At 40.2% G+C, this 105,726-nt stretch overlaps 2 protein-coding genes across 3 annotated transcripts; one reads left to right on the top strand and one right to left on the bottom strand.

Moving 5' to 3' along the window:
- Positions 1-12,771: 12,771 nt before the first annotated feature.
- On the top strand, positions 12,772-14,431 carry LOC311166906 (vitelline membrane outer layer protein 1-like; the record flags this gene model as incomplete). The annotated part of the gene is made up of 3 exons (XM_084227133.1): positions 12,772-12,942; positions 13,489-13,592; positions 14,137-14,431. The coding sequence occupies 3 exons, from the start codon at positions 12,772-12,774 to the stop codon at positions 14,429-14,431; spliced, it is 570 nt and encodes a 189-aa protein (XP_084083259.1).
- Positions 14,432-35,450: 21,019 nt separating this feature from the next.
- Positions 35,451-92,848, bottom strand: CWF19L2 (CWF19 like cell cycle control factor 2). Of its 2 annotated transcripts, XM_084200880.1 has the most exons (18): positions 92,776-92,848; positions 82,077-82,187; positions 81,247-81,366; positions 79,736-79,843; positions 78,206-78,325; positions 76,991-77,084; positions 75,725-75,840; positions 74,706-75,436; positions 70,945-71,038; positions 67,992-68,081; positions 55,982-56,107; positions 54,611-54,748; positions 45,112-45,324; positions 43,467-43,583; positions 40,255-40,410; positions 38,858-38,938; positions 36,879-36,980; positions 35,451-35,987 (listed from the first exon to the last, which is right to left on the bottom strand). In XM_084200880.1, exons 1-18 carry the CDS (start codon positions 92,839-92,841, stop codon positions 35,847-35,849), a joined length of 2,724 nt encoding a protein of 907 aa, XP_084057006.1. In that variant the 5' UTR covers positions 92,842-92,848; the 3' UTR covers positions 35,451-35,846. The 2 variants fall into 2 exon arrangements, with proteins under 2 accessions (XP_084057006.1, XP_084057007.1); XM_084200881.1 differs by lacking the exons at positions 82,077-82,187; positions 92,776-92,848 and adding an exon at positions 80,650-80,837 and having other exon boundaries at positions 81,247-81,287.
- Between the last annotated feature and the right edge of the window lie 12,878 nt (positions 92,849-105,726).

Here is a 105,726-nt window from a genome sequence, read left to right as displayed (position 1 = left end):
AACAAACCCTGTGGTCCATAGTTAGCTACCCACCTCTGGAATTCTTGCTGCAAAGCCTTTAAGCACTGCATTAATGTTCTGGACTTCATTCATATTCCTAAAATTCACCAAGTGTTAATAACTTTTGCTTCACTTGATCTTGCAGCGCCTTAAAAGCTCAGATCTTCAATTATCAGCCTTCAAATCAAGGTCCCAAAGTCCTCAACACTGAGCAGTGAAGTAATGACTTGGGACCAGCCCTGGTCCTGCCACAGTTTCAGCAGCTTTGCCTGAAGAGCTGCTCTGGGGTCTCTGTCAGGAACAGATGAGCCTGGGGGAAACACTGGTTAGGCACAGGTTAACCCAAGATATCCCGTACCTGGGAGTTGTTTGGAGTGGAAACATGAAGGCTAGACCTGCTGAGTTATGAATATGCATTTCTGCTGTGGTTTTGAACCTGCTGCATGCTTGACTTCAGCCCCTGCAAGCACACTGATCCAGGTCCCTCACCCAGCTTCCACCGCAGAGCAAGAATTGGTTACCACCTACAAACAATGGCAGCTGTTTGGGGCACGCTCCATTTATTATTTACACTCTGTTAAAACCCTGATCTAGAAAGGTCCTGCTTGCTTGGTGAGTTTCCATAGTGTTCTTCACAGAGGTATCCAAGGACTCCACCAACATTACTTTCCCTTGTGAAACAAGGGAGTGACATTTCTGCACCAAGGTGCACAGACTAAAGACAGAAGCACCCATTTACTCTGAGTGCTAGATTTCTTTGACCATATTTCAAAGTTTTGAGTATTACATTGGATATGATAATTCAAGGCAAAGATACAACTGCTTGCAGAAAACGCTGAGAACACAGTGCCTCATTGCAAACAATTCAAGCAATCAATGATGAGGAATTCATTTACCAGTAAGTGAAAGAATCGACCTTGAACCACCTGGGGGTCATGACAGAGATTCCCAAGGCAGCATTCCCCATCAGGACACAGGTTTGGGTGCCCAGGCCCTGTCTTGGTGACCCATCATCCCAGACTGACCATATCTAGACCCTGACCCCCTGCACCTGATCCTGGTGCCAAGATCCAGTCCCCTTTGCAACATTTTCTGCTTTGTCCCCTGCCAAAGCCTTGGAAAGGAAAAGAGGAACAATTATCCCAGCATGATTAAAATTGTAGCTCTAAATGGGGCATGTGTGCCACATCCCACTAGCTGGTGCTGTCATGGGTGATGCTGAGGGTTGCAGAGAGCAGGAAAGTCCTGAGGAGGTAGAAAGGGTGTTGGAGAGACCAGCACCAAGGCAGGTGAAGGTGCACAACCATTGCTGCAGCAATGCTCCTCCTCTGCCCAGGGCTGGATTTTACCTGGCAGGGATGGAATAAGAATCCAATTAATGCAATTCCTGCCAACGCTCATCTGCAGAGGAGATTTTTTTTTTTGTTGCATTCAATGTTCATGCCAATTAGAGATGACAAAGTAATGTGGAGAGGGAATTCATATGATGGATACGCTGCCAGACTTCACATTGTTCCAAAAACACCTGTTACTGAAATTTTGACGTTTTACAACATTGCAAAAGTCTCCTTCTAAGAAAGGCCTGAACCTGAAGTTGAACAGACAAGTACACAGCACAAGTTTAGGCACTGTGGTGGCACTGTGGTGGCCTACAGCTGGCCTGTCAGCCTCAAAGTATAAATAATTATAATGGAAATATGCAATCAATTACATAATTATCTTACTTACATAGTTTGACCAGGAAGAGCAGGCCCAGGCCATTGGAGACTCAGGCTTCTATTGGCTGGCCGACCAGCCAGAAAATCACCTGTCCTGAGAACTTCTCACAGAGAGCAGAGGTGCATGTAATGGCACCTCACCTTTATACATGTCAGTAAATTTATAAGTGTGTAATAAGAAAGGGTTACATTCTTCAGCAAGCTGACCATTGTTTGGTCCCCACCAAAGCCTGCCACTGCAGCTGATCTGTGCAGGGCCTTGCCCACGAGCAGCTCCCCTGCAGGAAGCCCACCCAACTCTTTCCTTCTCTTTGCTGCCACAGGCAGGTTTTCAGACAGCCACAAGAGCTCCTTTTTTGGGAAGGCTCATCGTGGCCAAGCTGGGCTCTGCTTCATTATCTCACTGCTCCAAAGAGTCTGCCTAAATTCAGGTGCCAGTCATGCTGGTTTTGGCACGTCCTTGAAACCCTGACACTGCTGTGTCCCTCTCTTCTCCCAGTGTCCACCCCCCGTAACACACTGGACAGGGGAGAGACCCTCCCGTGGAGCACAAGGGCTGAGGGAACACCAGAGTGCTCCCTGCCCCTTGAGGAAGGACCTCAGGAATAGCAGAAGGAGAGGAGAAGGCAGACATCTTCTTATTACTCTTTTTATGGCATCACCCACCGGTCAAAGCCCTTTCTCAGTGGTTCTGTTCACTACTCCAGGTTGGTGTGGGCTGTGCTCACGCAGCAGGTCTGGGTGTCCCTGGCTGCCGGGCTGTCACTGCCTGAGCAAACACACCTGGTCCTTCAGCTTCTCTCCGGGGCTCTTGCTTGCTTTCTCATTTCAGGGGAAAAAAAGTGAGTGCCTTGATGAAAAATCTCCCTCTCTCTGCTATTTGCCATGCCATGGTCCCTTTTCTTTTGCGCTCAGATAAAACTTTGTGACTTTTTATCTCCTCCAGAGGAGGAAGATGCAGCTCTACACTGCTTGCAGGGAAACTGTGCTTGCCTTGCCTCTGAGAGCTGCCCGTGTGCAACACTCCAGGTTTCACAAGCACAGGAGCATTCCTTGGCAGAGGATATTGTTCAGCAAGTACTTAATCCTCTGTTCATTTGGGGTTGCCCCAGGTTCCACCCCTCTCTCCAGAACTGCTGGAAGCCCCCACAGTGCTCCCCATTAGGGCTGCCAGGCACTGGAGGGAGCAGAGGGAAGCTGCTGATGGAAAATGCTGCTCTGAAGCTGCCCACCCTTCCAGAGCCTGGTGTCAGGGACAGCCAGGACAGTCACTGCAGACCTGCTCAGCTCTGCCAAGGAGCAATGGCTGTGTCACCACCAGGCCAGAGCTCACAGATTCCAGCACACCCAGGGGCTCGGTCTCCTTTCCTCCTGTTGCTTCCAGGGAGCAGGAGCACAAAGCACATCTGCATCACCCCTGTTCCCAAGGACGAGACCCTTGGGCAACCGGGGGAAATCCCCCCATCACTTCAGTGGATGCACTGGATTTGTACTACAGGTAAAAGCCTTCTTTGCTGCTAGTAGTGTTTTATGCCAGCTACCCACATCTTTAAATCCCTCAGAAAACCCTCCTGGATCCCAGAGCATGACTTTCCACTGCACCACCTGCAGCAGTTCACAGTTCCTAGGCTACATGCCAAAAATACCTCACATCTAGGTTTCCCCCTGAATGTCCATTTTTTTAGTAATTTTATGCAGCTGGCATATGGATTTCTTCCCTTTCTGGAAAATTCATGGACATTTCTCAAGAAAATCTTTCACAAAGATGCCCTAGAGGCCAGCCTCTGTTTCCCTCATCTTTACCTATTCCTCCAAGTAGGATTGCACTCAGTCTTTGAAGGCTTTGAACACTACAAATGCTATCTGCACACTTGAGGAACACCTGCTCTGGGGAATTTCCTCAATGCTTCAGTCATTTTGTCCCTTTGTCACCCACAGTCAGGTACAGAAGGGCAAAGCCCATGAGTTTCTTGACATTCAGGTCCAACCAGCTTGGCCACAGTAGCTTCACCAGTGAGGCTGATGTCTTTTTTATTTTAACTATATCCCTACATGAGATACAGTTACAAAAATTAAAAAACAACAAGCAAAAAGGAAATTTTAAAAAAATACCACCACAATTTTCTCTCCAAACTGGGTCAAGTCTCTGTGGAAAAACACTCAATTAACAGCATGAGTCTCTTCTGTGGCCACATCTGCACAATTTTACCGTGCAATTAGACCCTGACTCTGGCCAGTGAGGGATCTATTAGCTACAAGTACCTCAGACAAAAGGAAGCCTTTGTGCAGGAATTAATGCAAATCAAGCCTGGGCTCTTCCCTCCCATGATGCTGGGAGCTGTTATGGTCTGTGTTGCTGCAAGAAAGGAACACTCTGCTGTAGCCTGGAGACAAAAAAACAATGAGAGGGGAGACAAGGGCAAGGCAGAAGACAAGATCCAGGACTTTGGCTTTAAAGCCTGGATGAGAAAGAAATACTCAGAAAACAGTCAACTTTGTGGGTTGGTATTGAAACCACACCAACCATGGTGTCTCCACTTGAGCATTTTGCCTGGAGGTAACACAGAATTCAAATGCTAGCCAGGGAAAATACCTGCTTAGACATGTCAGGAAATGAACATGCCTTGACAAAACAAATCAGGGACGGCCCAAATCTCCTTATCAGCACAGCAAAATTCAGCTCCAAGACCCCAACAAGTCCCAAGCAGAATACACTCCACCTCTGCAGAGGAGAGCAGTGTTGATGAGTCTCAGCTCCTGCAAGGGCTCTGGCTGCTGCTGGTGCATTGGAGATCTGCTGTCCCTGCTCCACCACATCAGGTTTTCACTGCTGCTACACCAGGGGGACGCAGACTGGAGAGGTTTTCTGGTCCCACAAAACTGTTGCAAAAAAGTGAACCTATCCCAAAGCACACAGTGGAAGTCCTGTTCCCTAGTCATTCACTTAAGTAGGTAGTCCATGCCTGGCAATAGCAGAGAAGCTCAAATGGCATTGGTTTTTAGGTCTGGGGTTTTTTTGAGAGAGTTTACTCAGGTAAACCGCGGTTTCTACTCTCCTTTTCCCTGTTTGATCCACAAATGTCCTTCCACCTCCCCATCCCTTCATTAAAAAAGAGCTAGTGCCAGTCTGAGGGGGTGTTTCCTAACCAAGCCAGACCTGTGCCAGTGCTCAGGCAGGCTCACTTGGGCTCACCCAGCTCCATGAACAATGCTGTAGCTGGAGGAAAGTGCCAAGTAGCCCAGAACATTGGCTCCTTGGTATTCCTTTTATGTCAGTGCTAGGCAGGATTTATTTCTTTGTTTTCTTCAGTGCTGCTTGGGGGATATTTACCCTTTGCTAGGCTCACATTGTTGGTCAGGAAAAGGACTCCCCAGGCAGCAGGAATTTGACGTCCCGGTTTCTTATCTGCAACTCTAGTCCAGCTTGTATTAATAAAGGTTGAAGATTATTTAGGACTTCCAGTCTGCTGGCCAGTTGCAGAGGGGATGGGAAATTCAGGATGGACTTACACTCACAGTACAACATAACAAATGCAATAATATGTGATTTAACAGATCTTTTCATAGACTTAATCTAACAAACCCAGCATATGCTGTAATGTATATGTGGCCCTGGTTACTTACGTTCTCCTTTAGCAGTTTGTGTAAACAGATCCCAGCTGCTCCACTGCTTTCGCTCGTTTCTCGATGTTTTCCCAATTTTATCCTGGAAATACAGAGAAAATAAACACTTTGTAATGATGTTTCTGGCAGCAGCCTTCACCCCTTTACTGGTGTGAAGCTCCTGCAGACTCCTGTCACTTGTCATTTCACACTCCCCTCTCTGGGGCACCGATGGAGGCTCGGCTGCCTGGGAGCACCCAAGTGGTGCAGAGGCAAGCACCTGAGTAAGGCTCCAGGGAAAGCTGTTCCCAGCAAGCCAACAGGCAAGTGTGACATGATCCTGCATGGCTGAGGGGGACAAATGGCATCTCCCTCCCAGCCCTGTGCATTCCCTCTCACTGCAGCAGCCAACACCTCAGCCCAGCGCCGTGGCCATGCCCCTGAGAGCTGCGCTGCTCCCACTTGGGCTCCCACCAGCCCCAGGACAAGTCTCCAGAGCAGAGAGCAGCTCCTGGGGGCTCTGCCACAGCTCAGCAGCTGAAGGTCAGTGTGGGCTCTTGGCTTGCAGAATTAGTTGTTTGATTAGAGCAAACTGGTCTGGAAAGATGCTCAGGAGGCCTTCTGGTGCATTCCTGCTCCAAAGGAATCACTGCACACCAGGCACCGCTGATGCATTTCTGCTTGAACTTTTCCAAAAAATCCTCCAGGAGTAATCGTGCAGCCTCCCTAGGCTTAATTGTTGTTATTAAGGATACTCCTTGGCCAGCCTTAGCCTGCTGCAGTACTCATCCATTAGTCCTTGTCTCAGACAGAGCCCAGTCCATTCCCTTCCACTGTACAGCAGTATTCTGCAATGTTGCAGGCTCTTATGCTGTCCCTCTCCCACAGCAGCTGGGAGCTGTTTGCAGTGCCTGGGGACTTGTCCAGCTCCCTGCAGACCCCAGGTGACTGCACTCCTACTGTGGTATGGTTTCTAAGTCCTTGGAGCAACGCCTGCCTCCCCAGCCTACTCCCTTGGCTCCTCACAGCTGCCATCCAGCCTGGCTCTACGTGGCATGGAGGGAGCCCAGGGAGGGAGAAGACAGAAAACCCTGGTGTAGACTTTCTCCCCTGAGCTCCTTGCCTTGTCCTTCCCACGTGCTCCCAGGGCAGCAGTGGCTGCAGACCCCTGACTGAAGGGTTATTCCCAAGAATCCCTCTCCCCTGTCCTCCCACAGCCCAGTTGCACAGTCCCAGCTCTCATGCTCCTTATGCACAGATCAGGTTTTCCAGACTACTGATGGGTTTTGTTGCTTTTTGTTGGACTCTACCCAGCCAGAGCAAATCCTGCTGGAAGTTCAGTGCCCTCAGTGGAGCAGAGGAGCCCTGCTGGGGGCTCACACTTGCTGAGAAGAAAACGCACTCCATTTGTCTCATAGGCTGGAATTTGGTTCACATTTCTCAGCACGGAGACCACCTGACACTGCTGGCTCCTTTGATCCTTTCTGACCCCCAGACCCTTCTCTGCAGAGTGATGCCAGTGCAGGTGTTTTAATTCATGCAGCTGCTTATTTCTGCAGAAGGTGGGAGCTCACCCTTGTCCCTAGAAGAAAATTGCATCCTATTTTTCTCAAACTATTTCTCCAATTTGACAAGGCCATTTGTCAAGCTCAAGCCGTGTCTTCCAAAGTATTTGCAGCCTATTCCAGCTTGCCATGGCCTGCAAAGTTAATAAGCTTGTTATTTATTTTAGAGACCACCATTAATAATGGCCTGGCCTGGCATTTCCCCGCTTGTGAATTTCTTCCCAGAGGCCACCCTGCTCATTCTTCATGAAACTTTTCTGTGGAAATTGGATTTGGGCAGGCAAGAGAGAGGAGGAAACAAAGCTTAACTCAGATTATTACTTGTTCCCCATCTGAGGGGGGGAAAGGTAGCACATAATGCATGTCATCTGCTTCATTTAGCAGTCAGAGCCATAGCAAGTCCCAAATGTGTGTCCCTGTGCTGTGGGTGTGTCACACAGCCACCAAATCGTGATCCCCTCCCATGTGTCCCAGAGAGGAGCTGAAAGATGGAAGAGGATGGAGTGCCTGGGGCAAAGATAATCAATGAGCCAGCAAAGCAGGACCCTGCTGAAGGCAGGGGTCAAAAGGCCCCCCTGTTCATGCGCAAACCTTCTGCTGGCCCTGCTCCTGTGTGCTCAGGAAAATGTCCCTGTCCCTGCTGTGCCCATGGAGGAGCCAAAGGGGCTGCTCCTCCTTGGTTGTACCAAGGGATTTGCAATGGCAGTAAAGAACCTCCCTCCTTTTCCTTCTGCCCTTGTACTTTCAATATCCTGTCTCACAAGAAGAATTCATTTGTGATTGAGGAATTTTTCCTACAAGTTGCTCTGGGGTTTTTTCCTCGCAGCAAATGCACCCTTGGAGTATAACAGCTACAAGAATATCTGAAACTCAGGTCTTAGACTGGAGGGAAGTTATTAAAGAAGAATTTTGAGACTTTGAAGACAAGAGTAATGGGGATTTAACTATTCAAATATCCAAAGCTCCCAGACAACACAGAAAATACCAGAAGGAAATGCAAAGGAAGAGTTCAAAAGGATAAATCTGTGTGGTTTAGGAAAGAGAAGGGATGAGATAATGTCTGGAAATTGATTAAAGTAGAGAAGTGACTCTGTAAACTGTGAGGAAGAGCATAAATCAGGCAGGAAATGTGTTCAGAATTAACTCAGAGGACAAGTCCAGAGAAGAATGCTGCTGTCACAGTTATGGCAGCACACTGCCATATATCCAGTTTTACACCAGCTCAGCCCCAAACCACATCTCAGCAGACATGGCTTTTCCACAGAACCTGAGCATCCTGCTCAAAGGAGGGACAGCTTAAAAGAAAGATAGAAAGATAATGATTCTGAAGGTAATATCCATTCAAGTTTTAAAGATTTTTTTCCCCACAAAAAATAAATCCTTTTGTAAAATTTGTTTATTTTCAGTCTTCAAAATGAGCAAAAGCTGGCAGCAGTACATCATGCCAGAATAGCCACAGCTTTGCTTGGAATGAAATGCCAACAAAACTTTGCCAGTGATTAAGTTCCCAGGGCTCACCACCTGGAAGGAATGTCTTGGTAGATTTCATACACAAAGAGAAGCACTTAATTCTTAGTTTATTTTAATTCACTTTTGCACATCTCCCCCCCACCTTCCCCCCCACCCATCCTCTCTTCAGATCTTCAGAAAAACTCTCCTAGTAGTCTCTCCAGGCTGGCTGTGGGGCACCATCAGAGCTGCAGGATGCTCGTGTCTCTCTGTATCTCAGGGCTGAGACAATGCTGTAGGTCTCTGTTTCCAGGTCTCAGGAGTGCTCAGAGTAGCTCCTGGCTCTCTGTTCCCCTTGCTCACTGAAAAACCACAGATACAGACCCTGCTCAGGGTCCTTCTCCATTCTTCCACCCAAAGGCAGCCTTCAAAGGAAACCCATGGGCTTATAGACTGACTGACAGCAGGAGCAGCCTGAAGGTTGTGGTGCTGGAAGTACAGGACCAGGAAACACAAGTAATTAACTTTTACTTGGGAAAGGGTAAAAGAAAATTGTCAGTGTTATGCCATAAGGTAAAGGAGGCTGCAGGAGACGGTGAGTGCTAATATTGCAGCCAGATGGAAATAATAGAATTAACATATCTGGATTGGATGTGAAAAAATGGCAGACAAAAAGCACTTTGAGGAACAAATGGCAAATGGAATAAATGGTATTAATGTTTCTTCACATCAAAGATTCACGACCTTGTCTGTAGGGCCAGCTGATATTATAAAAGAACACAGCAGATATGGCCATTTTAAAATTATTTATTTGCTCAGTGCTCCTAGTGGAAGAAACTTTGTGTTCAAATGTCTCCAGCCATTCTCAGGGGTTAGGGTTCTTAAGAAAGATTAGGTAGAAATCAAAATTACTTCAGAAGTGAGATTAAAAAAGTCACAGAGTGAATAGCAATGAATGACTAAGACTGATAATAAGTACTCAGGAGATCTATGTCTCTAAACTGAAGAGCTAAGATCACAGCACTGATGGATGTGTCATTTAAAATTACTGGAAAGTTAAACAGAGCAAACATGAGGTCAATTTTAAAATTTTACTCCAAAGGTGATGGGGGTAACTATAGAAACAGGATGACCCCCGTGGCAGGGAGGAATGACGAGGAGGACTCCATCTTATCAGAAGGCTAATTAATTACTTTATTATAATATATAATTCTATACTATATTACATTCTATTACATTACATCTAAACTGAATTTGTCAAGCACTCAACTCTGCACACAACTGTACTGAATTTCATGACTGTCAGCTGACAGTCCTGACACACACACACACACGCACACTTGGCCCTGCTAGGCCAAGGAAACAAAACACCATCACTTTGGGTAAACAATCTCCATATTGCATTCTGCTTTTGCACAACACAGGCACAGCAAATAAGATAAGACCTGTGTTTTCTTTCTCTGATGTTCAGAGAATGCAAAACCCAGAAATAATCTTGGGAAGAATTGTGCCTTGCTTTTCTCTGTGAATGTGGTGACAAGTAGCTGCATGCCTCTTATTCCAGCTTAGCTCCTACAGTGGGACCTGCCAATCTGTGTGTGCTGTGGCAAGTCTTTGTTGGGAAACCACAGGGGTGGCTTCTGGGAGAAGATGCCAGTGGCTGCACCCATGTCAGACAGAGCCCCAGGACATATTCACCAGAGCTGAGCCCATCAGTGATGCTGGTGGCACCTCTCTAAAACATATTTAAGGAAGGGTAAAAGTCCTGCACAGCAGCTGGGGAGAGGAGTTAGAGTATGTGAGAGAAACAGCCCTGCGGGCACGGAGGTCAGTGCAGAGGAGGGGCAGGAGGTGCTCCAGGTGCCAGAGCTGAGATTCCCCCGCAGCCTGAGGTGCAGCCCGTGGTGAGGCAGCTGTGCCCCTGCACCCACGGAGGGCCAGGGGAGCAGAGACCTTCTGAGGCACTGCATCTGTGCTTAAACTGACATGACAGCCACAGGAGTACGGCGTCAGTCAGCTTCAAAGGCTGACTGATGCCCTTGGCAGCACTGAAGAATTCTTGATGCTAGGTCTTTTATCAAAGAACTATCTTTAGTTTATAGATGTGGGAAGAGTTTAACTGGTTTTATCTCCACTGACATTACAAAGGCCATTGCAAGAATGTTTTCAGCCCACACACGATGTAAAATGGCTGTTTCTCACCACCATCTAAGAACGTTTATGTTGCTGAAGGTCAGCTGAGAACACAGCTCCTAGAGAGCCCCATCATCCCAGAAATGGACAGTAAATGGCAAAATACCTTCTGCCCTAGGGAAAGGGGGATTCACCTAACCTGCACTTAGCTATCTACTGTAAATGTGTACATGCAATGTCAATAAGGCTACTGCAAACACTTCATTCTTTAATCTTGATGTTTTGACTGTGCGATTACCTCTCACTGTTCTGCTGATTTCTGATTCTTTTGAGTGCCTGCACTGTTTTCAAACAATTTTTTCTTCATTGTAACTCTGTTCTATTTTGTCATAGGGTGGAGGACTTAAGTTGTCCAAAAAAAAAAAAAAAGATATTTCCTTTTGGTTTATATGCTTGCAAAATTACAGAGCTGATCTTCACTCTGCACTGGCCATCATGTCTTCAGCTGCTGAGTCTAAGGCTATCATGCCCTTCCAATAGCTTGATTAATAGAAGAAAGGACGTGTCACCTATGACTCTACCACTCGCTGCCATAGCTTACCAGCAGAGAAGCTGCCAGACTCTGTGAGTTCAAACTGCAGCTTTCCAAAGTTACATAATGAAAAACCCACCCATCCTAGCCTTGCAAGCTGGTACTTTTCCTGCCTGACTAGAAACCTGCTGGTTAACTGAAAAAGAAGCAGTGGGTGAAAATCAAGAGCTTCCCCAGATATAAAATATTAACTAGCAGGGATGTTAGAGGCATCACTGGATGCTCAGGGAAGTTCGGTGTATCAGCAGTTCTTCCCAAAAGTACTCATTGGCCCTGCATTCCAGCAGCACCAATTCAGCTGCTGATACTGATCCATCATTTTTATTTCAGTCCATTCCTTCCTCCTAGGGCTGGGAAAGTTTTCAGTAGGGAAAGGGGTGAGAGAGGAGGGGAGGGAAAGTTCTTTGACCCACAAAGATTCATCACTCTGGAAGAGTTAACAGTTAATGAGAGACAGGAGAGGAAATATAAAGCTGAGATTAGTTCCTCGTTTGTTTTCTTGCTCCCCACCGTGAAGTTATAGAAACGCAGGCAGTGTTCACTTTCTCCCACAGGCAGTTAATTACTTGTGTGAATAGTTCTCTCTGCTTCCTGCTGCAGTATCCCAGGACCACCAACCCAGTGACACTGTCTCTGCCACCTCCTCCCCACACAGACAAAAGGAATAACAAAAAATCAGCTTAGCAGGGTCCTTTTGCAAGCAGGATCTCCCTTCTGCCACCTGCAGTGGCAGGACTGCTGGGGCTGGAGCTCAGACTGTTAGAGAGGAAACAGGAGAAGATGTGTGAAAGCAGAGGACAGAGAAAACAGGCCCTGTCAATAAATGGGACTCAAACTGAGAAAGATTCAGCTCTGTGACTATAACTACAAACTGTAAAACATCTCTAATTTTTTGGCATCAGTCATCTTGGAGTTTGCTTCTCCACCTAGTTCCTCTTCACTGCTTTCTTTAGGATTCCTGCACAGTTGTAGGTATCTCTGACACTGCTCAACCCTAGCTTTCCATATATCCCAAAAGCCTTGTGATTTAGCCAACATGGTTAATGGGGAGGGCTGATAATATCACTTATTCACAGCTCTTCACTGGACACAGAACCTGGCAACAGCCCATTGTTCTTGCTTGTGCTTGCAGCCACTCTTATGAAGAAATCCAGTCAACACCTCCAGCTTGGACAATTCTATGCCACCAGGAGTGGCAAAATATCCATTTTGAGCTACCCATTCTCCCGAGCAGGACCCTGATCACACAGCCCTTCATTTGTGGGTTTTTTCTCTTTTTTTTTGTTCCTGCTGCCCATGAGAGACAACAACACAGTAAGACATCTCTGTCTTCATTGGCTCCTGTTGGGTGCTGTCAGTACCTGAGGTCCTTTACAGTTCTACCCAAGGAGCAACATTCACCCTTCACCTGCACTAGGTGAATTAGTGCAGAAGCAGGTCATTCCATTCTCTGGTAGTTGAAGCCTGGCATAACTTTCCTTCCTTTGCATGCCCAAGTGTTTGGAGCCCTGCAAGCGCCCCAGCCGGTGCAGCCCAGGAGGCGTCCCCAGAGAGGGCAGGCAGGCAGCAGGAGCAGTACATAGCAACAAGGAGCGCTCCCTGGGAGCTTGGCTGGCGCTGCCCAGGACTCCCACCCACTCTCCTGGCCCATAAATTCCCCTGTGCCAAGCCCTCCATGTAGGGAGGCCCGGAGCTGAGCTGGTTCCCTGCAATGCAGCTGCTCATCCCAGCCATCCTCTGCCTGCTGGGCTCCTGCTGCCTCCGGGGCGCCGAGGCACGGCAACACGGGTCTGTGCTCACCGTGCCCAACGGAGGCCCCTGGGGTTCGTGGGGGCACCAGCAATTCTGCCCCAGAGGCTATGCAAAGGGATTTGCATTGAAGGTAAGCTTTGACTTCTTCTTCAGCGTGGGGAACAGAACCTGCTGTGAGACGAGGTTGTTTGGTTCTGATCGCAGCAAGGCTGGCCACGGTGTTTTGCCCCATCACAGCAGTTTGGGCTGTATCTGCAGTGTGCTGGCTTCTCAGAAAGAAATTTTTAGTGCAGAGAATCTCTCCAGGCTCCTGCCATAGGTGATTCCTTAGCAGAGAGATCTCGTGGGTAAGAAAATTCCTGAGGTTGGTGCAGCGGACCCTGTTCCCAGTGGCAAGTCCCACCTGCCAGCACGCCAGCTCTGGGTATCACAGCACGTGGTGGGAGGGTGGGCATGGCCTGGGACAGCAGCCACCCAGCATTCCTGTTTCCAGAGCGCCTGCTCCACTGCTTGGAGAAAAACAGAGGTGGGCAACAGCAAAATGGGCTTTCTGAGAAATGTCATGGAGCCCTGCTCAGCTGCACTAATGTTCTTGCTCTGTCCCCAAAGTCTCCTGCCATCCCTCATCACCTCTTTCGGAAGGGTGACCTCTCCCTTTTTCTTCCTCTCTTCCAAGGTGCAGCCCTTCCAGGGATTTTGGCTGTTTGATGATGACACGGCCCTGAACGGCGTCCGCCTGCACTGCACGGACGGCACAGTCATCGAGTCCTCCGTGGGCTGGTGAGCAGCCTTCGCTTTCTCAGCCTCCTCCAGGGCACCAGCTCCTGGCAGCTTGAAGGGAAGCCAGAGCAATGGTTTCTCTGCAGGCAGCCACACCCCCTGTGAAGGTGGCTCAGCATCCCTCTTGAGGAGGTGGGTGAGTTCCCCTTGGCCACAAAGTGTGAAGGTTTCAGGGTGAAGGTCTGGTCCCAGGAAAAGGAGCGGTGCTTTGGAAAATGAAGGAAAGATCAGAAATTACAGTTCTTAAAGCTGTACTTTCTCCTTTTCCTCAAATGCTTACTTGAGAAAGTACATTGAGTGACAGGGATGTAGCAAGCCCCTGGAATTGCCAAGGGGTTCTGCAGGAACAGGGCAGACTGGAGCTGGTGGTCCTGGGCATCCAGGGGAGGATGGGGAAGGGGAGTGAAGCAGGTGCTCCTAGAAACCTGCCACCCCATGTGCGTCCCTTGCCCCAGGACTGCCAGGATCCCAGGCAGGGCACGGTGTTGATGGCAGCAGTGCAGAGGCTGGACAAGCCTTGATAAGTTGTTTTTTCCTCTGGCAGGTGGGGGAACTGGACGGAGGCCCAGCTCTGCTCCAGCAACAGGCTGGTGTCGTTCTCGCTGCGCGTGGAGAGGTGGCAGTTCCTGCGGGACAACACGGCCGTCAACAACGTCAGGTTCGCCTGCTCCAACGGCACCAGCCTGGAGGGAGGGGGACTTTCAGGGGGGCACTTCGGCCCATGGAGCAGCAACTGCACCTCTGGGGCCATCTGTGGGCTCCAAACAAAGGTGGAGAAACCCCAGGGAAAGTGGGATGACACAGCTCTCAACGACATGAGAGTGTTCTGCTGTGAGTAAGCCTGACTCCCCACCCTACAGCAGCATCTACAAAGCTGCACAGCATTAAACCTTGAATCTGTCCTTGCACAAAGAGAAGTGCACTTTTTTTTTCTGTCTTATTTTGTCAAGAGTAGCCAGGTCCCATGGCTACAGCCATCTTACTTCGTAAGAAGGATCTTTGTAATTATTGTGGTTAAGCTTCATAACAAATTTATAACCCACAAAATTCCTGTGAGGGAGCACAGGGGATTCCCACACCTGTTGGTAAGGCAGAAGGTGGGACTATAAGGGCTGAATATTGAAGTAGAAGAGGGATCATCTGCCCTGACAGAAACTGTGGTTTCAAGGGAGGGGAAGGGGAACTCTTCATCCTATTCCCATTATAATGCTTAGGATATTCAGGGATCATTATCAGACATCCGTCCATCCATCCATCCACCCATCCATCCATCCATCCATCCATCCATCCATCCATCCATCCATCCATCCACAAATGAGTTCAAATATACCATGCAGTTTGTGGTCCCAGCTCTGTGCCCCTCCCAGCCTTCTCAGCGCATCTCCAGGTGCCCCATGCAGAAGAGGCACTCAGAGGATTTTTGTTTCCAAGGCTGCAGTGCTTCACATGTATTGCAGTCAGAAATGTACCATTGCAGAGGTATTTTTCCTGAAGCCACCACCATTTCCTTCAGCATCCAAACTTCCTGCTCAGCTCTTCTCTGGAGTTTGTATTTCGTGCCCCTTCCTGGGGCTGTAGGCAATACCTTGAGGGTGAGGACATAACAAGTATGGGGCAGGGATTAGCCACAAACCCGGGTCTCACAGGGCATTATGCAGGAACAGGCTGGCTGGAGAGCATTATGGTGCACATGTGCAGGAAGGACTTGGAGAGGAAAGGAATTAGGAGGATTAGGAGAGTTCCAGAGAGAATTGCAAATATTTCAACTAACACTTTCTTCAGTCCCAGGAGTGCAAAGAGGATGCAGAAATCTGAGAAAGACATAGGAGGGAAGGAGAAGATCCTCAGCTCTGTAAAGGTCATAGACTTTGTCCGTAATCATGTACTTGAAATTTGTTTGCTGCAGTATTCTCTCTGATAAGAAAGTCTTGCTTAGGCAGACTGTGAATGGTCCTCAGTACCACCTGGAGCTGAGGCCTAATCCCTGCTGGGATCCCAGATGTTCCAGAGGTTTCTGAAGCAGTAACTGTACCATCTTGTGCCCTTATTCATTCAAAGGGACTTCTTTCCACTCGGCATGCAGCCAGGAAAAGCCTTACAAAAGGTACATTTACAAGTACATTTAACCTTTTCTGTCAAGTTTTTGAAAACAGGGGTTTGAAAGTCCAAGCAATTATATTTTTATTGCCAGTTTGGTCAGTTTCCACATGCTTTTCTTATTCCACCCCTAACTGGTAAGCCCCACAGAGCCACCTATTATATCAGGAGAGTACCAGATTAAAATCAAAAGAGAAACACTAAATACGTGATCTGACAACAAGGTCACACATCCTCATGGATGATTTCCGATTTTAAGAGATAAAGGCACTCCAGAGACAGCTCAATTTTTTTTACAGGAATCTCTCTCTACAATTAGATATAACAGGGAAATGCATAACTCAGCTTTTCTTCTGGAAAAAAGGTTCCCCTAGGGCACTTTGAAATACACTGAGACAAAAAGGTGGTATTTTTGTCATGAACGTCTCAAGGGTTTTTATGTTATCTTTGCACTAGTCTATCACTTTCATATTACTCATTATTCATTCACTTAAGCAAGTTGCTGTACACAGCACTTTACATGGCATTAAACATGAAAGAGTTTCTGTCAACAGGGAGGTTCCTGCAAGAAAACTACTCTTTAAAGTCATTTCATGGTCTTCCCACTCAGGTCTTAGCCCTCCCCATCATAACAAAAACATTTGATTGGGCTGAATCCAAATGCCCTGGCAGATCCTCTTGAATAATAGATATCCCATTTTCCAGGCAGAGGATATCTAACAGTGAAATGCTGGAAGAGATATCCCTGTCCATTACTCCTTCAAATTCATTATTTGACTAATATCAGATTTTCTACTGTGTATGTCACTAGTCTGCAGCACTGAACCTCGGGTTTGTCACAGCCCACCACAAAGTGGCAAGGCTCATGTCAAGCACTCACTTCCCATGCATGTGACCACTCTTCTCTCAGGAAAACCTGAATGGAGTACCAGATGGAAACCCAAGGCTCTTCCATGATCATCTTGCTTCTTGTGCAATTTCTCAGCCTGATGCATCAGCAAGAGCTGGTTGAGATATTTAATCTTACACCCCTCACTACATACATGTTTTGCCTTTAGGCATCTGTAGTGAAAAATAGCCAGCAGCACCCACTTTTCCCCAGGCACCGGGCAGAACATGCACAGTGCTCAAAATTGCATGTCAAGGTATTCACAGCCACGCTTCCTCAAAAGACACAGGTGATGTGCAGCAGCAGCTGTGAACGAAGTAACACCAGTTATTCACATATGGGTGGGTTTGAGCATCCTGGGGGGGGGAGGACTAGCAATAAAATAACTCCCAGGGCTCACCTTGTATACATTTTGTTGGGTAAGGGGAGGGATGGTGGTCTTGTTCTACACAAAGTAACAGTTTTTCTCCACAGAAAGCCCCAGTTACTTGTCCAGAATGGACTGATGCAGTCAGAGGAGTGCCAATGGAGTTTCACTACAGTAAAGAAGTGCATCAGGGAATATCCTCAAGCTAAAATCTTTGTAAGGGAGCAGGTAGTAAAGGCAATTCAATGACATAATTTACACTTCAGTGAGTGAAATACAAACCATGAGGGTCTCTCCACAGCTCAGACATGTGCCCAACAGGAGCATTCCTGTGATGATAGTGGCATGTTATCCTTAAGCAGACAGCTGATAGCCTCTGTTCTGTCAGAGGGGCTCTATCTCACTGTCTGTTCTGCTAAATTCAGACTTCACACATAAAACCACAGTAATGGACATGGGCTCCTGTGGCATTTGGCATTCGTGCAGCCAGGGAGCAGAAGGAAGGTCCATGCTCTAATCTTTGCTGCAGCTCAAGCACACACAACAGGCATCCTCTTCACCTGCTAAGTGAGGTGACAGTGCACTTCTTAGAAGCCACACTGCTGTCCCCCAGCTATCACAACACCTGTAGGACCTTTCCTGGAGTGGGACAATAAATGTGAGTAAGGAAATAGAGCAGGATGCAAAACACCTCAAAAATCTTCCTGTTGTTTCTCCCAAGAGCACTGAAAGAAGACACAAAACGTTTGGATCTCCCCCATTGTCATTCCAAGGTTTGCCCTGGTGCCTTAGCAGCCTTTGGACATTGCTATCACATGACACAGCTGAAATAATGAATTTTAAACCTGGGAAAATGCAGTATTTAAAGCTTTGAAAAATGTTCATGTCAGACATCAGGAGCCCACCTCTAGGCACTGAGCATTTCAAATAAACTACCTCTGTAACAGAGGTCAGCCCCAAAATTCTCCTGGGAAGTTTGTTTCCTCCCTGGAAGCAGCGAGGGTTGGACTCCCCTCTAAACTGCATATGAGATGTCGCAGCCTGAGGAGATCTCTGGTGCTTATCACCATTCTCATCCTCTGAGACCATCACATTCCCTTCAGAAAAACTGCAAAGGTTGAATTTGGCTCCACACTGAGCAAATGTCCCCAAAGTTCAGAACTCTTCCAAGCCAGCTTATTTCCTCTAGATCATCTTTAATGAAGTACTTATTTATATTTTCCTTGAAGTAGAAATACTGTATCTGATTTTATCTCTTATTTTTTATTTTAGCAGGAGATTTGCTTTTGCTTCCACAAGTGTGTCTTTGACCTGTAATAAAATTTGTACTGAAGTAATGGCTAATTCTGAACAAGTAACAATTCCAGTAAATCCAAGGAAGGGTACATCCCTCTGACCTTTCTGTGCCCCTTTTCAGTAACAAACATGTACTTTGAGCAAAAGAACAGAATTTCTTGTGCTGGGGTTCTGCAGGGCCACAGCAGAGTGCTGCCTTATACCCACATAATTAGAAGGAAGGTTAATGAATTGCTAAAGCACGTTTCCAGTGGATAATTCAGATAGAAAGCATATTTAGGTGGCCTAGCACTTTATTAAATGAGATTATAATGGACACTGTGCTCTTTGGCAAGTGTCATTTCAAGATAAATTGATGTAACTCTTTACCTCTGGAAAGTCCATTAGTAAAAGAAGGGCTGTAATCTCTACTGATGCAAACCAGTGTCAGCCATCATGTCTTTGGTATTAATGTTTTTCCCTTTCTTTTCTATCCCCTGATATTTTATATCTTCTCTTTGATTTTCTAGCAAAAATAGCGTCCATCCTCAGCCATGAGCTCAAATACACAATTTCTAACACTTACTGATGTATTTCCTTCTTCTGCTCAGCTTCACCACAGTGTTTGCAGGGAGTATCTTAATAGTAGGGGAAAAAAATCACCTCTCATTCTTCTTGTCTCTGGAATTATTTTCAACTATAGTTAAAAAAAATAGAAAATTGATTATATGAAGAGCACCATTTGCTGTTCTCATGCTGCTTTCAAGTCTCACATCTGGTTTTACAAGAACAATTTCCTCATCTTGCTAATATCTGTGTCTTGTATTTGTACACTTGTACTACATCTACCAGAGTCTTATTATGCAGGCTTTTTTTTGCCATTTCATCACAATGGCCTGACAAAAAGCAACTACTTTCTAAGGACCCAATTGCCTTTCTTCTCTAAATATTGCTTGTCTGCTTATACAGCTTTATCTAAATGTCCCTCTGTCATCTGTAATAAGGTAATAGGTCTAAAAAGTACTTAGTGTCATTTTGTGTCTTCCACTTCAGTACAGAACCCATTTTAAACCTAAACTGATGCTTTTATTACAGATCTTTCTTTCTACTCCTTGTAGCAGTTTCAGATGCCATGTCCCAGTAACTGCATCAGGGAGAAAGAACATAAAACCATTCCAGTGCTAGTGGAATTTTCTTGGGCTGAAAAGTCATAAAAGCACAGAATACCACATTGGAAAGGGACCTCAAGGATCACCTGGTTCAACCTTTCTTGGAAAAATCATGGTGTAGACAAGATTCCCAGCACCCTGTCCAACTTAAGATCTACAGCTGGGCAGGAAGCATTTGTCCTGCTATCCATGAATGTCAGTTTCCCCCAACTTCTTTCTTCAATTTGGGCCTCATTTTCTTTGGGCTTTAAGCTGTTTGGGCCGAGCATAATTTTATTTTGTACATAGGGTATTCTACAGTAAGAGGACATCTAGACAGCAACAAAGGGTTTGCCTCCTTCCCCAAGGCTTTTCATGCAAACCCAGATAATGCCAAGAGAAGAAATGTTGTGTCTCAGGAGAACCTGCCTTTGACTAAGGAATCTGCATCTTTTTTATACACCTGGATAATATTTCTAAGAAAATGAGGCAACATCTTGAAGGTTGAACAATAAGTTGATGCAAATATCAATAAGTGAGTTGGAAATCCCCCAAAAAATACAAGATTAAAAATGGTAGAGAGAGACAAAGACCCCAAAACTGGCTGCAGAGCAGCCATTACAGAGTCATATATCTCCAGCATTAATTTTCATACAAAGTGAGTAATACACTTTTAGTCAGGCCCAACAGCTACACAAACCTGAGTCATTCCTTTGCACAGGAGGAATACATTTGGTTAGGGGTCAAATTGTGCTGAGGTTCCTCAATAGAAAAACATAATTAATAAATAAGTACAAGTCTTTGTTGGGTGATGTTGTCCTGACAGCACAGAAAAAGCAAATCAAGAGCCAGTATTGCCCTTGGACTTGCCAGGAAATCCTTATTGCTGAGCTGCAGCCCATGTGTTGGACAACACATACCAGTTTGGTTAAAAGACTGGTGAAAAAGTCATCTCCAGCTCCTCAGGTTGAATGTGTTTCAGTTATTTCTTCCTGCATCCTCAATTTAAGCATCTAAAGAAACTTCTTTTAGTACAGTTTCACAAAGAATGATTGGCCAAATGAAGATTTTTTAAAAGAAAATCAGATTTGATTTTCTTTCAGAAAACACATTAAAGGAAGCTAGAGCAAATCCCCTGCCAGGGAAATGCAGACTTTTTTGTACCTGACCATGCTGTTAAAATCACTAATTAATGGAGAAAATGTGTTTCAGAGACACTGTGATCTCTAGGTCCAGATTAATTAGGATAAACTTTAATTATTCAGCAGTAATACATGCCACCTTTGAAACCAAAATCATCAAAAGTGGGTGCTTGCAAGCTCAGCAACTACCCCCAACACATTTCTTTCTGCTTGTGCTAAGGCAGCAAGTAGATGTAATGCAATTCCAATTTTCTCTGCAAGGCCTAAAGCCACCCCAGTTAGGCAGACTGATTCCCAGAAGCACACCCTGAAGAGAAGAGAGGACTTTGCAGAATACTTCTCCCCCACATTAGAAGAGATGACTCAGACCTCTTGAAAACACTTTTGTCTCTCCTAATTTTCATATTGATTGGGGTGAAAATAAGAGGGAAAATATTTGCTCCAAACTTCTTCTCTCAATTGCTCTTCCAATGTTTTGTTTTCCTTGTTATTTTCAAAACCCATTTTTGTTCTTTCTCCAAGCACCCTCAGCAGCCTCACCCAGCATATTTTCAGGGCCAGCAGAGTTCCTCCTTTGTCTCCTCTGATCAACTTGGCCAGCATGCCTAGAGCAGATTCCCCCTTTGTGCCTTGTCTCTCTTTCAGCATCAGCTTCTCTCCATGTTGGCAGGACTTCCTAGCACAGCAGCATTATCACCATCAGTGCCATTAATCAAGGCTCTGCCACAGGTAGGAGCAGGCATCAGCAGACTACAGGCAGTCAGGAAAACAAGGGTATTTTATTAGCACATTTCAGATAAAAGTTGGACATCAGTCAAGTGGATAACTACAATTCCTTCTGGCTTCCAAATTACAGAGTAATACAGCATCATTTTCAAGTCTGGGTCGAGCAGCACTGTGGGAAGTGCATAATGGTGGAATATGAACCTGGAAGTGGTCATTTTCTTTATGTGGCTCAGCCTGTACCACCACATAAATCACTGATTTCTCCCTTAAATCTTACAGTTTTCTTGCTTCACTTTCTTGGCAGGTACAGCAGTTCCCTCTGAATTTTCTAGTCATTTTCTCTTCAGCTCTGAGTCAGTAGGTGCTGGAGCTGGGGATGGTGGAGGCATCCATCACTGGAAACCCCACTGGAAACATTTTTCCCTCAGCCTAATTCCATGCTTGAGCTCAAACATGCCACGGAGCAGAGTCATTATCAAAGTCGTGCCAGTGAGACGCGTTGTCATAAAATTGAGACCCCCACATAGGAACTTTGTAATTAAGGAATAAACAGAGGCAATGAGTCATTACATTTGGTGCTGAGGGAGTTTTAGGAAAGCATGTTTTTGGTAACTCAGGGAAATGAGACACAACCTTTACACAACTTTTTTCTTTTATTGTTAGCAGTCGTAGGAAGCAGGACACGGATTTTTCCAGTTACTGGCATTTAGGTATCTCATACACAGATGTTGACAACTGGACCTCCTCAGTCCTTCTCCAGATGCTGACACTTGGACCTCACAGTTCTCACAAACAGCCCAGGAAGATTACAAAGGAAGAATGGTTTGGAGAAAGGATTTAGAGCAAAGATAGGACAGGAATGCTGGGCAGGCACAGGGTTCAGTGTGTTAAGCCATTTCTATCCCTCTTTCTCATTGCCTCATGCTTCTCACCCATTTACCCTGATCCCTTCCCTTCCCCTAAACTTCCTGTAATAAATTTCACATAATCCCACAAACCTCTTCTGAAATCCCATAAGCTTCACGTAAACCCCAAATCCCCCTCAAATTCTGAACACACTTGCAATAATCATGTTTTCTCTCTCCATCAGTGACAAAGATGAGCCTGATGCCTTCAAGGCTGTGTCTGGGTAGGTTTGTAGGTTTTTGACTGGTCTATTTATCAGCAACTAAAGGTTTTTTTAATTGACTGAATTGTGTTGGCTTGAGTTCCAATTGTCTCTGTCTCACCAAAGGAGGAAATATAATTCCGAGGCATAAAGCTTTTGTTACAGGTAGTTAAAAGTTGTTATGTAGGCATCAGATCAAATCTGAAAGACTTGAAAATACACAACAATCATCTTGAATACAAGTATCCATAATCACAGCTGTAGCATAAGAGGAAAAGATATCTTTTTGTACTTCAGTTTCCCGTCTCTCAATAACAGGCTGAGAGTCCTTCCTTTCCCATAGATTATGATGTATTTGGGACAGAAACTGCTCTTGCTGTATAATCACAGCATTTCTTGTCTCATCCTCTTGGAGACCCAAGTGGTAATAAAATAGTGTATTATTTTCTTTGTTCTTCAACTAACTTTTGTTTCAGCAGAGAAATAGCTATTAGACACTAAACTCATCATGCTAAGAGAAAACTGAGTTAGAGGTCTGAAATCGATATTACCAGAAATGAGCAAAGTCAGAAATACTACTGCATATCATTCCTAAAGTCTTGAGCCATTCCACCAGAAGCAAGTTGTTAAAAAACCCAAAAAACCAAAACAAAACAGCAAAACACAAGGATAGAGGAAACTTCTGCTGCAATTGCAATCACAGTGGCAGTCAAGAGCCACAAAACAATCATATACTCTTCTCAAGCTTAGGGAAATATCTGTGTTACTCTTTGCTTGGGGAACTTTTGAGGACACGTCACTTTGAGGGCTGTTTAGTCTGGAGCCAGGGACTCTCCCCAGCCCCTCAAGCAATAACTTTTAAAAAAGAGAGAGCTTTTTGCAAATGTAAGCTGTCATGAATCTGTAATCAAACTCTTGATCTTTACAGCTGTATGTTACTTGTACTAAATTTTCCATTTCCTGATGCTTCTGCAGTGTGTCCAGAAACATGAGCCACAAGGAACACCAGATCCTCCAAAGATACATATCCTATCTGAAATAACAGGTTCACTGTCAGCATAAGAGCTCAGAGCCCCACACCAGCAGCTCCTCTTCTTTTCTGCGCTCAGAACGGGTACAGAGGCCAGAGCTATTGTGCCCCTGGGATTTCTGATGACTTGAGAGTGCCATATTATCCACAAGGGTGTGAAGCAAAAGATCTCACCTGTTCAAGGGCCTGTCCCAGGGAAAGCAAAAAGAACTCCAAACAACTGAAATCATTAAATAAAAAGGTTCATAAAAATCAGCAAAAAATTAAACACTGGGACTTACGCAGTCAGAGGGAGAGGCTACTGATGTGACCTAGGGGAATACGTACCACCATTTGTGCAAGAAGAACTTGAGAACTGGAACCCAGCAGAAGTTGGCATGTTTCAATTTGACCTAACTGGGGAAAGGAAAAAAAAAAATCATGTTCTTTTCTTTAAGGGCAGGGAGACAATAAGAAGAGGCATCTGACTGCATCTGTCCAAACTACATCCTTCATTATTTTCTATCACCTCTGCTATTTTACCATCTTGTTTTTATGTGAAAGGCAGCAAAACTACACTTCAGAAACATCACGTGTTGCTACAATGCCTCATTTCATCTTGAGCAAAATGTTTTTAAGAGGTCCTTCATCTTGATCATGGATTTGAGTACAAACTCAAAGTAATTCCCATTCTGCCAAAATAACCTCCTTGCTGTTCTTCACATTTCCAGGATTGTGCTAAAGCTATAAAAACCATATTTCCTAAACCTAACAACCACATGACATTTTACAGCATCACACTGATCATCTGGATTGCAGTGCTATACAAGACCAAAGATGTGAACTGGGCAGTGGAATGTACCACCATTTCCAGGGTTTCATTACCTTGCTAGGTTGATTATGGAAGTATCACACATGAGTTACAGAAGCATAAAAATTCTAAATGTGCCATATCTACTGCTTTCTCTGTAGGCCATTCAAACAAAAAACAGTCTTGAGGAATTTTCAAAATCCTTTTTGTTAGTTTTGTGTTACCGATATAGATCAACCATTAGAGGTTTACTTGCTTTTTTCCCCAGTACCAAGGTATGGGTTAAAGGAGTGCAGGTCTCTAGGTTCTCTTTAGTCTGTTTTTAGAAAAACATTTTTCTTCTGCAAGTCCTCTGAGACCTTGTCCAATTCCTTTGAATTCTGAATTATAACTATTGGTTTATATGAAAACTTACCCTCATTTCGGGGGGACTGGCCTCAGTTAAAATCCTGTGGCACTAGACAGAGGAGCGCTCAGCTCTCCCTGCATACCCCATCCCTCATTAGAACATTAAAATATATTACCAAACATCTAACATTCAATTTGTGAAACATATTAAACTTTCCCACCTTTAATAAGACACAGTTTGCCTAATATCTCAGAGCAAGAAAATTCAACAGTGTTCTGATGGCTGCTGCAAGACTCCCAGGAGAGAAGTTACATTCTAAAGGATATAACTCCTATATAAGAGCAAAAATTAATGACAGTGATTTTCTACATAAAAACACAGACTACAATCCACCCTTCTTAGATCTGGGTTTCTACAATGCAGGTGTGTCTGTGTGAGGCAGGTGTCCAAGCTCCCATCACAGCCCATAGGGAGCCACGCAGGACGGGACAGGCTTGGAGTCCACTGACTCATCCCAAGAACACCGCCCACTCTGAGAAGACTGAATCACTCTCAGCTCTGCTCACTATACTGGCTGTAACAGGAGTTCAGACATCTTCCCCATACTGGTGGCAAATCACTCCCCCCAAACTTAAGCCGAGATGTATTCTACTTTTTGCATCTCACTGCTGAGTAGCAAAAACCCTACACTTTTTGAAACACTTCTCAGTGAAACTGCAGAAGTAAATTCCAAGCAAATTCTGTTGCATTACAGAAGAATTGAAGGCTAAGGATTACCTGCCAGCATGGGTAGCACTGCCTTTGGTGGCTTCTCAGAGGACAAAAGGTAAATTGTTCACTGTAAAAACTAAATTCAAGAGAGAGAAGGGGTCTTGCTCGAAATACATCTACAGTTCTGCAGTCACATATCAGGGTCTCTTCCAGAGGATACTGATGGACGTCTGAAAGATATTTCTTTCCACATATGGACAAAAGTATCAAGCAGGTCTGTGATTTAGTGGGAACCAACCCAGGTAACCACTGAGGTACTCAGAACTTCGCTACCTCTTGCTGATGTCTGCCTTGGAAAGAATACACAAATGGTGTCAGCACTTTCTCCTCTCAAGAAGGCTTGTCCCAACAGAAGGAAGAGGAATAGACATGGAATTACAGCTCATTATTTTTAATTCCCAAAAGCCATTTTTCTGTGATACTACAAAACTTGCCAAAGGTGATAAGAAAATGCTGCAGGACTCCTGCCTGCCTATGGCAGTTATTAAACATAAACAGAATGTCACATGTGAGATTTACATTTTTTCTCCAGCAGTGGTAGAGTACAGTGGAAAGAAGAAGAAAATTTTCGTAAAAGCACAGAGTTAATGAAATATATTCTTTTGGAAACAGCTGTGGATTATTTGATTATAGGAAAAAAGCACACAGATGGCTTTCAGAATCTGAACATTTTGCTTCCTGCAGCAGTGTGTTCTGTCTACTTCAGGGAATTCAGGACTAAAAAAGAAGCTTCACGGCCACTGGAGGGTGCAAAATTACCCAGCACAAAGAGCAGGTTTCGTGCACTTCAAAACAACCTTTCTGCTGCACAAACTCCCAAGAGAAAAGTGAAAATTATACTCTCTTTCTTGGCAGTAAAGCTCTATCTGAAATAAATTTTTCAAAGATGAATTTTATTTAGACTGCATAATGACAGAAAACTCAAAGTAGAAATACTGAAAGCTTTGCTTAGATGGAAAGGTAACTTTTAAAGGAAGTGTGAAGATTCTCATGAAGAGAACATAAAAAGAATGTATTCTCTTTGAAAGCTTGCTTGCTTCTTCCCCCCACCCCCCTCAAAAGTCCTTGAGAACAGGAACAAAGCTATGGGATATAGGTCTAGGCAACTTTACACATACCATATTTGAATGTATCTGTAAATATTTATTAATAGCATTATCACGTTTCCCCAAATATTCTACAGCATCCACATAGTTTCTTGCTGATTTTTTAGACACTGACACACATGTAAGTTACTGGATATTTTGTTCTACCTCTTCTTTCCTTACTGCTGACAACTATTTTCCCCTTTGAAAACTTAATTGTGTTTAGAGTCTGGTAAAAATTATTCTTTTCTATTAAGTTAAAAGCCAAAATTACTTCATATCTGTTTTGCACCATCAGTTATTTGAGAGTCTTCCTAACTCAGCAATGATGCCATGGTATCATTGCCTTCCTCTTAGTGTAGATGTTAAACCTCTCTCCTTGTCTTTCATGAGCCTAAAAGTCACTGGATCCACTTCACGTTTTAGTCCTTTTGATTGTATCCCTACACATTCCTGTTATGCCCTTACGTGGCTCTCTAATACCTTTCCTTTTCCTAATTTTGAGTGGATTATCATCCCTCCCATCAAACATTGCCCTGTGCTGTCCACATCTGCCCAGCAGGGACTGCACACTGTGAAGCGGAACCCCGCCCCAGCTCTCATCTCTCTGTAGGTCATTCCTCATTAGCAGCACAGGAATGAAAAGCATGAACTTTGCTCTGGGTGGGGTTTTTGTTAATGCTGTATGACATGCATGGCCTAATTATGTGACTGGGCAACAGCCAGCACAGCAGCTGATTTGGTCTGCAGCATTCAGATAGCAGTACAATATTTGTAAATTCCAAATCATAACGTGTTTGTGGTATTTGAGAAACAGTTTCAAAATGCCAAAACTAATAGTATTCCTTTCCCAGTATAATGAGCAGAAAGATATATCAAACAGAGACCTATGATAGTATGATTTTGTCAACAGTTCTCTCACTGCAGGTTGCAGATACCCAACTTTTCCAAGCCAACCAAATTTTCTGAAGGTCAAACACTATGAATATTTGCAAACTTCCAAACTGAAGACCTGCTTATTCAAAAGGATTCTTTCCCAGCTCCAAACTCTCTCTAAACATCTTTATATTCTTTGTATATTTGTTTTAAATGATAATCCATCAGGAAGACATCCTTTGTACGGATCCACTCCATCTTCACAACTACCTGTCTCATCGGCCATTCACGGCTGCTAGAGTGAAACACAGTCAACCTCTGGCCAATACAAGCAAAAAAGCAGGGAGTAGGCCTTCAAATAGGGATCTGCACCACAGCATGGCAAAAACAAAGATTTTGCCCAGAACTGTGACTACTCACTGCATTTACCACAAAAGAGAACTCTCCAGCTTCAAATGGCGACTATGAATCAGTAGGAGAGTCAGACTTCTATATCTCCAAACAAAATAAAACTCTGAATTAATTCATTTCTTTAATCAAAGAATTGAAAGGATTCAAAATTTTCTGCCAGGCATGCTGTCAAACTGACAAAGTGACTCAGCGAGCAGAATAATTGGTCTGTAATGTGATTATATTTGGGGATTCAGGTTGGGATTTAAACATGCTGTTAAAGACTAAACTGAAATAACTGATTATTACAAAGTTGTCAGGCCTGCAGTTTTAAAAGGTCCTGCTGTCAGTCATTAAACAAGTGGAAACTCAGTGCAAAAAATAATTGGCTGCTGTGTCACCTTACTGGGGCTTCATTAGTAAATATCCTTAAAAAGCTGATCCAGATGTGAAACACGGTTCCTGAGAAAGTGAGAGTGATAGTTCTTAGATTATTCCCCAAGACCTCTCCTCTTGCACAACAGACCCCTTTCACGAGGGGGAGACAATCAATAACCACGCAGCCCAGCTCCAATAAACAAACCCTCTCTCCAAGACCCCAGCCATTAGGAAAGGGAGCAGCACAGGTCTCCAAGGACTCCCCAGGATCAGGCAGTACCAGTCTACTTAACTGAGAGTCAGTGATATACAGAGGAGCTAAGCACAATACCATGCAGGAGAAGCACTCCAGTTGGCACTCTGAAAGCCATACTGCAGTCAGTGTGTTACGGGGGAAAACAAAACCCAGCAAAACAAAAACCAAAAAAAAGCAATGAAAACTGCACAGCCAGAAATCTTCTGTGAAGTGAAAACACGTCAACCAGAAGTTGCATGAAGATGTCTGCATAAACCAAGTAATGCATATAGGGTAACTTAAGAAAATGAAACATCACAATTTTATTGCCCACATAATGCAGACACATGAAAGACCACAGTAGTGTCAGAACTGAGGAATCACATGATGATAAAAACCAGAGCAGAGGGGCAGAATCACCTCCCTCACCCTGCTGGCCAGGCTGCTTTTGATCCATCCCAGGATACAACTGGGATGTGAGCACACAAGGACATATTGCATCCAGTTTCTCACCCACCAGCACCACCACATCTTTCTTGGCCGGGCTGCTCTCTGTGACTTCTTTTCCCAGTCTCTTCTCAAGTCTGGGATTGCCCTGACCCAGAAGTAGCACTTAGACTTGTTGAACCTCACGAGGTTCTCATGGGCCCACTTCTCAAGCTTGTCCAGGCCCACAGGATGGCATCCCATCCTTCTGTTGTGCCAACTGCACCACCCAGCTCACAACCTCTTGTGAGTCCTCACAATCCTCTTCCATGCCCCCACTTCCCAACATTAAAAAACAATCCAAGCCTTCTAGCAGTGCTGCTTTGTTAGGAAGAGATTCACTGACCTTTTTTAAGTTAATAATTTAATATGCCAGAATTATATTACTGCTCTCCTCTACCTGTATTCCTGTTTGATTTGTGTAAAAAATACAGTAAGGAAGACAACCACACAGTTTAACTGCAAGACCCTACTTGTTTTTCATTAGTGGAAATGAAGACAATAAAATCATCACAGACAGCAGTTCCCATCAAGATTTGATTTGGAAGCTTTGCACAGAAGCTAAAAATAAAAGACTGTGCAGTCATAAATCATTTAAAACTGTGTTCATGGACAAAGAGCACTTCAAGGATGATGTGTCCAGCTGAAGTGGATGCAAAAGGAGCTGGAATCTGAGAGGATTTTCTAGGTGCCCTAAGCAACCCAAATCCCAGGTGCTGGGTTGGGGCAGGGCATGTACAAAGGCTTGGGGGGGAATTCACTTGGTCCAAAGAGACAATAGATTCGCAGCTGTCAGAGGGAGCTGTGTCTGTCAAAACCTTCAGACCACAAAGTTCATGTTTGTAAGGAGCTCTGAAGATGAAGATCCTGTGGATTAAGATTTCCTTGGAGGATGCTATTCTTTTTTTTTTTTTCCACTTTAAAACTAAGTTTTAAATTTTTTTTTTATTTGATAGGAAGTATAAAATGCTATTTACCCACAGTCCTGCAGACAGCTATATAGAGAGACAAGAACTACTCACACTGATGTCAGATGAATTCCATATCCTCTGTTTCTGTTCTAATACTGGCCAAAGTATTTTTGCTTTAAAGAGAAAATAATTCAAAAGCTTTCCACAGAAGACTAAACTTCAATAAAAGTGTGGAGCTGGTGAACAGGAACCTCTCAATAAGCCATGTGCTGTTTGCAAAAAGAGATAATAGCCAAATTCTTTTTCCACTCCGCCTCCTAAAACCTATCAATTGTTCAGGGCTTTTAAAATCCTGAATCTATGTTTTCATTACAGAAAATATTTTCCTCAGAGTTTCCAGGAATGACCAGTAGTATATACTTTTAAATTCCACCAACCAGACTGTAAATCACAGAAAGAACTCATGGCACATAATTTCAACCAAGCCTCTCAAAACTCCTGCTGAGTAGTGGCCCTGCCACTATCTGCCAATAGCAGAGGACAGAGCTTGCTTGGCGCTGTGAATTAGATCTGTGACCAAACCAATGCTGATAGCACACTAAAGTTTCACATATTGCTGAGCAGTGTGTTCACAACATCAAGGCTCTCCTGTTTCTCCCTCTGCCCCCTCAGTGCTCTGAATGTGCAAGAGGCTGGGAAGGGACCTGGCCAAGGAGATGAATGAGAAAAGTATAACAGCAATGTCTGAATTTCATTATTTTCCTATGGAAAACCAGAATATAATCCTGGATAATTATTCATTTCCATCTCACCTTTTACAGATGATACTAGTTTCTGACTCTACTAAAGCAGCTCTTCCTATTGCATTGGTACTTGAGGTGCCCACAGCAGACACATCTGTAGCAAGAATAAGGGGATCAGAAGTTGCAGCAAGCAACAGTACAAGTGACAGCAGGGAAACAGTTTAGCCACTGAACACAAATATTGCAGGGTGAACATAGATGTGGCACCAACTGCTAGTTGTTGCAATACAGCATTGCTCCTTAACTTTGCACATGACTCAAGAGGGGCCAAAAAATAATTTAAAAGCAGAAGTAGAATTCAAAATTATCTCATCAAAATGAAAATAAAAAAGGTCTATAAAAAGGAAATTAAGTCAATAACAATAAGAGCAAGAACACCGACTTTTGCTATTATAGCAAATTACTGGGTGTAATTTGCTATAATAGCAAACTGTTGACTTGAGAGCAGGAGAGAATCTGAAGATCTGAAGATTGCAGGGAGTCATTGGCTTCACTATGTCACAGTCTCCTCAAATAGGCAAACTGCACTGGGGGGGTGTGTGCGTGTCTGTGACTAGGAGGATATTCCACCAAGAATGGCAGCAACTTCTCATTTCAGGCACAGTGATAACAGCTCTCTGAGATATCATATCCCCTCTCGAGACTTCCATCACATCCCATCTTATTGAACCAGAGAGACTCTAGAGCATGAAAGAATGAAAAGAATAGAAAAAAATAACCTACAGGAAAACATTGAAAGAAAATGTAGTTTAACCTCAAGACAAGAATTTGGAGACAGCCTAACTGCAGTCCTCAGGTATACAAAAGCAGCCTCTGAAGAATGAAATCATGTTTCACACATCCATAACAAACAAGAAAATAAATACTGAACTTGAATCATGGACAAATCAGATTAAAGGTAAGAAACCAAATGTTTGATAATGAAAAACAGACCCAGGAATGCCAATATCACAAATGTACCTGAATTTCCCTTTGGATCAGCTAGATAAAATTATCTCCTGTCCTCCTCCTCTGCTTCTACGTATGCCACAAACCACTTACAAAAGGCTTAAGGCCTACTTAATACATTTTATAAATCCAGTATTAGCAGATGAAGCTGGTGTATGACAAACAGTAGCCAAACCAGGCTTTGCACCTTTTCCACTATGTAACACTAGCAAACCCTCATTGTCAGCCATGGGAAAAGGTGATTCAGGCAAAGACCCAGTATTGTAGTACAGACAGGTCAGTCTTAGTGGCTATTCCTAGCAAGTTCTTACTAAGTCTTAGCAAGTGTTGCTAAGATGAGTTACCTAATGGAAGAGCAGTTTGAATAAGAAAATTAAAATCTAAGTCCTGCAATAGCAGCCAGGAAAGAAGAGCGAGGGACTGAAAGATCATAATGTCACCATTTCTGATTCAATTTGCCATGTTAAATCTGAACTAAATGCCTACATACCCAGTTCCACCTGGAGATGCCACTATCCATAAAGCCATTATGACTGTTCGTTGTTGTCTTCCATCCCACTGGCCTCCTGAACTGTGGTCAAACATTCAAAGAGTTGTTCTACACTAAAAGAGAGAATATTGGAAGAGTTGGAAGAGCTGTAATGCTTTTAAACAACTACAAAGCCCACAGCTGAAACGGGCTATGAAGCCATCTAGAGACATAAGAGATCACTTGGCATTCCCAAATAAAACCCTGTAACCTGTGATACAGGCAAAGGGAAGCTGTACAGCGGCAACTGCGCATTTATGCCCCATTAAATATTTATCAGCTGTTTGCTGCTCATATCTTGTCTTACAATGCTGCTCCAAAACATCTTCACATAAAATATCAGAACCAAATAGCATCTTAAAACCACAGAAGAAAGAGCTGGGACAGACTTGGAAAAGTCATCTTGTCTGGTCTCAAAACCAAACTGCATCTATCTCTCATTCCAGATTGGGAGGCGACGACCAATAGCTGCGCATCAATGGCCAGAAATTGCAAACCAGAAAATCTTGATTAAAAACATTACCTCAAAGATAGTGGCCAAAGAAGAATACGTTCAACTTCATTCTAAAATGTTAATTGTGCTTCTGGGTTTTTGCTAAATATGTTTTTACTGCACGTATCCTCTAGGGTACTTGCTTTACAAAAGCTAAACATTTAAAAATAATGAATTGATGCATTTTCAGCTCAAATACAGAACTTAAAAGTCAGCTCATCAGAGCAGTTTCAGGTTGCCTGCTGCCTTCAGATCACGTGTACAAAGGTACAAGCTTGTGCACTGAGGAATGAACCTTTTACAACTACCCACACATGATGAACTCCAACTCTGCTTTCTCTAACATGACCAATGTGCGAGATGTGCCTCTGTGCACAGTGTTTGGGTCACACCCAGGAGCCAGGGAGGGTAAAGATGTTTGTAGGTAAAGATGTTTTGCACTCTAGTATCTAGTCCTAGTTTACCGAGGATATTAAAGATCCAGTTTACAAACACCTGCACTTAAAGCAAGAGTATAGCAGCCTGTGTTTCCATGACTTTTCACCTGTAGTCAATTAGAAAAACATACTTTAATGATGAAATGACAAATGCAGAAAACAGGAAATGCTGAAGAAATTTCAACCTAAGAAAGAATTCTCAGGGGATCCAGAAAAATCTTTCTTCTTTCATGAGATTTCAAGAGATTGGTGAACTGCCATGAGAATTATTACATATATTTTAACATATTTTCCTTTCAGAAGAGTAGCAGCACCTACTACACTATGTTCTTGTAACACAGGGCAAGACATAGATATAATCCAATACCTGTTAAATCACATCTGTAGATTCACTTGAAGAAAGATCCTTCTCTTTCCTGGTCACACAAAAGAGTACATAGAAGCACATTTATACAACATAACAAATCAAGCTTCCAATCCTTGATTTCCCTAAAAACATCTGAATAATATTTGCTATCTTACTGCTAAAGAACTTAGTTATTGGGTACTCTTCTACATGAAAGAGGTCTATTTAAAATTTTTTTAGTATTTATAAAAGTAAAGACTGAAGTTTAAGCACACCATGCCTTCCAAAAGTGCCCTAACAAGTTGTATTTACTGTCACATTCTCATGAATATTTAGAGATACTTATGAGGAGGAGCAACTTAACCTGACAATATGCTTTTCTGGTCTGTGACCAGTTACAAGAAGATACTCAGTCTCCCATTTTGAAAACTTCTAAAAGGATAAGAAACATTTTCCTGTATCACTAGCTCCAGTTACTCTTATCCCATATTTCAGAGTCCTTTCCAAACAATACCAGTAGTTTTGTAGTTTTGCTGAGAGCAGAATAATGAAATATACATGGACCATGAGTCAGAGGACTTTTCTACAAACAAGTTGGATACTCTTTGTGAAACATAGCACTTCCCTTGAGGAACCCAAATTCTGAGAGAAGTGATGTCAGAAGAATTCCATTTCCAGCATAACATTGGATAAAGACTTTTCCACAGCCTTAAAAGAAAGTCACCTCTGCTGCTTCCAGCTATCATCCCAGGAGGCAGATGAGACTGGAGGATACAGATGCTTTCAGAGAAAGCAATTTTTAGTCATGCTTTACACCACCAAAGTCTCTGTTTTAGCTAAATTTGGTTCAGCATTGCTACATTCTAAGACACTACTAGCAGTTACCATTTCACATTCTATTTGCTAAGCAATCTCCCAATAGTCTAAGGAGAACAGTAGAAAGAACTGTCCCTTTATCCACAGCTTGCTGGTGAACACAGCGTAAATCAGATATTAGATCACTACAATCATCATCAAAGCTTACTTTTAAGTTACTTCTCTTGCAGTGGCCAATTGACAAAGATCCTCCAGAAAATAATTCAAAACACAGCGGATTCCTATCTCTACCAGACTTATTTGCCAAAATGTGGCAGTGGGGCAGGAACAGGGAAAACACCACATCTTCAGCAAAGCTGCAAAAGACCACCAAGGGACTATAAATAAACACTTAAACAACCCTGTAATATTTAGAATCCATTTCTTAATCTGAGTAGTTCACAATAGTTAACAGAAATGTACAGAGCAAGAGTTCAGAAGGAAAAGAACACTGGAAGGAAGGAAGCACATTGAGACACTTACACAAAGTCTAAACCTATCCTATGCCAAGGGCCTTCCACCATTTGCAGCCTTCCCCTGGAGCACTGCAGCCTTCTGTTCACAAGTCTGCATCCTTTTCCTTGTGCTGCTGTAATGTTTCAATCCATGTCCTTCTATCCTTGTCTCCTGTTCTCCTTGCTCTCCCAGTTCCCTACCTGCAAAATCCAAGCCTGCTATGTTAGGGTTTCTGCAGGAAGTGGTGGACACTGATGCAAGAATCATCTTTTCCCCACTGATGCAAGAATCATCTTTTCCCCACCTCACGCTTCCCTACCCTCATTTCATATCTTTCACACAAAAGAAAAAAAACAAAATCTAGCAAATAAATGTTGGAAAGTGGTCCTTGAAACAGCATGCAGGCATTTCCTAGTGACATCCATGCTTAACAATCAATTAACATGCAACTCTTGCCTCTGGTCAGAGCGTGCTTCAACCAGCTCTAACAGCATCACAAGGAAAAACACTCAGGGATTTTGAGCTGGTCTGGATGAAAACTCTTAGGGCAAAGTATTACCAAAAACCACCTGTGGCACAAGAGGGGAAACCCAGGGGAGAAGAGTCACCTGGGAGATCCCTTTGATGATCTTCTTCTTTGCTGGCCATCAGAGAGCATTTTCCCTGAGATTCCTCTTTCACTGTTACCAAAAGTAACTGTTACTGTTAATGCTGTCATTTGCCATCAGCTATGAACTGTCTTTGTGCTTGAAAAACACTACTTCATATTGAAAGAAAGTACAAAAAATTGCATTCATTCTTGTGCAGGGGGGCAACAGCAGGTTTATAAATCACATTCTTCGTGAATGTTTGTGTTACTGCAATGACCTCAATTTAAAGACCAGAAAGACACAAAATCAGAAGACTATTTTCTGTACAATTTCCTTCTGTAACAATGTATTTGTATTACTCAAAATGTTCTTAAAATGTACACCATTTTTGACAAAAGTTCACCATGATAATTAAGCACTGGCTTAATACAATATAAAAAATATCAGTTGTCTCCAAGATTATAAAAACTCCAAAAGCAAAAGTTACATTTTTAAGAACTCAAATGGCCACATGGATATTATCCTTTTGGCTCAGCTGAAAAAGGAAAAAGTAAACTCACTGTACAAATCTGTTTTTTCAGGCTTGCAGGTACATGTGATCCAGTGTCCAAAACAGAAACAGATCATCAGCAATTAACCAATATCCTATATTTTAAAATATATTAGCCACACATAACACGTTGCTGTTTGAAGTATCCTTTAGTGTAATTCATGGTTTATATAGTCCTTGACTCCAGGTTGTCCTCATTCTTTCTTTTTGGTGAAGTCATATGGTTTCCACCACTGTGCAAACTGCAACACCTTTTTCCGCTGCTCCTCAAAGTTCTGTCTGATTCCTTTTCTCCAGAGCCGTGGTTCCAAGTCCAGCATACCACCAATAATTTCCTTTGCAAGTAAAAGTAAGATAGATAATGATAAATGCAAAATTACCATATTACTTAACACTATCTTATCACAGAATAAAGAAATATGTATTTTCAAATTATGAGATTGTCCATTTTCTTCAAGTGCTAATTAAAACTTGAAATTCTGAAAAATATACTGATTTAAACATGGAACTACAGTTGTTAGATGGTTGCCTCAGCAAAATTCTTGTAAGCACAGCACACTGATGTACTGCTCAAACATTCTAACATTGCAAGACTATTCATGCATTAGGGCATTTGTGATTAAGGCAAGTTCAGAGAAAGAAAGCTGCTCACTTTGCTGTTTCTAGTGTTATATTTCTCCCCCAATTTCTCCCATGTTTTTGCAACACTGACTCTTTTAAAGAAATGTTTTCTGTGACATAATAAATTCAGGAAGAGTTTACTATAGCTCTCTCTGTATATACATTTTACACTATACATACCATGAGGAGCAATTTAACCACATGAGGATTTTAGTAGGAGTTGTCTGTAAGTCTGTATGTGTATGCACAGTAATTTATACAAGCAGGTGCCAGTGCACCTATGTATGAATATTATGGCCAGGAAAATTCTTAAGTAGATGTAAGTATCTTCAATCTATAAGATTATATACCCACAATTTCAAATACCAGCAGTTCAGGTCAAATTAAAAGAAACACCAATTTAGAATCACAATCTCAGTATCAGCTAGTGAAAAAATCAACTACTTTGTTCAACAAGCCAAGTTACAATGACTCATCAAGAAAAGACAGATAATAAACTCAGATAGGGAACATCAAAGTAACTGTTCTGGCAGCATCTTGGTTTAATTACTTAAATTTTCCAAAACAGACTATAATTGGTAAATTAATCTTTTACATAACAATACCTTTCCAAAGTAATGAGGGAAATTGTGTTGATCTTCAATCACATGAGCAAATCCTCCCTGAAGGCCAAAGTCCACAGAAAAGTACGGCAACCCTTTAGGAACCTACACATGCAAAGCCACATTTTCAGATGTTTAACAAACATTGCTGGCATTTAGTCAACCTCCCCACAGAAGAATGAATTTGAACATGGTTTTGCAGTTTATAATATGTTTTATTTTAAACTACCCCTCAAACCAACTACATGTAGGATAAAATTGCAATAGAGAAAAAGTAAAGCAAACAGGTAAGGGAAAAGAGCAATATACAGCAACTGGACAAAAAGACACTGAAGAGAGGATGACTGGGTGTCAGAACTTCCAGAGGCCACAGCTGGAATAGCAGGTAAGAGATGGGGACACTAGGCAGCAGTGTGCACAGTTTGCAAATGCCTCCCTGACTCCACATCTATGAATTATATAAGTTTAACAGAAATTTTAAGATAACTAGCAAGCTGCATTTATTAAAGATGTTGACTTTGGTCAATATTCCTATGGTAATAGGAAATATTTACCCAGTAAAAAAACTGACTCTCAGGGGGAAGGGGAAACACCTTTTTGGACAACAGATTACCAGAAACCTCCTCTATGTGAATGGACAGATATTATCCTTAGCTTGCAAAATCAGACAATAATTCTGTCAGCCTGCAGGGGAAATGCTGGATATCTGCCACAACAAAGACCCTTCAGTCTAACAGAAGTGGATCCATTTATTGCTACAGTACTGCAAATAATTTCGGCTGTTTCACTGCAACAAGTTATTTTTCACTCCTTTAATTGCTGAGGACATTTCTGTACTGGTAAGATTTACAAAGCCTCCAATTCATAAGCATTTCCTCTGCTACAGTACAAATAACCATACAACTTTCAGGAGGAGTGTTCCATCTATTGCTTGAAATACTGACTCTAAAAATAATTAAGATTTAACACAGAGATGTTAAATGTTAGAAGTTAAACAGAAGCAATGTAGCACAGCAAGAAACATTTAACTCTTTAAATGGACTTTTTAAAAGTCATTAAATAAGGAAAAATGGGTTGGCAGGTGACACCTTAAAGAAAAGGTCAGCTTTGTCTTATTTCTCACAATTTCTGCACACAATCCACCCACTCGGTGATGTCTCAGACAAGTCTGACCTTCTAACCAGGTACCATCTCCTAATACAACTCCCCAAATTCCCAAACCTCAGGTCAGTCTCCAAGCCACACTCTCCAATCTTCCTCAATCCTACAGACATTTCTTATCCAACAATAATGTTAAAATCACACAACTGTGTAACAATTTAGGTTTAGCTACTTGTATTACTGTAAAGAACTGTCCTGACTTAATCTGAAAACTGGCCTACCTTAAATAAATATATAATAGTCACAAAAATGTATGGCTATACAACACTCATCTTCCACCTCAATATTAAAATGACAGAACAATCTTTGAACCTAACCAATCCAGCATTATTCCTTTAAGAATGTAAAGATGTTTCATCTCAGTATCCAGGAGACAGAGAGGGTACTGTTCCCTTGTTTTACAAAAAAAGATTCATAATGCTATTTATATTTTCACTTCATAAACTCAGCAACACAAACAGCTGTTCTAGGTTAATGAAAAGGACAAATCATATTTATTCCAGGAAAGTAATTTGCAAATCTTTGATCTACCTTAATTCTTAAAGGTAATCAGAAAATTATGCCAGTACATGTCCTCAAAGTGTCAGCTTTGTTCTCAACTAATGCTGGCAGCTTAGTCCACCAATTGTTGAAATAAATGGGAATCTTTTCCCTAATGTCAGTTAACAGTGCAGACTGGTAATTCTCCTCATACCTATACCATCTTCTGATGGACTAATCTAATTGTGCTCCCTTTCTTCTCTCTTTGAAACAGTTAATAATGGAAAAATGTTAAAAGAATTTGATGATAAATTCAGGATACAAAACATTTCGCTACTTACAGATTTCCGAATGTCTTTTGAAGAAAGATCAATTAACTTCTTGTTCATGGACCACTCTTCATCAGACTCCATTATAGCTTTCTGTAAAATTATTTTATCTAAAGGTGAAAACAGTCCTTCATACAGCAAATAAAGAACTAGCTGTAATGAAGTACATTGTAGTAGGGCAAGTAACAATAACTTCTTAACAAAGTAACTTCATTTTCCACAAGCTACTTTACAAAGACATTATATAGTATCTTCAGACCCACCCAATCCAGATCCTGTTACTTTTTTAATTTAAGTTTTGCTTGACACAAGTTTCAAATAAAAGGTCACATTCTCTTTTTACTCACCCCATACAAAACCTCTTATGAATTCATTACACTAAATTAGCCTTCTTTCTATTTTAAATACTAAGAGAAGAATCCAGCTTACAAAGATGATTGCCCTTAAAAACCCAAAGCTGACTCTGTATTCCCCATAGTATGGAATTGGGTATATTGTAGGGTAGGTACCTTTAAATTTCATTTGCAGTGCATTTTAATAGTAGATATTTCCAAAATAAATGACATTGCATTAAATCTTGTTCTTTCTCTTTCCTTAAGTATTCAAAGAAAACACAAGTTATACCAGCATCTGAAGCACAGCAGTCAGATCTGAGAAGTGGAGGATTTCAAAAGTTACTAAAAGTTACTGTATTGTTGTTCACCATACTGCTGCCACACTTCATCAAAACCTAATCACATTATTTCCATAAAGCATAAATAGTATTTCAAAAATCAAATAAAATAATTTACTTATAAAAGGCAAATAATGAGTCAGCTGCTGAAAGCTGAAAGGACTCAGTTCCAGGCAGAAGCCTCAATGAACCTTTTCTTAAAAGGTCAGGGGAAAGAGACCAGAAAAGCTGTAGAAGAAATATCTATCCTGCTGTAGAAAGTTCATCAGAGGCCTAAGACACATGTAAAATTTGAACTTATTGAAAAAAATGGAGATGAAACACTACCTACATTGGTATTTCTTAAAATAGGTAACATTATTTTCTCATTTAATGCTTGCCAAGGCACAAATATTGTGTTTTAAGTTTATAATACAAGACTCAAGTAAGAAGTACTGCAATCCTTAAAGCACTCCAGAGGCTACAATTCTCTCATCTTCTTACAGTATTTTCAATGTAGTCAGACTTGGGACAAATGCTCAGTGAAAAACAGCTCTTCCACTGACTACTTGAAAAACTGGATTATTTCACACTGCTTATTTTAAGATCAAGGAATATTAGCAAAGAATGGACCAGAAAAAGGATCAAGGAATACATATTTTCAAAAACAGTACTTGAATACAATTTTTTTTCCAGAAATAGACTAATTATGATCTATTCATTCAAATTACTTCATAAAAACACCATTTTTATGTACCTTAAAATAGATTGGAGCCATATCTCCTACTTCTTTTGGAAGAGGAATGCATTCATATACCATATGATACCTCTTCTTCATACTCATGTTTGTTTCTAGGAACACACAGTCCAAGTCTTTAGCTTCAAACATTTTCACCAATGCATTTCGGAACATCTGTTTAAAGGAAAAAATGCGTTATTTAAACTGACTTTGCAAAACTTTCAGATACAATGTATTATTTCACTAGGCTTATTATATTTGTAATAAACTAACAATAAAATGGAAAACAGTAGCAATCATACTAGGAAAATTATTTATTCTTTATTATTTACTAATTTAAGATTAACCATATTTCCTATGATAAAAACATTAGAAGTCTAGAAAACTATTTTGAAACACACAATATAATTAACACTACCAACTTTGTTTTAATAAATACCACATATTTTTACAGCTGAAATTGAAGCTATGTTGAACTTCTTAACTGTAGGGCTCCATAAAACAACATGGCTTTAGCAGTATATCCCAAGCTTGCAATTCCTAAGAAGGTAAAGACCTGGCTTTTACTGACTATAGTTACAATTACCCTTTTACTACTCCTTCCAATTATACAGTTCAACAAAAAAAAAAAAATTTAAAATGAAAGTATTTTCACTAGACATGCTTGATCTTTAAGTAAAATACTAATAACTGTCTCAAGAAATAAATCCACCATCTTCACTGTCTGGAAGCAAACCAAATGTAATACTCAGTACATGTGGTCTCAAACTACATTTACCAGTTCCCTGTAAGAGGGAGGAGGTGCAGCATTTACTAAAAGTGTACTTCAGGTAACAATTCTGATAGCTCCAGTGTCAGGATCCTGCACACCCCCAAGAGGCCCTGCAGGGGCTGGGCCCTACCTGCTGGGGCTCTGGCTGACTATGTAGGTGGGAAGCTCTGATGCCCTTCAGTTGTGAACTAGATCAGGTCCAGCAGAAAGAGATGGGGTATTAAAGAGTGGTGAGAAGTGTGGACCTGGCCCCCTGTCACTCGGGAGCTGCAATTAAGTCCAGGCTGTCTCTTTTGGTCCTTGCCTGAGCTGTTTCAGGAATGCCTGTGCCCAGACAGATACCTGGCAGTTTTTGGCCCTGACTTCCATCTCAGACCTAAGTCATCACTGCCTGGTCATCACAGGGCCATGGAGGACCTTGCCTACTAGCACAGGGACACTCCTGGCCCGGTACCGTGGGAATGTGCCTTGTCATGCGATGACCTCCCCCACCTGCCTTGCCCATCACCTTGAACCCCTGACTTGCTTTCCTGCAGAGCAGCTGGCTCTGCCTGTTCCCTGGCCCTTGACACTTGGCAGTGTTAACTGAAATGCAAAATCCACCAAAAAGCCTTGAATATCACCAGATGTTAGCTAACTTTCCCCAGATGCACTTTCTTGTTTTTAAATACATTGGACTTTTCCTCCAAATTCTGAGCAGGCCAAAGCATCAAGAATAATTAGCAGTGGAAAGGAGAAAACCATCCATAAGGGGAAATAAGAAAGCTTGGCTTGTGCTTGGGTGCACACAACATAAATACATGCAACAGTTCAGTCAACACAGAATGTGTAAAGATTTGTATCTTTTCATATTAAAAATATTCCATGCATATTTGCTTTGGCAAGTGAGCACATCAGTGTCTAAACTACACAATGCATTAAATTCAAGAGCTTGAAGGCATACAGCATAAAGGAACTCTTTTTGCTTTACTCCAATATATCCTAAAAAAAAAAAAAAACCACACAAAAATAGCTAAAACACATACTTCACACAACATTTTGTGAATACTTCAAGTGTGGTAATTTTTTTCACTCCAACAGTAATAAAAGATATGTCTCTTGCATCAGAAAGTTAGTATTTCACTGCAAAGAAATATCTAAGAATATCTATATTATGTCTGTGAATATATTCACAGGATCAAAGGATAATGGTTTTACCAACTAGATGCCTTTTCTAACAAGTAAAAGACTAGTGTTGAAGACAGGGACTTATTTGCTTACCTTTTCATTATCCTATTTTCTTTGTCATACAATTTAAAATTCATAATTGTTTAGTTAAGAGCTTGAGGTAAACAGAAGATCGAGGACAAGCATATTTATCACTTTTCCACATGCTCTTTTGTTCCTCCTGATCCTACCTGTTGCATTTATTTGTTTCTTATCCAACTTTCTTAGGCATTTCTGTCATATGCAAGAGAACACCTTTTCTTTATGGTTGGAAGGGAGCATAATTTACTATATGAAACAACATCAGACATGAGAATCAATGTGGGGGTCAAATTTGAAAAGTTAGAAAATCCATCTGCCAGACTTCAGGAAAAACCAACGTTATTTAAATTATTACAAACTTATAAATTATGCTGGTTTTAAATCTCAGCAAGTACAACAATGAAACCATTCTCTAGTCTGACATAGTCTCCAATATTTCAATATAAGAGGTGGCAAATTGTTTTCCCCTTGTAATAAGCCTGATGGCAGGATAGGGGATTGAGAACACAGTCAATCTCTTGGGCAGAAGCTTGTTACATCCCTCCCTTGATTTTACATCTCCAAAGAAAACAGAACTCAAAATCTTCAAAATGTCTTCATAAGAGACTTGGAAGCACAACCCACCATTCTTGGCACTTTATTTTAATAATCCTTTTCAAAAAAGATAGAAAATTGGATTTGAACGGGGATCTCATTGATTTTAAGAGTAAGGTATTTCTCTTTTAATTAAAATCCACCAAAAAACAGATTAAAAAACTGAAGATATGAAAACAACATATTTGTATTTAATTTTAAGTGATTTGCCTGCTTTGATAATTCTTTTCTTTTCCTTGGCACTCCCAAGAAAATCTTATGAAGCCAGTTATTCTATTTTCTGTAAGGGATCAGCTGTACCTTCATTTCCAATAGACATTCCTCTAACATGGTTTCAAAGACCTCCAAGGCTGCATGTTCTGCAGCATTCCAGGAAACATCTTCTAGTGCTCATAAATGGGAAATTTGCTTCACTATTTACCCTGCCTCTCTTTCGTGTAAATATTTGACCGCTAATTTTCATCCACAACATGAGAAGGTTCTGCCCCTTAGTGGAATCAGAACAGAGCTGCCAGGCTGCAAATTATGAAAATAAATACTTATTACAAGGATGTTATTATCCACAACAAAATTATTTTACAAAAGGCTTAGAACAGGAGACAGTTTCTCAGCACACCTGGATTTCTTCCCAGATGTCTTCATCCAAAAGAGTGGCTGCAGTATGGTGCTGTAGAGGGGCTATCAGGCAGTGACCTTCAGTAAGGGACTGGCTGCTTGGTAGAGACAAGTACACCTAGGAAAAGCAAACGAAAACTCAAGTGCCCAGTTCTCCAGCATTAAAAACCTTCCCATTGCTGAGGCTAAGAAATTCATCATTTGCTAAATTCAAACCAATAGAAGCCATTAGCTATTAAACACAGCAAGGTATTAGCAATTTTAGTGCTTTTTAAAAGGGCCCATTATCAACAAGTAGATCAAGCAAACCAGTAGTATCCAGAGAGCAGATCCACCACCAAGACAGTAATATCACCCTTATAAACCAACTGGTATCACAGCTGCTTTGAAATCACACTGTTTAGTGCACTCCAGTATTTTCAATATAGATATATCGATTTATGCATTTTAATAATATGTAGATAGATATAGATATAGATATAGACATAGACATAGACATAGACATAGACATAGACATAGACATAGATATAACTCTGTGTCATGGTTTAACCTAACAGGCAGCTAGACATCACACAGTTGTTCACTTACTCCCTGTTCCCAGTGAGACAGGGGGAGACAATCAAGAAAAATGTAGAATTTGTGGATTGAGATAAAGAGAGTTTTAAAGGACAGGAAATTAAATAACAACGATGATAACAACGATAGCAATGTACAAACCAAGTGATGTACAATGCAATTGCTCACCACCCACCAAGTGCTGCCCAGCCACTTCCCAAGCACTGGGCCCCGGCCAACTTTCCCCTGACTTTATCCACTGAACATGATGTCATATGGTCTGGAATATCCCTAAGGTCCATTAGGGTCAGCTGTCCTGGCCATGTCCCCTCCCTCCACCTTCTCACTGGCGGGGCAGTATGAGAAGCAGAAGAGTCCCTGAGCACTACTTAGCAAGAACAGAAAACATCAGTGTCTTATTAACATTACGCTCATCCTAAATCCAAAACACAGCACTGTATCAGCTGTATACATCTCAGCTGTATAACTCTGTATGTCTGTACCAGCTGTGTAACTCTTACCTATAAAGTGTTTCAGATCAAATGAAAACATCACTGATAAATGAAAACTGTAGTAAAAAACTAAAAAAAAGGCTATATTGAAGTATATATTCAGATGTTATAAATCCATATATTTATGCAACTTTTAAAAGCATTAACAGAAACAGAAAGGTTTCTAAAACCAAACTTCTATTTCAAAGGATTCTAAGCTTAAAAATTGAATTCTCCACCTAGTTTTCTTTGATATCAAGACACAGTTTTTCACCGGCTCAAATTTCCTTCAGTGAAGTGTGATTTAATCTTCCACAAATCCACCGACAGTCTAATCTCTGCACTGAGATCTTTCATTATTACTCTTGTCTTCTACAAATGTGAAGTCCTGACATCAAAGATTAGCTTTAAAATTCATGACAGATTTATATCTTTCTCCTCCTCACCCTTGATGAAGTTGTGGAATCAAGTGAAAGAGCAAGGAAAGTAAGATGCAGAACAATAAATCCTTCCATAGAAGCAATTTCGTTCCTAATTTTAAACCCTCTAACATAATTTCTTTTTTATTTCTATGCTTGTGTTAAATTGCTATTTTCTTACCTTGGTGCCAATTGCAATAATAAGATGTTTAGAAAGTTCACTGCTATCAAAGCAGTAGGGGCACTTTTCCATGCATGCAGCGAGTTGCTGGTGCTCACGGATTGCTTTTCTTCTTTGTACTTCCTCCTCTTCCCCACTGCGTGCTCTCTTGGCTGCTTTGGAAACAAACATGTCATCCAGAGTGTAGTACTCTCTGTCTGTTTTTTCCATGAGCTGAAAAGATATGCAGAAAAATTGCACTTATTTATAATGTAGCAAGAAAAAATACTTAGCTCTTTGAAAAAGAGCTTCCTTCCTTGAAAAAAGCATAAAGTACATAAGCAGTAGCATTTCTTCTTTCATATGGCATCTGCTGCAGATGGAATCATCAGGTACCTCTCCTGAGAGCAGTCATACACAGATATTAAAATATAGATATGTGACAGCAGTGAGAAGAGTATATTACTATATTCCATTTCAAATTAAGGGCTAGGTATTTCAATGTTATCTTGACATAACTTCAGGTATCTTTAAATAGATGCACAATTTCATATATCATTTTTATAATATATTTTATCCTCTCCCGTCTCCTCCTCCTCTCCTTTTATGCAACAACTTTAAATCATCTTTTGTGAAATAACTAGATCATGACTCTGCACTTCGTGTTCACATCCTGTGAAAATATTCCAACAGTTATTCTTACCACAGGAACAGGACTAAGCCATTTTGGGAAGAAAATAGTCTTTGCCTTCAATACTAAGTCTTTCTGAGCGCACCTGTTGCACACCACAACAAATCTTAATATATTTTAGGATACTGACTAGGGCAGCCCTGGAACAGAACTAATGTTAACTGAAGGCATTTGGAAGGCATGCTATCATAACTGAAGCACAGCCTCCAAATTAAAGAAATACTTCCAAATATCCCAGCCATAGTTTCTGTAGATAATCTGATATTTTTTAAGAAAAGGACAGAGTACATAAGTAACTTTCCCCCCAAAAGACAAAAGCTCTTGCTTTTCCCAAATACTGCAGTCCTCTAACACAGACCAAAATCTTGTTTTAAATATGCTCAGTACTCTTATTATCAAACAACTGAGGAGCCTCCTTAATGTTACTTTATTCAGCTATAATACACTTAACTGCTTATGTGCATTTCCTACTGGAAGCCACTGCAGACTAAAATCAACAGTTCAAGAGTTTAAATCCACTCTTCTTCTGTCTTTCTGTAATTATACATTTGACAGAAAAAGGAGATTTCTGAGATTTAGAAAAAAATATGAAGTGGTTTGGGTGTCTAAAATCAAGTCTCTGTTCTTCTGTCATAAAAGAATTAATAAGGCAAAGTTAGACCTGCAGCCAAAGCACTGCTTAGAGAATAGTAGCATTTTGTTATTACTAAACACTGAGATTTTTATTTAAATCAAAATTCTGCCATGAGAATGGAAACATGACAGTTGGCAGACTAGAAAAGAAAGGAAGGTGGAAATCACGACATTTTGGCTACCAGGAGTATCACACGGAGCAGAGAATACCATTACTACTCTGCTCTGCTTGCACTTAGAAGTAGTCATGGAAATTCCTTGTTTGTTACAAACAACCTCCACAACCTCTTTTAAATAGTAGTACTTTTCAAAATACTTCACAGAATCCCTTGTGATAGAATAAATATTCACCTTAATAAACAGCCTAGAAGATGCCTCTCTTCAAGATGGATAAATTGCTGTATACAACATGATATCTGGGATACAAAGCAAAATTCTTACATATAAAGTAGCAAACTTTTATAAAGTAGGTGCTGTCTAAAATCCAGATTTTGTTTCTTCTGGTACAGTCATGACCAACAGATCATAGAACCATACAATGGTTTAGGTTGAAAAAGACTTTAAAGAGACACCTTCCTCCAAGCCAAGCTGCTCAGGGCCTCATCCAGCCTGGTCTTGGATGCTCCAGGGATGCAGCATCCACAGCTTCTCTGGGCAACTTGTCCCCATGCCTGATTTCCCTCAAAGTAAGGAATTTCTCCCAAATGACTAAACTAAATCTACCTTCTTTCTGTCTGGGGCCATTAACCCCTGCTGTATCTGCCTGTGTGATTTCTAGTCCCCCTTTAGGTACTGGAAGGTGTTATAAGGTCTCCGTGGGGCCTTTTCTTCTCCAGGCTAAAAAACTCCAACTTCTCTCAGCCTGTCTTCATAGGCGAGGTGCTCCATCCCTCTTTTAAAATATTTCTACTTCTATTTGTACAGCAAGGTGCCCAGTGAGTTCTGCCAATTGTATTACTTGGCTATAACTAAATCTCTCAAAAAAGTTAAAGGGGAATTGAAAGAACAAGAAGAAATCATTCTCTAAAATGCCAGAAGGAAAGCAAGTAATCATTTTAAAATCAATTTCTTTCATACATATATTCTTCCATACAAAAGACAGAGCTAGTACACATCCAAAGAAGGAAGTATGCAGATGTATTAGGAGTTGCTGGAAAGCTGCTATTCTGAATCAGAGGTGCAGCACCACACCTGCCAAACATGAAAGCCAATGCATTTTGGATGTTGTGCATTTAGTTCTCTCACCATGACTGATATTGTTTGGTATTGCCCTTGCTGCTCAGGTGCTGCAAAGAGATCAGAAAGATGCAGGAAGTCATTCTGATCTTTTAGTTTAAAGTTGGGATGTCCTACAATACATCATTTAATTACCTAAAGCTAACAAAGGAAATTCAGGTATCTATAAGGGCAATGCACGTGAAGTTTTTGTTTCTGCTAGATACTGACCAAAGCCCAGAGCTGTGCTGAACTGGTATGTTCATAAGACAGATCAGGTCTACAATCCCCAGTCTTCTTTTTCCTACTTCACTTTTCTTTATTCTGGGCTTATCTCCCACATTCTTCTTTCATATACATCCTATTTTTTTCCAGCTTTCCCTTCTCTTTTGGCAAGCACTGATTAACCAGAGGACACAAAGGCACCTTTAGGACTCTTAGCACCAGGCAAAAAGACATGGCCTCCCACATCTCATAGTATAATTGTGCAGCTACGTCATTGCTACTGTCCATTTGATTTTCCACAACCAGGATGCAGTTTTTGTTTAACAGAGAAGAATCACAATTGTGCTTGATCTGGCAAAGAGAGGCCTGTAATACACAAACATTTAAATAGCAGTCAGGGAAGGTATCCAAACTTCTCACAGGAGCCCTCTGGGCTTTCATTTGGACAGCTCAAATGCAGTGCAAATGTGGCTAAAACCCAAGAAAAGGAGTGAGATCTCTAACCATTCAGTTCAGGAGTTTAGAAAAAAATCAGCATCTGACTATGCATAAATTAGAATTATTTGAGAGAGGGAAAAATTACAGTGTTGTATTTTCTGATTAAATCCTTATCATGATAATTACCATGAATAATATGAATAAATTACATGAATTATTTCATTATATAACATTCTGTTTACTAAATAATTGAAGCCCTTTTTGATTTGCTACGTTAGTGAAGCCATCAGGCACCGTGGCATGGGGCTACTTCCTGAAGTAACTTTTGCAAATCCGTGCAAGGTATACTCCAGGGTCAGCCTCATTTTTCTGCCAACCTATGTTCAGGCCACTGGAACCATATCTCACCTTGATTTTAAACCAATTCTTTTTCTGCTATTCCACAGTAAAACCCCTGGAGTCTTATACACTGCTGGCTTCCTACACACTCCACCGCGAGCGTGCTGCACGTTGTGTCCCTTATTGCTCCCTCTGCTGCTGCTACTTGCTTTTTCGGTGGCCCCTTCAAATAAAAAGCCCTGCTAAAGAATTTAGTATCATTGTGATACTGAAAGGAAACCTTAAGAGACAGAACTCCTAATGATCAAGATTATACTTGTATAATACCTCAAGCATACTTTTTTCCCCCACTTCAAATTTCCTTTGAAATTTGTGGATGAAATGGGAAATTCTATTAAACACAATTAGCAGAGGAACAAAAGATACCTGTGTGGTTCCAGTGGGGGTTATTTTCAGCTTTTTTGTAGTGTTTCTTTTCTGCTTATTTTCTTGCTCCAATTTGTATGCAACTATTGAACTTCTGCTTTTCCTGTTTCCTTGCTAACACAATCATAGCTGGAGTTACTTCCATATAAGCTAATAAAAGTGCATCTGCTTGAAAAATTTGTCCAAAAAAAAAGTCTATAGATTGTATAAAATGTATCAGTTTGGGTTTAAATTGTCATGGCAACACTGACGTCTTTAAATGACAGAGCTAATATTTGTGGAATGTTGTATCATAATGTATTTCAGGAAGCTGCAAAGAAGAATTATCTATTATTTTAGAATACAAACCTGAGTGACATAAGAATACATCTCATCACATTTAAATTTATTCAGCATTTAGGACCTATTCTGAACAACAAAATCACCTCAGAAAAGTCTTTCTGATCTCAAATAGTATTTGCTTAAGACAAATAAAGGCAGAATTTTATCATGTAAAACCTTATTACAATTCCAGTCTCCCTGTGAACACAGACATTTAAATTTGTAGGTTTAATTCATCATATAATTCAGTGAATAGGCATTTTCAAAACCTATCCCTACACTGAATTAAAGAATATTTTAAACACATAGTATCATTTAAAGATATCAGTGCACAGAGTTCTTTTAAGCCCTGTGTCACTGACAAAAAAAGACTACCCACCATGCTGGTGAGCAAGGTAGCTCAGGATTTTTTTGAGCAGCAGAAGTCAAGCAAAAAACAGATGACAGAGGACTGCTCAATAGCTAGGGACCAGCCTTCTTTTTGTTTCTGCTATATGAAATGAAAACTGTAGATTTTGCTAGAAGTAGTTATTAGGACAGGTAAAAGTTTATATAAAGTCAATAGCATAAAATGTAAACTAAACAAAAATACCTTCAGCTACAGAATTCTACTTTTAAAATTCTGATTAGCATTTCACTTTACAGTTATTCCTGGCCATAATTTTAATGTCTAGGAAAGAATGTCCTGCACAAGTCTTTAATTACAACGTATCTTGTAATTTTAACATAATTCTGGCAGAATCCTAAATGCTTATGCAGTAATTTAATATGGGCTACATTTACACAGTTCTTGCTCTTCCCAGGTTTTCTTCCCTAATGCAGCTGTCACTGCTGCTGATTTGTTTCCATATGCAGAAACAGCTTTAATTTTGTGTCCACACAATATACACAGAAGGATGTTTAGTGAATTGAAATGAAATGCAGCAGAACAAGGTGTTGGAAATTATTTCTCTTGGGTTATCACAATAATTTTTACAACAAACCATGCACATGATCTTTAAGTAAATGTAAAAAGCAACAGGGCACCAGAGCTTTGCTGGCTTTATCATGTCTATTAAATATTGTGCTAAAATTGCTTCACCATGTGAAGAAGAAGAAAAAGGTTCATTACATAATAGTAGCAGCAGCAGCAACATTTTGCATTTTTCACTTTAGCTTTTAAGGCTTTTTCAAGACTATTATTTTGGTTTATGATGACGGAAATGCAAAAATTCGAACAGGTAGATTTGCACAGCAAGCAAAAATGATTAGGCTGAAAATAATTTTCCATTGTACAGATTTTTAGAGAAGCAAGGAAAAGCAACATGCAAATTTCCTTTTTGCAAACCTATAATACCAGAATACCACTCGGCTAAATCCACAAAGGAAGGTCAGCATTACTAATAAAGCATTTAATTTTTCACTGCTGAATTTCTCTTAGGAATTACTGCACATATTTTAAAATAAAATTAGTTTCTGGCCAAAATTAAAATGTCCTGATGAACAACTCAAATTAATTGTTCTCTCTTTCTTGAAGTAAAATATAAAAAGGAAAAAAAATGCTTTAGTAGAATTAATACGTACAAATACAAGGTAATTTCTCTTGAGGTTATGTTCCAGGAATCAGTCTCTAAACACCCACAAGCATCTATTGACATGAGTGAAAGGATTACATAAGTCTTAACAGCATGAATTTGGGAAAATTGAACCACTTACAACAGTCAAAGGCTAAAGAAACTACAAACAGAGTACTTAAAGCTATCAGTAGTGAAAATCTAAGACTGCGCACGTATTTTGTACTCTAGAAATGTCAGAAAAAAACAGTTTTCAAATGTTTTATTGACTTCTTTATATCCTCATCATGCTTCTACAACAGTGAGAACCAAAACTACTTTCAGAGGTGAAGAAAATAAAAAATAGAAATAGTGATTTAAATGGGTATTTTTTTCATTGAGACATAACAGCAAAACATGAACAAATCAAACTCTAGGTCTGCTTTTTGTCCATAAATCAAAAAGATTACTGTTGGGTTTTAAAAAGGTTTTTTTTTCACCACTGTAAATTAAAGATTTGGGCCTTTTTATGTTATTCATAAATTTGACATAATAGCATGCAAGGGACGGCTGTGGGAAAGGCAGCATTTCAAACTGAGAATAAGTGACATCAGCCACCTTCAAACAGAGGCCAAAGGGGAATAGGAGGCAAAAGCCTCAAGCACAGCAGGGTTGTCTTAGAACCATGACTACAAAAATAAGAATGGACAAGAGGGCAATAAGTCAGAATCTAAATTTAAAACAAAGACTCAACAGGTAAACAAATAGCAAAGAAACAGCAAAATCCATCCATCTCATCTCATTGAGCTCTTGAGAAAAGGAGAGGTAGGACGAAGATTTAGTAAGTATAAGTATGGCTTGAACACTGCAGATTTTAGTCTGTCAATCTGAGTGGGAGTCTGGCATGAGATAACATACAGACTTTCACCTGCCAATGGGATTAGACAGAGGTTTCATGAAGAGGGACTTTGGGTCTACATACTGATATTTCTTCCAAGTCCTATTCAAGAAAATAAATCCTTTCATGAATTATACCCTTCTATTTCAACATCCCCATCTCTCTCTACAAAACTGCAATTATGTTATTATCTTCAATAACAACTAGCCTGTATTTCATTTGAAATACTGTAAAAGCACTAAATATCGGGAAAGTAACACTGATCTAGAGCAGAGCACTCAGCTGTGTAAAAGCCAGAAAACATGCTGGTCTGTCATTCTCATTCTGTTCCCATTCGTGAGAGCAGCGCCTATTTCCTCCAGCCTCAACAGCCATGGGGCTGGAAGTTTCTTTTGGGCATAGTCTGGGAAAGTGACAGAAGCCCTGGGAAAATCTGTGAAGGAAATAATAGTGCCCTAGGCAATTCACAGTGATTAGATGAATGAAATTATTGAACAGAATTTAAGGGACACAATCTGCCTTCTCCCACCCAAGGCAGGATATCATTTGTAGACTTGCAGCACTTTCCTCCCACCATTCCTCCGCAATATGACAGATTAATTTTTGTGGATAATTTTTTCATTTCTAAAATGAAGGCAGAAAGAGAAAGTAATTTGTATGTGCCAAATTTGTGTACTATGTTATCAAAATAAAACTGGCAAAAGAGGTTTGTTTGCTAGACTTCCTGCTGGAATAAAACACCTTGCTGAAACCACTGAGGAGAGATGCAAGAATTTTGAAAACTAACTTACTGAGTCCCAGATCATAATGAATATAATATGTAGTATAGGCTTATAAAGTACATAAATAATCCTCTGTAATATCTGAGATCACACCCAAATTTTTCAGTCTGCTGCCAACACTTCAGTGGTAACACTGATCTTGTCCTGTGAATAAGAATGCATTCTACAGACATGGAAAGACATGGAAACCTCAGGGAGGCCTAGGAGCCAGTTTCTTAACCTAAGATCAAGAAACAAACATCATCTGGGGAAGATCATCACATTTTGTGCTGACAGGATCTGGGAATCACCTGTACAGAAACTACCAAAAACATTTCAGATCTTAACAGAGAAGAACAATTGGCATTTGAGATGTTTCTTCTTAAGAAAGCTGAACAAAAATACCTTCAAAACTTAAATGTGACATTGCATAGGACTGAAATCAGTATCATGAATTAAAATATGGATGTTGCAACAGTAACGGCTTTGACAAGATATCTACTTTGAGCATATGCTCCAATATGCTTAGCCAGTAAATAAATAGTATGGCTGAATCTTAAAAGGTCAGTCAAGAAACTTGTTCTAATAAAACAATATGATGTAGTACATCTTTGCCTAGTAACAAAAAAGAATCACATTACTTAGCATCTAATCCAAAGTTCACTGAAGTTAGTAGGAATTCAGAGCCTTCCAAAACTACAATAAAGTGTTTGCATAGGCTAGGAAACACAAAACATTCTTGCAACATTATTAATAAATTCTATCCTTCAAAAAACCAAACAAAAACTAAACAAGAAAACAAAACCAAAAATGAAACCAAAAAAAAAAGGGGAAAAGCTGTTAGAATGAAATAGTTGATTTCTCACCTAGTGTGACCATTTCATATTGCAAAATCCATCTCCAGCAATGGAGAAGACGTATGGGGGAAAGCTGGTACTCTTCTGCTACACTGCATGCTACACATGCAGTTCTCAGCATTTGTTGTGGAAATCCTGAGCCAAAACCTATTTAGATCTCTCTATTTAATATTTAACAATGAAACTGTATTTCACTGAGTTTCTATATTTCTTTTTCTCCAGCTCACAATCAAGGCCTCCACTGCATTTCATGCTCTACAACACAAGTTCTACAATTACCTTCTTCACTGAAAAAAAATCTCAAACCACTCCTTCATGTTATCTGTTCTGTGGCCACATCCCATATGAGAAACAAAAATAGTTGTATTCTATTAAACTTTTATGCTAATTGTTCTAGTCTAGCAGCTGCCTTCCCTTACCCATCCACCCATTCCCCCCTGAAGAAAGCTGAAGAAATTTTGTTTACTTAGGTATTCTTCAAATGTCCACTGCTCTGTGCTCCTGATTACAGGGTATGCTTTAACAGCTTGGGCAGCATTCAAGGTATATGGGCGCATGATGCATTCACTACATGCTTTAAAATGCTAAATTCTCCCTTTTCATAACCTCCAAAATTCTGATTCTCCTTATAGTCACACCAGCACTGAGATGATTCACAGCAACTCTCAAAACAGGCACCAACAGCCTCTTGTATATGTACAGTCATGGCCCCACAAAGCTTCAAGATTATCAACATTTTGCCTCCACCAACCCTGTGTTTCATCTCAATTTATTGCCTCAATACCTGTGGGATCTCTTCCTTCTTATCTGAGAGTTCTATAGAATAATCTCCTGTGTCTGAACTATATATTTCAATTCCTTTTATACCCATAATACCTTTCAGAGACCATTTAAAACAGGACAGGTGACTCACATCACTAAAATATGTATGTCTCTTCAGCAACTCTCTAAAGTGGATCTTAAGAATCGGCTCAGATGTTTCACAATGTAAGAAAAATCCTCGCTTTGTACTTGGAAATTCTACAATTTACAATGGCCCCTATTTTTGACAGTCCTGCATAATTCTGTAACCATGAACAATTCTCATCTTCCTTCAGGCCTTCCCTTTACTCAGGCCTCATGTCCTCCCTGATATTTCTAATAATAACATGCTCAGTTAAAAAGTCATACACACAGCACCTTACCTTTGATGCCATACGCATGAAGAGTGAGTTTTGATCCTCTGCTGTTCTCATCTTCTCATTTTTGACCAAATCCTTCAGGTTCATACTATCATCATCCTGAAAATACCTTACTCTCTCTTTATTTACATGAGTAGGCATCTGGAAGCAAACATATTAAAAATAAATATTAACCTAATCAGAAGAGATCAGCTATAAAATTCAGACCCTACAATTTCAACAAGTTAGAAGACTCATGAATCAAGGTATGCAGATCCAAAACAATGAGCCTAACAGCTCCATTTTGCCTAAGGAGAAAAACACCTTTCCCTTTCTTCAATTGCATCAGTATGTCTAAATAAAAATATAGCCTCTTCCCAAAGTCACTATATTCTTAACATCCTTAAGGTATCAGTTACAATATTGCCACTCAGGAAAGATAGACAGTACTTCACTGAAACAGTTAATTAGCTCATAAAAATGAAATATCGTAAAAAGTAATTTTCATTATTGACAATTCTAAAGCTTTTGTAAAGTCACAGACACCACTGAAACACAGTAATCACAGACAGTACTGAAAACTTATGTGAATATGGTAGCTCTGGGAAATGTTGCCATCTTAGAGTGCACAAGGGAACAGAAATGTCCCTTAGGATAGGAATAAACTAAATTCTGAAGGAGTACAGGAAGTGGTCATTAACATAAAGGAGGATGCCATTTTCCAAAATAGAAACAACAAGACAATGACAATAAATTCCTCACCCTCTTGTGTCTTTCACTTCTCCATAGCAGTGTTGCAAACTGTTCAGCCCTACTAGTCAAGAATGCTTGCTAGAATTACGAGGTAGTGTCACCTCCTCTTATCTCAAAAAGATCAAAGTGCTACTATATTTACTGTTGGAAGCAATTATCCTAAGAATAAAACATTGCTCCAGTTTCCAAGTTTCTTACTGCTCCCCAAAGCACTTTGTAACAAAGATTAGGTCATAATTGTTGTTGTCATCGGTGTCCATATTTTTTGTTAGAACTAAAGTGAAATTAGCCCCTGAGACCTGAGTATCTCAGCAAAATCTTTCTTAATTTGGAAATATTCAGCTCTGTTAATCTTTGTTATTTACATAACTTTATGTAATATAAACTAAAGAGACTGTGATAAATTTTCCTTGAACATGCATTTAAATAAGCCCTAAAGTGATCCCTTGAGAAATGCAATATGAAAATAAACTGAATATATGCTTAATAAATATGTACTCTAATACTTAATTATAATCATCTTCCAAAAAGAACTTTTTAGCTACCTACTGACATTCTGATAAGATACTCATTAATTACGGCATCATAAAACTACAGAACCAGTTAAGAGGTGCAGTTCAATACTCAGATTTGTAACTTTACCATCTGCTGCTTTCTTCGTCCTCCTTTTGGCTCCAGTGGCTCTGTTGGTCCCATCACAGGCCATGCCCTTCCACTTCCATCTGTTCTCACAAGGACCACTTGCTCATCTTCTTGACGGCTTAAAGCCTGTGTCAGGTTTTAAGACACATTTTAAAACAGATGGTACAGACAAGCCAAAAGAAATACCTAATCTACATTAAAGAAATGCTTAAAATCCTAAAGATTAAGTAACAGATTCTTTACATTTTGTGTGTTCAGTGTAATTCAAAGTAGACAGTTTCACCTTAGTGACGCATTCTTTTCACATTCAAAAAGAAAAAAGTATTAAAAATATATTCAATAAATTAAATGCAGAGCTTTTCCTTCCAAAAGAACCAAGTCTGTATTCTTGTTTTTTCACATAAATCCTTACCTCCAGAAGACACACAATGCTTCTGAAAGAGTTAAAGAGATAATATTGATTTAATAAACACCACCATTAAAATGCTGTATTACTGAAAACCATCTAAAAAGCTACAGCCCATTATCACTTCTTTTATGGATTGGGAGTGTAGAGAATAAACACCCTCACTTCTGTTCCCCAAAAAGTTATAGAACCTGTCTTCATGGAAAGTTTTTTATAGTGCCCCAACTTGATTGGGGGCCCCTATATAGATATAGAGGATAGATATATAAACACACACATAGAGGGGAAAAAAAGGGAGAAATCCTTCACCAAAAAGTAAGTATTTTGCTTTCTAAAACATTACTAACAATTTAAAAAAAAATTTAAAAGCCTGTGAACTTCCTGATTATATTCCAAAGATATTTGGGTAAATCAGTTGATTAAATTAGAGCATATAATGGGGCCACTACTTAATCAGATGATATTAGGACAGTCTTTGTCAAAACTTATAAACAACTTCATTAATCTCCATTTGAAGCTATTTTCTACCAAACTGCTTTCCACCTGCCATCCTCGCCTAAGGAAAGCTTGTCCCAGAAACCCAAATAAAGTCTGGAAAATCTGTAGATACTGAAGCATACTTCAACAGCTTAATTACATTTTTCCAAGGAAAGTCATATGAAGGTAGAAGTTATGGACCAAAAAGCTGCCTGGGTAAGCCAGACCTCTCTCTTCTGTAACCCCAAAGGCAAATCTCATCTTGCAAAGCAAACCAACATGTCCAGCACAACTTTGGCTCCAATAACACTACTGATATTTTCAAAGAATACAATATGACTTATTTCCAGCATCAGCCAGATACATGTTATTTGTGTGCAATCTGTACTTCAAGTGTTCCTTTTTCACAAGATAAGGGCTTTTGTCCCTATTGGGAGGACAAGAAAAGGTGGCTCATCCCGATAGGAGAAAAAGGCTCTGTGCATTCACCCCACACATGTCATGTGATAAAAAGGTCACAGCTGACTGAGACACAAACAGCCAGACTGGGGGGACCAGGTTTTACCACCCCATAAAACCTTTTTCACAGCAGATACAGAAAGCAAAGACGAAGTTAACATCAGTAAGAATGTATCACAGCGAACTTCTCCAATGCCACAATTCCCTTAAAACTTGGGTGACTTTACAAGTTTGGAGGTTGAACAAATAACCACAGATATTGCAGTGAAATTCAAAAATCCAGAGCATTGCTAATTAGTCTGAAATTGCACAGACCTTTGTAGAGGAAAAACTCACCATACCCACATGGCCAAATAGGGATACAGAGCTCTCCCAAGAGGACTAATCAAATTCACATAGCAGACCTTTTACAGTTTTCAGTGAATAATCTACTAAGGAGCCACTTCGGCAGGGTCCTGTTTATGTGAAATCCTCTGCCAGGAGCATCTTTCCAGTCATTCAGCTCTTTTTACCTGCTGCCCATATAGTGTCTCCAAAAGGATGCTAATTTCAGATCTCTCCTTCCCCACACCTTTGTGTTACTGAGATAAGAAAAGGATGAACTTTTCCATTTCCAGTCTCTAAACCTCACTGTATGCATCACTTTTAAAAAATACAAATCACTAAAACCAACAGTCATTACAACAGCACTTGCTTCAACTGCAAAGAACAGTAAATACAAGATCCTTATATCAACTTACACACATTTAATTCCTTTTAAAGACAGCCATCCCCAAATTTGTCTACACTAAATTTCTTAATACAGACATTTCAAAAAGGATGTCATTGATGCGCAGGCTGTTATTTTCCCAAAAGTTAATGGAATTCACAAGGTGTTCTTTGTGTCAGACTTTCTTTGCCTTTGAAAAAGGGCTCTAAAATGTTAGATCCAAGCAACATTTGCACTTTCTTTTGTCTTTCTATTTCCACATGCTTACACACTAACGTAGAAGCAGCAGAAGAGATCTGAACCATGGTATGAGTTAGGACAGGGACAGGGAATGGAGAGGGGAGCAATAGATAATAATAGATAATACATACTGAATTCTTTGGGTCAGAACCCTACAGCTGGCAAGGTTTTGTCTGCTTTATGAGGCTTTGAGCTTTTTTCTTCCTAATTTCCAAGAGTCCTGAGTCCCGACATAAAGCATGTAATACTGACTATAATGTATTTAGATTCAATATTCCAGAGGGGGAAAAAAAAGGCAAAAAATTATAGTAATTTTAGCTTTAGAATAGAAAGTACAAAAAATCAAAGTGGTCTTTCAAAGAGAGATTAAAGGAAGCAGATAAAAGGATAAAACAATTATGGACAGTATGAAGACTAATGTGAAGTCATGTTAGAGATTAACAGAAAATGCATACTAGGAACCAAAATGAATTCAATGGATGCAAGCCAAACATGATTATTCAGAAGATTAAAGATGTTATTAGAGGTAAAAACATCCTTCAAAACTCAAAACCCTATCTAAATAGAACTGACTTAAAAATACAGCATAACAGAAAGTTAATTGTATTCACACAAAAAAAAATCGATTTTTAGTAGAATCTTACTAACAATAATTAGTAAAGCTATTTCTAAACACATCAGAAACAAAAAGCTTTCTGGTAGAAAAAGATGCTCAAGTGGTTACAGCATTATCAGAAGGTGACATTTGAATAATATATTAAATAATTGTCTTTTATTCAACAGCAGGTTTTGAAATAAAAAAGAAAAAAAAACCCTAGAACTTAAGAAATCATCTTTAAACTGAAATATCAGTAAAAGGAGATTTTAAGTAAGCTGCCATGAAGTAATGATTTTCACTACAGCTTCCAAAAAAGAATTCTAACATATAATATCCACATCCTTTAGCATGTACTATATCCCTTAAACAGGTCTCAGTACAAAAATAATGGAAAGTGGCCAATATAATAAAAAGCTTTAAAATGTGCCAAAGGCTGATCCTGGGAATTCTGGGGCAATGTATCTAACATTTGTAATGGACGAGTTCACACAAGCAAAATAAAAACTAGACTTCCTCTACACTTGAACAATTACACTATACTGAGAAAGAGCCTTTGCAGGAAAAACCCACCACTCACAGAAGTAATAGACTTTTTCAAAGGAGTGTGGATATCAATCTAACTGCAAGAGTTACTTCATGTTCTCTTTTTATCTATTGATATTTTCTTTACACCTGTATTCCCATGACTATGGTATATGGTAACACAACGTGGTCACTGTGATATAATAAATACTCATCAATAATTATGATCAGATAAATAATACTTCTATTAAGTATAAAAATAAGTTTAAAAACATATATTAAAGTACTTTTATTATACCTATTGTTAAATGTCAAAAGTGAAACTGGAGAAGAGGCTCAGTCACTATCCCTAAATCTTGATGACTGCTAAACAAACAATATAATTTACAGTCTGAAATGAATAAAAATAGGGTCTATTTCCACAATGAGAGAGGAATTGTTGTTGCCATTAATTAAGGAACATGACTTTTTACTTCAGGCCAATTAAATATGCAAAGTACACAGTTGTTCTCACCAAATGCACAAACTGCTATACAGCAATTAATGCTCAACTGAACAAAACAAGCAGACAAGTCTGGTTCTGAAAGATAAAAGCTTTAAATTAAATACATAAATAAATAAGATACATATCTGAATAAGAATTTTGAACTCTCCAGAGATTATCCCTGTACCATAATCCAGCAGAGGAAGTGGAAATCCTCTGCCACATCAGGTGGACAGCTTAATTTGAGGAACAGACACTGGAGCAGGTGAACAAATGAAGTAGTCAGGCCAAGCATCTGAGATAAGATTCACTCAGTTTTCAATATTTTAATAGTCAGAGTATTGTAGCGTAGGGAACAACTAAAGTTTAAAAAAAATATTTTCAATTACTGAGCCAACAAAAAGCTGGATGCTGCATGATTTGAAAGCTTTCTGCACATGTTTACTGAGAGCTACATTCAAGTGGTACAAGCACAGTGTAATAAAGGAATAACAAAGGAACAGTCTTTAGCAAGGAACCAGCCTCTACAACCAAATGCTAGCTTTGTTAAATCAGATGCTGCATTGAGCATGCCACCTGTTTCCTTTTCCCTACTCTCTCTGGTAAATGGAAATGCTTTGAATATTGTCTTATTCCTCTACTGGAAAAGTCTATCCTTACATTGTAGTACCAGTAAGTGTATAAAAGATATCTAGCACTTCTCAGAGTGCTGGACTCAGGTATATCTCCCATCCACCGTCTCCACTTCCATTGCTCCTTCTCTCCCATTCCAGTTACCCTTCTCATAGGCTCTCAACTTGCATTCACAAATAACCACCTGTTACCAGAAGGATGGGTAAATCCTGTGTAGAAAGAGTGCCTCTGCCTCCTTCAGTGCTGGCTGTTCCTAAGGGCACCATATTCAGAAGTCTTCTCATATTCAGAAGCCTTTTTATTCCCAACCTGGAGTCCTCAAGTAACACGTTTCAAAGCATCTAAACTCCCCTTCAGGCTCTAATATTTGCTGTGAATAGTGGCACTGTAGCCTTCAATGTAATGCTTATAAAAATCAGTAGGTTAACCATTCTCTATGGCAAGACTGAGGTTTGCATCTCACAGGAAGATGAAATTAAAATGGTCAGAGGCCTAAAACAGCAGTCCACAGTATACATATTGTATCTTTGATCTGGGTTTTTTAAAGCAGAAAAAAAATAAGACTAAGAGAATTAGCAGCATGAGGAAGGAAAGCAAAAGCAAACTTCCAAAAACTAGGTTAAAAATTTAGTATTTCAAGAAAGACTTCAAAAATATATTAATGAGTCACTATTACACATTCAAAAGGTGCTAACACAGTAATGGGATTTTTAAAAGGTTTTACAAGATCAGAAAGTTGCACTGCCATAATTAGGCCCTTGTGTTTAACAGTGAAGAGAAGCATTAGAAAGTCTAATGTAGGCTGCAACACAGAGGTGAACTATTCTACAGAAGAGCATATGTATCAGGTAGTGCTTGGTTTGTGTGTAAAGCACTGGACTAAACAAAAATCCCAAAAATTCCAAACAACGGAAAAGGATTAGGTCTCTATCCTTTTTTTCTGCTAGTAAGTGAGTGACATTCGTTACTAACACAGTAAGTAAAAAACATCATTTGTTCTTATTGACATAAAGTCACTTGCCCCTTAAAATTCAGCAATTCTTTGTCCTTATATTACAAAAAGGTTATTTTGGCTAAACTGTTTATTACTCAGAATAAGCAGTTTATTAATCTTCGTTAATGTACTTGTTACAATTAATATCTCTGACATTAGCCCTGCATGCAGAAATCCTTCTATTTCTGCTCAATACTTATTTTCCTAGAGCATCTTTAAGATAGGGTGATCAGGATATCATCTCTTTAGTAGAATGGCCACACACACAAATCTAGAGTCAAATTCATTAAGTCATACTGCCAGCCTATGGAAGCAATACTGGAACTAGTAACATATAACTTAGAGCAGCTTGTAATGCACCTGTCCATTGATGCATCTAAAAATGGGGAAAACTAAAGCAATTAAGTATAACTTTAAAACAATATCCTGGATATCAGGAAGCCACATAGCCTTGGAAATACAACCTTAAAAAAAAGCTCTAAATATTCAGTTTGATACTCTAAATTGTTAGCTACACTTTGAAATGGTTAGTCACTTAGCCACATCAATGAGCCACTGTAGGTATGAGATGTAAGAAAATTTGTAAAAACTGTAATGACTAGATGGCTTGTTTTTACAGCAAGAACATCTGACACAAAACATATATACTCAGACCATTAAAAAAAGAGAAGTATTGCAGCATGTTGGTTCTCAAATCCACAGATTTCTATTTCATCTTATCAACTGATTTAACACAGTGAAAGGGTAAATACAGCAGTAGAAATTTAACATGGTGTTAACACAGCCAGAAAAAATGGTACCATCAGTTACAAGTGCTGCATGGCACTTGGATATGGTTTTTGTCTCTGGTGTTAAAGCATACTTCGAAGGTTTTGTATTCTCAGTTTGAATTCCAAGAAGTTTTAGCCATTCTGTCCTTTTATACTTTTTAGGTGCACTGAAATGGTAAGATATTTACATAATTTACTTACTGATACAATTTTTCCAACATGTTTTACTTGCAAAAGCCACATTCCTATGAATTACATTCAGGAAGATAAACCACTTTGACTTAATATGTCCTGTCTTAAATAATTGTGTAATCCACTCTTACTGACATCAACAAGAATGTTCAGGAAATAAACTAATCAATACCCGCATACACCTATTATTTTTTAAAAGTATGCACTAATGACATGAAAGCTGTTCTGCAGCTCATACTCCTTTTATTATTCTGTGCTACATTTAGAGCTAATCAAGTCTGTAGGGAAAACACAAACTTTTTCTGAAGAAAGAATGGCAGAGCCATCTTGCAGACAAGATTCAAGTGTGATGGAACAGCAGGAATCAGGAATTATGATGAGCTGAAAACATCTGAGAGTAAACAGGCCATGGGCCATCTGTTTCTTTATCTCCCCACCATCTGAAGTTCCAAATAAAATTTAAGATTTTTACTGTGCATTTAGTGAGGATCATTAATCCCCAGCCTTCTACTTTTTAAACAAGCATCTCAGCTATACTTCTATGCCAAGCAATTTAAAATAATTTTTAAAGGATTCTTTATATATGGTAAGTCTATCCTACAGCTGTATTTAGGTTCTGCATTGGTTAAGTCAGAATGAAAGTTATGATATCATATTATAGGTAAATTTTGACAAACAAATATTTTCATTGCAGAAAAATATCTGTGTTTATAGTATCAACTCCCAAACCTAAAATTTAAAAACCTGGTACACCTGCAATTTTGAACATTAATTTTCAGGGTGATTTGGCTTTTGCTTTCTTTGTGTTTGTTTAGCATTGGCTTGGTTTCTTTTAAAATAAAAACCCTCACACATCAGAAACATTCTTTTCCTTCTTTCTTTCCCTTCCTACTCTGAAGTACTAATCACTATCTAAATTTTACATGTATACACAAATATACACAAACACACATGTCCGAACACTCCACCTGACTTTGAGATAACTGTGTCTTTCTCCAAGGAATCACTGCCATTTTTAAGCTATTTGTGAACAGGTCAATCTTGAAAACATATGAAAAATAAACACACATTCTTGTTTTCCCCACTGTCGTTACTGAAACCAAGAGAACATTATTTCAGGTTTGTTCCACATCTGATTCCTCTCAGCTACTCACTCCTAATGCCACATGGTTTACATGTCTCAGGATAGTAACTGTGCAGCAAATCATTTCTCTGGGTAAAGATCCAGCATGCTCCATCCTGTCTCTCCTAAGGCAGAACTATACACAATGGGATGCAACAGATGAAATTTTATGGAATCAGAGAATATTAAGGGTTTGGAAGGGACATTAAAGATCATCTAGTCCCAGCCCCCTGCCATAGCAGGACCTCCCACTAGACCATGTTGCTCAAGGCCTTGTCCAACCTGGCCTTGGAACACTGCCAGGGCTGGGGCACCCGCAACATTGCTGGGCAGCCTCTTCCAGTGCCTCACCACCCTCACAGTAAAAAAATTCTTTCTAATATCTAACCTAAATTTTACCTCTTTCAATTTGCACCTATTACTCCTTGTCCCATCATAACAGCTCCTAACGAAGTCCCTCTCTGGCTTCTTTTTAGGCCCCCTTCAGACAAGTAGGATTTGAGATTTAAGCCAAGCTGTTTTATTCAGTTTCTTTTCTAAAAACCAGTGTTAGTTCTTCAAAAATAATTTTACAAATATTATTTATATTGAGCTAGTTTCCCTAGAATTCTCCCTCAGTCTGGAGTCTAATGAATCTCAGGAATCCAAATTAAACATCAGAACTTCAATACATCAAAATTTGTGTTCAGATAGGAGGTGTTAGAAACATAACCTTATTATTTATGCTCAAGAAGAATAATTAAATAAAATAGCAGAAGCACTTGAAGTACATGGAGTTCTTAATATTATAAAGGTTTTCAGTAAAAGATGAGTCCCACTTATGCCATAAAACTCACCAAATAAACTTTTCCTTGCACTATAAATCTTCTCCTCCTGAATGCACAAGCAATGGCCTGGAGTCTGTTACTCTCACAGATGCAACAGGTAGCCTAGAAAAAGTTTCCTCCTTTAAAGCAGCACCATGTCAGCCAATGTGAAGTGAAATGCTGTGCCTGCCAAAATTCAAGTCTTACTCTACGGATATCTTCTATGCCCAAGAGGCTTCACAGAAGCACTGAATACTCTTCAGCAGAAAAACACTCATACCAGACCAAAGGCTGAAGGACTTCCACATAAAATTCAGTTATTCAAATGAAGATTTTCTGTGATTAAATAATTCATATTTTCCCTACATATTCTCAAATGCATAACAGAAAAGCCTATAGCTGTTTCTATTTTTCAGAACTCTCTTCTTTTAAATAATCAGTGACACTATACCCTACCATGTTATTCTGCTTAAAGTACCACCTTCCAGCTTTCATTCAATTTTGTATTGATTTTGTCTTTCAAATGCAATTCATCATTATTGAAAACTGTCTCTAGCATTTGCTCAGCAGAAACTACTTTCTGTTTCCTGCATACTAATTACTTTCTATGGAATACAGAAAAAAGCTTAGGGTTGAGAAGCTTTTCTTCTAAGCCATACTTCATTTGGGATTGAAAACAGTTTTAAAAGATGCATACTCCTATACTATATTCATCCACCACCATGTTGTTGGACCAGATGTTCATGATAACTACCTTCCAAAAGATAAATTCTATATTCTGCCTCTTCCTCATTTAAATTTGTACATTCCAATTTTTGCAGTAGCAAAACCCACTGCAAATTATGTGCCCCATTGGAGTGCTAATGTTCCAGATACAGTTTGTTAAATAAAAATACTGAATAAAAGTATAAATTACATCAGTTGTGACTGGTACTGACAATGGCAGAGGGGACATCCTCATAATCAACGTAATAAAATCTAGGTTGTGTAGTTTCAGAACAGAAATACGAACTGTATTTAAATGGTAAACTATGAACACATGGGAGTTGTTTTGTAAATGCCGAAGTCTCCACAATTTTCTGCTGTCTCCTTACATTCAATAGGTATCATTTTCATCACCTATCCCAACTCAGAAACCCTAAGGTACAGCAGCCTTCTCTTTACACAGTTTCACTAGGACTCAAAGTGCAGCTTTGACTTCTCAAAATGCCCATGACAAATTAGACAATAAGCATCTGAAAATAAGCATCATTTCATTCTATCCCAAATGAAATCAAAAGTTTTTTGATTTTCATAGACCCTGAAGGTTGCCTCCTACTCAAAGATAAAACAAGCACAATCTAAATGTGTCTCAGGCATATAACTACAATACCCATTAAGACCCCAAATCCCCTTAACAGATAATTTAACTGTATTCATACTAAAATTCATAGGGTTACATACTTAAGGCAGCCTCCATTGAACAACAGAGGGGTTCTACCCGAGCTGAGACTTAGAGAAATATACCAGCTGAGAAATACAATGTTTTTAAACTCCAAGCATCAGTTTTTGAAAACTGTACTTCACAACCACATTTTTGAGACTGCTTGGGGTAGAATTCTTGTCTAAGTCAAAAAAAATACAAAACTAGTTACTAAGTCCCACTGTAAAAGTTGTATTTGCCTCTACGCCCACTTACAAACAAAATAAAATTAAATAAAATTAGAATAGGATTTAAGCTAGCACTTTTTAGTCTCTTCAGTCTGTACTTTCTTGATCACTTTAAGGCAGAATAAACCAGTACCACTATCAAAAGAATTGATCCTGTCCTCTGTACAAACCCCCGCCATTCATACACCCCCTTATACTAGTGTAGTCTTCACTCAGTCACACAGGGAACAGAATTGGGAAATTGATCCGTGTCCAATTAATTAAGAAAAAAAACTTCCTAGGAAGATGCATTCAAAATTGCCTTCACTGCTTCCTGATTTATCTCCTCAGCTCTCCCAACAGAAACTGAAATAAGGCAAAACCACACTTCAGGACCACTCAGCACGACACCGGCCATGCTGCTCTGCAAAAGCAGAGACAGACCTGCCTGAAACAAAATGCTTCATATTTGTTACTGGTAATGGAGACACAGCTATCAAGCTTTGGGATCAATAGGATATCTGTTTGGAAAACTGTTTCTGTGGCAACTGCTTCCGGTACCTCACTTGGAGTACACCCATCTGAGGGGGCTGAGGCTGGCACTTGGGTGGTCTATGCCACAGAAAGGCTGAGTCATGCAGAGCCAAACACCCCTTCACAAATCAGCTTCCCTTGTGCTATGGGATGGTTTCTGAACATCTGGGCTGTTGACGCACAGTGTGACTTAGCTGGCCCTTGGTACACAGGAGTACCAAACACATCCTGCTTGTGTCCCACTAGTCAAAACCAATTCAAAGCTGTAAAATCAGTAAAAATACACTAACATCACAAAGACAGGGCTTAGGACAGAGCAACTGTAAGCTCTGATGGACTTCTGACACTCAAACACCACCTCATACAGACTAGAAGAAGCCGGGAAAGAGGCACAGGCAAAGGATATTCATAAATATTTACATCTGGTATTTTTGCAATGACTGTTAGTTATAAAAATGCTCTAACTAAAAATTAAGATAAAAATCAGAATATGGTTGAAAACCAGACCTGACCAAAATTGTTATCCATAACTCAGTACCTAAGGAATAGGTGTCCACCAACATTTGTGAGGCTCACTCACAACATTCTCTTTACTTCCCCATTTTTAAATCTGAATGGATTTTTTCCTGTGTAATTATACAACTCTAGTCTGCTTTATTTAGGTTGGTTTTTTTTTTAATATGTATGAAAAACATGCCAAAGAACTGCACTGCAGTGAAGCAGAATCTACCTACACAGAGCTTTTGGAATTTGAATTGTTGTGAGTTCAGGTGTGAGACTTAAACACTATTGTCACAAGGTAGTCAGGCAGAGACCACACATAACTCAGTTTAGTTTGTCTTCTAAAGACTGGACAAATACTAGCTGGTGTATGAGGTCTGACATGAAGCCTTTTAGGACAAAAGAATTTAGTGGCTTTTCAAACACAGTTCACTAGCACCTGAGTTTTTACTGTGGAACTCGGGTCAAATTGAACAAGAACATTTGTTTTTATCTGAAAGTTTCCTCTCCATCATGAGGACAGAGCTCATAACTTAAGGAATTAGCCCTGTTTCCTTATGTCAGTGTTGGTACAGAAGAAGCTTTCTTACATTTCTTAAATATCACCCTTCAAAAGGAATAATATTTGAAGTGCCAGCTTCTTCAGAGACAGCAGTCATGTAACAGCCAGCACATATCAGTTTCATTTTTAATGGAAGATATATATCCTTGCTCAGGAAATATTTTGAGTAAAAAAATGACCCCTGTATTTACTTAAGTACCATGGACAAAGTTTTGTTTACCAACAAAAAGTAGAATTCAATTTGGACAGTCACTCACCTGAAGTCACACTTTCTAATGTCCCTGAGTACATCTGATGGTCTCTAATTCAGCTGCTACCTGTATCATACATATAACATTAGTCCAAAGAAAAGAAAATATTTTCTCACTTACCTCTCTGCCAGCCTTTGCTGGAATCTGTCCCTGAGTCTCTCTCAACTTGCGAGCACTGTCAAGTTTGGCTTGAAGTTCTGAAGCTAAATCCTTCAACAAAAGTGATAGTACTTCATCAGTTTAACTATCTAAAACTTTTAGGATATTTTTATATCAAAATGAACTATTCATTTCATTTCTTTGTGTTTTGATATAACATTTTAATCTCTAATGACATAAAACACTAAAGAAAACATCAAAATAATTCACACAACTCTTTATAAGATGTAACATGAAAAAAATGTTCAGAATAGAGGCATCTGAAGTATAGGAAGAAGCATTGCCATAAAAAGACCAGAAAATGTATTCTTAAGCATTATTAAATTATACTAATAAATGCTTTGCATAACTAAGCATAGGTATTATGTATAGGTAGCTGAATAAGGAAGCTTGAACACATCATATCCTTTTTATTTTTCTTGTACACACACACATACACACCTTACACACATACTTCAGCTCTATGGGTCTAGGGAAATATCTCTCAGAAATTTTTGCTATGAAGCTTCACAGCTCTCTACACTCAATGTCCAACTTCTACACTTCAGACCTTATTTTGAGAACTAAAATGTACAAGAGGTAGAAAATAAGGACAGTTTACAGTCTCATGCAAACTGGTTTTGATGCTCCTGTGCTCCCTAAACCATCTGACTATTAACTAAATGGAAGTATTTCAGAATATCTTGGATTGCTAGGAATTGCCAGCCTATCAACCTGTAAAGAATAGAACCATTTATACTCTAAACCCTCTGTCAGTTTCACTGACTGGACTCCAACCATCAGGCCCATACTTGCTGCCCAAAATTAAGTCATTTGATCAACACCAGGCAGCAAATCAGTAACAAAAATAGATTCAGAATTCATTTGGCCCACATGGCCAACCTCAAGCTCCAGCCACCAGAACATGCTGTTACATAACCATCTGTTCTGGTGTGTGGGGATGAAATTGCTTAAACAAGCTGCATTTTCAATCTGATTAGAGAAAGACCATGAAAAATATTTAAAATGCCATAAGGCTATTATATATATTTATATTGTATTAGCTATTTTATTATTTAAATTGTTGTTGTGTGGTTTTAGGGGTTGTTTTTAACTAGGTTGATTCAGAGTTTATATATAGAAAATTGTATGTATAAAAATAATAATAAATTGTAGTACTGGTTTCTGCCACATGATTTGGGTCAAAACAAAACAAAGTGATACAATTTTAAATTAATTACACTGTCTCCACAGAATACATGTATATTTTTCATCAAATCACTTGCATTTAGTTCCCATCAGGTTGAAAAGAAAAAGACCAGATTTATGCCCAAAGTTTTGTTTAGGCAATGCTACTGAAGCTGAGCAGTATTAGAAAAAGAAGTTTATAAATTTTTGCTGCTTTCCATCAGTCTTTGGAAAATCTTCCCCTCCACAGTACTTTAGCAATTAACGTATAGATGGCTTACACTACATCAATCCCTCACAAACCTATCATAATTACTTTCATAAGCATATTTTTCTTCACTAGTGTATGTTTTTTAGTATTAACTAAGAAAACTGGAGATTAACATATGAACATATCCATTTAGATCATTAACACTATACCTTAGTAGGAAATACATTGCTTCAAGTTACTTTTAATTCATCTTTGAAGCTAGTAACATTTAAAATGGACAGGATTTCTAAATAAGGTATTGCTGTTCAAATGTTTAAAGCTACATACCCACATCTATGTCTCAAGTCTTTGAAAAACGAATTCATAACATAAAATTGGTTTAAAAAGAAAATATTTGTAAAATGGATACTTTCTCCTAACAAAATTTGAATTATCTGATAGGGGCTTTAACAAGGATCAACACCATGTCCGAGTCTAGCAATAATGACAAAACATACTAAAACTTTCCACAAATAAAAGAATCAACAGCTCTTGAGAAATATTAATTTACCACTTGGAGACATAACATGTTTTATATATTACTATAAATAAATATTTATTTATTATTTCTTAAATATGCAGATTTTGGTGCAAATATTATGTTACAAGAGGCAAACTAAACAGGTGCAGTAAAAATTAATCTTAAAAAATAAATACAAAACCCCACAGTGATAGCATTTGCTTCTAAAAAATATGAAAGTAGTTCCTTAAGAGCAGCTATTCAGAGCCAAGCACTTGAAAAACACAGCTTAAAAACTAACAGACTCTGACCTTGTTATAACTGAAGCTTCCAGACAGTACTACTAAAGGGAATTAACTCATTATATCCATGTTTAATGTAATAAATAAAATACATAAACCTCCAAATATAGTGTTGCACAAGAGTACAGTTCTTGTTCCTTCTGGTAGCTGGCTGAAACAAGCCAGGTTAAATGTGCAGCTGTTTCTCCCAGCTCCACAGACCAACCTCAGTCAGAGCAGGACCACAAAGCATTCCACAGCTGTTCTCAGTGCAGAGCTGGCTGCAATGGCATATGCTAGTCCTTTTAGTTTTACAATTTCCATACCACAATTAATAAGCCCACTTATACAGCAGAGCTACGGACCACAAGCACCTACATGTGACAAAGCTAATGAAATAAGCAAAGCTCCAGACACTGTTTACCATGTCACAAAGACAGGGAGCTTTGTAGTTTTCACCTGCTCCCTTTTTTATAAAAAGAGAATAAATACTATAAAAAGGGCAGAGAACAACTGGTTTAGATACGCTGCTTATCCTAAAAAGCCCAAGGTCCTGAATCCTCTGTTCGACTCTATGAACTACTGTGTTTAAATCAGAAATTACTGCAAAAGCAGTATCTTCAAATCCTACCAAATTTTGCAAGTCTTCATTTGCTTGACTCAATACCCTTTTAAAAAACACACTCAAACAATTAAATCACTGTGAGCTTTGAAGAAAAACCACAGTACATCATGACAGTTTTTCACAGCCATTACCGTGTCTCCCATGAGTTCTGCTTTCACAATCCTCGCTCCCAGTCTGTTCATCTCCTCTTCACTAAGGACCTGAGGCGGCTCATCCTTTGAGCATCTGTAAAACAGCAGCTGCACTAAAGCCACAGAAAAACAGTGCAGTATTCACCTGTGTAATTCAGTATGATAAGCCTACTGTAGTTGTACATATGCATCTACTGGCAAAATAAATGAAAATGATGTCTTATAAAAACATATTAGCAGCCTGAAGTTGCCAAGGACTCTGAAACCAAAAACCTTGAATCAAATTTTTATGAGGTTAGCTTCCTTTAAATTTAGAGAACAACTCAAATGAAAAGCACTATCTATGAACATTCTCCCAGCATGAAAAAAACAGTCAAGAGTCAGTAGAAGGCATAAGGAAGAAAAAAACAAGGGAAAGAGAAACAGAAAGTGTTATTTTAACCCACTCTAATTCTTCTTTCTGGCTTTGACCATGGTTTTACTTCTCAGCTTCTACAAAATCACTCATTTCTAAGTAATTATGTTTGTCAAATGGCCTTCCATCTCTTGAAGATTACTTATTTTCCCATATTTATCTGCTCACAATACAATCTTTGCATCTGAATATTTTATGGCTGATACAGAAGAGTTTCCATGGAAAATTAACTGGTACCTTTTAAAAATATGAAGTCCCCCTAGAGAAGCCACAGTTGGTAGTAAAGAGTATTGTACCTTAATGTTAGTATTAAAAACGTAGCATACAACTTTTTATTTTTATTTTTATTTTTATATTACATTATTTTTATGATATTTATTAAAAACGGATTCCAAGAAATACTGCAAAGTGTCATCAAGGAAGTTTGGCTCTTGTTCTCTGACCCTAGGAAAGACTGAAACAAATTAACTCTAAAAGTAAAATACTTAACACGAAAGATACATAAGAGTACACTTATGATATTGGTTCCTGCTCTTAGAGATAGAATTCACTCACTAATTGATATGGCTAAACCCTGTAGGAGTTGAAGAAGGGGAAATCTTTGAAGATGGTGTCCTCTTTAAGCACCAGACCTCCCCAGTCCTGAAAAAATTACTAGAGTTGCCTTTCTTCATTTTCAAGATGCCCAACCCAAACCCCCAAAATTCAGCAAAATTTACTTTAATTTCACCAGAAATAAAGCATGCGAAGATTAAGTTCCCACTGTTCTTAAGCTGTATCCTTCAAAACAAGGCAGACTACTTCAGAAAAGGGAATAAAAGGTGTTTATTAATTCATATGTGACTTCTTTTAATGGTGCTAGTGCTTGAATCATTGTCTGAACTTTTTGAGACTTGAGACATTGCTTTGATTTGCTTTTTATCTTGTCTCAAATTAAACTCTGAAGCAGTCACATTATTAAGTGTGACTTCCAGCAAACACTACCTGATGGACTTTTCCTCTGGGGAGATCCCTTGGACATCCAATCAGCACTTTTAATTAACCTGTGTCATAACTGTCCAAAACACTTTGATTTATAGGCTGAAGAGACTTCCTCTGTGCTTTAGAAAAGATAAAATTTAAAAGCCATACTTTCAGCATGAGAGATGAGGAACCGAACCAGCAACACCTATTAATTCAAGCCTTCACCTCAAAGATTTACTTTTTGTGACTGACAACACTTCCAAAAGAGTACATGTATTACAAGCCTTGAAACTTTAAGAAGAAAAAGAAAGCAGCAGCTTATAAATTACTCTCAACAGGTATTTGCTGCACAAATCCAAACCTGAAATGCTCCAAAAGCCAAAATTTTCTACAAAATACAATACAAAAAAAAAAAAGTCTGACTGCTAGAAACAGGAAGACAGGTTAGAAGTCATCTTAGAAGAACTTGGAAATAAGATATATCCTAAAGCAGAGGCTATATGGTTTTGCAGGCCTGAATAATCCCCACTTCACTAATGAGTCAGCTTAGTAATTGCATTGGCTAAGAAATATTATTAAAATATCAAAGAAGATGGACAATTGGGTTTAACAGCACCAGAACGGAAAACACATGCAAAAGAAAATATCAGCTGAACAGTTTCTACATCTAGTTCTCTTCTGTGAGGAAAACCACTATCTTTTTTATCATAATAATTGAATTATTTGAACTTAAGCAAGTAAACCACTTCCGCACACAATCTCATTTCCCAAAATTTGCAGCTTTGTCCAGTTACAATTACCATTGCACTTAGTAAATGTGGCAGTTAAAAAAAAGCTACTGTTTTTCTACCTGCAACTAAAAAAAGTGAATCACCATTCTTTCACCGAAAAATAAATTAAAAAAAAAAGTAAGGACTGAAAAGAGTAGCTGCTTCTTTGAAGAAAGCAATACTGAGGCAATGTTCTACTAGGTCTGGTGGGATGGGATGGAATTTTTTTTTCCACAGTGATGCAGTGGTGCATGTTCCTCTACACTGTGCCTAGCCCTCCCCTTCCCAGGCCGTTCTGCAACGCCAGGAATTTCCATTATGCTTTGGCTTTTGAGGACCAATGAAGTATCCCTTGACTGCAGCAGGAGCTCTTGACAGGTGCCTGCCACAGCGGGGAGCAAAGACAGAAACAGTCAGCCCCTGGCAGCCTCTGATCATTACTCACCTGAACCACAGCCTGAGTGGAACTGTACCATTGCTACTGGAACTTTCAAAATTCCAGTGACTGCGCCAGACTGTGGCCAGGATGTAAATTTACTGATGACTGCAGCCCAGCATGCTGCGACCCCACCAACAGCAGAGCTGTGTGAGGCCCTCTGAGCTCTCCTAGACCACAGTGAGCTGTGCCAGCATTGCACTGAGAGGGACACCTCTTTGAACTCCCCAAGTCCCCAGCTTGCAAAGATTAGAGCACTGTCATAGAAAGCTGAAACCCTCAACTCTTTGAGGCTCAACTCCTGCTTGTTGATAAACTCTAATACATTTGAAGTATTTCACTGAACTCAAGAGGAACCCTTAATAGGCATTTTTTTATACAGTCACATATTTATTTTTTATACGTTTCTACACTTCTATCCCTATATATCTCTTTTCATCCATGTGCATGCACGTGTGAATTACTGGAACAATCTGAAAGAAAAGATTCATAGTAACAACCACACTAGTCAGATCACTGGAGAAACAGCAAGCTGCTAATACTGGAGAACAGGACGCCAGGAGCAGAGCAAAAGGTCAGTTCTCTACAACTTCTCTGACCACCTCTCCTTACTACTCTCCATTGTCTTTCACAAAAGCAAATCATGGAAAACTAAATTCCTTTCCCACTCCTATTAATGCTTCCTCTTCACTACAGAAAACACACTTTCTATTAAACACCTTCTACTATTTTTCATATACTACTACTTTACCATATGAACTCATCTCACAAGTGGCAAACTTGTCCCTGCTGTATTAATTATTTCAGGTTTTAGCCAGCATTTTCTACCATTTCAAGATTGTATTTTATAAATTCAATGACCGTTAAGATACTTTGGAGGTTTTTCTGCCTAAGAGGCCAATTTTACCGCAGTGCGAACTAACATTAGAAAGAAGTAGAAAATAACCTATCATTAGCAATTCTCAAATGTGCTGAGGAGACAGATCAGGAAGGGGATGTTCACTACTGCTGAACTTACTTCTTGTAGCTGCCCTTAGCTGGAGGCTAAGACTCCTCCAAACTTAAGAGATCTGATATAATCAGTGCTTATAATGTCAAAAAGGAGATAGAGCTTTTGTTATATTTTGCCATGAAAAATACAGCAAATAAAAACAGAGTAAAGATATTCATAAAATACCTAGAGGATGATGTTTTACTGTCAGGTAAAATCTGTTTCTTCTCAGGGGTATCACTTGCATGCTCCTGTCGCGACTTCTCTTTTTCATCACTTGGAGTTCTTTTCCAACTCTTGCCATCAATTTGTTCCCTAGTACCTGATGATTTTTGATCAGACTTTAATTTCTCATTGCTATCTTCTGTGTGTGTTTTGGTCCACAGTGCAGTATCCTCACCGGGTTTCTGGAAACGACTGCTCAAAGAGCTATGAGCTGAGTCCTCCTTCGAAGAGAACTGCTTTAACCTGGAATCTCTGGATGCACTGTAAGACGTTAAATCATCTTCAGAGGGTTTCAAAAATTTGTGTTTCAAGTTGCTTAGAGATGAACTCCTCTCCTGATTTCGTTTTTCACTGGAGTATTTTTCTGCTTTGGAGCTGTAGCCCCTTGGTACTGAGTCCATGCTACTGTGTCCACATTCCTGGTCTGCTCTTGACACATCTCTTCTGTAACCCCTATCTTCCTGCGCCCACCCCTTGCCGTACTTCTCCCTGGAATAGCCCCCAAATGTGTGTCTGTCTCGATCATCTTCATCACGTGTCACCTTTTCAATATGCTGTTCTTTCTTGTCTTTCTTCTCTTTCTCACTTTCTGAATGGTCAGTCTTCCTCCATCTTCCACTTCTATGATAATTTTCCTGTTTGGATGCAGCTTTTTCAGCTTCTTCTAATCGTGACTGAAATACCTCCACTGACTAAAAGAAAGAACAAAAAAGTCATACCACTTTTAAGGCCATGTGGTATTGCTGAAGTATTTCAAATTTGCTATAAAATCCCATATATTGAAAACACTTAACAAGAAAAATATATAAAAGGCTGGGTAGCTCTAAGCCCTTCATCACTTGAGTGAAGCTCAAGGTGCTGTTTTTTCCTGCTTCTTTTCACATGTCTTACTTTATACATTAAGTTCTTGTGCCTTTACATGAAAGTAATCTCTACCAAGCATCTATCAGTATGAAGAAAATTTAGCTGAAGATCCTTACCCCATATCTCTCAGCGACAATTTCATCAAAATTTCGCTTCTCTCTCTCAGCCTGCTCCTTCATCCTTTGGTATGATTTGCGCAGCCAGCTTAATCCAGCATCTTCTACAACTGTAACTAAAGTAGAAAACAACGAGAGGTTGTAGTTTAACATCCCAAGTAATTATTCCTATTTTAACTTATTCTGTATGTGACATTAAAGCTCCACCTAAACTTATTGTAAAAATTGAAGGAGTGCAAAAGAAAAACAAAATTCATATACAAATACATATTCTCATAAGTTAATGCTGGTTATACCTCAGCAATACCATTCATTTAATTTAAGCTCCTCTAGCTTATCACAAGCCGTTTCCAATACAGGAGTGGCATATGAGAAGCTGTAGAGTTTCTTTAGGACATTAAAGAACCTTCCTGTCACTCCCTCATCCTGTGTCCATTCTTGAGCAGAGCCCTTACACTAACAAGTGAATTCCCTTTCTCAGAAATCGAATTAGTAACCCACTGCTTCCCATGTGAGAAGCTAGCAGTGGTCTTGACATTCTGAACACACACTCACTGATGCCTACCAGCTCTTACAGATCTCTGATCTGTGTGACTCCTAAAAGTGGGCATGAAGCTAATGGTTTCTGGGACAGACTGTCCACAGGGAAAGGTTCTCAAAAAGCAGACCCCACTCTTCTCTGTTGACAGAATACAAGGATTATTCTCACCACATAATAAATTTTTCATGACATTATGAAAAAGGCTTTTGTTACTGTGTTTGCTGGAAATGAGTATGATAACCCTGGGGTAAGGAAAAAAGTGAAAAGGCTACAGAAATACTATTTTTCACAAACTGCGTCTGAAATGTACTTCATTTTGATGTGACTCAGACTTCTGTGGGTGAATACTTTTAAACTGTAATTTGTGCAATGGAATGAAAGGAACCAAATGAGTTGACAACAATTTATCTTGTCTTTGTTAAATCATGCTTTTCTTTAATTAGTTCAAAATGGAGAATTTCATAAGGATATTGAAGGTCAAACCACTCAAGATTAAAACCCAGTGAACAGAAATTCTGCAAAACACATATACAATAATACTAACTCAATATTCACTACGGAATTTTCATCCAAATTTTACTTTATTACTTATATTATTAATAATAAATATATTATTAATAATTCTGTTACAACAGGAGTAACAATATTAGGAGTAATTTGTTAGCAACACAGAGTCATAAATTTGAGACAGAAATTTAAGATTATTACTAAAAGTTGCGCTTAACCTTTCTTAACTGAAGCCTCTTCATCTGTCTCTGGTGGCAAACCTGTACCACCATCTTTCCAATAGGGATTGAGTTCTCTCTCAGACAGCATGGCCTAAAACAGAAATAATTTAAATGTTTGCATAACATATGGTTTCTATTTTATAGAAGATCTATAAATTTTGAGAGACTTGTGCGTGAAGTCACACAATTCACCCCCACCACTTTCATGGTCTAAGCATCTGTTGTACACATTGTTTTGTGTACCAAAGAAAAAGCACACACTCAGGCACAGAAAACACAGGAGTATAAACCTATGTGGACAGCAAGTAGTTGGGTGGGAGAGTCTACAAAAATCATTCTTTTCTAAGATTAAGAATACATATAAATTGTCATTAACCATATAATACATGCTGACAGTCTGGTGATTTAAGATGTTCACATTAAATGGTCCTCCAACAGCTCTGAAATAATGTTCAGGAAAAAAAATAGCGGAGAAAAATATTTTTTAAATATTAATCCCTTGTCTAAAGACAATAACCAAAGCACTGCATACTACACAAAAACAGTGATCCAGGTCAGTCTGGTTCCCAAGCACAATACAGCTAACTGGGAAATCTAATGGCAAGAAAGAGCCTGCTGTGAGATGTGAGGACGAAGAAATATTAGCTAGTGATCCGTCACCATGCTTTCAGATCAGACTACATAGCATTTAACAAAGTAAATGAACAAAGGAAGGAGCCATCAACTGTATCTAAAAAGAGTTAATTCAATGACAGCACCCCTTTCTCCAGCCAGACCCTGAGCCACCCATGTGTTCACCAACTGAGACATGAAAGGCAAAACAACTGCTCTGAGTTCTTTCCTTAGGAAAAAACAAGCCTCTGTACCCTTCACTTAAATACAGTAACTTAAGTAAGCTTTTACCACACTAAACAATGGTGCTCCTTTCACACACCATGGAGAAGGCCAGACCAACAGTCTCATTGCTACTAACAGAACTTAGTACTAACAAAAGTAGCTTTCTCCTTATGTAGAAGTTAAAAGGCTTTTCTCCACAAGTCTGATGCATGAAGCCTTCCATCCAAACAGACCAATTTAATTAAAATCATTATCACATCAGGCATTAGTTTCAATAACAATAAAGACTTACATGTTGGAACCAATTCATTACTTTATTCATCATACAAAATTTAGTAAAAGGCACAAAAAAATTAAGATATTAATTCCTCCTACCTGCTCAAGTTCTTGAGCTTTCTGCCGTTCCAATACTTTTTCTTTGTGTCTTTCACCTTTGACAGCTGCTACTGACGTTGTTTTCAATGACATGAAGTTTAAATTCATCCATTCTTCTCTCTTCAAAATAAACACAGAGAATCAGTGTTCATAACTCCAACAAAAACATGGCTTATGTGCCAAACCAACGTAGTGCAACTACTGACAAATGTTGCTGACAATAAACAATATAAGTTCTACAAACACATATTAAATACTTCAATGAAAAGCAAATATGATTTTAAGAACTCTAATAGTCCAATTATTTTAATACTTGAACAAAATTCCTGTCTCCTGCTAACATGAAATACACATTTACAATGGTATTTAAGACATTAGTAAGCATGCATACTGTACAGACTGTTAATCATTAGAATAAACAAATACTGTACATCCCTTTTAGCTAACTCTAATCTCGTGATTTCTTACATCTCTTCTAGTGTATACAAAATCTGCAATCAGTATCTGAGCATAGTTCATACCTCAGATATCCAGGCACTAACTGCACCTTCAAACTTAACAGTTATACATCTAAATTCTGTGAACTGTACCCACAATAACAGCTAGAAAACTGCATTAACAGAACATAAGCCAAACCAAGGAGATTTTAAAAATAAGGACTAGACTAAAGAAAAGCAGCATATTAAAAGCCTAAATATATCTACTACCCTAATACAGGTAAAAACCTGAAGCCTCAAAAGCAAGCAGAGACATATACATTGTAAGCAATTACTCTATAAAGGCAAGTATTTAGAGCAATACTTTAGAGTAATTCTAGAATAGCAACCAATGACCAGATTATATCTATTTTGAAACATGTCCTTGCAGAAGAATCTTCCTATCTTCAACAGAGTTCAAGACTGAGTTGTCAATCTGAACAGACGCCATATGTCACTTTGTCTCTATTATTTAAAAATTATGTTAGGCAACATGCCAGAGAATTTCAGAGGTAAAGCACAACATTACATTTCTCAGATCTCTTCCAAGAAAGAAAAGGAACTGAAAAATTGTCAATCTTCAAGTGATTCCATAATATCTATGTCCACATCAGCAAGCAATGTGCATCAAGAAATGTGGATGTGCACAGGACCTCTGGTGGTCATCAGGTCCAAACCCCCAATCAAGCAGGGTCACCTAGGGCCAGTTGCCAATTTATTCAACTGCAGAACAGCCACCAAAATTGAAAAAAAAAAAAAAGTAACATGTCTAATTAAGACATTTAAGATGACGTCTTCAAGAAAATCAAAGTAACTTGTAAGAGCCTCAAAAGCTGAGAGGAGTTGGTGCTGGGCAACATTAAGAGTAGTGCCTTATTAAACATTCAGAACTATTAGGTAGAGAAGTCTTCCAATCCATGAAAAGTAGCATCACCCAGCTAAACAAAGACATTTGTCTGTAAAACAGGTTTTGCTCAACACTCTGCAAAAGAGCTCCCAAGAAACATGTTTCACAAGCTGAATTTATCTCTGGAGTAGCTGTGAACCTGCCTACCTGCAGGGAAGGTTCTTTTGCAGCATCTGGTTGCTTGTTGACCTTCCAAGCCTCTTGTGTGCCATCTGACTGTGACACATTTGACTCAACCCATTCAACTGAAGAATCCTAAAAAGAGAGTTTAATGTAAAGAATAAAAGTAATACCTTAACATACTACTGGATAACATCCAATACTTAGCAACTATATAGATAATCAAAATTAATGCTGATTGGAATTACTAATATAATATTGTTTAGTATTTAAAAATACTGATAATGAAACCAGAATATTAATATTCCCATAGGAGTTGCTCCATCGTGATCATAACATTTCACTTCATAAGCACATCACAGCATGCAACATGACCTCATACTGGCAGCTTATTTGCGTAACTCTACTAAAACAGACAAAATAAAAACAAAATCAAACCCAATTGGGTTTATGACATAACAAAACCAAAATTTGAAAAAATCTACATGCATTACTAAATATGTTTCACATTTATAAAGTTAGATCAGTTGAACAGCACAATATAAATCATGGTACATGCTATTGCCTTCTATTTTGTATCCAGCTTTGTATACTTGCATTTGCAAACCGTGTACAGAGATTTCTCACTTGAATCCAATAGGACTGCATTGAACAGAGTTTCTTTGCTATTCACATGAATGTGTCTTAGGAGTAAAAGACTTTGGATGGAGGTTACAGCCGAGACTGTGTTGCATCCTAGGAGTCCCTATTGTGATCTGAAGGGTTTTGGTGACTCCCACGGAGAATGTGAGACATTTGTGCCTTTGGTAACTTCCCACACTGATACTACAGTTTATCTCTGGTATTAACCCCTGAAAAATAAGTCTCATGGTAATGGACATTCCTTCACCCTATAAAAGCAACTCTGAAAATTAAAACTAACAGTGCCACCTGACTCGCACCAAGAATGCTGGGAAGATGTTTTCCACAATGTGGCCAGAAGGCAGCACCCAGATTTCAAATGCAGTCTCTACACTGTTTTTCCAGAGTGCCCTTCCATGTGAAGGCATGTCCTTATAGATTCAAATGTACAAGTCCTTTAGACTCATGTACAACTCCTACGTTGTTGGGAGTGTCCATGATTGAACATCTGTGGAAAAAGGCAGAGGTAATTTGTGCTTAAAATCAAAGTCAATTACTTCCAATTTTAGACACATCTTTCTATCATATGCCACACACTACAGGCTATCTATGAAATTGTTCTCTCTATATCAGAATGAAGATTTTGTTCTTCATTTTCTCTCTGCTGAAAAACTATAAATCCCTTAGTTCCTAATGAGTGAATTTAATACCATAAAATTCCCAAGCACTCACGTAACAGCCTATTTTAAATTGATTAAATACTCAGTACATGAAAATTGAGAAATTTTGTTGCAATTTTTCCCAACAGAAAATGTTAAGAATGAGCCTTAATTTCACTCACCATGCATACCCACAGGGACTAAAATGGTTCAAGCTTTAAGACTGTAATTTGAACTACTTTAAAATTTATTACTTACGGAAGAACTATCAAGTAAGTCATCCTTCTTTTCAGATTTCTGTTTCTTACTCTTCTTCTTTTCCTTCTTAGCTTTTTTGGAATGTTTATCCTTTTTCTTTTTTTTCTGCACAGAACGTTCCTACAAGTAAATGTTTGTAAATGAGATCCAGGAAACCAAATCATCCATATACAAAAAAATAATCAAAACCTACTTACCAAACCTCACTGAAGAAAGATGAAATACACATAAATACCTTTTATTTTTAGTACCCTCTCTCTCTTCTATGGGGGAACGGCTGGGGTGGTAGGGGCGGCAGGGCATACTTCACATAGATGATCAATTTTTCTTCCCCCTCTCAGTATCTTTTTCATTGGAATTAAGGCACTACAACTAAACAGATAACACCTACTACACTACATTTATTTTGGTCAAACTATTTCTTCAGGTATCACTACATTATCATTACACATCTTTCCACTGTTGAAATATCTGCACATTAAAAAGATGTGATATTCACAGGCTCCATTAAGGCTTCTCCCGTGAATCAACACAAATGAGACTGCTATGAAGCCTTGAATCCTCCAGATTTCTTCCCATGGGACTACCATTGTCTGATAGCACTTCCTTTTCTGCATTTGGTAGAAATTAAAGCTGGAATTGAATAACAGAATTTTTTCCTCCTGGCGAATAAAAGATAATGTCTACCTTAAAAAAAGCTAATATCAAAGCATAAAGAAATCAGAAGCTGGGATGTGTTTAAAGATCATCTTAAAGCCCACCAAATCTTCTGTCCATACAAACATTCTGTAAAGGTAACTACCCAATTTAATGATTTACAATTTCATCACCTTTTCCAGTGATTCCACACGTTCATTCACATCAGCAGGCATCCATGTATCTTCACCTCGCAGATCCTTTAGCAGCTTGCAACTCTCCTTCTTTTCATAACTAATTCTGGCCTAAGATGAACAGAGAATAAAAAGAATCAGGTGGAGCTCAGTAGCATTTCCACATACAATGTTGAGAACTGCATTTCAGGATTCAGAATGTTCTTCCCATTCTAGTTATGGAGATAAAACTAGAAATACTTTTCTTCTGAAAAAATAACCATCACTGCAAACAGTTTCAATTCCTAAACAAGGATTTTTATAAGCCATGTCAATAAAATAATTATTTTTTTCAGCCTCTGAAGTTCACTCTGTTATGTTCAGCATAAACATGACTTTCTGAAGCAAGTTTACTTAAGTATAACTTGTCCTCAATAATTCTTTACCCCATATATCATATGCCATATATCACCCTACCCTGATTAAACAGGAGGAAAGTTATTTTATATTATTACAGCCCTAATTTTGTGTTAGATAAGTCTTGCAAATTTCACATGCTTTTGGGTTTTTATTTATTTGAGGGGTTTCTTTTAAAATAACTAAAATCAAAACAAAAACTAAAGGAAGAATTTGAAATTCTTATCCTTTAACACCAACTTTAACCAGAAAGTGTTGTCAAACATAAGCCAGGACAACACATACAAGTTTAAGAAAGACCAATATTTAGAACAAACAAATAAAACAGTCTCAGGAGATTGGACAACAGTTGAGGTCTTTCCTCCTGGCCAGCTATTAGTTCTCCAGATCCAAGCCTGTGCACTGCACAAGACAGTAACTACCCTACCACAGGGCAGTATGTCTTTTTTTGATATAGTCAAGAAGGAAATCTACAGCTTTTGTTCTGACAGAAAACAATGCTTACAGGAAGATGACCAATACACTATATGAGTTCAAAAAAACAGAAATACATGCTAAAAAAATAAGATTAAAAGGGGATTTTTTAAAAGTGCTAACACACAAGAGTGTGTTTTTGAAAGTGGCACAACACAATGAACTCAAAAAAAAAAAAAACCCAAACAAAATATCCTTTTAAAGCTTCATCGCTTACTTTCTTAGCAGCTCCATGTGATAAACTTCCTAATGCACTTAAATGCAAGCAAAGCAAGGCTGCTACCTAGACTTCTTGATTTTAAACTAAGGAATATTGTAAAACAAGCAAAAAATAGTACAAATCAGCTTGAAAAAAGAGGCCAAGACTGAGACTTCCATCTCTAGAATGAAGCTGACAGTCTACAAAGGTGAATGCTACCTCTTAAAACTCAAAAGGCAGGCATAAAGAAAGAGTAAGGAACACATTTAGACATCTATTCCAACATCAAAACATTTTCTAGTTTACAAGTAGACAAAGTAACAAGAGAATGGGCAGGACTACAATTCAGCGAGAGTGAAATAGCTGTTAAGTACAACATATCACTAAAACCCCCCAGGACTCCAAAACATGCAGGTGTGTTTCCTGCAACTTCTCCATCATACAGAGAAGTAACCCTGGCCACCCTACGACATCTGGGACAACACCCTTGAAAAAAAGGCAGAAATATATCAGACTGATATATTCTCTTCTAGTCTATGTAGACAATGATGGCTCTTTTGTCTTAAAAACATGCTCATCTCATCAAAACAAAGTAACTAAATATGCCACATTTTTGGACAAGTAAAGCATAATAACCTCAGCTTTGCAACGCACGAAATGTCTACAAGCCACAGACTCCAAACTTAAGCTTATAACTGGACACAGATAAAACAATGATATAGATAAAACAGGAGATAAAGGGAACCTAAATATAGTTCTAGATGACAAAAAAAAAAAAAACCTGACTCCAAGCTTGTTCACTCCACAAGCAACACAAAACAAGTTGCCAAGATGTAGATTGAAAAAAAAAAGGCAGGCTTTTCTGCATATTCCATTTCACTTTTGGTTGAGAAAGAACTGTAGCTGGAGTCAACAGCTTCCTTCCACCCTTTTTGCAGTTCTCCAGCCCATAAATCTATAAATGCCACAAATAAAGGCCACTCAAGATCAGCTTGTCAACATTTCTTCATTGTAGATGTTCTCTGCCTGTCATGGAAGATTTAACCTCTTATCATTTCCTATAATAATAAGTTTATTTAAAATAACATTACTATTTTCTTCATGTTGCCAAAATTACAAATAAAACAAGGTAATGTTATAAGTAAGGCACAAACTGAGATTTTATACTTTTTATTAGATCTAAAACAACCCAAAATAAATGAAGGCAAGTATTTAAGTAATTGAGATACATCATTCTAATGGAAGAGGTGGATCATAATTTTGGCTGAAGTACACAAATACTCATTTAGAACACAGACTGACTAGAAATCATCATCAGACGACAGACTGCTGTCTCCTGAATACTAAACGAAACAGGACTGGGCAAGATGAATGTGCAGTGGCAGACTGACCACCAGGCTGTTAAAAAGAGAGAGAAACAAAAGCATCAGATGGAAGTTTGCGTCTCCTAGATAAGGATACAAAATACAGAAAATTCTCATCAATATATCTATGCAAAATCAAATAAAAAGAAAGGAAAAAAAATAAGAACACTGCCTAGACATCTAAAAATATGAAAGAAGTTATAATTTCAGCTAAATTATCATTTTAACACAAGAAAGTTAGCAGCAATACCCTCTAAATCTTTCTGTCTCTAAAATCTAGCTCCCTCAAATTGTAATATTAAGTTTTTATTGTTCGTGATACTTTCCCCTCACACACACACACAATTACTTCAAGTAGAAGTGAGCCGGAAAATCTGCCTACACTACTTTATTAGCTTCAAAACTTACCTTCATATTCTACTTTTCTTTTCAAAAGCTGCAGGGCTGACTAGCATGTCATAAAATGTAAAAATGAAAGAAAAACTAATTAATTCTCCTGTCAGATTTACCATTCTATCTATGAGGACCAACTCTAATAGTTTCATATCTGTCAACCCACAGGAGTCCAAGCATTTAATTCTCATTAAGATTCATTAATACTTACAATAACACAGGAATATCCAATAATTTATACTTTCCCCCTTTACAAATGAGGCACATTTTAGGTCACCAGAGCAATACTTGTCAGTTTTTTCTCCATAAATATTGGATTATAAATTTCTGAAATACCTCTGTTTCAAAAGTAATATTTTAATTATGCAAATGGCTGTGCATGTACACATGAACACATTACGAGCAACAACCTGTCAAAGAAGGACAAGCATCATGCTACACTACATACTTCTGCAACACCCTAATAAAATTGCTCATGGTCTCCTTTGCAGCAAAAAAGGTGAAGTCTAAGGCTGGCAAGGCACTCTGCAAGGTCTCTTGTTACAGTGCTACAAAAACAGTAATTATTCTACAGCACTATGTCAGCAATGTTTGCCATGGTTGAAGATAGCCAGATTTTACAGACTTTACCACAAGTAGGTGAAAGGGGTTTGAATTTCACAGATCCATCTGAATGTGGGAGGAAACCAAGTTCAAGGAAAGTGCTCTCTGGTTTCCATCAAGCGGGTCGTTAAGGCCAGCCCACCCAGTAGCTGACAACATGACCTACTAAATGAATAAAATTTGCTCCACAGCAGCCTGTAACACACTGCACATGCAAAACCCAAAAGCTATAAAAGTTACATCATGCCACGCCAGGAAGAAGCAGAAAAGATCAAAGACACTGCCAAAAGCCAAGGTACAAGTCACACTATAAATGGAGCTTGTTACACAGCAGTGCCTCAAGGATGTCCAGAATGGAGGGATGAGGTAAAAATTCCCTCCCCAGCTCACAGACACCCTGACCAACACTCCTTCCTGACCTCAACTCTATTTACTGTTTCAGCTCTCATGAAAGGCAGGGAAACTTTTCCATAACATTACAAAGACCTTGCAATTTTCCACCCCTACCTGTGGCCAACCTTTAGTTCTTTAAATGATAATCCTCATGTCTCAATAGTCAACTTCTTCATCCAAAAGAAGAAAGACTCCCTTTTCCTCCACAAGCAATCAGAAGAAAATCTACAGCCCATCAGATCACTACAGTATGACAAAAACATTCAATAGAGAGAGTGCCAGCTAAGCTGCTGTCCTGGCCACCTGCCATTGAAGGGCAGGGTTCCATCCCACACCTCTCCTCTCTGCACTGCCCCTCACATGTTCCCAGGCCTGTTCCTGCACTCCAGTCCTAGATAAAGTCACTTCCAGGCCTGTTCCTGCACTCCAGTCCTAGACAAAGTCACTTCCAGGCCTGTTCCTGCACTCCAGTCCTAGACAAAGTCACTTCCAGGACCACCCTGACACAAAAGAAATTCCACCAAAAGGACGGCGCAGCTTCCTGCAGAACAAGCTTACAAGTTGCCACTCTAGCAAGGTCATCAAGGCTCAAGGAACAAAGGGGCAAAGTGCACTTAGGGAAAAGAAGTGTGGAAAAAACTTCTTTTCAGCAACAGCTTCCTGTTAAGAAAGTTCAAAAAATCTAACACCTAGCCAGTCCTTCAGACACCAAGATAAGGCATTCAAAATATCTACAATGAGCTTCTCTCTCTAATTTCAGGATCATCTCCCATGCTATCATACAAAATACCCCACTATTTTAACTGTTTTGATAATCAAGTATCAGAAAGGTTGCTATGCCATGTATTACCACCCCACTACTTTTTATCACCCCAAAGCTCAGGGACAGAGAGCCCTGGGTTACATGAGTGCTTACTCCTGGGGAACTTGAACATATCCTTCTTTGCAGCTCTGATGCTTTTATACCAATTCTCTGTCTGAATAACACACTTATTTTGGTGAATGCTTAGATTATTTTTTGAGTCTCAATATTTCAATTATTGCTACATCCACAAAAACATCCCAAAGAGGACAACAGTGGAAACACAAGAAAGAGCTTGGCTTCCAGCCTGACTTGGGAACTTGCAACTGAGTCAGAGAGCTGCCTGCATCACCGCCTCCTCCAGACACAGCTTTGCCAACTGGAAATGTCACCACTCTTGTCATTTTCACCTGCCAAAAGGCACAGAAGAAAGGTCACTGAAGCGACTATCACTTCAATCATTTAAGTTTCTCGTGATCAATAATCAAAAGTCAGATGTGATTTAAAGAGCAGACCACAGGAGATGTCAGCCTTCAGTCAGAAACATCTGGGAGGCAGCACAGGTTCAGCTGGTACACATGCAGACACAACAGATAACTAGAAGCTGTTACTGCTAGGAAACCATAAATAGGTATTTCTTGTTAATGTGACATCTGTCTTCATCACTGACCTTCAAAAATGACCTGTCTGTTCAAACATGTTGCTTGCAAAAATGCACAGAGGTGCTCTGACAAAAATCCGAAAATCTTTTGTGAAAAGGCAGTATTCATTTCTCAGTACCATTACTTTTCTAATACCACAGATTGAAGTGCTGAAGTGCTTATTTCCTTTGGCAGATAGAGTTGCGGATTTAACACTTCATGAAGATTTAAAAGGGAAAGAACAAAAAGGAAGTGCTTACTATTACAGCACAGAAGCAACTATAACCCCTACCAGAGACATATTTTGCTACTAATTTCTGCCTAAGGAGAGATTTTTCCACTGAAAACTGAAATGTAAAATACTGCCAAGCACTCCATCACCTCAGCAAATACTGATCATGGCAAAAAGATAACTGTTAGGTTTTTAGGAGGAAATACCTGATCGCACTTCACCAGCAAAAGCTGCTGATTTCACAGCTTCTTTAGAGCTCTAATACTGTGAACTCAGTGATACTGTTATATTCTGTTTGTTGTTTGCTTTTCTTTAATTTTAAATTGTATTTTCAAAGAAAATAAAAAATGTAAACCAAAAATTAAAGGGAGAAGTCTAATCAAAAGCATCAAATGTTTCCAAAAATAATGGCTTGCAAATCTCAAATCAATTTTTTCAGAAATATAAATAATTTTCAAAAATATAAATAAGTAAAACTAAACACACCATTTCTTGTTTGTGCAATGAACTTGTTTTATGGTATCAATTTATTTTCATTGTTTCAATAATATACATTATTTGACAAAGGTCTTATTTATCTACAATCAACTTCCAATCTGTCAGTAATCCTTAAAAATTAAAAGGCAGGAGTTTCTGCACAAGGAATGGCCAAATCTCATCACCCTCAGAGGCAAAAGAGTGAAAGACTCAAAGTCCATGGAAAAAACCCCAAGTAACAGAAGAGCAACTCTAAAATACAAAAATACCATATGAAACAACAGATGAAAGAAAAATCCAAAATTTCAAGTCTTGATAAGAAGTGTTCATGTCTAGGAAAAATACACATCTCTGCATTTACCACAACACCCATCAGGTTATTTTCTTGCTGTAAACTTGAAAACCAAAATAGCAGTGTCATGAACTATCATGCTCATCAAAACAAGATGCTATTTCTGAAGCTTTCTAATGATTTGCATGTCGACACTTAATTATATTATTACTGATCATTATCATAAACACTATCAGCCACTGGGTTTTATCAGTGCAGTGGGGAAGACAGACTACACAAATAAAAGAATACACTCCCAAGATTTAAAAGAGAAATCTCAATCAATTAATTGTATGGCATTTTGGTTCATTGAAACAAGTGCAAGTTCAATATTTCATAACAAAAAGCTCCTTAAGGTGAGTTGGCTGAATATTTCATCTTTCCAGAAACAGATCTACTAAAATACAGTTATTTCTGCAAATTTCTCAGATTACCAAAAGAAAAGACTACATAGCCTTCCAACTGTCTTTCCCAAAGTAAAGGGATTCCAGGATTACAATCACCAAGTAACTGTCCTGACTGCATTAGCCAGCTGTGATAAATTCCTGATAATCTCTTGCTGCCTTTCTAAGCAAGACAAACAAAACACATTGAGAAAAAGTGTCGCAATAGTTTTCTCCCAGTTCTGTTCATAGAATCTTAGAATATCCTGAGTTGGAAGGGACCTACATGGATCATCAGTGGCCAACTCCTGACCCTGCAAAGGACACCTCAAGAGTCACACCATGTACTTGAGAGCATTGTCCAAATGCTTCTTGAACTCTGTCAGGCTGGTGCTGTGACCTCTTCCCTGGGGAGCCTGTTCCAGTATCCAAACACCCTCTGGATGAGGAACCTTTTTAAAATATTCAACCTAAACCTGCCCTGACTCAACTTCAGGCCATTCCCTCAGGTCCTGTCACTGGTCACCACAGAGAACAGATCAGTGCTCTTGCCCCTCCTCTTCCCCTCACAAGGAAGCTGCAGACCATGACGAGGTCGCCCCTGAGTCTCCTCTATACTGAACCAGCAAAGTGACTTCAGTCAATCCTCGTATGCCTGCAACCTCTAAGCCCTTCACTGTATTTGGGGCTCTCCTTTGGACACTCTCCCATAGTTTCATGTCTTTTTTATATGGTGGCACTCAGAACTGCCCCCAGCACTGGAGGTGAGGCTGCCCCAGTGCAGAGCAGAGCACGACAATCCCCTCCCTGAACAACCTGACTGTTCCAGTGCAACAGGCAGCCCAGCCATAATCAAAGTAAAGCAGAGAAAGTCAATACACTTAGGACATTAATCTGCTCTCACACAGGCAGCAACAAGTCCATTTCTGAAAAGCAGACAGCAGAGTATTGACATGGCAACTACGACATCCTCACGCTTTCACATTATAAAATGCTAAATTGACTTTTCACACAAATAATAGAGTATCTACAGGGGAAGTCTTAAAAATATTGCCCTTTTACATAGCTATATAGGTTATTTGGTCCATAAATGGGAAGAGGAAACATGAAATGAGTTTAAAAAAAAATCACTTTCATTCCTAAATTTCCCTACCAGCCAAATAAGTAATAAGGGAATCTCTACAGCTTCCTTTGGCCCACATGGACTTGTTCAGGATAAAATGCTTATGATACACTTCTGCTAACACATTCTAAAACTTTGCTATAGAAAAGCGGGTAGGGGGAGGAAACTCCCAAACTTCAATATCTCCTCATCTTACTTCAATTTTTTGTTCTTACTGCAAGAAAAAGAAATAGTTCAAGGACATTCATAAGATGATGAAGACAGCAATTCCACAAGCAACAGCAAAGAAAACCATTTGATCATTAATTTATGCTTCAACATTACCCCAATGCACCCAAGAGAATATTTGAAAATCAAAGAATCTGACTTTGCTTTAGGTTGCTTTGAAGTGAAAATATAACAATGGGGAAATAGAACACAGACTCTGTACTGTGATTTTCAGTAAGAAGCTGAAAAGTCACATCAGGAAGGTTCCTCATCAGCCATATAGGGGCCGAGTATCTCGAATGGTTAACTTCCATAGAAAACAACATCACTGTCTCCAGATCAATTTCTACACTCCACAAAAATGGACTTGAAGAATCAAGTGACTACTATTTCACAAATTATACTCCATTCTGTTTACCTGTACTGGATTTCTCGGTGCTCTGACATTCTCAGAACTGAGAATCTAAATTAGTATCCCAATCAAAAAATGTCCGGAAATGCCCAGGGAAGCTGAAGTGCATACAGGCTTAAGTTCAAAGTGAGCCATCTCCAAAATATTCCTGCATTCTCCAGCAATTTGAGGCTCAACAACTCTTCAATCAACAGCTTCCAACATATACTTTGTATTTTAGGCTATTCTTGTCTGGATGAAGTGCAGTGCTGGTATTTGCAACATCTGTACAAGAGACTAGAATTTCTCTGTGCATTCACAGGCAAAAGGCTGTGAACTGGTGCTGCCCCTCTGCACAACAGAGAGACCTCAGGGGCCAGCCAGGAGAGCAGGCACTCAGAGACAAGGACTCAGGAGCCAAGGACTCAGCAGGAGCAGCCCAGACTATGCCACACTTAGACTTGCTCGGGGTCCCTCCTTGGAGGCACCCAGGTTGAGCTGGCTTTGTGTTTTGCACCATGATTAAATTGTTGTGAGGATCCAGCTGTCTCTGACTCTTCCATGGAAAACCTGGAGTCAAGCTGGTAAGGGAATCTTGTCTGACTGAGTCTGAGTGAGTGTGAGTGTTCTGTATAGGGAATCAAGCAGAGCACACATTGGCTCACTGGAGCCGCCCTCCACAAAGGGGTTCAGTGCCATCAGTGACAGCCTCGGGTGGTGGGAGCGCATCCCAGAAGGGAGACTGTGCTTCCTCAATGGTCAGCCAGGAGAGTTTCCTTAACCCCATCACTGGAGTTTTTCAAGACATGACTGAACAGAGGACTAAATAATCTCACCTAGGCTCCCTTTCCCACAAGGGATTGGCCCGAGTGATCTTTCAAGGTCTTTCCAGCCAGGGCTGTTCTAGGATTCTAAGCCAGTGGCACTGCTTGTTGTACAAGTGGCACCAGCTGAGAAGGAAAGGTAAAGTAGGCTAATAGTGGCCCACGTTAGCTTTGCTTCCTGTTAAGTGTATTTTCTGAACATCCAGGAGGTTTAACTGAGCAAAGGAGAAGTTTAAGCAACAGACCCATCAACAAACTTTTAACAACATCAACAAGCTTTTGCAGGACATTCTGATTCACTATTACAAAGTTAAACAAATTTCCATTCAACTGCTTTTCAAAAGGGGGAAATCATTGAAGGGAACTTTTATTGCCAAGAAACGGTTCCATAACTGTACAAAGGAGATGCCCACATGATATATTACATTAAATCCTCTCTCTTTCTGCTTTGCCATAAGAAAAGGCATCACTGTTGTGTAAGCATCAGGCTATCCAGGCCATTTTCCCACTACTTTTTTTCTGACAATATCTTTGCCCAGACAGATTTGGCTGCTGCTTACCCTGGCCTTCCTTTTGTCAAAAGCCCACCATCACAACCTCATTCTCTTTCCATACGCTGTCTTTCTCTTGCATTTCTCTAGTTATACCCCCTTAAACCCCAAAACAAACCATGTCACTTAAGTGATGTGCCATTTGTGACTTCAGCATTCACTCTACCTACAAGTGACAAGAAGAATCACCACAAATACTAAAAACAGGCAGGTTTTGAACAAAATGCATCATGATTATCACGGGTCTCCAAGTCACAGCATCTCTACCAAAGCACCTGTGAATGGGAGCCTCCTAATTCTTGTCTTACAGTACAACAACATATCACCAATCAAGTAATTGATCCTACAAAATCAGGCTCCCACTTCTTAACACACGCACGCAACTTCAGGTTATTACCACTCCATGACCAGAATGTTGCAATGGAGGGATACAGGCTCTTTAGGAAAGACAGGACATAAGACAAGGAGAAGGAGCCGCCTTTTACGTCTCATTTAAGGAAAGGCTGAGAGCTGGGTCTGTTCAGCCTAGAGAAGGCCGGGAAGTGAGGGTGATGTCATCTTATCAATGTATAAAAAAATCTGAAGAGAGAATGTAAAGACTCCGGCTCTTTTCAAAGGTGCAAGCACAAAAATGCATAATAAGTGAAACACCAATAGGATCAATACCACAAGCGGCAAAACGCAGGAAATCAGGTGGCTGTCACGCAGAAATTCCAGACTGCGTCCTGCCACTGTGGGTGCCGCAGCCCAGCTCCCCTGGGCACAGGAGGGGCTCTCCCCACGGCGTCCCCGCCTGCCGCGGCCAGGGCAGCTTCAGGAGCGCACCGACCCCGCAGAGCACCCAACGCCAAGCCTGGGGAACGGGGGGGTGCTCAGCAGCCCCGGGGCAAGGCTGGGCCGGGCCGGTCACCCCACCTGTGCCAGCAGCGCCTCCCGCTCCCGCTGCTCCCGGCTCCGCTCGCCCTCCGGCCCGGACGCCATCCGCACAGCCCGCCGGAAGCCGCGCCGCGGCCGTACGGCAGCCCCGCCGCGACACTGTCGTGAACAGCGTCCCGGGGAATGGCGGGGCGGGAGGGGTGGCGGCTGCGGCTCCTCCCGACGGGGCTGCGGGGCACGGCGGGGACCTGCCCGGAGCCGGTTCTGGTGCCGGCTCGGTCCCTCAGACCCTCTGTTCTCGCCGGCGTCCGTCGCGACGCGCTCGGCTCATGACAGGGTCATAGAATCGTAGAATATCCTGAGTTGGAAGGACACATGGAACATCAGTGTCCAGCTCCTGCACAGGACCATCCCCAAGGATCACACCGTGTGCCTCAGCATAGTCCAAATGCTTCTTAAACTCTGCCAGGCTGGTTCTGGACCACTCCCTAGGGAGCCTGTTCCAGTGCCCAGCCACCCCCCGGGTGAAGAACCTGTCCTCAATATCCAACTTAACCTTCCCCTGCCTGAGCTGCACGCCAGTTTCCTCAGGTCTGTCACTGGTCCCCACAGAGAACAGATCAGTGCCTGCCCCTCCTCTTCCCCTCACAAGGAAGCTGCAGACTGTGATGATGTCTCCCCTCGGACTCCTCCAGGCGGAACACAGCCAGTGACCTCAGCCGTTCCTCAAATGGCTTCTCCAGTCCCTTCACCATCTACATTGCCCTCCTTTGGACACTCTCCCATGTTTAATGTCTTTTTTTATGTTGTGGTACCCAGAACTGCCCCCAGCCCTGGAGGTGAGGCTGCCCCAGAGCAGAGCAGAGCAGGACAATCCCCTCCCTTGCCCAGCTGGCCATGCTGTGCCTGATGCCCCCCGGACAGGATTGGCCCTCCTGGCTCCCAGGGCACTGCTGAATCATGTCCAACTTGTCACAGACCAGGACCCCCAGGTTCCTTTCCATGGTGCTGCTTTCCATCCTCTCCTTCCCTGTTCCTCTCATTCTCTGTCTGCACATAGGGCTGTCCCATCCCACGCACCCCGGTGGGTTCCCCACGCCTTGCTCAGTGCTCACCAGCCTCACAGGTGGAGGTCACAGCTAACACCACGTCATGTCACAGCAGCTTATTGGAGCCCTGTGCTGCTTGACCAACAGGACCACACAGTCCTGCAAGGGGCATTAAGGAAAGTTCCCTGCCCAACCACCCAAAAGCCTCTCCAGCAGTCACACTCCTACCACCTGAGCTGCCCTGGCAGCTCCACACTCCACAGTCAGACAAGGTTTCCTAACTGGCTGGACCCCAGGTTTCCCATAACAAAGTCTCTGACGTCTCAATCCTTAAAATAATCACGATACCACAACAAAATAACAATTTGAGCTGGGTGCCTTCAAGGAGGGACCCCAAATGAAGAAACCTCAGGGCTGTCTCTGTCCCCCCGGCCAGCCCCGAGTCGGCAGATGCTGGGGAAGCGACCCCGGCACGGCCGACTGTGGGGAGACACTCTCTGTACCCCGAGGGTGCCGAGGGCAGCTGGGCCAGGTGCCTTTGCAGCAGGAGAGACTCTAAAGACATCGGTGGAAGAAAGGGGCTGACTCTTAGCAAGGTTTAATCCAAGGTTTTATTCAGGAGTTCTGGGGAGCTCCTATACCTTAGGGGGCCTCCTTCCGAGAGCCCCAGGTTACATTTAAAGGGAGGTGGAAACCAAAAGGAGATAACATTATGCTAACCAATAAGTGACCCTAAGGGATGGATACTGGGGGATAGACATTTAGGACAGTGTGTTGGGTAATGCTTGGGGGGCTGACCCCTGGCCTCTGGCTAATCACTTGGCGTCCTGGACCGAAGCTTCTAGATAGAGGGGATGGGAGGCTGAGTGATTGACAGAGAGCCAGGGTGGGGATTTGGGGATGATCTCAGCAAGGGAGAGGGATTACACAGGTAAAGGGAAGGGGGTACAATCTGGGATAAATCATTTGGGAAAAATAAGGGGATACAAAAACAAAACTACTTCAAAGTATTACAAAGTATAAAAACACACTACAACACAGAGCTCTTATACCCTCATAAGCACAGTCCAAGCAGAGTCATGTCTGGAACCCTTGACTCCTTCCATGTCCCTGAGTGTCTGGGCACCTGGCAGGCACCACACATCCCTGTGCCCTTTGGCAGTTTCACAGTCTCTTGCTCAGGCTTCTCCGCAGAGCTCAGCCTGCAGCTGCACACCGAGCACTCAATGTAATCCTCAACACTGGGTATACTGAGGTCCAGGCTCATCCCTCCTGCCGGGCTGAAATTCCCTTGCGCAGACCCTGGCCTGCTTGTCCAGACCGGCATTAATGAGAATAAACAAGGGAATGTGGTCCAAAAGATGCTCACAGGTTCCAGAGCCATGTAGTGCCCAGTGTTCCCCAATGCTGTGAACACCTCCAGGTGATCTTCCAGACGCTTTCTTGCCCGTTTGCAAGTGCATCCATCCGGTTCAGTGCATCCATGCTAAACTGTGACCTCTGTAATGTCAGGGTGCTGGCTGCTCAGAATGTGCCTGGGTGAGCAGAGGGAAATTCAAAAACAGGTATGTTCAAGCCCTTGAAAGTTGCAGTGGGCCAACATAGGGTTTCTATGTCTCTGGTGCAACAAATACTTATCTGGGACATAATTTCTTTGGGATGAGATCAGAGCATTATTAATGTCTTACACCAAATGTGTCCACAGCTGCCAAGTAATAGCATTCTTTAGGCCAAGGTCTGAGGGAAGATCTTGGGTAATTTGTTAGCTATTTGCATGGGACAGTATGTTTTCAAAGTGATAACAGTAATTTAATCATCATCTCCATGGTGGTATTAAATATGTAAATTGAATTCGCATATTTGTTCAATTTATGCTGACGGTTAACAGCATCTCAAGAAAAACCTGTTGTAGATCACCACTAGGTGTAGAATGATAACTGATAGACTTTCATAGGCACCATTTGGAAAAGCAGCATGTGAAACCTCTTCAGGGAGCCATTTACAGAGTAAACAGATGGATACAGAAGATGTTCCAGCAGGATTGACTAATGTTACTTCCAGTCCTTGGCTATATGCAGCAAAGTACACTGCTTGAGAGAGGAGAAGCAAGAAAAGAGCATGTTTGCCCCATTAAGGAAAGCCTCTTCTCTGACTGTGATGTGCTCTTCTCACCAACAAATTGGTTTCTTTCCATCCCAGTGCTACCACTTGTTCCAGGCAGCCAGCAGAGTATCTCAAGTGGGTGCTCTCTAACTCGCTCAGCACACAGCTAGGCATATGGGCTTAATAGATTTGTATTAAATCTAAACAGAAAATTGATAGTCCATGAGCTGAGCCAACTACTTGTGAGTGAATCAGTTTAGGAAGTATTTGAGAATGAGAACAGAGAGTCTGGAAACTGTGGCATAGTGTGAATAGTGACAGATGTGGACAATTTGGGAGTGAGAACAGGGAATGTATTTTCTACAGCAGAAAGTTACAGACAAAGAAGAGGATTCAAAGCATGGGGTGAGCTCTTACAGTATTAGGTGCTATTATTCTGTAACCCTCCATGTCATTAATAGGGTGGTTCTGTAAATTTTAATTTTAAACCATTTTCTAATACTCCTGGTTTCAGGAAAGAAACTATGACACAAATACGCTCTAGAATCTCAAAAAACTGAACAACAGTAAAACCTAGAAAGCTATATCTGAGAGCTGCCTTTAATTTTTAAGTCAGTGGTTAGGGAAATGGTGGCATAATTTAGTTTCATTTCCTCTCCTTGTTCAAGAAAAGTATTTTCTCAAAGGAAGCAGGTAAAAATTAAAGTTTAGCCTTATTTCTTTCAAGATATTAGTATGTCTGAGAGCTCCTCATAGGGTCAGAAATCTTCAGTGAGCCTAGAGTACTACTTATTGGTATACCACTTTTAATTGTAAGCTGGGTACCTCTACTAAGCTGTCTAATTCTCTGTGCCAAAATTAAAAGGCTAAAAAACCAGTAATGCCTTGGAGATACTGATTTTTGATGAAGTTCAGGGAGGAACTGACCTTTTTTAGTGAAGTATTATTATCCATTTAATGGCACATTTTACACTTTCTCTGAAAGAAACTGGTGGGTGACTCTCTAACTGACCTGTGTTATAAATCTCTATGCTTCTAACTTTCACTACATGCCTTCAACTCTCAGCTTGATGTTTTATTTTTATTTCAAAAAGGTTAAAAAAAAATCCTCTCCCCTCAGTGTGATCCTGTGCAGTTTTCTTTAAACAAGAGGAAAGGCTTCACTAAGGGAAAAGAGGTTCTTTTTTTTCCTGAGAACACAAAATGTCCTTCCACTGTGATGCTGGAGAGATTTTCTTACCTCAGTTATAACAACACATTATGAAGTTCTCATACTAAAGAAAAACAAAATCCAGTAAGATGCCAGTAAGAGGACAGAAAGGGGACACACCCCAGTCAAAATCTACTTAGTTTCAGTTAATTCTCATTCTGTTAATTTTTAAAACCACCTAGTTTTTAGTTTCCACTGGTACTATTGAGCAGTCCTTTACATTCAGTTCTGAGGGATTACTTAGACTCAGATGGGAATTTTCATTGTCTTGTCTCAAATAAAAATGTCAGTCCTTGGAGAAATTGCAGCAGAAAAAAACCAAACAAACATAGAATGATGCAATTACAGGGAAAAGCATATTTCTTTCATAGAAATTTCATTACGTTTACTCAGGAGAAAATTAAAGCAACTGTGTCTAAATTCAGTGCCATAAAATGATAGAACACCTCACCCAAAAATCAATGCAGCAGCAATGCCCAGGTTATTAGTTGCTGTTGCCTGAATTGTGCTGTGAGTGCCTCAATTGTGCAGTGAGCACATGAAGTGAAAAACCAGACGATTTTCTACTGTCCATCAAGAAGAGTGCTCCTGGCAGCAACAAAAGAGCCCCAGTGACATTGAGGCTCCTGACAGCCTCGATTGGAAAGGAGAGCTCAGCTTGCAATGAGAACAAATGAAGAGGCTGTTGTGGATCGAACAATGATTCACCCATTGTTCCATATTCAATCGCAAATTGCGAGCTGTCTGCCCCTGAGCAATAGTTATTTTGTCAATTTCCTCAACTTCTTTGAAAAGAGATTATAATTTTGGCCATAGTTCAGCAGACCAGGGGGGTGGGGTTTAGGAACAGCCATTTTCACTCTCCCCACCCAAGTTTCATTACTGTAATAAAGTTAATCCTTCATCTGGGAAATTCTCCAGTGGCAATTTAGCAGTTCTGGGTTAGTGGTTGGACTCAGTGATCTTGGTTTAGAGGTCTTGTCCAACATAAATGATTCTATTATTCTACTAATAAGTGTTTTGGGAGGTTGCTGCTACACATGTGATATAACTCGTTCAGTTCATTTCTTGGGAAGCATTTACATGCTTTGTTTGTTTGGCTTTTTTTCCTTTGAGAAGTTGAAAACAGTTTTATCAGACAGGAAGGTCACAGCAGGGATAACGCTCATCCTGTCCGCGATTTGCTGTCACTGGTAACACACCTTCGGGGAGAAATGACTACATCTTCTTGTGCCTGCTCATCTTGGAGAGGTCCAGAGCTGCATACATCAGGGAGCTTCAGATCAGCTACTTTGAAAGTGAAACACAAATACTGACTCAAGATCATCTGGCTGGGACAGGGGATTAAAGTCCTGTACTTTCATTTATCAATCCCTCTCCATCAGACCAGTGCAGTAGTAACTAAAATACTCTTAGACAGAATTTCAATGCAGTGCAATGGGTTGGTTTTGGTTTGAAATGAAATTAAAGCACATTTTTGGCTCTTAAAGGTAGGCCAGCTCCAGAGGCCACGTTGTAGCCTAGCCCACAGAGTTGTATCAGCCCATTTGTTGCAAGAGCAGCAATACCTTAAAGTGATATTGGAGACACTGTACAAAGTAGCCAAAGCGTTTGGTGGCTCCTGAGACCTTGGGGCTGTCTTTGTCCTTTTCTCCTGCAGTGCTGTGGCTCAGTCCAACACACTCACATGGGCAGCACACAGCAAACTGAAGGGACCTGCAGAAACCATCCCAGCTGGACAGTACATATGGAGTATTGCAGGAGAGTCTCCTTTCACTGCAATATAGAGAATAAAAAAAGTTGGAAGCATGTCTTTTTCTTATGAAAAGGTGAACACTTGTAGGAAAAAATTGTTGACACCAGTGAGGTCTTGCTCCATGGAAATGGTTCCATGGCACTACAGCACTGTGACAATCACTGTGCAGAGAATTTGACTGCCACGCAGAGTGTTCATAATTGTCTCTTTCAGCAGCAACTTGAACAATTTACTCCTCTCCAATTTTCACCCCACAATTCCTGAAATTGCTTTTCATTTTTCTTTGTGTTATACTACTCTGTTTAGAGGGAAGGGCAATTTCATATCCAATTCTTGTCTTAGCCCTTGACCCAGAAATAGCTGTAAATACTGAGTAATATGCCTGACATCCCAAGTCACTGTCTTTGTCACTGTTCTTGACAGGAAACCCTCTGACAAGTGCGACACTACCAGCTTGTCTTGCCACTCACCTCATTTTGAAGCACAAAGGCCCCTCCAGGCCCCTGCTCATGCTAACACACAGGCTACACTAAGCAAGCATATCTCAAAGCATATGCTACTATGCTGGATAGCACCAAGCTGGAAAAGAGACCATAAGTGGGAGGACACTGGATTTCTTTTAGTGATGTATGGGCTCTTCTGTCCTAGAAGTTTCCGAATGGGAGAGACCATAATATGTCCCAGTCAAGTTCCATTTAGTATTTCCCCATCAAGCCCTCACCCTGCCTTTCAGAAGCATCTCAGGGAGCTGTTGACACAAGCAAGATATAAACACATCCCTGCAGGGTGTCCTGCAAAGAGGGTGGATTCAGAAAGGGATTGGTCACACAGGAACGATGTCTTATTATGAAGTCTTTGTGCCTTGTAAAGCCAAGTGCTTTTTATACAGGGAAGATGGGCAAGAAGTGATTTTTGACCCTATATTTCCTCCTGCCTGTTCTCCCAGACTACTTGGCATGTCAGTCTGAACAAGTAGATTGACTCAGACAGGATGAAACTGAGAGGATTATTTGGAAAGAACAAAGGTAAGGCAAGAACTCTGGCCATCCTAACAAACCTCCTACCAGGGATCTTGGAGTGATAAATCTAGCTGAGGCTTGCAAGTTGGCTCCATGTCTTTCAGGTTTTGTAACAGAAATGAGAGAACAGGAACAGCACCAGAGACAGCACAATTGCGTTTATTTAATCTGTGAGATATCAACAAAGAGATTAATCTCAGTGATTCCTCTAATTTAAAGCATACAGATAAGCTACATCTTCATAATCAGCATTTCTTCATTAAAAAGACCCAAGAAGAATGCATGATAAATAATTTTTTTTTTCTTTTTTAGTGTATTCTTAATACTCAACAGTTTGACCAGAGGAAATGTATCCTCTCATTGTGGTAGCTTGGTGAGAGGCATTGATGAATTCTAAATGAAACCCCCTCCAAACCTTCCTCAGAATATGGGATGAAGAGTGAGGAAAGTAAGATGTGAAGTGAGTACATGCAGCAGAAATCATTACAATGGCAATTAAAAAAAAAAAAAAAAAAAGGAAGCATTTCTCAAAGAAACCAAGCTCTCTTGAAGGGCATAACCCCTTAACAAAAGCTTCACATAGGAACTGCTAGGGATTGGTTCTTAGATAAATAAAAACCAGCATCAGGCTAGTTACCAGATGGGCTCCTTACTAAAGGGCTTTATGTCAAAATCTCCCAGCCTGAGATGCCTATAAGAAACCCAGAGATAAATAACAGAGGAGAGGATTTCATGCCTGTAAGAAGCCCAGAGATAAATAACTGAGGAGGGAAATATAAAGTGTTAGGATTTTCAAGGACTCGAGCATGTCATTACTTAGGAGTCAAGGAGTTATTTCTGTATTGGTAAATTAGGAAATCTAATGTGGGTGAGAATTCAGAGGTCATGAGACCAGAGAGGAAATACGTACATAAAGAAAGGTGAAAAAATGGATAGACATAGCTAAAGATAAATACATCTGTATAGTTGATTGCTGTGATTGAAGATTGGTTTTCTTTTTTTTACTTTTTTTCAGATAAAGGGCATCAGTTTTTAACAAAAGTAAGCTTGTCATCATGTTAAAGTAATAATACGGAGCATTTCTGCATTGCAGGGAGAAAATTAATTACTCATATTGCACTGACATATCTCTCCACCTTATTTGCTTGTGAATTGGAAATTTCCTGCTACCACTTTCATAAAATCAAAGGAAAAAGTACTGCTGTCATTGGAGTTGCTGTTTTGCAATGGTAAAGCATAGGCATAGCCTGCTTAAGGGGTAGAGAAGAGTTTCAAGTCAAAGCACTCTCCCTGTGTCCCTGATCCAATTTAAAAAAGAATACCTTTAAAATAGCTTACAATACTGGCAAAGTTTCGGAGAATTTTTCAGTATTTGCACACCAGTGGTGACTTGCTGCAAGTGCAGAAATGTGACAGGAATACTGTACAAAATTATGTCAGCCAGATAAAAACAATCCAGGGTCTTTCTGTTGACCTGAGTTGTAGACTTCAACACAGGTGTCTTTTACAGTTCAGTGAGGTGGCTTGGCTGAGAAATTTGTGGATGAGAGCACCATCAGGCACAGGAACACGCTGTCTGCATTCAACAAGCAGCTCCATAGCAAATACCTGTTAAGGAGGCAGGCGAGAGAAGGAAAATGTTTCATTTGCAGCCACTTGAGATGTCAGGCACAGTCTTTCAGAAAGTTTAGACAAAGCAATGCAATTCTGATTCTACCCCAAAAGGACTTATACTAGTTAAGGCAGAGCTAGTAATCTGCATAAAAAATTAGGGTCCAAATGCTGATGTTGTCAGTATAATCACTTCATATAAAGCACATTAACACACCCAAAAGAGATTTGTAATAATGAATAAAATGTCTTTCCCTCTTTTCTCCACAATAAATTATAGAAAACCATAGTGACACACAGGAAGTGATAATGACAAGAAATCCTTAATTGTAGCACCAAGAAGAATACACAAAACAAAGCACACTGGAGACAGTAGCTATTGATCTTCTTTAGTATTTTCATTTATCATTTCTTTATAATTTTCACTCTGCAAGTGGAAAATGTTTCTGTGATATTTACAGGTGCAATAGAACTGGAATTCTGAAACTAAAAGGTTTTTTTAGATTCTGGTAAACATTAAATTTTTTTAATGTATGGAAAATGTTATCACTTTAAATCTCTCATAATTTAAGTGTTTGGGAAGGCTCCCCATCCACCTAGTACTGTTAGGGGAATAGTTTGCAAAACTCAGAACATTTGCTCTATGCAGTGACAGCTGCATGACATTTATTTCTGGCACACGGTTCCCCAAACATGCCCACTGACGTTCATTTTATATAGAGAATGTCTGACATCTGTATTTGTACTTACATGATTAGAAGTTCCATATTCATAATGCTTCTGTGAGAGGAAGAAGATTCCTAATCCTGGTATAAGAACAGGAAGCAGCTGCAGAAACATGTGATGTAGTGACCATAATCCCTATTCCCCATCACTCTGTGTCACTGCAAGGAGTTGTCAGAGGATCAGAAATAAAATGAAGACTGGGAAGAAGGGAAAGGATGGAGAAAGGTGTTTTTAAGATTTAGTTTTACTTTTAGTTTCTCCATTTTCTACTCTGGCCCATGATGGTGATGGGCGAGTGATCTCTCCCCGATGATATCCCAACCCATGAGCCTTTCATTAAATTCTCTCTCCCCTGTCCAGCTGAGGAAGGGCATGATTGAGTGACTTTGGTGGGCACTAGAGAGTACACGAGTTCATCTTTTGCTTACGGTGCCAAGGTCAGTTGTTCAAGCTCTCTTCAGAGAAGCTGTGGTCCCCATTCAGCTTTTTGTGTCTCTCATTCAGCAAAGCAATGCAATCAGCATGTTGTTCCTTGCCATCTGCTGTCCTACACCTCTCCCTGCTAAGCTTAAGTGGAACACTTCCCAGGAAATCCAGTCCCTCTGAGGTCTGGACAAGTTTTTGTCATGTGCTTGGCTGTACCAGGACATCAGTCTGAAGAACCTCTATGAAGTTAAAAGCAGTCCTCCATGTTTTGCAGGTTTCATTTTTGCTTGCCCCAGAACAAGAAATCACTTCATCGTGTCCTTTGCTTTAAGCCCAGGGGTGCTCTGAAGCCCTTGTTTTGTCAGGGTGGGACAGTGCAACACAAAACCTGTAGCATTTAAACCCAACTGCTGACCTTGAAGAGTTTCATCTCATTACTACTTCCAGGAGGTAAAAACAGGCTAGTGAGTACTGCAGAGGGCAGCTGTGGTTGCACCTTAATTCTGTGTTGTAAATCTCTGCGATACATTTTGTTAACATCTACCTACCCTCCTCCCTTGTCATTTTCTCCTTCACCACTTCATTCCTCTTGGAGCAGCTGAAGAGACTCTGACTTTAACCAAAGAAATATTTCATAACATTTCCCAGCCTCATAGGATTTCAGAGTACTTTTAACTTTTCTACTGTCTTCAAAGAGATAGCGTGCCACTGGGACCATCCTCTGGCTCACAGCCCTCAGAAATGCCAGGAAAAGCCTCTTTGGTAAGGAATTATGTTCAACCCAGTGTACCCTCCAAGGAGCATTGCCCAAGCTGGTGCTCCCCATGCCAGAACCTCCTTCCAGAACCAGGACCCAGTGGAACTCACCACCATCAGGCTGCCTAGGACAGGGAGAGCAACACTTTCTGCTCTGAGCCAGCATGAAATGGATGGAAAAAGCTGCTGTGACTCAGCTAAAAGGAATACCTTGCAGGAAGACTGATGGCCTCCAAAAGACTGACAATAAAATCTGACTCTCCTCTCAAACATCCCAGGTGCTTCACTGCAGACGTGGTGAGAGGGAATGTGACCTATTCATTCATATTGCAGTCAATAAATGATGTTAATCAGCCCAGAAGACAAGAAATGCTAAGCGCAACACAAGACATTGCCTAATGCTGCCTCTGCCAGGGAAACAGAGGGAAAACAGGAAAGCTCTACAGGATCCACAGGCCCTGCAGAAAACAGATCAGTGTTTCATAAAGTCCACATTTAATTATTCTGGCTTTGTCTACTTGATGCATTTGAGCCCCAGTTTAGAACAGTGCTTAACCCTGTATCCAGTCAGAGCCAGCAGTGAATTTGGAGGCGGCACCTCTGAGCTATCCTCAGTCAGAATAAGGGTACATTGACTAATAGAGCACAACTGCAGACCTGATTCCTAATTTGTAACACAAGGTCATGATATGGCAGCACTTCAGAAGAACTTTCAAGGAGTAATTGTTCCATACACAGAACACTGTATATTCTTTAAAAAAATGCATCTACAGGCAATGTACAAACCCAACAGCAGCTGCTGTGTGCTCAGCAGGAGTCCAGACACCAGCAAACACAGGGCCATGCAGGCACAGAGCTTCAGAGATGTGTCCTCCTCCTTTATTCTACATGAATGCAAGCCACATAATCCAAAATAATAGGGAGCCCAGGTTAGTGAGTTAGTCACTGCACAGACACCCAGCAGAGGCTCTCCCTGCCCTTTCTCACCAGTGACACACTGACATCATGTAGCACTGGTTAGGTCTGGTGCCACAGTCCATCTGGGAAAGGGTTGAGTTCCTGCACCCAAATGCGGTGTCTCAGTACTAAAGCCAGCTCAGGCCTTGATGCAAGACATGTTTCCAGCTATGTGATATTCAATGTCTGCAAATCAGCCCCTGAACATGCCCAAGAGGGCTCATTGCTACAGACATGCTTCCTTTGTTGACCAAAGGAAAGGAATCAGTTAGAGCAAGGCTGCTGCTACATGGACAGCACGTGCAGCTGAGGAATAAGACCTTCCCTTCCCAAGGCTCTTTGGAAGCAGACAGCATGCAAAGCACAGGCCAGGTGAATTGTGGTGGCAGCAAGGTCCTCTCATACTGCTCTTGTTCCCCTTGGATTTTCTCCATTACAAGATGGGAACCTAGGAGAAATGGCGACTATGAGCAGGCTGCCAGCACAGCAGCCTTTAACCGGCACATGGGAGGCAAGCAGGAGTAAGCCAAGCTGTCCTCGAGCTGTCCTCAAAGTCCCCTCATGATTTAGGAGGGGCACCTTGGTTTGTATGCCATTATTTACAGCAGCATGACCTGCCAATACCATAGAGCTTGCTACAACTACAGGTGATCAATCAATATAGCAGCATAGCTTAGCAGCACTGGTTTCCAGAGGCACCAACAGCTATTCATCCTACAAAAGCCAGCCCATTATTTTAGTTTCAGAAATGCATTCCAGTTGCCACACTCCTTCGGTAGCACAAGAGTTGTAGCAAATAAATTGCAGTAGTCCTTGCAGGCCACAGCCAAAAGAGCTGCTCTGAGTCAGCCAGCCCAGCATCAGTTCCCCTCTACTTCAGTCCTTTGCTCTTCTGAAGTGTATTAAATAAAACTTGCTCCATTGCCAACATTAAGGGGTTGAAAATACCCACCAGAAAACCTGCACCAATATTGCGTTCACATTAATATTTTTCCCTTTTTCCCCTGGGGGATCTCAGGGTCACCTCACCCCCACAGCTCCTGGTGCTACAGGCACAGAGACACACACTCGTAGGAATGCAGGTGTGTAGCAGAGCTGGTCTGGCTGTTCCAGCTGGGCTGGAACTCACACCTCACAGAAGCTTTCATACAACACTACAATGAAGGGCTACAGAAATCTGGGGATGGACAGCATGAATTGTGGGTATATGAGAGTCAAGGAAGAGAAAAATGTCTGTGTTATCCCCAATATCTTTTCAGTTCCCTTTGAGGAAATCGCTATTACCACAACCAAGAGAGTAAATTCCAAACTGAAAGAGATCTGTCACCCCTCATGGACACCAAAACAGGCAAGACCAAACTTGACGCAACAGTTTGA

Source organism: Fringilla coelebs (assembly GCF_963513975.1).
Source record: "Fringilla coelebs genome assembly, chromosome: 2".
In the NCBI taxonomy this organism is placed as follows: Eukaryota; Metazoa; Chordata; class Aves; order Passeriformes; family Fringillidae; genus Fringilla; species Fringilla coelebs.
The sequence above is the reverse complement of the archived record's forward strand: the minus strand, read 5'-3'. Positions and strand labels throughout refer to the sequence as shown.

Bases quoted from the DNA above. Each gene is read 5' to 3' on its own strand.
- CWF19L2 (XM_084200880.1), bottom strand. From the start codon at position 92,841: ATGGCGTCCGGGCCGGAGGGCGAGCGGAGCCGGGAGCAGCGGGAGCGG. The intron at 82,188-92,775 runs GTGGGGTGACCG...TGTTCATCTTAG, and splicing joins GGGAGGCGCTGCTGGCACAG to GCCAGAATTAGTTATGAAAA. The intron at 36,981-38,857 runs GTAAGTAGCGAA...TTGCATGTGTAG, and splicing joins CAAAAGACATTCGGAAATCT to GTTCCTAAAGGGTTGCCGTA.